The 144179-nt window shown below is 43.4% G+C and overlaps 1 protein-coding gene across 1 annotated transcript; it reads left to right on the forward strand.

Moving 5' to 3' along the window:
* Window positions 1-19548: 19548 nt before the first annotated feature.
* LHCA5 (photosystem I light harvesting complex protein 5) lies at window positions 19549-106995 on the forward strand. The gene is made up of 6 exons (XM_086485449.1): window positions 19549-19897; window positions 50538-50670; window positions 105896-106008; window positions 106093-106197; window positions 106433-106521; window positions 106626-106995. Exons 1-6 carry the CDS (start codon window positions 19662-19664, stop codon window positions 106763-106765), a joined length of 816 nt encoding a protein of 271 aa, XP_086341575.1. The 5' UTR covers window positions 19549-19661; the 3' UTR covers window positions 106766-106995.
* The last annotated feature ends 37184 nt before the right edge of the window (window positions 106996-144179 follow it).

Consider the following 144179-nt stretch of genomic DNA (forward strand, 5'->3'; position numbering starts at 1 on the left):
GTTTTTGACATTTTTGGGTTTTCTTTTGAAGGATATCTGCCAATGATTTTGTCCTTTACACAATCTTGTGCATCTATCTGCATTAGGAATTGTGTTCTACTAGAGACTGATGGCATAGGTCTAGCTTCCACGTTTTTGGTGTCTCTTTTTTGTCTATAATATTTTTGTCTTCTCGATATCTGGTTAGGAAAGTCAAAAAAAATTTCCTCCCCTCCTTTCAAGAGTATCTTAGCTCTCACATGTTCTTTTTCTGACCCCGAATCTTCTAAGGTAGCTGAGTGTTCGTCTAACTCATCTGTTGCATCGTAGGAGAGGTCTGAAAAGACTTGTTGAGCTTTCATCAAGTCCTTGGGTTCCTCAATTTCATCTTCAATGTTGAGGGTTGAAATCATTTGGATGGGAATTATTTCGTAGCCATCCTCATTGCAAAATTGAGTAGGCATTGACATATTCACACATACATCCATTGTCGCTAAAATTTGAGTCCACTAAAGGGCTCAAAGAAATGCTCTGGAAAGGGTTCAGGTACATAGGCTTCATCTGTGCAATCCCTTTCTAAAATACATTCTTCTCGTTTTAAACTCCCATTTTCTGAAGCTCTGCACATCCAAATAAGAGTGTCTTTGTTCAACCACGATGGAAGCTTAGTTTCAATCGAGGAGACTGAATCAAACTCTTGTATGGGCGTTTTCATGACATCCCTATAAGTGTGATCTTTTAAATTAACCTTGTTATAGATCCCACTTGCTTCAAGTACAGATAGTTGTTTCCCCAATCCTGGATAAGTTGTATCTGTCGCATGAAAGGACTTCCCAATATGATTTCGTAATTGAGTTTTTTCCCAAAGTCTACTATGGCAAAAGTGTGTTGATATTCAATCCCACAGGAATTGACTATCACTTTTTCAAGCAGCCATAATGGTATTTCAATGTGTCCATCAGCCAATTGCAATTTCATTCGAGTTTGTCTAATGGCTGGTTGTCCCCAGGATTCCCATACGGCTTTTGTGGCTATGGCTATGCCTGTCCTACTATCCAGTATTTCCATGGTTTCAATGTCATTAAATTTCACTGGAAGGGTTGTGTTTCCTTCTTCCCCCTCATAATATTATCCAACTTTGTTCATTGGAACAGATCGAATCTCTTTGTTGTCCATCTCGTTTTTCAAATTTTCCAAATTTTTTGCGACTAATCCCGTTATCCCCACCTTCTCTAGGGTTTTCTATAGATCATTCTGTAAGTATGGTATGAGTTTTAACAGTTCTCCCAAAGTAAGAGTGCATTGGATGGGTGTAGACGTGATTGAATGAATGTTGTCTACTTCTAGGGTCTGTTCCGCTCTTTTTACTTGAGCGGCCTTGCACACTATGGATTCATCTTCATTATCTCCCAAGTAAGAGGGTAAGGTTTTCAAGGTCAATGGTTTCGACATTCCTAAAGCTTCAGATCAGCAATTCCCATACAAGGATTGTACATCCATGTCCATTTCAGGAGGTCGGTTGTCTAACCAAACTTCCTTTATAGGAGCTAACTTTAGAGTTAGGCTCCTATCATTGATCTCTTTAACTTTTTTCCATAAGTGTCCTGGCCAATCTTCCTCTACAAATGGAATTCCGTCTAAGGCATCTTCGTTGTCCGACACTATAAGTTTTGGCTCTTTTGTTTCAAGGTGGGGTTTACCACCACTTTGAATTTTTCTTTAGTGTCTCTTACCACAAGCTCCTCAGGTTTTGCCATACTTTCGAGCTTGGATTTTTGTTTTTCCAGAATTTCTTGAGTGATCTTACCAAATTTTGATAAGCTTCAAGCTTAGCTGCTTCCATGTCTGGAGAAGGATAGTTTTTCCAAATGTTTTCCATGTTTTGGCCTGCTTTAAGTCTCGCTTGGTAGGCTTTCAAGGCTGCATTAATAGGCTCAAAAATTTTATCAACCAAAATTGATCCCCCAAATTTCACGGTTGTTTCCTTGATTTCGCTTCCAGTTTCTTTCACCTTGTCATGGAATAGCTTCTTTGCTTTCTCCACGATTTCAGTCTTTTGTTTCTGCCTTCTCATCTCATACCTTTTGCTTCTGCTTCTTTTGGTCTTTTGAGAGGTAATTTTTGTATTCTCTGAATCATCAAAGGAGTTATGTTTCTTTTTCTTAGCTTGGGCTCTAGTGATTACCTTGATTGGAACAATTGGTTCACTCTCAGATGAGCTACTAAGGATCACTTGGACTACGTTCACTACTATTTAACCCTTGTTTAAAGGATTTTTAGGACAATCTTATGGGAAGTGTCCTCCCTTTTTGCAACATTGTATGCAATAAGCTTCAACTAGTTTGAGGTTCTTGTCAGGCTTTGGGCATTCATTTTTCCAATGATCATCTACACCACAATTATGACAGTTTTCCGTTCTTGGCTTATCCATGGGTCTTACCATAGGAGGTCTAGCACCTTGATTAGCTACATAATACATGGGTGCAAGCTCTTATGGAGCATAAGTCACAAGTTCTTCCATTGGTGGTGGATGTGAATTATACCAATCTCCTTCTACCATTATTGTAGATGGACTAGGCTCAGTATAGGGTGTAACAGGCACTAGCTTGTTCATCTATGACTCCTTCTGAATGCATATACTTTATAGGTACTGCATTATGTCCTGGATACGGAGGTTGTTGACCCAACACAGGTTGAGGTCTTTCCATAACCATCGGTAGTCTTTTGAGCTAGTGCCATGTTAGACTGGTATCTGTACATGGGTTGTCCTTGTGGCCTCATGGGCACCTACTGAACATTCCCATCATACTTTGGTCGAAAATAGCACTTGTTGGTTTCATGGTTGGTCTATTTACCATCAATTACACACCATTTTTGTGCTCTAATTGGTTGTCCCTGTTGAGGTATCTCTTGTCCTGGTCCCCCCATAGGTGCTTTTTGCATGTTATTTATCATGCCCTTCATTCTTTTGAGCATGTCTTCTATGGCTAAAAGTGGTGGTGCAAGCAGCTGTCCCCACTTGAGCTGGTTTAGTGGATGTTGTTTTCTCACTTTGGTTATCCTTAGGGACATCTTCTTCATTGAAAATATCACAATTGTCTCCTAAGTCAATAGCATCTAACACGCACTCTTATAGGGTCATGTGCTTCTTGCTATAGAGTATAGCATGAAGTTCTTTGTTTAGCAGTCCCTCCAGAAACAATGATACTAGTCGTTCTTCTGCAGGTATCTCTAGCCTTGGGCATCTGGCAATGTCTTGTTTCATTTGAGTCGCACAATCCCTAACAGACTCACCATGTTTCTGTCTAAAGCTGTAGATTTGAGCTACCGTATTGTGTTTCATCCCCGTTTTGGAACAAGTAGTTACAAATACTTGAGCTAATGTGTTTAAGTCCATGATTGACCTCGGTGGAATGTTTTGGAACCATGTCAATGGTTTTTCTTCTAATGTCATTCCAAACCCCTCGAATTGAGTATGGAAATCGAATATGCTTTCCGCTCTTAGCATTTGCTTAAAGCTTGCTAAGTGGTCGTATGGATCCCTTGATCCACTGTATTTTTTGACCCATTTTTTGACCCATTTTTTGACACGTCTATTTGGTTCAACTCTCGGTCTCCTGGTAGTTGGTCCTGTTCCTAGTCCTTGAAACTAGTCTGTTGGAAATAGTGACTCATGTAGCCCTGGACTGGCCTTAGTGTCACCCGGTTTTCTTTGTGATGAGGTGGGTTCTGGTTTCATAATACTACTCTCAGATGATCTCTCACGCTGTTCATCTCTTGGAATTGTTTCTGGTCCTTGTCCCAATATCCAATCCCTTATGGAATACCCTTGGTATTTGGTTTGTTCTACCTCCTCAGGAGTCATCATAACAAAGTTGTTGTTATAACAATCCCTAAACAGGTAGGTTGGTAGGTTTATTGATCCCTTATCCTTGATCTTGAAGATATAGATGAACTTCATGGCCGTTAGTTGTCCTGATTTGGCATGCGAAGTCCACAGAAGATCTTTGACATTTCTATCCTCCCAACAATAGACTCCGATCTTAGGATTAACGGTACTAAGCCGTTTCAAAGGCTTCAAATCTACTTGATCGTATCCCTCAAATTCTAAAGTTGGTGGTCCTTCTTTTGCTGCCAGATTTGGAATTATGGTATTTACTTCTAACCCCCATTTGTCTATCACGTCAGGGTATTCAACTTGTAAATACTGAGTTCCGTTTCGATTCGTGTACATTTTTCCTTGTTTGTTTGCCCTAATCTCTTCTTCAAACTCAATACCAGGTTCGTCAATTCGAATAGCATATTCTTCGTTAGGATCCAGGTAAACCTGAGATCCATGGCGATTAGTCTTATAAAATGAGAGTATATGCTTATACCACATTATCGTTCCGATCTCAGAGTGAGTCAAATAGGAAGACATTTTAGATGTTGAATCTGAAAAAGTGTCTAAGAATTCTTCTAGAATCGTGTGCAAGGAATTGCCTTGATTCAAGCTTTCTTCAGTGGATACTCTACTAGAGGTTTCTCCAAGTATGCCCTAAATTCCTAGTATACCATTAGATCTAACGTTCATGAAGACTTATGAAGCCCTGGATAGAGTACTTACCTTTGGATTGACTTGTTGTCAATTTCTTCCACTTGACTGGATTGCACTTTGTGTCTGAGCTACCGATTCTTTGTCTGCAACCTGATTCCTATACAAATTTGATCAAGTTAGCTATTCTTCCACAAAGACAGTATAGTTTTTGCTAGCTATTATGATTGGTCTATGTGTATCAGTGCAAATTGAGCTAATTGAGTCAACATTTGAAATTTTCAACTCGACTTTGGCAAAAATCAAAGGATTGATCTGCAACTCGAAAACTAAGTAAACATGTATCAATTTGGATTCGATTGAATCCAAAATTATTATGTTAGTCTAACATTGTACAAGCTCAAAAGTTAAAATGGGTGGCTCTGTGTAGCAATAGTAAATAATCGCGATTATTTACTTTTGTTAGTTTTTTGCCCTTTTTAGCTTGATTTGCCAAATATATAACCTGTTAAGGTCCTTGGAAAAGTTTCAACAAGTTTGGACAAAATCTGTTCTAGTTTATCAACTGATTCATGTCTGCAGACTCGATTTTCAAGAATCTGGCTTAAGTCTCACTTTTGTGATCCAAATTTCACCAAAATTGATTTGTGGGGTCTACTTGATATGCTTGACCTTGCGGTATGCTCCAATATGCAAATTTGTCAGTTTTTGGAGCAAATGTAAATAATCGCGATTATTTACTATGACTAATGTTTTTCCAAATTTTTTCCCTAATCTTGACACAAATCTATTAAGCACTTCAACTTAAGGTCTCTAGCCAAGTTTCACAAGTTTGGACAATTTTTTGGTCAAATGGTCATCAGTTTTTTGTCCGCAGACTGACTTTGCAAATTTGGTCACAATTTTCAATCTAGAGATCCAAATCTCACCAAATTTGGTTTGTGAGCTTATTACAACATGGTAAAACTAGTGGTATGCTAACTTGGTCAAAAAAGTTGAAAAATGGGACAGATGTAAATAATCGCAATTATTTACATTTGATAAATTTTTGTATCTTTTTGGTCAACTGAGCATGTACACATGTCTATCACACCAATACAAGCATATGAATCAAATTTCATTAAGTTTGGACTATTTTTTTCCCAATTTGCACTCAAGTTTCAGAAAGTCAATACAAACTTTAGTTTTTACCCAGTTTTTTGCCAATTTGGTGATTCAAATTCAATGTGTCTTTACAAAAGTTATTTGTACACATGCAATGAGTCACTGGTATCAACCTTGGTCAAATTTGAGCTGAAAGTAAATAATCGCGATTCTTTACTTCATGCTTGAAATGAACAATTTTTTGCACTTTTTTCATGGACAGTTTTCATGAGTTGTTTTAAGCCTATGAATCAAGTCAAAACTTAATTTGGCCTAAAATGTCAAAAAAAAAAAACTGAGTTTTGGACAACTCTTGAAAGTTTTACCTCAAAGTATCCTTGAAATTACCGACTGATGCATACAACTTTTAAGCATACTCTCCAGTCGGATTGAGTGGTTTGGAGTCTTTTCGTGCTATTTCTAGCCGTAGACCTGAAATTCTACACTTCAAATAACAACTCACAATGGTTCTTTTGGAGAGAGCAATGTTTTGAAATCCACCTCGGATCCTACTTACCCTACTCCTACGTTCTCATGCAATGGGGTTGTGGAAAGTGTCCACAAACGCTCGTTTTCTTGTTTTTTATGGTTTCCTAAGCATTGATAAGACTTTTCTCGTCTATCAATCATTCTCAAAATCCTAATCTAATTCTACAATCCTACAATCCTAAAGGCACTCGACAAGTACGATTACTTCCAAGCTACCTCTACACAGCAAAAGACGACAATCTTAAGCTATGCGGTTTCTAAGAGAAAGTTTTTACTCTAAGAGATCCTAGAGAAAGTTAAAGGATAACTTCACAAGACACTAGTGTTTTTTCCTAGTTTACGCCAAATGTGGGATGGGTGTCTAACCTCACTATCCTATATTGTCAATCCATGGGACGAAGCTGGCTCGACTATTGCATAAAGGCTACAAGAGGTTGTCAATCTCTCGGAAAACAACTAACAACTTGCATCTAGCTCAAGCTACGCTCAAGTGACTAAAATTACCAAAAGCCAATCGCTCATCGGTAAACAAATCACATCCGTTATAACATCAAATGACATCCAAACGTAAGGTAACTTTTAGGAAAAGTTTATAAGACTTAAGCACACATGCTTATGGTCTCAAATCCCACTTTAGGTCAAGTGTCAAAATCGCGATTATTAACAACAATGGATTTTTGACCTAGTCATTTTCGACCCAGAATGCACTTAATGCTTAACAATGATACCCCAGTACCTCGCCTATGCTTAGTTTTTTATTTGGAAGTGTAAATTCCTATTTATGATGAAATTAGACCATGGGTCGGCGACACCAAAAGCTGTGAAATACTGTGATGTGTTTACGTCAATGCGTAGAGCTCTTACCTGCGGTTGCAATGCAACAAACGCGACTGCAATGTGACAACCTGGGAGGGAGTAGGAAGCATGAGAAGGAGAGAAGTGAGCGCCATTAGCTCACGCTGTGTATTTCATTATCCAAAACTTATAAATAACTTACAAAAATTGGCTTTTATACCTTAGCCAAGGTCTTTGGTGGTCAAAACTAATAATCTGGGAGCTCTAACTAAAGATAGGTAATGACAGGTTGATACAAACTGGAAGCTTGTAGCCCCAGCTCAACTATTACAAGGTTTACTCGAAAAATAGGAGTTACAATATTCTCGATTTATAAAAAATAATAAGTGTTTTTACATGGGAGCTCCGAAAAATGGTGTCAATGTTAGCTTACTACTAACGTAGTGATATCTTCATAAGAACACTAATGTTTTCCACAGTGGCATCCTTCATGGATCCACCTGTCCATTGAACCGAAACACGGTTCAATAGGAGCATCAATGAAATCAAGAATAACATCTTGATTTTCCACATTGTTGTCCCTTTGCAATCGTTTTGTGTAACCGGCCTATATCCAACATAATGTGTAAACTCCATTTATAACTCACTAGAGTATACTAAACGAGTTACTACAACTAAGAGGTTTCTAAAAGAATACCTCTTCTTACTTTCTATGAAAGTAGCAGAGACTGACATAACTCATCAACAAAGGATAAGCCCTTGACTTGTTGTCATTCTTCATTAGTAGACAACCCACCATATAATGTATGCACTTAGCTTATCCTCAGCACAAGATTAACACTTGTAAATACTTTTCCTTGAAATTATGTGAAAATCGTGCTAACTTAGTTGGACCATAAGAATGTGAAAATTAATCACATCTAGGTGCCAAAAATACAACATGTTCATAAACATAACATAACTTTGCTACATGTGTAAACAAACATCCAATGAAGTTGTTTAACAATACTTGTAACCTTAGCTAGCCTTACTAGGTATTTGACAATTTCTTGCCACTGAAATTGTTTCTGATACGATGTGCTCAGAATGGTCTAATAAACAGATTTGATGAGCACCTAAGGACTCTGTCGTGATACATAATTGAAATAATAGGCGCCAGTGTTAGTCCTAGAGACTTATACTCTCCACATGTGGAATATGTCTCATATAGAGATGTCCACAAAAATGACATCCATCAAGTACGAAGTGTATTTGTGTATGGAGGCAACTGTAAACTCTTAGCAACATGAGTGAGAGGGTGGACCCTCATAAACCTTGCTCCACACTTGGCTAAACCAAACTCCATGAGTCCTAGACCATGTTGCTCGTCTTGTGACAACATGTACCAAACAAAACCCTACTATGTAGGTCCATAACTGCATAATGCACAAATGTATATGGGGCACTGTGACCCAAAATTCTTTGCTCCTACATGACCTTGTCATTTCTTTGAAGAGCAAAATGGATGAAAGCATTGAAGCTTATACATCCTACTTAAAAAAGTCAATCAAAGCATATTAAAAAAAGAAATAAAACCAAATCATATGCGTACCTGGAGGTTGAACATAGCGTTCACTTACCCATAGTCAAGTGCACTTTGAAAACCTAAAAGATACAACCTAAAAGGTGCCTTACCAAAAAGCTAGCCTTAAAGAGGTAGTATGTCGTGACCTGTTAAACACTAAATAAAAGATTAGTGAAAAGCCAGTAGTATTGATCTGGTAACTCTGGGTGTTGCCTTTGCAATCCAAACCCCTTGGTTAGAATCTACAATGTCAAACCCCTTGGCTAGACTCCACATGGAAACTACTCAACAGCAGTCAATGATGACAAACACAGTCTACCGTGTCTAATAGTAACTAGAATCAAGTGGGACAGTTGAGCTTCTCCACTACCCCTTGGCAGATTACAAGATTTGTTCCTTGAAAGTACAAGTGTGATGAGATCAAACTATGATCCCTCAACACCTATGGAGTGATTGTGTATTAGCCGGGTCATACCCCTTGAAAATACCACTCCTAGAGACACAATCAATGTTTCAACTAAGCAACAAATCTTCTTAAGTTGGAATCTTATTCACAATTGGATCTTAAAATAATTAGATCTCTCTATGATGCCATACGTGCCTTCACGGTTGCACTGGCATGGATATATCATAGTTCATTGTTAAATGTAAAATGTGAGCTTATATCTTCTTATTACCAAACCTGTGTACCATTATACTTGATCTTAAGTTAATGGATGGTACTTTGGCCATGAAAAGAAGCCTTGCTTCGCAATAAGTCTGTCAAAGGACTTTGCTTGTACATCAGAGAAATATTATTCAAATGAAAATTGAAAAGATAGAAAAACCAGTGGAACTTGAAATTGTCTAACCTTATTGCCCATCTGAGAGTAGTTGCCTTTGCTTGAATTTGGCTCGTAGCCATGTATGCTGAGAAATTTAGAACGGTTGGATGTACCCTCTATGCCCTCGTGGCTTGGTTCATTGTCGACCTCTAATAAAAAGCATGTAGAATTGCTGCCAAGTTTCCCCAAGTTCGTACGCTACTAGCATATTCTAAACTTTGGAAGCTTCTAGGCAATATGCCCTAAAGCAAAGCCTTGATTTGCATAAGTTCATCGAGGGGATGAGACCAAACAGAGCATGAGTGCTCCTAGCTAACATGTGCTCTAGTTGACACGCAAATGTCAAAGCAAAAGATAATCAACCTTCTCAATCTTTCATAGAGAATCAGCCTTGTCAAATCATACAGCATATTGAGAATCACGAGATTACCCAATATCGAGAGAGGTAGATCCTAAAGCTTAGCTATCAAATGTCATCTAACTGTCAAACTCTTAAAGTGAGCTTACTAGACATAGTTAAAAGAAAATTAACCCCATCAATTGTCGACCTTGTCAAGTATGATAACATACTTGATTCCCTAAAAACATTATTGATAGTAAGTGTACAGACAAAGAGTACCTGAGTGGCCCAATATTGCTTGCATGCACGCATGGCTAACTACTCTGGAAAACCAATTAGACACAGATTTCCGATAATGGGTTGATCATAATGGCAAAGGGGTGAGGAAGGTACATCCTTTCCCCCCCAATTGTAGCACATGCATATAGTTGGATTCACAAATCAAATTATTATGCTCATAGCTACGCTCTAATGAGGACCCTAACCCATATAACCACTCCTGACTTAGTATCACATCTGCTTGATCCATATTCATAACTTGAAAATCCAAGGACATATGATACCCTTGAATCTCCAATGGTACACCCTTTACTTGTGTATCCCAAACCTCAGTATCGTAGCCATGGAGCCGTTTCACTAACTTATAGTTAATGAAATTGTGCAAGGCACCATCGTCTACTAACTTATAGTTAATGAAATTGTGCAAGACACCATCATCTACTGATATTCTTACACCTTGTGACCTTGGATACACACCAACTTGTGTGGGCCAAAGGTCGGTTGCCACATGGAGGCTGTAAGATAGCACTTGTGCACCACTTCGGTATATGTTACTTCCACATTCGAAAAGCAAGAAGAGGACTCTAGGGAAATCAATTACACCATGTGCACTACTTTCTCCTTACCTTGGGTAGCAGATTTACCCTTTGATGTGTCCACTTCCTAAGCAGTTAAAACATAACTTATCCGTTGCTTTCTCAAACTCTTCACTAGACAAATGGCCCCTAGGGCCCTTGGGCTTTTTGAATGCATCAGATGCAGCTATCACAAATTTTCTCTTATTATGACCATGAGATGCACGTGTGTTTACATGAGAAGATCAGGCATGTGTGTGCTATGCAATGCTTTTTCATCTAGATCATCATGGATATGATGATCCATCATGGATCATCATCATGGATATGCCCTGCACTATATCTTCCTCAAGCATCTTGATATCCTAGATTTTATCGTGCTTCTTAAGCTTTCATGTTAATGCAAAGATAAACCCACACACCTACTAGAAGGCATCTAAAGCCTCCAACTTGAGGATCACATCACGATAGTGTGAAATGTACTCAAGCAGTGTCTTATGCTGATAAATAGAGTACTTGTCCCATGCAGTCCAATTTCTATACTGTTTCATTGGTGGGTAGAAATTATTTTATAAACACATCCTCAAAGGCCACCCATGTGTATGGTATGATGCCCTTCTCCTTGAGCAACATTCACCATTTATAGTCTTTACCCTTTGGTGTTAGACTTGTTTGCAGTGCCTTGACTACATCCGGAGTTTGTCTGGGATTGTGGATACCATCCCATTTTCACAGGAATATATTCACCATGTATTTGTTGCGCTGCTTTTCCTCCCCTCAAAAGGCCAGTGGCTTGGTGTTTTTTAACAAATCATCCACCTCTTGAAGGGGCAAGACATCCAGATTGGAGCCTTGCTCCTGCACACTAGGGGTGTTTATTCCATGCACAGGAGCCAAAGAAACCCAAGTATGCTCATTAACACGGCCCTTGGTTGACTGTTGCATGAACTGCACAAGTAGATTGAATGTTTTTCTCACATTTGCTTTCGATTGTGCAAGATTTGACTCTAAAATAGATTTGTATTGCTCTAAATTCTTGCATATCAAGCAGTTCTATGCTATCTTCCTAGACAATTTCCATGCGGGCACCCTCCGTGAGAGTAGCCAACTGCGAGGCAGAAATAGTGCAAGGTTTTCAAAATCGAGACTATGATGTATGTCTATGTCTGAATCCATGGTGTAGCAATCCTATGTGAGCAATATAAAAAGAAATACCTTGTATCAAGAACCTCCTGATGAACTGCACCAGTAAAAAGTAGAAGAGCAACTGTGACACTAGATGGCAATTGACTGTGCCAAGTAGTCAAAACAATTTTTCAAAACTACCTTCAATGTCAATTACGCCTTTTGAAAACTGCCAAATAACACGTCCTTGCCAAATTATTGGCAGAATCCATCCAAAATTGTGAAATAACTTTGATATTAGGAATATCCTTCACTTGACAGGTTTACAAGGTTTGAAAATCCATGGAAAACGGTCCAAAATAACTCCCAAACAAATTGAAGCACTTCCCAAAAATCTTGATTAAAATCTACAGGTACGCAATAAATCTATTGCCTTGTCGGATACGAAAAGAGTGAAAAAAATGCTTGGAGGAAACGTGTAAAGCTTGACTTGATGGGCATATAGGGGGTGTGCATGCACCCCTACTTGAATTAAAAAATAAATTAATTTGGGCACCCACCATGTGAAGGGGAGCTCCAAAAACTCAATGGTGTTGACCCGCAGACAACGCCGAGCAAATTAGAGAGAGAGCTCGTGATGTCTTGCTTGTGGGGATGTGTTGCAGTGTTGAAAGATGCTAAGAAAGCCTGTGTGCATTTGTAAAGGGAGAGCCGATGCGATTCCATGTAGGTCACTAACACACCCCCTCTTTGACTAAGGGATCTTTCCCATTGTGTAGCCAAAGTTCTTCCTCCCCTTCTCCACAGTTTGCATGAGCATGCAAAGACCATGCCCTCCCCTTTCAAAAAATAGCTCTATACCACTTTAAGGCATAGGGTAGTGAAGCCTTGGCTCTCCACCAAACCATATGCCATTATATAGGCAACTCCCAAGCGCGACTTCACATTGGCCCATGGCCTGAGTGCAATATCAAAGGAGTTACTTCATGGTGTAAGTGTGTTCAGCCAAAGAAAGGGTGGTGATGGCTTTGTAATGCAAGTGAACTTTTGTCTCGATATTGCACTACTAAGCTTGACAATTTTTTGTGTGACAACCCAAGGTTTATGGGATTGGGTGGTTGCTGTATGTAGCAATAGAATAGATGTGCAACATTTCACAATGGTGGGCAAGGGTTGTTACGTCACTTCATGTACTTTTGCATAGGAGATGCAATATCTTGTCATAAGAGGAGGGGCATGGGAGCCTCATTTTTTGTGTATGCAATGCTGTGGAAACCTGAGTTTTGCCCAAAGTAAGAGACTATGCAATTTTACGTGGTGTGGGTCACATTTAAAAGCCTTCCACTCTAGCTGCATGATCACATTCATTCTCGATTGCCTCGAAGTTGGGCCATGTGCTTTTCCTACCAAAAATACAATGGATGAGATCTGAAAAGGATATCAAAGTATGCATTTTGTGGAACATGGGCAGACCCACTCCAAAAGTTGTGGACCTAAGCATGGGATTCTTTGGAGCATATGGACAAGAGTTGGCATTTGCTTCCTTCCCCACTACATGCTACAAATGTCGCATGCTTTGTCATTATGCTAGGAATTGCCTTTGGGGTGTTAATAGTCTAGTGATCAAAACCACATGGAAGTGGGTTGATCGCGATTTTAAGGAGTCAAGGATGAGAATACCAGCATATCTATGAAAATAGTATGTATCAAGGATGTGATTGAAATTGAAGAACCTAATTCCCTGGTTCCAAAAAAACATAAAGAAAAGAGCATTGTCTTTGTATCCTTATATGAGGTCATGTCGGCCAGTGAATCCTAAGACCCAACTACACTAGTCATTCCAAAGAAGGACATACGAGATTGGGAAGTGGCTACAGTGCTTGAGGAAGCTAGTCATTCTACTGCTGATAGGCAGAAGAAAGTAAGCTAGAAGGACCCTCGTCTAAGGTCATGACAGTCAAGAAAACTCGAATGCAAGACATCATTGTTGAAGACACTCAAGGGTAGAATCTCAATCTCCTTAGTGATCTTGTAGGAATCTCTAGCTCAGCTCAAAGTACTAGTCCGGTCCAAAAGAACAAGAAAAAAAGGAAGTGACTTGTCTTTTTGTCTATGAAGTTTATGACTATATGGATTGGAGGCTCCTTGTAAACGTCGGGTATGTGTAGTCCCTTAGTACCCATGGTAGGAAACTTTGCATGGGTTTTATTGTATCTTTCTTGTTTTCCTCAATACAGTTATTTCACATAATGTGGGAATTGCTAAAAAAAAGGCGAGAGATGTTTGTATTTAATTAACTTGTTACATTTTATATTTTAGTCTCTCTTGCTCTCTATATACACACTTTTAAAAAGTAATGTAAAAGGAAGACATTTTTAAGCTTTAATAACCCATTTTGATGAAAACTGCATCTTTGTGTGAAAGTGCCTCTTAGAGCTGGTTCACACTCACAATGAAGGGAGAAAAGAAGACATAAATGTTGCATCTTGGCTTTAGATTTTAGGAAATTTTGAAATCATTGGGGGGAATAAGTGAAACCCAATGGGGGAGCGTTAACATAGAGAGGTACTTTGGAGGTATTTTAGTAGTGTACATAAAAATTTGGGTAAAAAATGAATACATCAAAATTTGAGTAAAAAACTTTGGTTTGGGGTGGGGATTTTGTTGGGGGGGGGGGGGGGGGGGGAGGGTTATGGTGTGTGTGCGTAAGGTGGATGTCACAAAATCAGGCGGTTGTGCTGGCCATGTGGAGTTGGTGGGTTGCTATTTTGTGGGCCAAAAGCAAAATATGGCCTTGTAAGCATGTCACATGGGTGGCCATACACCCTTGGCCAGCTTTACGAGGCTTAGGTGAATTGGTTTTGAACTTTTGTCAATTGGTGCTTCATGTGGAGCATTTACCATCTGGCCTACATTCATTTGCTGACTAAAGTGGATAGTCTTTTTCTTGAGGCCTACTGTGACATTTTCTTGGCTAGTTGTAGGTAAATGAATACTATGGCACCCATCTCTAGTATGACATGGGCCTAAGAACCTAGGCTCGATTCCACCAGTGGCACTTTCATACTCAATCGTACCTTTAGAAACAAGTTGATTGGGAAATAAAACATAAAACTTATAGGCATAAAATCAAAGCAAATAACTTTGCTCTCTCTCTCTCTCTCTCTCTCTCTCTCTCTCTCTCACACACACACACACACACACACACACCTAGAAGAAGGCAAAATATATGACATTGCCCCTCTCTTGTACAATACCTTACTAAGTAATATTTGTGTTCGCTTCAAAAAAAGGATGCTTTGTGTCAAATCCAATCTCATTATCCCACTGCTTGAGGAATTTTGAGTGCAACGAAGTTACCATGTGAAATCTTAAGAATGCATGTAGGACGTTATTCCTCCTCTTCTTTAAGTGGGGCTCACACTTTTTTTGTAAATCTTTCTTGATCAATTTTTATAGATGGAAAAACACAAAAGTGATTTGTGAAGTGAAGGCTCTAAAAGCAAACATAGAAGAGCTGGATATCCAGGGAGGGATATGCCCCCAACATCAAGGGAAAAATGTAAGGATTGCCTCAATGAAATCTTTAATGAAGGAATGGGATCCACATCATGTTGATGGAACATTTAAAAATTGCATTGATGCCACAAAGATCGTAGAGCCCAAAATCCGACCCATGTGAAGAAGATCGCAAATCGTTGAAGGGAAGATGTGAGATGCCAAAAGCTGAAAATTGTTTGTGGAAAACTGCCAAGGGAAAGCGGAGGCGCATACATGCTGATATGCGGTCAAGGAAGGCCCTGGTGAAACAAAAAGCCCAAAGCAGGTGGCTAACAATCTCATCACATGATGAGCATTTGGTATAGCGAGAAGAGTTGATGTGACACGCACTAAGGAGAGTTCCAATGGGAAGAACTCCTAGTAAGCAGCGCCATAGAAACAAACGTTTCCTTTAGAGGCAAATGGTTCTTCCAAATTGCAAAGAGCCTTTCTCTAACATTGATCAGATTTATATAAAGACCATATCATATTACAATAGTCAGTCAATCAAGAATCATGTAGGAGACAAGCATAATGGTTGGTAGCAGAAATGGAAACAAAAGGTGTGTCGCATAAAGTCCTATCCGATGTACGACATCCCCATTGGCCAATGGCAGAATGGGCCGGAAAACAACCAGCACGTGCTCAAGCACACTCTAAATTTGATGATAATGCATACCCAAACCAAAGCGTGCAGTTTCTTGAGAGAAACTAAGCATATTCCCAGACGTGCCTACCATATCATCCACCATGCGTATGCCTCGGCAAGAAAGGAAGTATGCCTGGCGTGGCGGCTAGTTGACGCCACGCCAGGCTAATTGCAGCCCATGAAGATGACCAAGCAAAGTCAAGTGATCCAAAAACAACAAGGGGTGAATGGAAATGGCATACAATAAGGCATTAAGGGGGCAACCTTGTCGGACAATGCATCGGAGTGGCCAAGGGTCAATCAACTCACCATCAAGAAGGCTAGAAGAGGTACTATGCACACACATGAAAAATACAACATTGGCTAACTTAAGGTCGAAATCTAAGGGCTTGCAAGATGTCAGCAATGAAATCCCAATGTATCATATCAAAGGCCTTCTCAATATCTACCTACATCACGAGTACATCTTGCTGGGTATATTTGGCAACTCTATTCCAATTAAGACATTAGCCAAATTATCCATGATTTGGCGACAAGGGATGAAGCCATACCAAAGGCTCCTTGATGCGATGTACAATCATCTTAGCCAATATTTTGTATATGAATGGCATAAGTGTGATCAACTACAATGAGAAAATTGCTCACAAAGCGCTTGTTTGGGTAATAATTTCAACAAGTCTTCTTTTCGAGATAAAAATTTCCATAGTAAGTCCATCCCAACCACGAGAACGACATCTGCTGAGAGCAAGCAATGCTGTGGGATTCATTTTCAAAAAAATCCACCTCCATTGCTTGTGCATCTTGAGATAGAGAATTGAATGCACCATAGATAACAAAAGTTGGCGTGCATGAAGAGTTTCAATAGAAGCTGGAGGAGGAGTAGCAAAAACATTCCCAAAATGTGAATCCATGGCATCAGCAAGCTCATGTTTTGAGATTATCCAAGTGTCCGATCAAAGCATAATCCTCTTGATGGTTTGAGAGGCCCTTGAGTGGTGTAGCTGCTTAAATAACTATTTTGAGGCACATCCCTTATCCACAAATGCTCGATGTCGAGCCATTTATCTCGTTTATGTCTATCATTATGTTGCAAACAAACTCAAGCTTGACAAAGCATTGTCGATTCACATCCAGTTCATAGGCACATATCACCAAAAGTTGGAGCTCTTGATAAACATGCTTGGCATCCTCAATATCCCTGCATAATTGAAGCATGTAGTGCTTGCCATAATCCTAAATCACACATTGCACACGCATGATAAAACAATACCAAGAAATATCAAGATCAAGATACATTTAGGGAACATCCGTGTCCCAAAGCACACCAAACCAATTTGAATTGGCATCAAGTTCGGAGGACATATCACTTCCCTTCAGTGAGAAGCAAGCATAGGAAGAAAGTGTCGCTAGGTGCACAGAAAGTCAACTATTTCCACCCATACTGGGCACTTGTGGTGGATAAGGCTTTGGTAGTCTTTGATAAGAGCCTAGGGCAATAGATGTATCGTCTGCTTACCAAAAAACAATGGGGATAATTCAAGCAACATATAGCCGTTGTCAGTGTTTGCCAACAAGAATTCATAAATCCTCTGGCGCCAACATAGACCCCTCCAACGTACCCAATGCTCCACGTCTTGTGTAGTATGCATCTTACCCGGACAGAGCAAAATAACCGCATTGAGAGCATACTGCACCACTAGGTCCATGAGAGCTTGAGCTTGAATGAGCACCTTAGTGGTGGGTTCGTGACCCTCCCAAGCATTCCAACCATCCTCAAAATCCTCCAATAAGCAAGCTCAAGGCTCTGCAGCTATCTGTTTCTTGCATTTGTAAGAGCAGATGGAAGGTGTGTCGAAATCTGTCATACACTGAAGGGAGATGTTTTGAAAATTGAGCACACAATTTTTTTGAATTTTTGGACATGCGCGCACGCGTGCACACACACACACACACACCAAGGCAACACACTAATAGAAAACAAAGAATGTTTAGAGCGCAGCTATGGCGATAAAAAATGGCTTAAAACTAGCGATAAAACAAAATATGCTAAGGCTACATATGATAATACAAAATTACAAAGGCTCTTTAAAAAGAAAATGAACGCCGACAGAAATTGCACGCGAAAGCAGAAGCAAAGAAGAAAATAGGTCGCACTGCCAGATGTGCATACCATACACACACTCTCTCTCTCTCTCTCTCACACACACACACACACACACACACACACAGACACACACACACACACACATGTGCACGATAGAGGAACGGCTATAGGTGAGACGCTAGGTCACATTCGCTTCCACCTCACACGCGCGCGCACACACACACACACACACACACACACACACCATCCCACAACCAATATGGTAATTGTATACAACTCAAGGGTTAGTAGGGCACACACACATACCATGCCGCCTCTTGACTAATAACCATCCACTTTCCCCACTCCTCAATGAAACCTACCTTGCAATTCTACATACATGTGATGGTGGTGAATCCATACAATTGATAGGTAGAAGACTTCCTTGGCGGGCCATACTTTTCTAATCCAAATAGCATGGACATGTCTTCCACATAGGTGATATGCATAAATGCACCATCCAGTGTAATCTCTAAGTTGACATGGATAACAAGTGTTTTGTAATTTTGACACCTGCAACCCATGGAGTAAATACTAATATGTGTTTTTTTTCCACGATGGGTGTAGGTAACAACTACAAGGTTTGCTGAGAGATACACAAGATGATTTCGTAGCATGGATGCATGCCATTGATTAAACCTAACTTATGATTTCAAATCAGCTTTTTTTCATTTTTTTGATTGAGAATTTCTTTGTGCTTTCTTTTCCACTCCACAAAATGTTTAATGGTCATGTAGTTTAGCTTGTTCTTTACACACATACACATGCTCTCACACAAAAAAGAGACAATTCATAACCAAACGAAAGAGAAGTAATTTTCTAAGAGTTACTCTTTAAAAAAAAAGAAATTGAATAAGATCTCTAAAGAAATTTCTTAGTCACTTTCTTTACGAAAGACAATCAACCAAATACAACCAATTGAACCTAGAATTGCTAATTTGAGCCAAGAGAAAATAATTGTATTATCGTAGAAGATATTACTTTTTAAAGAACCAAGAGAAAGCACTCGAGCACATATCAAATTGATAAAGAATACACCCGACATAAATTGTTTGGAACTAGGCGAAAACAATTCTCTCTCCTTTGCTAAAAAAAAAAACACACACACACAAAAAATATAGTCCTTTTGGCAAACCCAAAATATATATTGGTAGAAACTTGTAGCTGAACTTTAACAAGGTGTATAGAGACAAACGTTGGCATTGCCTTTCACTCCTTTGATTGATTGATTGAGAGAGAGAGAGAGAGAGACAAAGAAGAAAAAAAATATAGATTAAAGAGGAAAAAAATAAAACATACCTTCTAAAATTTAGTGCTTTATTGGACAATTGAAACTTCCTTAACATTTTTTTTTCCAGTATCGGCTAATTTTACGGAATTGCGCCCTCACAACCACACCCCAAGATGCAAGGGTTGAACCCATAGTGGGCACGTGTAGAGAGCCCTTTGACTAAACCACTTCCTTCACGATACTCCCTCGATATTTATCCTCCCTTTCAGCGCCAATAAAATGCTCAAAGCCTTTTTAGAGTCTTTTTAGCACGCCCAGTAAATGCCTTCACGATAAAGCATAAAAGATTGTTGCAATGGATGGAAAGGGTGGTGGTGGAGAGAGGTGGAACGTACACAGCTGAGAGCACACACAGAGAGAGAGAGAGAGAGAGAGAGAGAGAGAGAGAGTTATGGCGACAATGGGTGCCACATGCAATGGAAGATGCATGTGGGTTTTGAGAGAGGTGTCAAGCTCGTCAAGCAGAAGGTGGCGGCGTGCAGCATTGCTAGTTTCCCACCACCATCATCTGCACAGCAGCCTCCGCGTTAAAGTTTGTGCTTGTGCTGCTGATGCACCGGATTCACAGCCAGTGGAGAGACGCCTCTGGCTTCCTGGACTCGACCCCCCGGCTCATCTAAATGGAACGTATGTTTCCATCTTCTCACCTTATTCTGCACTGTTCTCCCACTTTGTCTTTCAGCTCAAGAAGAGATTACAATGATGCTGTCAGGGAAAAGTTAAAACATACATTTCACAATCTTGTCACTGGTAAGGACAATGATGGCACATAGTTTCATAACGTACATTGTAGTGTCTTTTGAGAAGGCTCTGCGAATTATGCTGCAAAAAGGAGAGATTCTCAGAAAGCTAAACACACGAACCTTGTCCAGACTGAACAATGTGTGTAGTTGTGAGAGTGCACGCAGAAAGAAAGAAAGAATGAAATACTATATCAACTTCTACAAAAGGCCAACCTGGCCTATGAGACAAATAGATCGAAAAAACTTTGGTAACATTGAAGTGCAAACATGTGCTGCTGCAGTGTCAAATTGTTACTGTGCTCCATTTTGTCTAATCACTGCATCTGTGATTGTACTAGAGGCATGCTTTAAGGTATCTATGCCCAATCTAGGGAGATTGGTGGGTGTAGGATTTCGTACATAGGTAGCATGTTTTTGTGTCCTTGGGCAGTAGCTCATAACTGTGGGTACTTGTCAGCTCTAGCCATCTTCAATGTAGAACTTGATGGAGATCCAGAGAAACGGATACCTACCAACAGACACTTCTTGAGAGGAGGAGAGCAGCAAGGTCAGTCACAGAGGGGGGCATAACAGGTGCTCAGGCCCAATTGAAGAGGCAGACTACCCGCAACTTTTTATGAATTATGTGCCTATGCCTCCTACCATTCAAAATGTACAAGTTTTGACTGGCTAAGGACATCAGTTATGGTGCGAGATTAAGTATATCAGTTGTGGGGAGATAACGACACCCTACAGGGATGCCTGCTCAGCATTGCTACTTATACATGGCATTCATGACTTTTGGGGGTAGTCCATTGTGTCACATAGGCAGCCTTGAAAGTGGGTCGACCACCTTTGGAGATAAAACATAATAGGGTAGCGGAGCCAATACCAAGTCGAGTTCTAGGTTTGGAGCTTGGGACAATCAACTCAAATCAAACCTGTTGTACGGGTTGTTTTTGTAGAGCTCATGATGACCAAATGCTGAATTTTAGCGAAGGGCTTGAATTTTCCATACACATTGTCTCCAAACGCCTGCAAAAACGCAGCTACACTACGGCTGTGAAAAAAAGAACGTAGATTTGACGCGATCTCTCTTGACAAAACTTCACAAAAAGCAACTCCAATGAAGAGAAGTGCAAGTAGAGGTGAGATTCCGCGTAGATGGTTGTAAAAACAAGGTTGGTTGGTGTGAAAATCTTTGGTGTTGTTTGGGAGAGCCGTGATGACGTGGCATGGCCTTAAGGAGAGAACCCGACCGAGGGGCCTAGAAGGAAGCAAAAGAAGTTTTCTCCAACTTATAGGTTCCGGCCAAGTGGCCCAAAAAGGGTCAGGCAAAAACCTAACTTTCCCAACTTACAAAACCTGGACGAGGGGCCTGAAGTCCTTGAAACAAAGCCAAGGCCCCTAAATTGTGAAATGGATGCTAACGTGGCAGATTACGCAGTGGCCCGCACATTGGGGAGATGCTAATGTGGCATTGTACGGACGTCCGCGTTTTACGGAGAAGTCCAACAGGCGCCAAATTTTGGGGTTTGCAGCTTTTGGGAGTCGGAGCTTTTAGAAAAGTGCTCGTCATTCTATGCTCTTGGCCACGTGCCTTTAAATAAATGACAGGGCCTCTCCTCTTGGCAGATTAGCTTGGGAGCATCGCCAGAGAGAGGACCCTCGGACATTGTACTTTGCGAAGCTTAAGAATAAAGAAATACTGAGAAGGGGTGCAAGTCTTGGGGCTAGTGCGTCTGGGGACAGAACTCTACCGTTCCGTGTCGACTCTCCTTCCCTCTTTTCAAGTTTTGTTTAGTTGTTTGCAGTTTTCTCACGCGTGTTGCTTGCTGTAGATCTTCGCCTTGGAGTGTCCAAGTCTAGTACAATAATATAAGAGCTCATACGATTTTTCTTTTACGAAGGGTCCGATCCCTTTTTCGTAACACACATGGATTCCGACAATGAATTTGGTACGGAGGAAACTGTTCTACCCACTCGCACAAGTGAGGAGATCAACGGAGGATCTAGCGAGAGTCGGACCTTTTCTGAGGACTCGGGAGCCGAGTATGGCCCTCTCCACCAAGTGACCTCGGCAGGATGGAAGCCCATTATCAATTGTGTCAAAGTGGAAGGCGTATATATATATATATATATATATATATATATATATATATATATATATATATATATATATATATATAATATATATATATATATATATATATATATATATATATATATATATATATATATATATATATAGATAGAGAGAGAGAGAGAGAGAGAGAGAGAGAGAGAGAGAGAGAGAGAGAGAGAGAGAGAGAGAGAGAGAGAGAGAGAGAGAGAGAGAGAGAGAGAGAGATGAAATGTAATATTTACGTCTTCAAAAGGCCAAAATGACCTATGAGACCAAAAGGTTACATGTGGTGAATCTAATACCAGGTCTAGGTACAAAAAGTACAAAGAACTGAAAAGAAAATAGTGGGTAGTGGTGGGGTGAAAGCTGATACAAGGGGAATACAAAGGGTGAGCTGATACAATGGAGCTCTCTGACAGTCGAGGCATCAAATACATGTACATCAGTATCCAAAAGGCTATATAGATTCAATGTCCTCCAAGGAAGGCACTCTGTCAGGACGGCTCCTATGTCGTGCCAGTATGTTATGAATTCTCTGTTGCAGTTTGCATCGATGTCGAGAGGGCCCCCTCATCCGTGGGCAACGGGACCGCCCCAACTCTATCGCCCGATCAAGCAGCATGCCTCTGGTGTTGTTATGCTGTTGGGGCTGCTCGGCCTCCTCTGTCTGTGACTGAAAGAAATCTGTAATCTTCCACTGTTGCTAGATCTCTCTCATTGTGCCCCTCTTCAAGAGGTCCTCTCTGTGTTGGCGAATCTCCAGTAAGTATAATCCGAGGCATCTCTGATCCTTGTATCTAATGACTCTAGAAAGTGGCCCAAAACCCTCTCTAAATAGACAGTGAAAGCGGCCTTGTATCTCATAGTATATTGGGCAGTGACATGTAATGTAGCTCTGTCTCTGGCTCTATCTGGCACACTTGACAAATCTTGGACTTTAGCGGGTACTCCTCTAAATCTGCCTGTCTCGATCTCTAGCTGATGTGAGGATGTGCATATCTGACCAATAGCACATCGTATCCTGTGGGATAGATGAGTGTCCATGTATCCTGGTCTGATCACAAAAACCATCCTCAGAGAGAGAGAGAGAGAGAGAGAGAGAGAGAGAGAGAGAGAGAGAGAGAGAGAGTGCTGAACCAACCAACCTTGGCAATGAAACAATGATAATACAATGGGGGCTGAGGGTTGCTTATATAGCAACCCCAATAAATTGCCTACCTAGACTTTGACAAATAAGTTAAATAAATGCCTAAAAGCCAAACTAAATAATGGGATCTCATTGGGCAGTTTCTAGTGGACATAAATAGTGAGACCAAGTCGATGAAGAAGCTACCATGGACACCTTGGCAGAGGATCCGTCTACTGGATACACCTCTGATTGCTACCCTCAACTTTATACCTTAGAAGAATGTCATTTGAGCATCGGTTGCCTTTTAGAAAATTGAAATGTAGACCACAGTACGTTCAAGAATCCCCATTCATGAACTGTGAACACATCACGTCCGAAAATACTTTCCAGATAATGAACTTTGAAACACATCTTGTCCATAATCTGACCAACAACAATGGATTGGTGCACTCATCCATGGTGTTTTAGATACGTCTGATTGGTTCCCTGCTAGATGCATGTGCCTTGAACTCCAACCTATGGGTTCAAACACCGATAACTGGAACTCCAACACAAGGGTCCAAATTAATTATATGGAGCACTTTTTGCCCCTCTGCCACTCACAAGCCTCTCTTTGGCTGAAGCTAGTGGCGGCAACTACCCTTTGACTAGAAATCTGGTGTAGTGGCTATTGTGGTCACCACCACTTGAGCCATGCCGATGTTAGGTGCAGTGGAATGAATGTTTGCGCTTTGCTCAAGATGAGTGCTCCGAACTGTGCTCAAGGTTCCTTTTGTTCTTATGGAAGGGAGAGCCTTCCGTTCTTAATGAGAGAATGCTATGATCACAAACAAAGTGAATGGACACTGTGCGTGCAAGTGTACGAGACTGAGAGATAGAGAGAGAAGAGAGATACGACACCAGAGACGACGTAAAACCCTCCTCCGAAGGCCCCACTCTCGTGGGTGAGAGTGGTCTACTTATGATTGCACAAACTGGTACAAATTGTATGCATGAGACTGATGCAAGTCTAGGCTATGTCGGCGATGACGAAGTCGACCTAAGGGCTGAAATCTGCAATCTTCCTACTGCTGTCCAAAAACGCTATGGGCTGAAATCTGTGACTAGTCCAAAAACGCTGATTTGGGGGCTGTTTTTTGTGGGTCTTTGTCGCTGAAAATCTGCAGGTTTAGGGCTGAAAACTGAGGTTCCTAAAGGCTGAAAACTGAGGTTCCTAAAGGCTGAAAACTGATGGTCTTTCCGGCTGAATCTGCTACTTCTTTGGGCTGATCTTGATGGTCTTCTAATGCTGAAAATCGCTGCATGCTGAATCTGCAAAGGGCTGAAATTGGGACCAAACACGCTAGAGGCTGAAGTTCCCAAAAATGCTAGGCTGAGGTTTTCTGCTGGTGAGGATGCTGATGCAAAAACGCTATCTGCTGGGATCTTCTGGCGAGGACCTGTTGATGCAAAATGCCAGGCTATGGTGTTGACTGAAAATGCTAGGTAATGGGGGGGATCTGCTGCTTGGAGGGAATCCACCAAGGCTTGGTCTTGCTGAGAAGTTGCCTGTTGAGCTTGGCTCCTGTTGCCTCTTCTGCCAAATAGTGCTAGCTCTAGTTTGCTTATATACAAACTTAGCAAAATTGCCCTACCTACTTTTGTTGGAAAGTCACTTAAATTAATAAGTGAAAAATGCCAAAAATAGGTAAAATAGGCTAAATGCACTTGAAAATTCCCCTGACTGATTCTAATGGATTCTGATGGGAATGCTTATGATCATGCTGTGTGCAACCAGAGGATATGCATCTACACTAAGTGATTGGGCATGCACGGTCTACGAATAGACTCACCAAAGTGGCAGATCACTTCTAATCTAGATTGACTGGATTGATTGAACCCTGATCATGCTGTAGCTTGTCCATGAACACATAGGGCTGGATGTGTCACGGGACATCCCCTCCTTTTCAAAGTGAGGTACTGGTACCGAACTGTATGGCGTCGAGGGAGATCGCCAATAGCATCCAGAATCTTGGAAGGGTGTTAGGTGCAGCGGAATGAATGTTGTATTTTCTCAAGATTAGTGATCTTTATTGCTCAAGGTTCCTTTTAGTTCTTAGGGAAAGAGAGCTTTCCGTCTTGTAGAGTGCTGTGGTCACGAACAAAGTGAGTGGATGTTGTGCGTGCAAGTGAATGAGACTGAGAGAAGGAGAGAGAAGAAAATACGACACCGAGAGGTTGTAAAACCCTCCTCCGAAGGCCCCACTCTCGTCGGCGAGAGTGGTCTATTCTGTGATTGCACAAAGGTGTACAATGCGTATGCAATGGACTATGCTACTTGGTCTATGCCGATGGTGACGACGACGATTGCTGAAGTCTGAGATCTTCTAATCGTTGAATTTCGGGACTGTTTCGGTGGCTGAAAATGACTGTTTTGGCTGCGTTTTCTTGGCTGAAAAATGAGGTTTGTTAGGGCTGAAAACTGATGGTCTTTACGGGCTGAATTTGCTACACTGTAGGTGAATGATGCCGGTCTTAATTTGCTACTGAAATCCAAAAACGCCAGGGGCTGAAATTGGTCCTTCTGTCGCCGGGGTTCTGCAAATGCAAAAACACTAGGCTGATCTGCTGTGTCGTGATGACGCCGGGGCTGATCTGCTGTGCACAAATCACCAAGGCTGATCTGATGCAAAAACGCTAGGTCTTCTGTGGAGAAAACGCCAGAGTAGTCGCGGGGGTTTGTCTTGCTGAGAAGTTGCTTGTTGAGCAAGGTGCTCCTGCTGCCTCTTCTGCTAGAAAGTGCTAACTTGGGTTTGCTTATATATTAACTTAGCAAAATTGCCCTATCTACTTTTGTTGGAAAGTCACTTAAAAATAATAAGTGAAAATACCAATAAATAGGATAAATGCACTTGAAAATTCCCCTAACTGATGCTAATGGATTCTGATGGGAATTCCGATGATCATGCTGTGTGCAACCGGAGGATATGCATCTATGCTAAGTGACTGGGCATGCACGGTCTACGAATAGACTCACAAAAGTGCCAGATCACTGCTAATCTAACTGACTGAACTGACTGAACCCTGCTGTGGTGTAGCTTGTCCACGGACACATAGGGTTGGGATGTGTCACGTGACAAAGGGACTCTTCGCCGGCCCACTCTGATGTGTGGGTCGTGCGGTACTTGAACTTCATAAAGGTCTGCAACGCTTGCTTCTATGGGTTGTGCCGAAAGCGACACAAAGTCTTCTGAGGCTCCTTCGATGCTTCAACTTCGTCGAGAGTCATGCTTCTTCCTTCTTCAAGAATCTCCATGGCTGAAAATTCCTGAAACCACTTCCAACACAAAAACATGAACATACCCATTCCATGTAGAGTGAGTGGAAAAAATCTTGTCTTCCTCAAAGACTGTGCATGCAATGTAGATGAACAAAGAGACGGAGTGCCAAACCGTTCATCAAACACATGCAAACAATGAGATCGAATCTTTCTCTTATGATCGAGAGCAATCAACTGCGGCAATTCACAACGGAAATGCCCATGCTTGGTGCTCATACTTTCATGTGCTCTTTCTACAAATGTGTCATGCCAAGAAAGAGACATAAAGTGTGACTTCCTTGAATGCATACTTTTCAACTTTTCATGAGAAATCCGCATACATTCGTGCTCATCCATGAGTGAAACATGCTCAACGTACAATATGTCATGCCTAGTGAAAGGGATCACATAAAGACGCTGACTAAAATACAGGAAACGATCACCAATGAAACACTCGAACAATGCGTGCGTATCAATCATGCGAACACATAATACTTCCTGTGATGGTTCTCTGGACCTAGGCTCGAGAGCCAAGATCGGTTCTTCGTGACTGATCGAATCTGCAACGAGGTTAGCTTCACTAGAAAAAGCATTCACTAACTTATCCTTCTTGTGAACAACCACATCTTCTTCATGCAAATCATCATGCTTGTGAGAAATCACATCTTGATCATGCCAATCATCATGCTTGTGAGAAATCACATCTTGATCATGCAAATCCATCATGCTTGTCATTGTCATCCAAATCATTGGCATCCAAATCATCATGCTTATCATTGTCATTCAAATCATCATGCAAATCATTGTCAATCAAATCATCATCATGCTTCACACAATCATGCAAATCCTGTGTATCATGCTTTGGAGAAGAAGAGACTGAGAGAGTCTCCTTTTCCTGATTCTGTGCAAAGTGCGCCTACACTTGAGAAAAGAGTCGCAACATCTCTTTCATGTGTCGAGCGCTCTGTTCGGCCGCCAAGCGCGCTTGCTCACGCTCACGCTCCAAGTCGGCCTTTCTTTCTGCTTCTCTTTCTGCTTTTCTTACTTTGGCTTCCAAGCGGGCTTGCTCGCTCTCACGGGCGATGAGTGCCATTCTTTCTTGGTACGTACGCTCGATGGCTGCAATTCTTTCTTCGCTTTCTAACTTCGTGTCCATCTCCTCTTGTCGAAAGCCTCCATCGGAGTTAGTGCAATCCTTGGCGTAGATGGGGAAGGGGGAGGGTCGGAAAAACCTCCTGGTGGGAAAAATTCTTCTTCGCCTCTCTCATGCTCATCACCTCCAAGCGAAGTATCCATTCCGCTTCGAGTGATGACCATTTTGAAATCGTGGGTTCTTGTGGGTTCTTGAGTTCTTAAGTTCACGAGGAACTTGGGTTCTTGTGGGTCTTGGGTTCTTTGGGTTCTTGAGGGTCTTGGGTTCTTAGGTTCTTGAGGGTCTTGAGGTTTTCTTTCGCTTGCAAACCGTGTTCGAGAAGGATCTTCTCTTCATCCGAGTTCTACTCCTTTCTACGAGCGCACCCCTTGGCGGCCTTGCGCTCACACCAAGGTTGCTTTCCCACCTCACGTCGATTGGCCGGCCGCTAAGTGCACGGTCCGCTCTCAATGAGTGAAAATAGACACAAGGGGAGGCTGGACAAGCCCTTCTTTCCTGGGATTCCTGTCACTTTTCAAAAACACTTTTCGACACGCCCAAGCGAACTTGGGTTCGTGCGATCGCAACAAGCAAAAAAAATTCTTGTGATTCTTGTGGTCGAGAGTGGTCTACTTATGATTGCACAAACTGGTACAAACTGTATGCATGAGATTGATGCAAGTCTAGGCTATGTCGGCGATGACGAAGTCGACTTAAGGGCTGAAATCTGCAATCTTCCTACTGCTGTCCAAAAACGCTATGGGCTGAAATCTGCGACTAGTCCAAAAACGCTGATTCGGGGGCTGTTTTCTATGGGTCTTTGTCGCTGAAAATTTGCAGGTTTAGGGCTGAAAACTGAGGTTCCTAAAGGCTGAAACTGATGGTCTTTCTGGCTGAATCTGCTACTTCTTTGGGCTGATCTTGATGGTCTTCTAATGCTGAAAATCGTTGCATGTTGAATCTGCAAAGGGCTGAAATTGGGACCAAAAACGCTAGGTTGAGGTTTTCTGCTGGCGAGGATGCTGATGCAAAAACGCTATCTGCTGGGATCTTCTGGCAAGGACCTGCTGATGCAAAAACGCCAGGCTATGGTGCTGACTGAAAACGCTAGGTAATGGGGGGGAATCTGCTGCTTGGAGGGAATCCACCAAGGCTTGGTCTTGCTGAGAAGTTGCTTGCTAAGCTTGGCTCCTGTTGCCTCTTCTGCCAAATAGTGCTAGCTCTAGTTTGCTTATATACAAACTTAGCAAAATTGCCCTACCTACTTTTGTTGGAAAGTCACTTAAATTAATAAGTGAAAAATGCCAAAAATAGGTAAAATAGGCTAAATGCACTAGAAAATTCCCTTGACTGATTCTGATGGATTTTGATGGGAATGCTTATGATCATGCTGTGTGCAACCAGAGGATATGCATCTACACTAAGTGACTGGGAATGCACTGTCTACGAATAGACTCACGAAAGTGCTAGATCACTTCTAATCTAGATTGACTGGACTGAGTGAACCGTGATCATGCTGTAGCTTGTCCACCGACACATAGGGCTGGACGTGTCACGTGACAGCCGATCTCTTCTGTCAAATCTTTATTACCGTAATCTTTGTCCAGCTTGCCGTTATCTTTGTCTTCATATGAGTTCTTGCTTTTGCCTTTGGCTTCAAACTCCCGAGTCAAACAAAGCATCTTGTCACATTCATAACAATTGTGGTCGTACCTCGTGGGTACGGAGGCAGCTAATTGATTATTGGTACTGCCATCCGTCAAGCTGACCTTTGCCTTTGTCGTCTAGCGAACTCGGGCATTTTCTTTTGGCTTCCAAACAATTTGCTGGTTTCCTTGAGAATTTTGCCGATGCATAGGCTGCTAAGAGAGAGAGAGAGAGAGAGAGAGAGAGAGAGAGAGAGAGAGAGAGAGAGAGAGAGAGAGAGATGAGATGAGATGAAATGTTATATTAACGTCTTCAAAAGGCCAAAGTGACCTATGAGACCAAAAAAGTTACAATGTGGTGGATCTGATACAAAGTCAAAGTAATAAAAGTAACAAAATGACAAAATGAAAATACTATGCTATGGAATCCTAAACTGCTAGGTGTGAACTAAGTAGCTAGCTGGGATAGCTAGATCACAAGAGAGAGTGCTGAACCAACCAACCTTGGCAATGAAATGATGATAATACAATGGGGGCTGAGGGTTGCTTATATAGCAACCCCAGTAAATTGCCTACCCAGAGTTTGACAAATAGGTGAATAAATACCTAAAAGCCAAACTAAATAATGGGATCGCATTGGGTAGTTCACTTGTTATGCCTAAACTCTTACAAATTGCAGGACATATGTGCCAACTAGATGCTCAAATACGCCAAGGATCCACAATATGCAAAATTTCCGAAGAATCGCCCACTTGACGAGATCCATTCGGAATGGCAGACGGCCATTCACTTACCTCTCAAGTCTGCAATGAAAGAGAAATCCAAGCCGAGTGTAGGTAAGCAAAAGCTGTACTTGCAGATGAGTTGACTGTGTGGTAGAGCAACAGGTCAACAAAGTCATCAAGACTCCGAATAGCTCTCGAAAGAAAAGTCGTGCAACAAATTACCCAGCTACCTAGGCCAAAAATCTACATTCGAGGCTGTGAGCAGATGATAGATCCAAGAAGCGTGTACGCTTTGCGGATTACCCCAGTTCACCTTCACCTTCAGACAGCTATGAGAGTTCCTTTTCTTCAATTTGAGTGGGGAGGACGGGCAGTTCTGACGAGGATATGTCGTTCTTGAACATTTTTGAGTTGAACGGCAATGTTCGGAAAAGAGGCGGAGACACAGTTACCGACTGAACCAGTTTGACCATCTTGAGAAGAAGGGCGGGAAGACCAAGGATTTTAAGAGGGTGGGCAAGCACTCAAATCTGACACCTTTTTAGGCTATAAAGATACCCACAGAGCTCTTGCTTTTATACAACAGTTTGACATCGTTTTCTCAAGAGGAATTTTTTTTGAGCATTCTAAAGTGCAAAGAGCGTCTTCTTATTTGAAAGGAAATGCCCAGACTGTTAGAGTTTTGGCATCTCAAGTGAACTGCCCAATGTGGTCCCATTATTTCTTTTGGCATTTAGGTATTTATTTTACTTATTTGTCAAAGTCTGGGTAGGGAAATTTATTGAGGTTGCTATATAAGCAACCCCTTGCCTCCATTGTATTTAATATTCAGTTATTCATTGCCAAGGTTGATTGGTTCAAGAGACTCTCTCTCTCTCTCTCTCTCTCTCTCTCTCTCTCTCTCTCTCTCTCTCTCTCTCTCTCTCTCTCTCTCTCTCTCTCACGTGCGTGCTCACTCTCCTTGGTCTCTACGCTTCTGCACCGTCGACTTTGACATGGTATCAGAGCTCTTGGTGAAGTTTTGTGCTTAAAGAACCTTGGCGGAGAAGCTTGAGAAGTCCCCTTCCTCGTCGCTGGTGTCGTTCACTTCCCCACACTCTAGCAGACAACGTTTCAAAACGCTTCATCAACAGTCCTCCCCGCTGTGAGCAACTTGGGCGGCGTCGTGGTCTCCTCCCCCTCCCAGCGTTTTAAAACGTAGCAATTTGATCGGTTGGTGGAGAATGGCGCCGGAGAGCCTTAGTTGCCTTGTTGCCGCCGCTCGTCCTCACTGCACCTGTTGCTAGCATTTTGAAACGCTAGTCGGCATCATCCCCCTTTGGAGACGACATCGGGCCGGCGACCCCCCCTTTCTCTCTTATGTTTTGATATGCAGCGACAATTGGAGAACACCTAGTCGACAACGTATTGAGACGCCTCCGGTAGCAAGCCACTTTTCCCTTATTAACCCCTTGTCACAAACTGTTGACATGTCAAAGCCTTGAAGAATGGAGCCAACTTACAGATGCTGGCCGAGGGGCCCAAACCCTAATAAGAACAAGTAACAGAAGAAGAAGTCCTACCAACTTATGGGGACCCCGTCCGATGGGGCCCCAAGTGACATAAAGGTTTAAAATAAAGCAGGACCCACACACACACAAAGAAAGACTTGCGCCAAAAACTGGTGACGTGGCAGCTGTACGAGCAATTTTTGGATTTTGCGCTGACAATGCTGACGTAGCAGATTTCCGTAAAACGTGCTGACAGTGTTGACGTGGCAGTTGTACGGAATTCCGTGATTTATGCTGGCAGCTTTTTGGCATTGCTTTTGGACCAAAAGCTTTTGAGTTTGAAGGCTTTTCATGTAAATTGCTTTTGGGCCTAGGGCCTTTAAATATGAGGCCATGGGCTCATTCTCTGGCATGCTTCCTAGAGAAGGTGTAGAGTTTGGAGTACCGGCTTGTACTGTGTTGATGCAATATAAAGAAATACCGAAAAGGGCGCCCAGGTTTGGGGCCAATACTCTCTGGGGTGGAATTCTGTCACTCCATGTCACGTGTCGTCTCTCTCTCTCTCTCTCTCTCTCTCTCTCTCTCTCTCTCTCTCTCTCAGTTCAGTTGTTATTGAAGTGCTAAAAGTGTAACATTTAATGGCCTAAAATCTTATGTGTAGCGGAAATTAGCATGAACATAGTGAGCATTTCATTAGAGTTGATTCCTAATGAGAATTACAAGAGTGCTTGGGTGGAGAGAGCAACAAAAAGCATAACACCTAGTTAGATAGCATCGACAATACTTTCAAAAGAGAGAGCAATTAAGCTATTGACAACAGTTGAGGACCGGATTTGCATGGAGCCGGTCCCCCCTCCAAAAGGCTTTGTATTATGGTTTCTCCCATCAAGAGAGACATTGTACAATACAATTCTTTGTGTTCCTTCAAGACGAGCTAGTGCAATGAAGATGGAAGCTTCATACACCAAGCAAAACACTTAATCAATCACAACTTGAATTATCCCCGTTCTCAGACCCAAGACCTCACACACCTTCGAAGATGGTGAGAGCTAGCAGGGTATGAGAGTAGATTGAGAGGAAAAAGAAGTATCTTACGAGAAAGAAGTACATCTCCTCACATAATCACTCATATTAGCATAGCTTAGCTTAGTAATTAGCTTGGTAGAGAAGATGAGCATGCATTGAAGCTTGGCTCTTGGTTGGATTTGCATCCACATGCCAAGAGAGTGTTGATGTAGGCTTCTATCTCACAAGCTTGGAGTAGGTGATGAGCTCTCCATTAAAGCTTGGGAGGAGATAGAGTATTTTCCCTTCACACATGGTCAAGTGTGAGAGTGTGTGTGTCCATGCCAAGCAAAAATCAGCCCCCTCTCTCTCTTGGGCGAGCCCTAGCTGCTAAGTTAGTCTGGCTTTTGCCTCATTGGACCTCCCCAGGTCAAGCCAATAGGGATTAAGCAGCATAAGTGATAGCCTTCTGACATGTGTCCCCCTTTCCCCTTTTGTGAGAGCTTTAGATAATTAAATAATTAAACTAAACTCTCATTGGACCCCTTTGCCTCCTGGCCAATAGGAATCAGGCAAGCCATGGGGTTCCTGAATGCTCATTGGACCCCTTGGGAGACTGCCCAATAGTCTTCTAGGACACTTAATTCTTATTGGTTTCTTTTATTAAATGTTTTTAAATTAATTAAACTAGATTTACTCTAGCCTAATTCTCATTGGTCCACTTCAAGGGTCTTCCAATAGGAATTGGGCATACCTTGTGGGCATCTGGCCTAGGGAGCTGACATGTGTCCCTCATTCCCTTTGTGTAAAGGGAGCCTGTGTGTGTGTGTGTGGCTTTCTCTCTCATCCCCTAGCTTTGGGGCTCGCCCCCTCCCATGTAGGGATGTAGAAAGACTTTTTGGGCACACACTAAGCATCCAATTTTCCCTAAGGTTGACCTTTGGACACAACCTTTGAATTTTGGAACCTTAGCATTTTGGAAGTCTTAATGGGCTGAACCTTAAGGGTCTTTTTAGCCCGTTGTTTCACATGGCTCTTTTGCAGATGGCCCCCCCTTTGGATCCCTATTTTCCCTCCTTTGGATCCCTACTGTGGCCGGTCTGCTAACTTAACCAATATTCTAGCTTTTTCTCCCTTGGCACTTCCCCACATTAAATGATCAGTTTAATATGAGAAAATCATTTAGGAGAATTAGATATTGATTATTATGACATTACCTCTCTCTTGAAATCATAGTCGTCCTCGACTATGGTGTAGAGAAGATAAAGCATATGCATGAGTCCTGTTCTTAGCGGGTAGAGGATCCCTATGTTACCCTACGACATCATTCCATAATGGATGACTAGTCCATTTGGCGCTTGAGAGCCTGAGGCTGCCGCAAGCATGTCTGCACATTAGTCCTATCAGTCTTCCATAGTAGAGTGACAAGCTCTACTTGGTGTTCGGGAGACGTCGTCTCCGCAAACTTGATCTAAGCATGCATATTACTTCATTTTTGTGCACAAATAAAGAAAAAGAGTCTTATAAGACAAAAATTTTTGTTCATTTTTAACATTTTGTACATTTGCTTACTCTTGGGAAGCATTGTAAGCATTGACAAGGTTTAGGTTATCCTTTAATTGTATGCCTTGCATCCATCTAGCATCTTCAAAAGGATAATTCTTAAACTTAATAAGATATCGTCGGATAGTCTTACCGCCTCTTAATACCTTGTCTTCATGTCGGAGAATGGACTCGGGCTGCAGCACCTCCTCGTGGTCCTCGATCTCCGGTGGGTCTTCAATAGTTGGTTCTTGAGGTGGCTCTCCTTTGTAAGGCTTTAAGAGGCTCACATGAAAAGCATTGTGTATGAGCCAATGATTGGGCAACTTAAGTTGATAGGCCATCTCATTGATTGGCCTAAGAATCTGGAAGGGACCATAGTACCTTTTTGCTAGTTTAGCATAGTACTTTTGGTGGCCCGTAGGATTCTTGCCGTCGTGTGCCTTAATCGAGCCTTGGGAAACTTTAACAAGACCCAATCGTTTTCTTTAAAGGCTTGGGCTCTTCTGTGCTTGTCAGCAGCAGCCTTTTGCCTTTGCTGTGAGATAGAGATAGCATCCTTAATCTTTTGGAAAGATTCTTGTAGGTCTCGGCTATACTCATCTGCAGCGAAGATCTTCCCATGTACCTTAAGTAGCAAGGGACTTTTTGATCTTCCCTCAATTACCTCGAAATGTGCTTTTCCTGTAGAAGTATGTACAGTGTTATTGTAAGCATACTCTACTAAGGGTAAGTACTTCTCCCATTGGGATCTTTGATCTACTTCCGTTACATAGGCTTTTAGTAGATCGAGAATAGTTAGGTTAGCTATTTCACTTTGGCCATCAGTTTGTGGATGATAGGCCGAAGAGAAGTTTAGCCTTGTTTCTAAATTCTCAAAGAGACCCTTCCAGAAATTACTGGTCATTCTAGGATCTCTATCCGACACTATGGACATTGGCAAGCCATGGTACTTGAAAATTTGTGAAATGAAGAGGGTTGCCATTTGATGGGCTTTGATAGTCTTTTTGACAGGTATAAAATGAGCTTGTTTACTGAACCTGTCTACTATCGTCCATATTCCCGTATTCCCATGGATAGACTTAGGCAATCCAAAGATAAAATCCATGGATATGCTCTCCCATGGTGAATTAGGGATTGGCAAGGGTTGAAGCAATCCAAGTTGCTTCCCTCTATCAAATTTTGTCTTTTGACATACCACACATTTGGAAACATACTCATGTATGTTCACTTTCATGGTAGGCCAATAGAAATATGTTTCAATTCCCTTTAGGGTAGACTGAATCCCTCTATGCCCCGCATATGGGGGAGCATGAGATTCATACATTACTTTCTCACGTAGTGAGTTAGTAACGCATAGTCTATTGCCATAGAGAAGATAACCATCTTGTAAAGTAAATGGTTCTTCTTTCTTCCCTAAGGCAAGGGCTGAAATCACATCTCTAAAATCGGGATCAATAGCATACTCATCTATCATTAAAGATAGATCATTGTGAGTTGCTATGGAAACCGCATTCACTCTCGGTCGTCTTGAGAGTGCATCGGCTACTTGATTATGCTTGCCAGCAATGTGAGCAATATGAAAATGAAATTGCGAAAGGAAATTTGCCCACCTCATTTGTTTGTCGGAGAGCTTGGTCTGCGTCATGAAGTACTTAAGACTTTGGTGATCCGTTCGCAGAATGAAAGGAGTCCCCAATAAATAGTGCTTCCATGAGTCTAAGGCATGTAGAACTGCAAGGAGTTCTTTTTCGTATATGCCTAGAGCTTGCTCAACAGGGTCGAGCCTTCGACTCTCATAGCCTATGGCGTGCCCTTCTTGGAGCAAAACAGCCCCAAGGCAATCACCACAAGCATCACATTGGACCTCAAATGGTTTTGAGAGATCCGGTAGTGTAAGCACAGGTTGAGAGATAAGCTTTTCTTTAAGCTTTTCGAAAGCATTGTTCTCCTTAGCAGACCACGTATACCTAACATTTTTCTTTGTTAGGTCATGTAATGGTCCCGCAATTTGTGAGAACTTTTCTATGAAGCGTCTATAGTATGCACACATACCTATAAAGCTTCTTAGTTCATGAAGATTCCTGGTTTAGGCCATCCTTTTATTACCTCTAACTTGGATGGATCCATTTGGATTCCATCTTGAGAGATAATGTGACCTAAATATTGAATCTCTTGCAAGAAAAATTCACTTTTCTTTCGATTAACATAAAGTTTATTCTCTCTTAAAACTTGAAATATTACCTGGAGGTGTTGCTTATGTTCCTCTAATGAATTAGAGTAGATGATAATATCATCAAAGAACACTCCAGTGAAGGTTCGATGAGGTCTGAACAGCTTCTCCATCAAGCGGTTAAATGTGGCTGGTGCATTAGTCAAGCCAAAAGGCATGACAATGTATTCGTAAAGACCAAATGTAGTACGAAATGCGGTCTTTACAATGTCTTGATCAACTATCCTTATTTGATGATAGCCACTTTTTAGGTCAATCCTACTGAAGTAGGTCGATCCTTGTAGCTTATCAAATAGGTCTTCTACCCGTGGAACGGGAAACCTATTCTTGATAGTGATCCTATTTAGTGCTCTATAGTCGACACACATACGATATGTGCCGTCTTTCTTTTGCACTAATAGCACAGGTGAGCAAAATGGAGATGAGCTAGGCCTAACCATGCCCTTCTCAATTAACTCATGCACTTGCCGCATAATCTCCTCTTGTTGAGCTTGAGAAACTCTATAAGGAGGTTTGTTAGGCGGTGAACTTCCTGGAAGAAGTTCAATTGCATGGTCGTCATTACCTCGTTTAGGAGGTAGCTCAGAAGGGATGTCGTCAATAAAGACATCTTGAAACCCCTTGAGAAAATTGGATAACTCTAATTCCTTTTGGTTGCTTTTATTTTCTTTTGCTAAAGCATTAGGTTCATTTTGAGAATCTTTAACAAAAATCATGTACACGGAAATAGAGCTCTTTATTGACTTGTTGAAAGCTGGTGTATGTACAATGGGGATGGTGTTACCCATCTCCCTAGCATCTATATACATGTCCTTTTCCCTGAACTTAAAGGAGATTCTCCTTTCAGGAAATTTAACATGGGCAGCCAGACGGTCAAACCATGGTGCCCCTAGGATTACATCCTCATGCTTGAGAGGAGAGATAAAGAAATCCTCTTTGTCCACATAGCCTTGGACATGAAGCCTCAATTTCCCGATTAAGGGAGTGACTGAAGCTTCTTGCCCCTTGAAGGCACTGTCTGCGGGTAGGATATCTCCCATCTCGTAGGATTGTATGCCTAGCTTGGTGGCTAACTCCATAGATATGAAATTGTGAGTAGAACCAGGGTCAAAGAGAATAAAAGCATCATGTTCTCTTACCTTTCCCCAAGCATGGCATAGAGGAGATCCTTTGTGGTGAGTTTGGTGAATCTCCTCCTCTTGGATTTCAACCAAAGAAGCTCTAGGAGGATCTTGGCGGTTGTTCTTTTGGGGACAAGCGCGGTACGCATGCCCTTGTTCGCCGCACTTGAAACACCGGTTATCTTTACGATAACGCTCAAGCTCTTCAGGAGAGAGTTTATTCTTTCCTTTGTAAACTCCCTTCTCTTTAGCTTTGTTGGAATTGCCCTTAGGAGACTTTTGGACATTGTCCTTCCCCTTAGGCTCATTGGAACCTTTGTTTTCCGGGGGCTTATTATTTCTTTTACCCCCCGTTTGGAAATTGATTCGCGAGGCCACCATAGTATGGTGTATTACCGCCGATATGGTACGTGGCCTTTGGGAGTTGACATACTCCGCCATTTCTTCGGTTAAGCCCGCACAAAATTGTTGCTTTTGCTCTCCAAAATCCAACTTTTTGAAGACAGTGGCTTTGAGTTGTAGGTCCCAAAACTTGTCTACATATTTGTGGATGGATTCATTGGGAGAGAGCTTTAAGCTTCGCCATTCGGTGAGTACTTTGTCTTTGGCATCGATGGCCAAAAACTGCTTCATAATGGAAGTTCTTAAAGCCTTCCATGTTCGTGGAGCTTCACCGTTGGCTCGTAGGCTAGACCACCATTGTCTGGCGGACTTTTGAAAGTGCATAGCTACATGGCGTAGCTTAGAGGACTCCGTGAAGCCCTCATCTCCAAACGCCGCATCGAATTTCTGGATAAAGGCCAAAACTTTGTCTGTAGCACCGAAGGTGCCATCATAGGTAAGGAAAGAGATGCTCTTCCCTCCCTCTTTGAATTTCTTCAGCTTGGACGACCTCTTCCATGCGGCATAGGATTTCCTATGGCCTCTTCTTTTTGATGGTTCAAAAGTTGCACCATCACTTTCTTCAGAAGATGAAGAATTTGAAGAAGGTGGAGAAGAGGGTGACCTCTTTCTCGCCTTTTTCTTGTCTTGATCTTTGTCGTCTTCACCATAGCTTTCATAAGAGGAAGAGGATAAAGAAGATGGAGAAGAGGGTGTCCTCTTTCTCGCCTTTTTCTTCTCTTGCTTTTTATCATCCCTCTTTGAATTATGGCGTGGAGAAGAGTGTGATGGTCTTCTCCGCTTTGGTGGTGATGGAGAGCGTTTAGCCCGCCGTCTTCGTGGAGCCATCTCCGCCGAGGTGGCGGGAGACTCGCTTCTTTCTCGTTCCTTCGGTGGAGGCTCTTGAGTTCTCCTTTGGGAAGGAGATGCATCATCAAGAAGTAAGTTCTTGAGCCCTTCATATGGATTCTCTTCTTCTTCCCGAATCGGAGAGAGACCTCTTTTGGTAGTCTCACAAGGAGGCTTCCTAGGTGTTCTCTCGTCATGGTGATGAGCTTGGAGAATCCCGTGAGCACGGAGCTGCCGTTGCACTTCACTTTGGAGAGATGGATTGCCCATGGCTTGTTGAAGCCTAGAAACAAGATAATTAACAAGCATTGAAGCATCATTAGTAGCTTGCTCATGAGCAAAATCAAAGTTATCAACATTAATTTCACTCTCTTTAATATTGTCAGCCATTCTAACAACTTTTAGGTGTAAACTTTTTAGGTGTACTTTGGCACTTCAAGCCCTAGTTGCTACTCCTCTTTACCCCTTTAGAAAAAGCACTCAAGCTACTGTACCCGCGGCTCGAATACCATTAATTGCAAGGAATAGAAGAGAGGGTCTTTCGACACCAAAACAGCACCGGCTCCTGTCAAGCTTCTAATAGCTCAATAGTGGTTAAGCCGTAGGCAAGCCCCGTAGGACTCCACTATTAAGACCATAGCTCTCGACGGTGATGCCCCGTTAACTGCACAAAGGCAGGCGCACTGCAAGGCTGAAAAATCCCTATTCTACTTACTCACAGGCAATTAATAATACCAACCATTTGTAGCTAGCTTGAGGACCTCCCTTCTTGAGCAAGAAAAGAGAAACCTTGAGCTCTGATACCAATGTAACATTTAATGGCCTAAAATCTTATGTGTAGCGGAAATTAGCATGAACATAGTGAGCATTTCATTAGAGTTGATTCCTAATGAGAATTACAAGAGTGCTTGGGTGGAGAGAGCAACAAAAAGCATAACACCTAGTTAGATAGCATCGACAATACTTTCAAAAGAGAGAGCAATTAAGCTATTGACAACAGTTGAGGACCGGATTTGCATGGAGCCGGTCCCCCCTCCAAAAGGCTTTGTATTATGGTTTCTCCCATCAAGAGAGACATTGTACAATACAATTCTTTGTGTTCCTTCAAGACGAGCTAGTGCAATGAAGATGGAAGCTTCATACACCAAGCAAAACACTTAATCAATCACAACTTGAATTATCCCCGTTCTCAGACCCAAGACCTCACACACCTTCGAAGATGGTGAGAGCTAGCAGGGTATGAGAGTAGATTGAGAGGAAAAAGAAGTATCTTACGAGAAAGAAGTACATCTCCTCACATAATCACTCATATTAGCATAGCTTAGCTTAGTAATTAGCTTGGTAGAGAAGATGAGCATGCATTGAAGCTTGGCTCTTGGTTGGATTTGCATCCACATGCCAAGAGAGTGTTGATGTAGGCTTCTATCTCACAAGCTTGGAGTAGGTGATGAGCTCTCCATTAAAGCTTGGGAGGAGATAGAGTATTTTCCCTTCACACATGGTCAAGTGTGAGAGTGTGTGTGTCCATGCCAAGCAAAAATCAGCCCCCTCTCTCTCTTGGGCGAGCCCTAGCTGCTAAGTTAGTCTGGCTTTTGCCTCATTGGACCTCCCCAGGTCAAGCCAATAGGGATTAAGCAGCATAAGTGATAGCCTTCTGACATGTGTCCCCCTTTCCCCTTTTGTGAGAGCTTTAGATAATTAAATAATTAAACTAAACTCTCATTGGACCCCTTTGCCTCCTGGCCAATAGGAATCAGGCAAGCCATGGGGTTCCTGAATGCTCATTGGACCCCTTGGGAGACTGCCCAATAGTCTTCTAGGACACTTAATTCTTATTGGTTTCTTTTATTAAATGTTTTTAAATTAATTAAACTAGATTTACTCTAGCCTAATTCTCATTGGTCCACTTCAAGGGTCTTCCAATAGGAATTGGGCATACCTTGTGGGCATCTGGCCTAGGGAGCTGACATGTGTCCCTCATTCCCTTTGTGTAAAGGGAGCCTGTGTGTGTGTGTGTGGCTTTCTCTCTCATCCCCTAGCTTTGGGGCTCGCCCCCTCCCATGTAGGGATGTAGAAAGACTTTTTGGGCACACACTAAGCATCCAATTTTCCCTAAGGTTGACCTTTGGACACAACCTTTGAATTTTGGAACCTTAGCATTTTGGAAGTCTTAATGGGCTGAACCTTAGGGTCTTTTTAGCCCGTTGTTTCACATGGCTCTTTTGCAGATGGCCCCCCCTTTGGATCCCTATTTTCCCTCCTTTGGATCCCTACTGTGGCCGGTATGCTAACTTAACCAATATTCTAGCTTTTTCTCCCTTGGCACTTCCCCACATTAAATGATCAGTTTAATATGAGAAAATCATTTAGGAGAATTAGATATTGATTATTATGACAAAAAGTCTGTTCTTTTCTATTGGCACGTGGTGCCTGTCTTGTGATAGTGGTATCAGAGCATCAGGTGTGTGCTTTTCTAAAAGCATACCGGTCCTACCAAAGAGCAGATAAAACAAACCTGAGACTAATGGAATTTGATTTGAAGTATCATCGGGTCCCGACCCTGGACTTATTAGCCACTCCCACCCTTCATACATCGTGCATCGGGTGCGCTCTCGTCTTCACCGCTCATGTCTTACAGGGCATAAGCCATAAAGATCACTTGCAAGAGAAGGATCCAAGATTTGTTTCGAGTCACTGTTTTCCTCAACAGCAGTGCCATGCAAATGTTGATGTCTATAGCTATCAAGCCGCACACTCCAAGGACTTGGCAAGCTTTCAAGAAAATTTTTGCCCGAAGTTATATGGTTTCTGACATCTTCCTTCGGAGTGCAACTTCTGGCAGAGTGGGAAATCCTGAAATGCTTGCCATGGAAACCCTAGCAGATTATAACTTGAAATTTCTCGACATCTCTCAGTAGATGTCTCTTCACGAGTTGATGACCTTGGAGGTCCAATGCGATTGCTGTCTTGGGACTACCATTGCCGCCAGAGGAACATTGTCTGTCCAAGAGCTGATGGACCATGCTGTGGTCGGCTACAACCTTATGGAAGGAATCTAACCCTAATTTTTGGTGCAAGTCTCAAGATGGAAAGCCAATCGACTTTTCGAGCTCGATTGATGTCGAGATTGTTTTTTTTTAAAGTTTGAGTTATGTTTGAGAACTTGTTTGGTGATCCTGTTTGAAATTTGTTTGAAATGGATGGTATCTGTTTTGAACTTGTTTTGGTGCCGATTTGAATTGTTTGACTCTGGTTCTAATACTGGATTCAATGATTGGTGATTTTACTCTCGGGTGGAGTAGTGAGAGATGATGTTTGAGAATGCTTGTTCATACTCATGGCCCGGACCCTTGTGGTTATTTACGGGGGCAGTATTGTTGTTGTGACTCCCTGCCCGGACCTGGATGGTTATGCGGAAGGAATATTAAGAAGTCTGAGCAGTGGTTACTCTCAGCACCTCCAAATGACGCAGGCTGCGGTCTGGGGGCGTTTGGTTATAAAAGGCCTCTACCTTTTTTAGGTTATGCGGGAGGAGCGACGAGGGAGTCGTTGAATATCTCTCGGCCCGGACCTTGTTAGGTTATGCGGGAGGAGTGTTGATCGGTGGCTTTATGTTTCTATGTCTTGTAACATGCATTTGTGAGCTTTTGTGTTGCATTGTGATGTGCCAACCACCACTGAATATTCCTAATTGGATGAGATTGCCTGGGTATTTAATTTTAGTGCATCAAGACACCCATGGAAGATCAGTGCGGTCTGGGTGTGATGGCTAATTTTACTACGCCGGAATATCAAGAGTTCTGATCTGGACGAAAGGAGAAGCCAACTCCTTGATCAAAAGAGCCAAAAGGAGATCAAAAGAGCCGAAAGGAGAAGCTAACTCCTTAATAAAAAGAGCAAGCTGATTGTCCCTCGGAAATTTTTGAGCTAACTTGAATTGTTTTGCAGGTATGCTGTAATCGCGAACGATTACTCTCTTTCAAGAAGGGGAGATGTCACAAACTGTTGACGTGTCAAAGCCCTGAAGAATGGAGCCAACTTAGAGATGTCGGCCGAGGGACCTAAACCCTAAGAAGAAGAAGTAACAGAAGACGAAGTCCTACCAACGTATGGGGACCCCGTCCGATGGGGCCCCAAGTGACATGAAGGATTAAAATAAAGCAGGACCCACACACACACAAAGAAAGACTTGTGCCAAAAACTGATGACGTGGCAGTTGTACGGGCAGTTTTCGGATTTTGCACTGACAATGCTGACGTGGCAGATTTCTGCAAAACGCGTTGACAGTGCTAACGTGGCAGTTGTACGCAAGGTTGGATCAAAATGTACGTACGGATCGGTTCTGTACCGTACGGACGTTCTGTACGGATCCGTACCGTACCGTACGTCTTTTTTGTGTGTGTGTGTGTTTTGTTTTTTTGGGGGGGGGGGGGTGGGGAGCCCATACGGTGCTGATTTAAAATCAAAATCTAAGTCTCTTGCAGTAGTTACTCAACATGTGGTTGTCTTGTAAAACGCGTCTTTGAATGTCTCTATAAGTTGTTGACTTCTCTCTTGTTTTTTATTGGAAATGTCCTAGAAAATTTAGTACTTCACGGTTTTTTTACAAGACTACGTATTTTTACGTACATAAATTTTTTTCGTGTACGGAACAACGTACAGTATGTACATATATGCCATGTACAGTATGTTTGGGTACCACCTTGATTGGACGGAATTCCGTGATTTACGCTGGAAGCTTTTTGGCATTGCTTTTGGATCAGAAGCTTTTGAGTTTGAAGGCTTTTCAAGTAAACTGTTTTTAGGGCCTAGGGCCTTTAAATATGAGGCCATGGGCTCATTCTTTGGCATATGCTTCCTGGAGAAGGTGCAGAGTCTGGAGTACTGGCTTGTACTGTGTTGATGCAATATAAAGAAATACCGAAAGGGGCGCCAAGGTTTGGGGCCAATACTCTCTAGGGTGGAATTTCGCCACTGTGTCGCGTGTTGTCTCTCTCTCTCTCTCTCTCTCTCTCTCTCTTCAGTTGTTATTGAAGTGCTAAAAGTCTATTCAGTCTGTTCTTTTCTATTGGCACGTGGTGCCCGTCTTGTGGACACCCCCCCCCCCCCCCCCAGCGTTTTAAAACGTTGTGGATTGTGTGGATAGGGCATCTTTGTGTCTCATAGAGGGACAAGTCGGCCTGCCCTTGTGGCTTGAAGGGAAGTAACAAGTGAGGTGGACGAAGTTTCTTGGTGCGGCTTAAGAGACAAAGAGGCGGAGTCTGGAGCTGAAGAGAGGGACAAGTTTTTTGCGGAGCCGTCTGGGAGTAGTAGAGGAGTGGAACGGCTTGGGGTATTTTTTCGGCTTGGCTCGTGCGGCCACCCTTGGAGTGCGAGAAGGATTCCGAGAGTTCCAGATCTTGCGACTTCATCATGGCCCCCCCTTGCTCGAGCACGAGCGACAAATTGAATGGCAATAACTACGCTCATTGGAATTTGATCATGCGACTCTGGTTCTCACGGAAATTGCTTGGCTTGAAGGGAAGTAACGAGCGAGGCGGAAAAAGTTTCTTGATGCGGCTTAAGAGACAAAGAGGCGGAGTTTCGAGCTGAAGAGAGGGACAACGGATTTTGCGGAGCCGTCTGGGAGTAGAAGAGGAGTGCAACGGCTTGGAGTATTTTTTTGGCTTGGTTCGTGCGGCCACCCTTGGAGTGCGAGAAGGATTCCGAATGAGGCTCGCCGCTCGAACCTCTACCCTTGAGTCTTCTTTCTACCATCACCTCTATCCTCAAGGCTCTCCACCTACTCTCTCCCTCCTCTACCCTCTCAACTTTCAAGCTCTCCTCTACTCTCTCTCCACCTACACTCTCCACCATCATGTCATCTCAAGCTAACTCCTCTTCTCAAGCCGGCTCTTCTTGAAGGAGGCCCGCTGTGCAAACATGGTCATGGTGGGATGAAGTCGACTCTACTCGGTGTGGTCAAGGTGGCGGTGCAAGACCATGGACATGCAAGCTATGCCCGCACAAGAGAACGGGTGGTGCATCAAGTATCCATCGATGTTTTATTAGCACATTTGCGTCTATATGACTCATGTTCTTTGGTCTATTTAGTGTGAATTTGTGGTCAAAGTGATGCTCTATGTGTGTGGCATGTGTGTAGGTCAAAAAATGCCAAACAAACTCTTTTTTTTATTTGCCGTTCCGACCCCCGTCCCCGTTCCCTAACTTTAGCGTTGCTCATCCTTGCAGATCAGTCCAGCGTTTTCAGATTTCATCCGGTCTCCCCGCGTCAGAACGGCTTGGATCTATCTTGGCTACATTCGTTGCAGTCCGGTACTTTAGCAGCCCATCGAGCCTCCCCTTGGCCATTCCCTCTCCCGCATCGAGTGCTCCACTGCTGTCCATCATTGCCGTCATCGAGGTCTGCATTTTCAGCTCTGCTTTTTGCGAGGGATTTGTTGCGTTTTGTCTCGCAGATCTGCGTTCGAGAAGGATCCAAAGGTGCATCAAATCAGCCCCGAAGGTGCCTCGTCTTTAGGAGTTACCACGGCAACAGTCATCATTCGAGTCAGTAGAGTCTGCACTCGAGGTATTGCATGTGTGTACATTCCATTTATGCAATCAAAAGCAAGTACCTCCTTGGCAACGGTGTGGGGGGCCCTTGAGAGGGTTGGTTGGGACCCCATCGGGTGTCATTCTCCTCTTCTCTCTCTTTCTCTCTCCCTCTACACATCTCTACCGCACTCTCTCATTCCTTCTCTTCAGGGAAAAGTAAAAGGAACCATCCTTCAAGCTAAAAGGAATCACTAACGCAAGGAAAGAAAGAAAAGGATGTGTGGAAGTGTAAAACCTAGATCTTCACCATTTCAATTCCGCTGCACCTGACAACATTAGTCTTGTGCCGATCGCACTTCACTTTTTGGCAAACCAAGCATTCTCATACGTATTGATGTACAACCAAGAGTAGTAGTGTTTCAAAGCTAGTCATAGATAGAATACCTTGATGAATTGCATAAGGAGAAGCACGTACTTCATCCATAATCTTTCGTTGCTACCACATAATTTGCTTGGTGACGATAAAGATAGCCATCCCTAATGGAATAAGGATAAACATTCTCACCATTCGGTAACTTGTCCACAATAGAAAAAACTCAAGATCTATTGGTTACATCTCAAGGAGAGATTCCATTTCTTGTTGATATACTGTAGCAATTGCATTCACCTCAGGTTGTCTTGAGAGAGCATCTGTTGCTACGTTCCTGATACCAGATGTATGAAGAATCTAGAAGTGGAACACAGAGAGAAAATTTGCCCGTCTCATCTGTTTCTCAGATAATCTCCATTGCAATAGGAAATGTCTTAAACTTTGGTGATTACAAAGTCGGCTCCTAGAAGGTAATGCTTCCAAATAGTAAAGAGCATGTATAACAGCCATAAGTTCCTTCTCAAAGGCATGCAATTCGGCATCTTGAAGCCATCTACTTTCATCATCTGCTGCTATGTTCTTGCTACCAGACGTGTGAAGAATCCATAAGTGGAACATAGAGAGAAATTTGGTCCGTCTCATCTATTTCTCATATAATCTGCGATAGGAGATATCTTAAACTCTAGTGATTTGTCTTAATTACAAAGCAAGGTTGTACCAATCCGTATGTACTGAACCGTATTGTACGGTACGTCCGTACCGATCTGTACAGTACACGGATTGATCGTACTGTACGGAAATTTAAACAAAAAAAAGGGTGATTTGGGCATCCGAATGCGAGCGACCAACATATTGAATAAACTTTTGCACCTAGGGCTCTGAAAATTGCCGTACGCAAAGTGATCTGGGGTGCTTTTCTCCGCGTGGCCGTTCTGAGAAATTCTCTGCAATGCAGCAACATTACTTACTGACAGTGTGTGTGCAGGTTCAGAATCAGGTAAGTGAGCATCCTCACCCTCTCTCTCTCTCTCTCTCTCTCTCTCTCGTGCCACATACATACTGTGAGCACTAAGCAAAGTGTTTTCCTTCAAGTAGCAGCCATCATGCTGAAACCAACTAATCCCCTGAGGAAGGAGCACACCAATGTCATCGAGATTGTCAACACTCCTGGGCAAGCTGGAACAGGTTGTCGCAGGTGGTCATGCAAATACTCTGGTTTCACATTGTCGAGTACAATCACTCGAGTTGTGATGCATCTGACCGGCATCAATTGCACAAATAATTGTGGCAAATGCATGAAGGTACCTGTAGTTGTGCGGGAAGCATTGGTTGTTGAGAAATTCCTTGCATTTGCGGCGACAGAGAAAGGGAAAAAGAAACAACAAACAGAAGATGCTTTGCAAGATGCTCTTCTTGGACAACTTGGTGATTCTTTTACATAGGTAGAGGAGGGCTCGGGGTCTCAGAAATCTTCTAGCAGGAAGAGGGCTCGTGTCATGCAAGAGGAGGAGGAGGAGGGTGGTGGTGATGTGCATGTGCCTAGGCAGACCACCTTGCCTTCACGAGTGCATTCTCAATCTTGGGTGAGAGAGCCTTTGAAAGTGGCTGAGATGGAGATTGCTCACACTCTCATTGAGTGCAACATCAATTTCAATGTCTTGACGACTGACCAGTGGAAGAGGATGGTTAGGGCCATTGCCTAGGTAGGTGCAAGTGCTACTGATTCTTGGAGTGGGCTCGAATACAAAAAGGTGTGCACCACAACACTGGACGAGCAGAAGGCCTTGATAGATAAGGCGTTGGTCCTTGTGAAGGTCGGATGGCAGTAGTTTGGATGCACCATCATCTCTGATGGATGGAGTGACATACGCAGGCGGCACATCATTAACATACTTGTCTCCTCTTGCCTTGGTACATATTTCTTGCGTGTTGTGGATGCAAGGAAGGTAGGACAAAAGATCACATGCGAGTTCATCTTTGAGCATATTCGTAGGGCCATCAATGACGTTGGTACAGAGAATGTGGTTCAAGTTGTCACAGATAATGCAGCCAACTACAAAGCTATGGGAGAAATGGTAAAGGCGGAGTTTCCTCACATTTTTTGGACTCCATGTGCAGCCCATTGCTTAGATTTGCTGATGGAGGACATAGGCAAAGTGCCTTGGGTGCAGCTCACAATTTCAGAGGCTACTAGGATGACCACGTTCTTCTGAAGAAGCACCAGGATTTAGCCATCTTTCGTAGCCACAGTGCCCTTGATATAGTTCGGCCCTCCAAGACCAGGTTTGCGTTTATGTATTTGGTGTTGCAGAGACTATCCAAGGTGAGGGATCCACTGTTGCAGGCAGTTGTGGACCCAAGTGGAGAGACATGGCTCGTGCACAGAGTGAGGACACCAAAGCTATTCAGAGGCGTGTCTTGGATGACTCTTTTTGGACAGAGGTGCAGACTTTGATAGTGGCTTTGCAACCAATGTATGTGTTGCTGCGAGCCACTGACATGGAGGGCTCCGCGTTGGGCCTTGTTTACCATCTTTTCATGCAAATGAAGAGCCATATCACTGCATGTGAAGGCTTGACCCAACAATGGTGCGTATCAGATAATATACTTCTTACAACTTTGAACATTATGCTATTAAATATTTATCTACTGGTACTATTGATGTGTGGTACATGGCACATGCTATGGCCTAGCATGTGCCATGGAGCTAACCCCTTTGGTATTGCTGATTTTTTGCAGTCAAGATGATATGTTGACTCTTGTAGAGAGTAGGTGGAATTATATGAGCCATCTTATTCATGGATGGCTGCATTACTCCATCCTTTCTACAAGACCCCAAGGTTGTTTCAAGAGAGTGATCTCGACACTGAAGGTCGAGTACATCAATCGCTTGTTCGATGAGGAGGAGCAACTTGAAATAGATGCAGAGATGTGCAGGTACATGAATAACTTGGGGCCATCGTTTTCGCGTGCGGTGGCATTGCGTTAAGAGGCAACCACTTTTGCTCTCACTATGGGGCAGAGTTATGGTCGCCAAGGTCTTCCACGCTTGACTACTTTGGCTCTACGTATGCTCTCGCAGGTATCTACTAATAACTAACGGAGCTTTTCTCTCTCTCTCTCTCTCTCTCTCTCTCTCTTAAATTCCGCTATTTGGTAATTATTAAACCAACGACATTGGACACCTGCATATGCAGGATTGCTCAGCCGGTGCTTGTGAGCGCAACTGGAAGGCTTACTCTTTGATCCATACAAAGATCCGGAATCGCCATTGCACGTCTCAGTTGGAGAAGTTAGTGTATTGCAAGGCCAACATGAGGCTCGTGCGCGCTTACCACGCTTTGGGGACACCCAAGCAGGTATGGAGTAGAAGCTATTTACATCTTTCGAACTTCAAAGTCTATATTTAAAAGTATCATACATGATTCTCAAATTCTAATTTACACCATTGTTAACAAAATGTACAACAAGTTGACCCTCACGTATAAAGTTGGTAGATGATCCTGAGGTGGAGAAGGTGGACGAGCATATCAGGCATGAGGAGGAGATAGTGCGTATGCTTTATAGAGAGCTGGAGGATGTGGATCGGCGTGTGACGAGGTCTCGTGCACATGCTTATAGCATTCCATTACGTCGGCAAGCTGCAAGCGACGGAAGAGCATTCGCAAAGGGAAGATATCCATTCGTACTTCTCGGCAACGTGCAAATGAGGCAGTTCGTCTCATTCACACCGAGGAGGGGGAGGATGATAGTGATGTCGAGGCTACATGTGCTATGGTGATAGAACCAGAGTTTGATGACGAGGGCAGTGTCGTTGCAGATGGAGACATGCTCTTTTCAACATCATCTTCTTTTTTGATGATGAGTTCAACTAGGCACTAGACACTAGTGACTAGTCCAGACATTTTCACATATTTCAGCAGGGTGTTTTTCTTTATGTATGCTCTATTAGGAGCCATTTTGGCTTGACATTTGACACTATTGTGGGTCGCTCCTTATTAGCAATTGTTGGCTGCTTGAATTCTCATGTTCACACTTCTGAATTTATATTATGTAGTATGTACGCTTTCATTGTTCAATTGTTAGCAGGTCCTTTCATTGTTCAATGCTTGAATGTTTTTCATTGTTCTTTTGTCAACAGATACAAATGTTTAAGTATGTTCTGCACGATCGTTACTTGGTACTTGGTTAGTGAATCTCCAGTTGATAATGTGTGTAGTAATCATTAATGTGTCCTCAAGTAGTTTGCATGATATACATTTTCTAAATCTCTAACGAGGAATATATATATTTGTTAAATGTTCTCTCATTTACTTGTTTTTTACAAAGGTACGTATTTTTACATACATAAAAAAATTATTCTTACGGAACGACGTACAGTACGTACAAATACGTACCGTACATTACGTATGGTACCACCTTGTTACAAAGTCGGCTCCTAGAAGGTAATGCTTCCAAATGATAAAGAGCATGCATAATAGCCATAAGTTCCTTCTCGTAAATGGAGGCATGCGATTCGGCATCCTTAAGCCATCCACTGTCATAGGCTACCACATAAGTTTTTTGGCTGCCTTGCATTTGTGAATGTCATGATTATGAATTAGTTAAGGCTAGCTTCAAGTAGGAGAGAAATCTTTGGATCTTGATAAACCATCGCCTCCTAGTTGGTTATACACCACAACTACGCAAATTGCTTGAAATATAAGCGAGCATTTGATTTTCTTGCATTTGTACATTCAACCTTCACTTTTTATCTTAAACAATAAACATAATTTGCAAACATTGTATGAATGAGCAGGCCATCATGAGACCTCACCTTGTTTAGCTATTGTAGCTACTTAGTTGTTTTGTTTTTAATACTTTGCTTTTATATGAATTTTGCTTGCCTAGGATCTTCTCTTGGAAGTTATATTTAATTGGTTGTTCTCTCACTGACACTTTTATATCAAATTTTGCTTGTAGTCTTCCTGGAGACTTTGGTTTTGACCCCTTAGAGCTAGGAAAAGAACCTGAGGCTTTGCAATGGTATGTACATGCTGAATTAATCCATGCTCGATTTGCAATGGCTGGTGTGGCAGGCATCCTTTTTACAGATGTAAGACTTAAGTTCATATCCTTTTTTTTGTGTGCATGTGTGTGGAGAGAGAAATGAAATGTTATATAAATGTCTTCAAAAGGGCAAAATGACCTATGAGACCAAAAAGTTACAACATGGTGGATCTGATACAATGTTTGAGTGCCAAAAATAAAAGGTACTGAAAAAAAGGATCTCATAAAAATCCTAACTGTTAATGTGAGCTAAGCAGCTAATTGGTAGGGGGGGTGGATGTAGTGAGTGAGGGCTGATACAATATCTGATACAAAAACTGGTACAAAGCTGATACAAAAGGAGCTGATACAAAAATGATACAAGGGCTGATACAAAAATGGGCAGGGTGTACAATCCTCATCTGGATCACAGGAGGTCCATCATCGATCGACCGTTGCTGGCGGATCTCGTCAATCTCCTCCATGGCAGTAATCTGGCTGGGTGTCGTGCATGTCGGGCAGGGTGACCCGAATCCTTTGATGTAGCCTCCGTCGATAATGTGTAGTCCTCCGCAGTCGTGGGCGTCTGTATCTCCGTAGCTCGGTCGCTCCATCAATCAACGTGACTCTGATGTGAGGAGAGTGTGAGCTCTGCTCTGGTAATTGCTCCTCTGGCTGCCCAGTGTCTTCTCTAAAGAAATTTGTGATCTGTCTCTGAGACTGGCTAGCCTCTCCCCTCATCAGACCAGTTTAGAGAGAGAGAGAGAGAGAGAGAGAGAGAGAGAGAGAGAGAGAGAGAGAGAGAGAGAGAGAGAGAGAGAGAGAGATGAAATGAAATGTTATATTAACGTCTTCAAAAGGCCAAAGTGACCTATGAGACCAGAAAGTTACAATGTGGTGGATCTGATACAAAGTCAGAGTAACAAAATAACAACATAACAAAACAAAGATATATACTATGGGATCCTAGACTGGTCGATGTGAACTAAGCAAAATGGGCGGCTTGCTGGGATAGCTGAATCACAGGAGATCTAGCATCGATCGTTGGCGGATTTCATCAATCTCCTACATGGTTAGTAGTCTGACCGGGCGTCGTGCATGCCTGGCCAGAGTGCTCCGAATCTTCTGACGTAGCCTCTGTCGATGCTATGTAGTCCTTTGCAGTCGTGGGCGCCTGGACTTCCCCAGCTCAATCGTTTGGTCGATCAATGTACCTCTGGTGTGAGACGAGAGGGAGCTATGCTGTGGGAGTGGCTCCTGCGGCTGTCCTGTGTCTGCTCTGAAGAAGTGTGTGATCCGTCTTTGAGACTGGCTAGCCTCGCCACTCATCAGGCTATCTCTGTGTCTGCGTAGCTCGAGCAAGAACAAACCCAGGCATCTCTGATCCTCGTATCCCATGACTCTTGAGAGTGGTCCAAAACCCTCTTTGAACAAGCAATGGAAGCAACCTCGTATCTCGTAGTAGATGGGGCAGCGGCATGTGTAGTGCAACTCTCTCTCAGGCTCCATGTCACACAAGGGGCAAGTCCTGGCCTCTGCTGGTACTCTGCTCTATCTCCCAGTCTCAATCCGCAGCTAGTGAGAAGATGTGCGTAACTAGCCAATAGCACATCGTATCCCATGAGACAAGTGGGTGTCCATGTATCTGGGTCTCATCACAAAACCATCCTCCGTAAGCTGGAGAAGATGGTCTCTGTAGAAAGCCATCTTCGTGCCCAATTCCAGTGTTGGCTGTATCCATGTCCTCCTGGTGTCTAGCTGGGTCAGGTCTTGACGGATGAGCCTGGTGATCTCGGACTGTGTAAGAGTGAGAGATGGTGTATCCAGTGAGTACTCGAATGGTGGCAGCTTGTCTATGCTGAACCCATGCGCCTGAAACCACGATGCCATCTCCCCATACCAACATGCTGTATCTCCTTGCATGGCTAACTGTCGAGAGGACTCAAGTGCAATGCGAGCACATCTGTCTCTAGGAAGTTCCCATGTGCGGTGTATGAAGGAGACTGATCTGGTGAGCGCCTCAACCACTAGTGGGGGGGCCGCTAGCTGTGCTTGGATAATGGCCCATGGTATTGATGCCTTGGCTCTAATGAGCCGCGAGATCATAGAGACGAGAGGTTTCTCCATGTTCCCCCATCCATCAGTGCGACCTGGCCTCCCGTGGTGATCCAATGAAGGTCCCCATATCTCAGCTCCATAGAGCAATGCAGAAGCCACCAAAGTGTCAAAGAGCTAGAGCTTCGTCCGGGGCTCTTGAAACTGAACCTGCGAACACATCCTCTCCAATCTACCCAATGCTGTGTGGGCTCTAGTCAGTCTGGTCTCTGCTGCTCTTCTGAGGTCCGCTAAAAACCACTCCAAGGTAAGTGTAAGCATCTGTGTACTCCACAGTCTCCTGGCCGTATGTGAATGTAGGTGCTGACCTCCTGATCCACTGTGGGGTGGTATTAAACACCATAACCTTGGTTATACCAAGGTTGACAGACAAACCACTTTCGTGGGCAAACCTATGCAAAGCATCCAATTGACGTTGCATTCCCTCCGGAGATTCGGAGATCAACACAATATCATCAGCATATAACAAAAGTGGAATCCATGTCCGTGCCAACTGTGCACCTCTATCACCATCGCTCTCAATGTAGTCAGAAACCTCATCCACATACATACCGAATAGAGTAGGAGAGAGCGGGCAGCCCTGCTTCACTCCAATAGTGGAGTGAACCGGTGTAGATAGTCCCTCAGGGGTGCGTACATGCCCTATTACTGATCTGTACAATGCCATGATCCCCCAAATGAGCTCTGTGGGTACTCCCATCTCCTGTAATCTGCGCATCAATCTAGCTCGTGGTATTGTGTCAGGCTTTGCGGAAGTCCACAAAGCTACAATAGATCCGTCTCTCATGAGATCTGCCCTCCTCTATGATGGCCCTGAGTTTCAAGATATGGTCAAGAGTAGAGAAGCCTCTCCTGAACCCTGCCTGCCCAGCTGCACGCATTCCTTCCCTCTTTGCCCATCTACTCAACTGTTTCTCAAGAATGGATGCATGCAACCGTGCCAGTGTGTGTCCAATCATGATAGTGCGATAATTCCAAGGCTCCATGGGGTCTCCTGACTTGAAGATAGGTACAATCGTAGATAGGCTCCAAGTGTCCGGTAGGCCCTCACACATGGCACGGTTAAACATAATTGCTAGAAGCTGTGCTAGTAGGTCTTTGGCATGCATGAAATGCTCAGCGACTAAGCCATCATGATCATATGCTCTACCGGTCCTCATCCTGTCAATCTCTTTCTTCACCATCTCAGCGATGAAAAAAGCACATGTGTGTGGGCATGGATCGTGGGGGTTGGGAAGGGGCGGCTGTCCAGGTACTGTGTACAAAGATGATGTGTACTGACCCTAGGTCTCTGTGGAGGTAACAGCAAGGGGGGGGGGGGGACTGCTCATGAAAGAGCCGCCACGCCTCACGCGAGTCCTGACTCAAGAATAGCTGGTATAGATCCTGCTCGAGTCGAGCCAAAAATGCCCTCTTCTTTTGCCGCACCAGGTGTCGGAAGTCAATCTGTGATTGTCTGTGAGTGACGTCCCCCAAAAGCACCTCCTAGTCTGGCGGCACTCCTCATCGTACCAGCTGTTCTGAGGCATGCTCCCTGATCGGCGTCTCTACTCAGGCTGGGTGTGTGGGTATGGCTCTGCTGCTGCATCATGTAATGTCTGTGTCAGTATAGTAGTTAGCTCCTCTAGAGGTCGCCCCGGTTCCTCAGTGCATAGGCGTCTGTAGATCCCGTCTATGTATACAACATCCGTCTCCCGCGTGAAGGTGTAGAGGGTAGGGGCTCCCGTGGCCTGTGTGCTACACTGAACTGGAAAGAGATGGTCAACGACACAAGAGCATGATCCACTGCCACCCCGATCGGTCTGGGCCCAACTGTGAGATCCTGGATACTAGAGATGAGATTCGGCTGTGCCATGACATAGTCCACTGTGCTGGCTCCATGTCTGTGGGGGAAGCATGTGAAACCTCCCGCAGCAGGAAACCTCTGCAGGCCATTCAAGATGGCCAATCCATGTGCGGTGCCCATGTCTATCAGGTGTCGCCCATACTCAGTATATTCCACATCGTGTGATAGTCTGGACAGGCCCGTCTCTACAACATCTAGCTCTCTCAGCATCTCCTCTGAAGTATCATAGAACACTGTCTGGTGATGAGCAGTCCTAGCATTGAAGTCCCCTAGAATGATAATGTCACCATCTCTAGAGAACTCCCATATGTCATTGTCCAAAATAGAAAAAGGGGACCGTCCTCTGGGTGATGCATAGACTGATGTACTCGGGGGAAAGTAGCAAATAGCAATGTAGAGATATCTGCCTGTCTTTGCTTTCAATCTCACCCACATGTACCTAGCCTGCTCATCCCTACGGGCTATATGTATCAATGGCTGCAGATCCTCTCTAAATAACACTGCCACTCCCTCCGAGCCCCGTCCTCTATGCTCTGAGCGTGTCTCTTGTCTGTAAGCTGTCTCCCACCTGTATCCACTGATGTGAGGCATGGATTGCCCAGGGGCCTAGTATGTCTCAGAGTAAAAGATGATGTCTCTTCCAGTAAAACTATCCTCAAAAGCACCCACATCAAGACGCATAGATCCATTACAGTTCCAGGCAACCACTTTGAGTGTGGTCCCATTAAGTCTCGCACCGTCATGTGGAGCGTCGCTCTAGTATTACCACTCTTCCATCTTGGTAAAAGGAAATCTTGCCTTTTCCCCTTGCTGCTCTAATCTCCGGCATTACTTCCTGCATATTAGCGATTTGCGAGAGGGTAAGATCATCCCCGAGAAAGATGCCCGTCTCTTTAAGAGTTGGTCTTTTCTTCAAGAAAGACTTCTTCGCTTCCATGGAGGGAAAACGGAGGATGAGTGCTCTTTCTTTTGAGGTTTCCCCACTGCTTCCATTTTTCTTTATGTTGCCCACTCTCCAGGCTCTTGTGTGCGTCGGCTCATAAACCCCCATCAAGGCCATGAGTTCTTTTACCTCTTCGTCCACATTGCCTGTGTCCTTAAGACCGCAAATTCTCACATGTAAAGCGCGCACACGTCTTCTTTGCTCCTCCTCTAGTGTCTGATTAATGATAGTGGGTGTGGACGTGGACGTTATCTCCTTGCCTTTTCCTTTCTTGGCCACCTCGATCCATTTCTCGGCTTTATCCGCCTTCTGTTGAGTTTTTGTAAGAACATCCACCCAAGAAGTCGTCATCTCTTTGTGTTGCTCTTCTCCTCTTTGATGGCCTGCAGTTGCTCCTTGATCGTGTTGATTTCTTCAATTACTGAGGGTTGCAGTTCGCCTTCTTCCAGTGTGTTTTTTGATCGTGCTTCGGCGAGATCTTTCTTGAGTGACGCAATCTCTTCATCCTGAGTCGTCACTCGGTCTTCCAGTGTATTTATCTTGCTCTCTTGGATTAGCACGCGTCCTTCGAGCATTTTTATTGTGCCCAAGAGATTGCGGTTCATCTTGTTAATGGTCTCCGTCATTTCCTCTTTGCACTTTTGAATGGCATCCTCTAGGGGGTCTGCTTTATTGTTCAGCTTCCTCATGCTTAATCGCCGTCCGAAAAAGCGCCACTAAGCACGAATGTGTGGGCGGGGGGGGGGGGGGCAGTGCGTGGGCGGGGCTAGGCGGGTGGGGCAGCACGAGGGGCGTGGGCAGCTGGGAGACGGCGAACAGAGGGCGTGGTAGGCTGGGGGGAATAGCGCGCGGGGCGGGACTGGGCTGCAGAGGGCAGCACGATAGAGTTGAGAGAGAGAGGGTATGATAAGCAAAAAATTAAAAAATTAATAGAGAGCGACAGAGAGAGGGCGATAGAGTTGAGAGTTACGATAGGCAAAAAAAAATTTATACGCGATAGAGTACGAGAGAGAGAGAGAGAGAGAGAGAGAGAGGGAGCGCAGGGGGCAGCGGGTGCGGGTGCAGAGCAGGGGGGCAGCGGGATGACGGGCGCAGGGGGCTGCGTGTATGGGCGGGCAGCAGGGGAGTGAGAGAGAGAGAGAGGCAGCGGCGCTGAGGGGGGCTGTGTATGGGCGGGCAGCAACAGCGTGCAGGCAGCAGCAGAGCGCGAGGGCAGCAGAGACCCCGAGAGAGAGAGAGAGAGAGAGAGAGAGAGAGAGAGAGAGAGAGAGAGAGAGAGAGAGAGAGAGAGAGAGATTTTTTATGTCTTTGAAAGACCGAACTCGGTCTATGAGAAAAATCAATGTACATATAGATATAACCTCTGTCATCCCAAAAGAGAGAAATGCTGAACTGAAAATAAAGACTGTAACTAAAGCTTATTGATAAATTGGTGCTCTTGGGTGTGCAATGAGTACCATGACCGATGGAGGTAGGATGAAGCTCTACCGCTAGGGGCTCAGAATGCAAGATGATATGCAAAGCGTATGCAAGTATGATATACTCTCTATCTAGCTCCATCCTGTACTGGGGGTGTAGTATGTTATCTATCAAAGATGGGGTTCCAGCAGCTCCCTGAAGAAAATGTGTGAGTCTGATCTAAGGTGAGCAAGGTGCTCTGTAGTCTTTTGGTGGAACTGGTGTATCATCTCTGTCATCTCTCGCTGGTAGAGACAAGGTGTCCGAAATCCAGGTGCTTTCCGTCTCTTGCTGGCTTCAAGTGTCTCTGGCGGTGATCAATATTTGACTATTGACTCTAAGAGCTGGTGGAGGGGCTCTCTAAACATGGTGGGGTATCTCTCTGTAATGGCACCATAGGCCTTGCAGCTACACACATAATGCTCCTCATCCTCCACCTCCTCATGTTACTTACCACCAACCTCCTTTTGCATAGTCTGCATATCCTCTCATCTCTAGGGATCTGAGCTACTCTACAAGTCTCTAATCTCAAGGCGATGTGATGAAACTCTTAGCTGGCCAATGGCCACCCTAGAACCATGTGGTAAGAAGCCCTCAATGTATCTGGGTGTCTCTATGAATCCATGCTCCAAAATGCTCATTAAGTGCTCGTTGAGTATATTATCTCCGGAGGAAGGGGCTGCTTGGGTGTTATCCACGTTTCTCGTGTGAAACCTGCCACAAGTCCTTCCTCAAAACTCTGTTCCTCTCTCTGTGTGAAAGGTGGATATGCGTTGCATCTTTGTCATACTCGAATGCTGGATATCCTTGTGTCATTCTAGCTCTAGTTATTGATCCCATGGTGAAAAGTGAAGACGCGGCCGAAAAGGTGATCCCATGATACATGTATGAGGTGACCACCTCCACCTAACCTTCTATTGCAATGAATGTAGCATCACTCCTTCCTTGTCTCAAAGTATGAAAGATCATGACCTGAGTGTTCCAAAGGTAAACTGAGAGACCCTCTGTGCACAAAAATCATCTAATGCATGTAGATGTTGTTGGAGACCTCTTGAAGTCTTAGACACCAATATACTATCATCAACATAAAGCATAATATGTATTCGAGTACCTGCCAAGTCGACTCTGTCACATCCCCATGCATAATAAAGTCGGAGACCTCATCAATGTAGAAACCAAATAGCATAGGAGATAGCGGGCATGCTTGCTTCACACCAATGGTGCTAGCAATAGTCTCTGGCATACCTTTGCGATAGCGGTTGTGCCAAATACCTACTCATACAATGCATAGATACCCCATGTGGTATTTGATGATATATGACTCTGCAAGAGCCTTTCTCATGGGATTGTATCAAAGGCTTTGCGGAAGTCCATAAAGTAGCAATAGGACTTCCTCTTCCTCACTTTGGCCTAATCAATCATATGCCTCAGAGTAAACACATGGTCAATGGCAGAGAGAGCTCTCCTGAAGCTCACCTGTTTTGGTGATCGTTACCCCTCACTCTCAACATAAGAACTCAGCTTTTCTGCTCAAGCATTGCACCATAGAGCTTGACCAAAATATTTCCTACCATGCTTGTCTTGTAGTTTCTTGAGTTGAGCATATCACCTGCTTTGTGCATCGGCAAAATAGTGTACAGCTTTCGCAAATCACGGACTGTCCGTATAGTGCCACATCAACACTCGTGTTTTGTGTTGCTAGTCGTACACATGCCACGTAAGCAGGTTTTGTGCAAGTTCTTTCTTTTAGGGTTCTAGGCCCCTCGGCCGATGACTCGAAAGTTAGTCAGGTTTAGGGTTGTTAAAATCCCTAATTTGTTAAATGTCCGACCACGTTACTAACTTGTGACGTACCCCCCTCTGGAAAAAAGAGTAATCGTTGTTTGATTACACTTGCAAAAGAGACAAAGGAAGATGACAGTCATTGAACATTCGCATCAAGTTCACATCATTATCAGCGTCAAGATCTCATATGAGAATCATGATTATTGAAACTTATTTAGCAATCACATCTAGACGACGCTGATCTTTTCAAGTATGTCTTGATCTACTCAATCCAGTTGCTATCATATTTGTTATGTGAAGGAGATAAAATTCTGTAGCCATTTCTTCCTTTTGACAGGTACTCAAACAATACACACATGAGAGCTCATGTAACCAGTTCGTTTTAGGAATTCCCATTTCAATGTACATCTTTTCATAAAGCCATTCAGTAGACTACCATTAGCGTGTCAGTATCCTTAAAATCTCATGGAGAAATTAGTGACTTTATTCCATTCCAGGCAACCTATGACAAGGGTGTGGAGTGGCTCCCTCTTGTGCAACCTGCAGCGCACCAGATTCAACCTATTGATCCATCGGTCACTTTTGGAATAGTTAGTACTAAAGCAAAAGCGTCAAGGTAAAGCTCTAGTATCTAAGGACAATCTGCTAAATCCTCCTCCGCCATCCACTTGGCATCAAGAACCGGATAGTTTCCTGAACTTGACCAAATATTTGCGGACCAGCTTACCCTTGACTTTTCGTTCCTTGTGTGCTAGGACCTGTTTTGGAACGAGTGTGTCTTCCATCTCTTCCACTTCCAATTGCTCGTTTGGCTCCTTGTCCTCTTGCACTTCACCTTTGAAAGGTCTCAATAGACTCACATGAAATGCATTATGAATCTTCCATGTACCAGACAACTTTAGTCAAAAGGATACATCATTGATCTTTTAAAGTATCTGGAGGAAGTGTCCATAGTATCGCATACTAAGCTTTCAAAAAAGCCTCTCCTTACCCTTCCTCTTTCATAGGTATGCTTTCTCAAACCGAAGTAGCACCCAATCATTCTCCTTCATCTGGAAGTCACGTCGATGCTTTTATGCTGCCTTGTGATGTCACAAGGCAGGCACCACGTGCCAATAGAAAAGAACAGACTGAACAGACTTTTAGCACTTCAATAACAACTGTTCAATAACAACTGAACTGAGAGAGAGAGAGAGAGAGAGAGAGAGAGAGAGAGAGAGAGAGAGAGAGAGAGAGAGAGACGACACGCGACACGGAGTGGTGAAATTCCACCCCAGAGAGTATTGGCCCCAAACCTTGGCGCCCCTTTCGGTATTTCTTTATATTACTGCTGATTCGCAAAGTACAACAGCCGGGGAGCACCTCCTCTGCAATCTGCGCGCTAAAGAGTGCCAGAGAGGGCCCCCAAGGCTCATGTTTAAAGGCCCAAAGCCTGAAAGCATCAAATATGAAAAGCTGACTCCAAAAAATCACTTTCCTAAAATTTCGGGATTTCCCTAAAAATCCGCCGCGAATTCCGGGACGTTCGTACAGGTGCCACATCATCATATTTTGATGTGCAAAGTCTTTTGAGTGTGTTCTGCTTTATTTTTAATGCCTTTATGCCACTTGGGACCCCATCGGACAGGATCCCCAGAAGTTGGTAGGACTTCTTCTTCTGTTGCTTGTTCTTCTTAGGGTTTGCAGGTTTTAGGGTTAGGGTTTCAACAGTTAGGGTTTTTGGTAGAAATTAGGGTTAGGGTTTCTGCTCTCCTCTGTAAGTTGGCTCCATTCTTTAGGCTTTGACACGTCAGCAGTTTGTTACATCTCCCCTTCTTGAAAGAGTAATCGTCCGCGATTACACCATATCTGCAAAACAACTCAAGTTAGCTCAAAAAATTTCCGAGGGTCATTCCGAGGGACAATCAGTTTGCTCTTTTAATAAGGAGTTAGCTTCTCCTTTCTGCTCTTTTGATCAAGGAGTTAGCTGCTCCTATCGGTTGTTTTGATCAAGGAGTTAGCTTCTCCTTTCGTCCAAATCGGAACTCTTGATATTCCGGCGTAGTAAAATTAGCCATCACACCCAGACGGTACTGATCTTTCTCGGGTGTCTTGATGCACTAAAATTACATATCCAGGCAATCTCATCCAATTAGGAATATTCAGTGGTTGGCACATCACTATGCAACACAAATGCTCACATATGCATGTTACAAGACATAGAAACATAAAGCCGCCGATGAACACTCCCCCCGCAAATAACCATCTAGGTCCGGGCCATGAGCTGTTCAACGACTCCCTCATCACTCCTCTCGCAAATAACCTAAAAAGGTCCGGGCCATGAGATATAGAGGCCTTTTACAACCAAACGCCCCCCAGACCGCAGCCTGCGTCGTTTGGAGGTGCTGAGGGTAACCACTGCTCAAACTTCTTAATACTCCTCCCGCATAACCATCCAGGTCCGGGCCATGAGTAACAACAATACTCCCCCCGTAAATAACCACAAGGGTCCGGGCCATGAGTAACAACAACACTTTTCAATCATTCAATACTCCCCCCGCAAATAACCACAAGGGTCCGGGCCATAAGTATGAACAAGCATTCTCAAACATAATTTCTCACTACTCCACTCGGGAGTAAAATCACCAATCATTGAAACCAGTATTAAAACCAGAGTCAAACAATTCAAATCGGCACCAAGACAGGTTCAAAACAGATACCATCCATTTCAAACAAATTTCAAACAGGATCACCAAACAAGTTCTCAAACAGATTTCAAACTTAAAAACGCAATCTCGACATCAGTCGAGCTCGAAAAGTCGACGGACTTTCCATCCTGGAACCTGCACCAAAAATTAGGGTTAGGTTCATTCCGTAAGGCCGTAGCCGAGCACAGCATGGTCCATCAGCTCTTGGACAAACAGTGTTTCTTTGGCGGCGATGGTAGTCCCAAGATAGCAATCGCACCGAATCTCCAAGGTCATCTGCTTGTGAAGAGACATCTACTGAGAGATGTCGAGAAATTTCAAGTTATGATCTGCTAGGGTTTCCATGGCAAGCATTTCAGGATACCCCACACTGCCAGAAGTTGCACTCCGAAGGAAGATGTCAGAAACCATATAACTTCGGGCAAAAATTTTCTTGAAAGCTTGCCAAGTACTTGGAGTATGCTGCTTGGTAGCTATAGACATCAACATCTGCATGGCATTGCTTCTGAGAAAAACAGTGACTTGAAACAAATCTGGATCCTTCTCTTGCATGGCTTATGCCATGTAAGACATGAGCGGTGAAGACGGGAGCGCGCCCGATGCGCGATGAAGTAAGGGTGGGAGTGGCTGATACCTCAAATATAATTCAATTCCAATAGCTCTGTCTGCTCTTTTGTAGGACCGGTATGCTTTCAGAAAAGCACACGCTTGATGCTCTGATACCACTGTCACAAGGCAGGCACCACGTGCCAATAGAAAAGAACAGACTGAACAGACTTTTAGCACTTCAATAACAACTGAACTAAGAGAGAGAGAGAGAGAGAGAGAGAGAGAGAGAGAGAGAGAGAGAGACGACACACGACACGGAGTGGCGAAATTCCACCCCACAGAGTATTGGCCCCAAACCTTGGCGCGCCTTTCGGTATTTCTTTATATTACTGCTGATTCGCAAAGTACAACAACCGGGGAGCACCTCCTCTGCAATCTGCGCGCTGAAGAGTGCCAGAGAGGGCCCCCAAGGCTCATATTTAAAGGCCCAAAGCCTAAAAGCATCAAATATGAAAAGCTGACCCCAAAAAATCACTTTCCTAAAATTTCGGGATTTTCCTAAAAATCCGCCGCGAATTCCGGGACGTCCGTACAGGTGCCACATCATCATATTTTGATGTGCAAAGTCTTTTGAGTGTGTTCTGCTTTATTTTTAATGCCTTTATGCCACTTGGGACCCCATCGGACGGGATCCCCATAAGTTGGTAGGACTTCTTCTTCTGTTGCTTATTCTTCTTAGGGTTTGCAGGTTTTAGGGTTAGGGTTTCAACAGTTAGGGTTTTTGGCAGAAATTAGGGTTAGGGTTTTTGCTCTCATCTGTAAGTTGGCTCCATTCTTTAGGCTTTGACACGTCAGCAGTTTGTTACATGTGATGCCGTGCTTGAGACTTCTGCAAAGCCTTCTTCACCTTGGCAAAATCAATTTCTAGATCATTTGTGTATTGATTTGCTTCAAAATTCTTGTCCTTGGTGCACATAATCATTGGAACCTTTTTGACACCCTCAACAATCTCAAATGGTGCCTTCCCAATAGACGTATGAACAATGTTGTTGTAAGCAAACTCCACTAGAGGCAAAGACTTCTCCCACTGAGTCTTGTGATCAAAGATATAAGACTTCACAAGTCCAAACCCACTGATTTGGCTATTTCCGATTGCCCATCTGTCTGTGGATGAAAGATGATGAGAATTTAAGCTGGGTGCCAATACTTTCCCACATTGCTCTCCAAAACAAGCTCGTAAATTTGGGGTCATGCCATATAGTTTGAAAATATGTGAGACAAACAATTTGGCCAAACGATTGGCTTGAACTGCCTTCTTTATAGGTATGAAGTGAGCCTACTTACTGAATCTGTCAATGACTATCCAAATGCCATCATCCCCACTTTGGGTCTTTTGGAAGATCGAAGATGAAATTCATTACTATACTCTCCCAAGGTCGGTCGAGAATAGGTAAAGGCTGTAGGAGTCTTACCGTTTTATGCTTGTCAAACTTCATCTTTTGACACACCAAACAAGTGCATACAAACTCATCCATGTCGTTCTTGAGCTGAGGCCAATAGAAATAATTTTCCACCCATTTCATGGTACTTTCTATGCCTGGATGCCTAAGAAAAGGAGGATTATGGCATTTTATCAACACCGTTTTCCTTAAAGCTCGTGTCGCACACACATGGTTTTCCTCATCAAATAACCTTCTTGATAGTATAGCCGGCAACTGTCTCCCCATATTCTATCCGGTCAAAGATGTCTGCAAAATCGGGATTTGTTGCATGCTGATCAAGCATATCTTTTTTATGATGTATCTTCGAGATGGCCGATACTTGTGGCTTCCGAGATAGCGCATCTACCACCAGATTCTTCTTTCACATTGTGAACAATCTCGACATGGAACTGAGACAAAATGTTCGCCCATCTCATTTGCTTATCTGAAAGCTCTTTCTGGGACAAGAAGTATCTCAAACTCTAATGATGTGTACACACTATGAGAATCCACTCCAAGCAAGTGATGTCTCCACTGAGTCAACGCATGTATCACGCTAATAACTTCTTCTCATAGATCTGTGCAACTCTCTCAGGTCTAGAGAACATTCTACTCTCGTAAGCTATGGCATGGTGTAACATGCAGATCTAACCCTATGTGCACATGGACAAGTTGTAACTCCTATTTCTAGGGTTTAGGACAACCTAGAAAGTGTTTTGGCACCTTTGTGAGCTTGTACACAAGACTTGCATGTTTAGGCACTTCGGAATAGCTGCATACCCTCTGATTGCACATCAACACAACTAGTATCTGCTAGGTGTGGCACTGGGGAGTGTTCCCATACAGAAGCGTTAGAACCAAGCCTGGGAAGTATGTGCATAGGAAGAACCTCTTATTGATAGGTTTTAACTTATTAATAATTGACATATTGCATTATTTTATGAGGTCGTGGGCTGCCTTCTAGCCTCATAACTGCTTGACCCAGCATTAAGGACCTATATAAGTGACCCTAGGGGTCACCTCTTCAACACAAGTTAGTACCCTACAGTACGAGTACTCAATAGCACTAGCGTTTCCAGCCATCAGCCCATCGCTCATTAGCAGCAGATTCAGCTCAGCGTTTTCCACCAGCATCATCGCCAACATCTTTACAATTATAGATCGGCCTCTAGCACCATCGATTGCAGATTTCAGCCAAGCCACATCAGCCCTAGCGTTTTCAGTTTTCAGCCCTTAGCCTTGAAGATCCAAGCATCAGTAGCAAGATCCCATCAACATCTCAACATCTAGGACTATTGTATCAGCATTTGTGCAATCTAAAGCAAATACCACTCTAGCGATGGAGATGGGGGCCCTTCGAGGGGCATCCGGTGTTAGTCTTCTTCTCTCTCTATCACTCACAAAACTTTCACTCACCGTATCTTTTTCTCTTCTCTCTCTAGTCTATTGCACATCTCTCACATGAAGTAAAAGGAACTCTCTCATACAATAAAAGGAACCTTGAGTACGGAGTGAGGACTCATCTTGAGCATTCACAATAAAGGACTTCCGCTGAACATTACACATGGCCCTTCTGCGCTCCCAGACTGCTGCCACAAGCATCACAGTAAACCTCAAAAGGCTTTTACAAATCTAGTAGTATCAAAACGGGACCAATCGTCAACTTTTCCTTGAGTGTACTGAACGTTGCAATTTTTGAGGGTCCCCAAGTAAACGGAACTCCTTTCTAAGTAAGTATATGCAAAGGCGAAGCAATCTCTATAAACTTTCTAATGGACCGATTGTAGTACGAGCACAAGCCCAAAAAGCTTCGAACTTCATGTACATTCATTAGTTCTAGCCAATTCTGAATGGTCTCTGATCCATTTGTGCATGCTCTATTGAGACGATGTGTCCCAAAAAGTGTATCTCTGGCTAGAAAAAGTCACTGTTTTTCTTGTTGATCACCAATTTGGTTTCTGCAGTGCCTCAAAAACTTGTAGGAGATGTTTCCTATGATCTTCATTCTTGGAAAATACGATGATATTATCAAAGAATGTACCCATGAACTGCGTGTACTCTCTAAAAATCTTGTCCATCATCTTGTTGAACGTTGCATGAATATTTGTGAGACCAAAAGGCATCACCAAATACTCGTACAATCCAAAGGATGTCCTAAATGTAGTCTCATACACATCTCCAAGAGCGATCCCAATCTGATAATGGCCACTTTTTAGATTGATTCTACTGAAACACAAAGAATCCTGTAGTCTTTCAAGTATGTCATCAATCTTGGTCCTTGGGTAGTGTGTTCTTGATGGTGATTTTATTGAGAGCTCTATAGTGAATGCACATTTTCCAAGATCCATCTTTCTCCCAAACTAGATGCTCTGGTGAACAAAAAGGCAATGTACTAGGTTGAATTAGACCCTTTTCGAGAAGTTCTTTCACTTGGTTCATTATTTCCTCCATTCTGGGCTTTTTTCACTCTGTAAGATGGCCGGTTCGGTGGCATAGTGATGGGCATCAAATCAATCGTATGATCTTCAAGTCTCTCAGGAGGTAGCTCTTCAAGAGAACCCTCAAAGAAACAATCGGCTTGAGCTTGCAAAAATTATTGTCGTTCTTATTTGACTTGTTATGTTTGTCCAAATCTCTCAAAAAGATAGAGTAACAAAAAGATTAGATTTCATTAATTTAAAAATGGTCGAAGCGGATACAAGTGGGATGGATTTTCCCTTAAAATATCGAGGATGATTTCTCTATCTTTCTCATTTTTCAATGTCCCCTTCCCTGCCCAATAATCAATCACAACACGATTCGTGGAACCAAGGTACCCCCAAGAGTACATCACACCCCTGTAGTTGCATGATATAGAAGTCCTAGTGCCCTAGATACCCAAGGCAATGCAATTGTAGTTTGCCAATGACAAGTGTAATGGCGATGCGTTATCCCAAGTTGAGCCGCCAATTCGGGTGAGATGAAGTTGGCCTTGGCTCCTCCATTGAAGAATATAAGGACTTCTTGGTCTCCTACTTCGCCCCATGCTTTGCAGAGCTTAGTACTCAAATTCTTCTGCTCTAAGGTCGCTCCCACAGAATTTGGAACCAATCCTATCTGTGTCTTTCCTTTCTTTGCTCGCTCGTCTGCCAATTTTGAAGTTTCCGGTTTATTCTCGGCTTGCTTGTAGATCTTTCTTCCGACACTGCGCAAGGATGTGCCCTTGTTCTCCACAACCGTAACACTTGCCCTCTTTGTAGTACTCTGCACAATGCTCTAATGTCAAATTTGGGCTGGTGGGTTTCTTCTTCTGTTTCTCGCTCGTCTTTGTTTTGTTTTGATAAAGTGGACACTGGCTTGCCCGAGGGATAGGTCTAGAAGCCGGAATGCATAGCAAAGCCGTCCTTGGTGTGCGCCATAAGCTTTCAAATGCTATGAGCCTTTGCTTCAAACAACGGATCTCTTTCAGAAGACCACAATAAAATGGCTCCATCTGCTCCTAAAAGAGAATCTTCCGAAAAGAAGCTAGTAGCAAAAATTTATCCCAAAACCTTTGGCAGTCTTCCTTCATCATCCTCAGACGATTCCAAGTTGTGATGACGTCCTCTTCATACTTCTCCATTAACCATGCTGAAGTGAAGAGTCTTTTGAACGTTACCTACAACTTAGGTGCTTTCTTGTGTAAAAGCAGGGTCGAACACCGTGTCTGTGCATTATCTTTAAGAAAAGACGTCGCCTTTCGTACCTTGGAGGCTTGGACACTCCAAGTGAGAAATCTATAGCAACAAACATGAGAAAAGTACAACAATAAAACTTGAAATAGAAAGAGGAAAAAAGAGGATCGACACGAAGCGGCTGAGTTTCGCTTCCAGATGCACTGGCCCCAAAGTCTGGCGTCCCTTTCGGTACTTCTTTCTTTATTGCTTCATAAGATTACAATTTCTGAGGGTATTTTTTCCACTTCGGGTTGCTCATTAGGCTCCCCATCATCAGGCACATCACCCTTAACAGGTTTCAAGAGACTCACATGCAATGCATTGTGAATCCTCCAAGTATCTGGCAGTTTCAATCGGAAGGAGACATCATTTATCTTTTCAGTTATCTGGAAAGGTCCGTAGTATCGCATACTAAGCTTTGGAAAAAGCCTCTCCTTTCCCTTTTTCTTTCGTAGGCGTGCCTTCTCAAAACGTAAGAGTACCCAATCATCCTCCTTCAATTTCAAGTCGCGACGATGACGATCCGCTGCCTTTTCCTGTCGTTCTTGAGACTTCTGCCAAGTCTCACGAACCTTGGCAAAAGCCGTATCCAAATCTCGCGAATATTCATTCGCTTCAAATATCTAATCTTTCGTGCTTAGGAAGGATGGAACCTTCGCAGCACTTTCAACAATCTCAAATGGCGTCTTCCCCGTCGAAGAGTGGACAAACTCTTCCACATCCTTTTTGAGTCTCGGCCAAAAGAAGTATCTCTCTACCTCTTTCATGGTGATAGCAATGCCGCGGTGACCCGTAAAAAGGTGGACAGTGGCATTCAGTCATAACCTTTTCCCTTAACGGCTGTGTAATGCACAACATGGTTTTTCTCATCAAGTAGCCTTCCCGAAGGGAGTATCCTGCTACTGTCTCCCCATCCCGTATCCGTGTGAAAATATCTGCAAAATCTGTATCTGTGGCATACTGGTCGACCATATCCTGGAAGCTCCTATGATGTATCGCGGAAAAAGCCAGAACCAACGGCTTCCAAGACAAAGCATCTGCCACCACATTCTTTTGTCCCTGCACGTGGACAATCTGGAAGTGAAACTGTGACAAGATGTTTGCCCACCGCATCTGCTTGTCCGAAAGCTGCTTCTATGACAAGAAGTAGCACAAACTCTGATCGTCTGTAAAGACAGTAAAATCCGCTCCGAGTAGGTAATGCCGCCACTGAGTAAGAGCATGGATAACCTCCAAAAGCTCTTTCTCATATATCTGTGCTGTCATCTCCGGCCTAGAGAACAATCGGCTCTTGTAAGCAATGACATGGCCTTCTTGCATCAAGACAACACCCAGACTATGACCACAAGCATCACAATATACTTCAAATGACTTTTGCAAGTCCGGCAAAGTCAAAATTGGTCCCGTATTCAATTTCTCTTTCAATGTCTGAAAGGCAATCACCTTTGTGGATCCCCACGAGAAAGGGACTCCTTTCTGTATCAAGATATGCAAAGGGGAAGCAACCTTGTAAACTTTCGAATGAACCGTTAGTAGTACGAACACAGTCCCAAAGAAGCCTTCCAACTTCATGGACATTCTTGAAATCGGGCCAATCACGGATAGTGTCTATCTTGGCCGAATTCACTTGCACTCCTGCTGCTGAGACAAAGTGTCCCAAAAAGTCTCTGAATCAGATGATCTTTGTGTTCTGCCTCATTCTTGGAGAAACAATGATATCATCAAAGAAAGTGCCAACAAATAGCCTGTACTCTCGAAAAATCCCGTCCATCATCCGGTTAAATGTCGCAGGAGCATTGGTTAAGCCAAAAGGCATCACCAAAAACTCAAATAATCCAAAAAGTAGTCCGGAAGGCTGTCTTGTAGACGTCTCCCGTCACGATTCGGATCTGATGATATCCACTCTTCAGATCAATCTTGCTAAAGCACAAGGATCCCTGTAACCTGTCGAGTATATCATCGATTCTAGGAATCGGAAATCTGTTCTTGATGGTGATTTTGTTGAGAGCGCTATAATCGATGCTCATTCTCCAAGATCCGTCTTTCTTCAAATCCAACAACAGTGGAGAGTAATATGGTGAAGTACTATGCTAGACAAGACCCTTTTCCAAGAGGTCTTTCATTGGGTTCATAATCTTTTCATTCTGTACTCGGCTCACGTAGTAAGGTGGACGGTTCGGTGGCGTGCTTCCAGGTATCAGGTCAATGGTCTGATCTTCAGGCCCTCTGAAAAGCAATTGGCATGAGTGTGGAGAAAAAAAATCTTGGCGTTCTTTTGATCAGGTCAAAATATATTTAACCTTTATCCATCGTTCAATTCTCTCCCAGAAGAATAAGTAAAGAAAAACTGAAGTTCATCAAGTACAATCTCTGAGCCCTTCATTTATCAAAGTCGCTTTCTCGGCCGGGTAGTCAACCACGGCGTAGTTCTTGTGGTACCAAGGGATCCTGAGTAGAACGTCACTCGCGTGCCCTGAACACCCGTGTCATTGCAAACAAAGTTTACCAATGCTCGGTGTAATGGCAACATCCCATCTGGGTGCCAGTCGAACTACCTCTGCCTATGGCGTCAGTCTGTAGGGCGTAATTCCAAATCGAACCGCCAATTCCAAGTGAAAAGAAGTTGGCCTTTGCTCCTTCAAAAGAGCTTCTTGATCCTTCACTTTGCCCCAAAAACAGAAAAGTTTGTACTCTCAATCATTTGATTCGGTGCAAGTCCCACGCCATGTGGTATCAGTTCTGCTTTTCTATCTGCCTTTTCTGCCACGTTCCTCTCCTGCTCTCAAACTTGTCGTCATCTTTATCATTTTGTTCTTTTTGTGCCTTTTTAGGGCACTTCGCGGAGATATGTCCATGTTCCCCGCATCCAAAGCACTTCCCCTCTCTAATGAAGCGAACTCGCTCCTCAGGAGTAAGCTTGGGTTCTCTGGGTTGCTCTTTTTCTTTCTACTTTCATTCCGAGAAGTCTGTTCGGCTCGTTGTGTCATGGTCTCATCTGTGGGGTAGGTCAGACTGCCAGAGTGAATGGCAAAGCCCCGCTTCGCATGACTCATCAACTCCTGAATAGAAGTTGACTTCTGTTCCAAGCAGTGATCTCGGATCTCTGTAGGTAGACCCAAGGTAAACCGCTCAATGTGTTCTCTGAACGAGATCTTCTTGAATGAAGAGGCGGGTAGAAAAGAGCTCCAGAATCTTTTCACAGTAAGCATTGGTTGTATCTTGCTTGGTCATCCGAAGATGGTTCCAAGCAGCTCGTACATCTCGTTCATATTCTTATGTCAACCAAGAAGAAATAAAAAGCTTCTTAAATTTCAGCCATTTAACTGGTGCAGTCTTGTTTAAAAGAAGCGTGGACCACCAAGTACGAGCATTCCCCTTAAAGTAAGAGGTAGCTCTCCGAATCTTGGAGTGCTCTGAATAGCGTCCTCCCGCGAAAGCGATGTCAAACTGCTATATAAGAGACAAAGCCTTCGAAGCATCTGAGTATCCTGAAAAAGTATCAAACTTGATTGAGTGGCCATCTTCCTTAAACTCTCGGACTTTCTTGCTTTTATCGTCGAGAAAGTCATATTGGTTGGCGTTGTAAAAATTCTTCTTGTTCGCATAAAAGTTTCCGTCATCGGAATCTGAGCTGTCTGTATACGAGTCCTCAGTAGAACTGTCAGTCTTTGGGAGAGATTTAGCCTTCTTTGCCTTTTTCTTGCCCTTTCTGAAGCTTTGTTTCTTGCTTCGCTTTTTACCTTTTCTGTCTTCTTCGCTCGAATTTGAAGAGCTAGAAGAACTGTCAGAAGAAGAAGAAGAAGAAGAACTGGGTACTCCTTCAAATCGAACAAGCTTCTTCTATTTCTTTGCCTTGTCAAAAGTCGACTGACGACCCAAATATCCTGGGAGGTCAATGATTTTCTTCTGCTTTTTGCCGTGCTTTTTAGCTTTCTTTTGTGCGTCAAAAAACTGAGCAATCCGTGCATCAACCACCTCTTGTAATTCCTTCTCTGAATATTGTTTGTGATCAGAAGGTTTCTTGAGAGCTGGTTTCAGGGGTGGTGTGGTGGTTTTCTGCCACTGCGCATGCACTTTCTGAAAAGAAGTCTCGCTCATATATTTTGCCAATTCCAGATCCTTCACAAAACTGAGCATCATCTTTGTTTCATCGCCGATCAATTGACGAAGCTTCATCTCTCTTTGCTTCGCCTGAGTAGGCCGAGGCGGGCCATGCTCTCTGCCGGAATCTTCGTTGTGATCCTTGCCTGTATCTCCAGATGCAGAGGAAGTCGACTGATCCTTGCGTGAAGCCATAGGTGCTGTGGAAAAAAAATTGGGGATCGGATTTCCCGTAGAAGAGAAATCGGCCGTGCTCTGATACCACTATAACAGACTTGGACACTCCAAGTCAAGAATCAATCGCGACAGCACTAAATAACCACTTCAAAACAATTCACAGATCACCTCTACGATTTCTGAAAATTAGGGTTTTTGGCAGAAATTAGGGTTTGTAGGAATTTTAGGGTTTTTGGTAGAAATTAGGGTTTCTGCTGTCAGTAGCCATGTCATCACTTTGTGATAGTGCAATGGACACAAACAAAGTGAATGGACACTGCGAGTGAAGGTGTTGAGACTGAGAGATAGAGAGAGAAGAGAATACGACACCGAGAAGTTGTAAAACCCTCCTCTAAGGCCCCACTCTCGATGGCGAGAGTGGTCTACTATTGATTGCACAATCTGGTACAATGGCTGATGCAATGAATCTAAATTCTTGCTATGTCGAGGTCGACGGTGTGGACGACGAGGACGAGTCTAATGCTGAAAACTGAATGCTTGAACGCTTGTTCTTTAAGTTCTCGAGGAACTTTGGTTCTTGTGGGTCTTGGGTTCTTGGGTTCTTGGGGGTCTTGAGTTCTTGAAGTTCTTGAGGGTCTTGAGGTTCTTCTTTCGCTTACAATCAGTGTTAGAGAAGGATCTTCTCTTCACCCGAGTTCTACTCTTCTCCGTGGGCGCACCCCTTGGCGTCCTTGCGCTCACACCAAGGTTGCTTTTTCCCACCTCACGTTGACTGGCCGGCCGCTAAGTGCACGGTCCGCTCGCAATGAGTGAAAAGAGGCACAAGGGGAGGCTGGACAAGCCCTTCTTTCTTGGGTTTCCTGTCACTCTTCAAAAACACGATTAGGAATCGACACGCCCAAGTGGACTTGGGTTACGTGCGACCTCAACAAGCAAAAAAACTTATTGTGGTTCTTTCCTTGAGTGATACAGAACACTGCCAAAGCTCTGATACCAATGTAAGGTGCAGCAGAATGAATGTTGAACTTTGCTCAAGATGAGTGTTCCGAACTGTGCGCAAGGTTCCTTTTACTTATGGAAGGGAGAGCGTTCCGTTCTTTAATGAGAGAGTGCAATGGACACAAACAAAGTGAATGCACACTGTGAATGAAGGTGCTGAGACTAAGAGATAGAGAGAGAAGAGAATACGACACCGGGAAGTTGTAAAACCCTCCTCCAAGGCCCCACTCTCGATGGCGAGCGTGGTGTATTATTGATTGCACAATCTGGTACAATGGCTGATGCAATGAGTCTAAATGCTTGCTATGTCGAGGTCGACAGTGTGGACGACAAGGACAAGGCTAATGCTGAAAACTGAATGCTTGAAACGCTGAATTGCTGCTGTTGCAAAAACGCTGACTTGCTGGTACAAAAAAGCCGATTTGCTGCTACAAAAAACGCTGTTTTTGCTGCCTTTTGACTTGCTGAATTTGCTGGTCCTCCTAGCCAAAAACGCTGGAGTATATGGCTGGAAAACGCTGATATCTGCAGGGTTTTGAAACGCTGGAGTGGCTGCAGCAAAACGCTGACCTGATGTTCCTTAAAACGCTGATTATACTGCTCTTCTAAGCGCTGGTTTGAGGCCTGCGAAACCTGGATCTGGGGCTGAATTACTGCTGCAGAATCGCAAAGGGCAAGGGCTGAAAAAATGCTGGAGTTGGTTGCTGAAAACGCCAGGCTATGGGGGGGTTGTTCTTGCTGAGAAGGTTCTCTAGAGGGCCTGCTGCACTGGGTGCCTGTTGCTCTCCTTCCTCTTCTGCCAGAAAGTGCTAGCTCTGGTTTGCTTATATATTTCATAACCAAAATTGCCCTACCTAGTTCCCAACAAAAGTCACTTAATAAATAAGTGAAAGATGTCAAAAATAGGGAAAATAGGTTTAATGCACTGGAAAATTCCCCTGATGGATTGTGATGGTAATGCTGATGATCATGCTCTGTGGAACCGGAGGATATACTCTACGTGACTGGTCATGCACGGTCTGCGAACAGACTCATAAAAGTGCCAAATCACTTCCTATTCTAGACTGACTTGACTGAATTGAACCCTGGTCATGCTGTAGCTTGTCCACAGACACATAGGGTTGGATGTGTCATGTGACACAAGCTCTAGCACTCACGCTCTCATATGTACATCCTTATGTATGCACCTCTACGCACACATAGTTCTACTATGGCATAGTATTGGCTATGGTCCTTTGTTTTGGTTTCTTAATGGCCAAGAGATTAGAGTTACCATGCACACATGAGTTTGTGAGATGTTGATTATGTGCAATTCCTCTCGTAAATGTTTGTAGGGTGTCGTCTATGAAGCCTGCATTAATGAAGCTCTAATGATCTCTTCCTCTCCCTCTCTCTCCTTCTCTCACATCTTCCTTGTGCTATGTGCCAACCCCCCTACCATGCGTCCTAGCCGCATTTCAAGCTAGGTGGTGCCCTATTGTGTACCTCCCATGATGAGGCTATTGTGCATAATCTTGGTGTAGAGACCACTGGGTCTGTTTTGCGCAAAAGGAATTGCACAGATATGGTGGTCTACTTTGTTGTTACGTAGAGAAGCACCTGTGACGTGGAAAAAATTAAAGAAAATTTTCACGTCTACTTGGATATCACACGAGTATGAAAGAGATGTTATCACTGCTTGGCATCATTTGAGAATGACTAAGAAAGATTCATTGGATGACGACTGTCAGAGGTTTTGAGATACTTATTTGCCAGTGTCTTCGTTCCGGAAGATTACTTTGAGCGACCAGATTGAGCGGTTTTGCTAGGGTTTGCCAAAAGAGATGTGAGAGTATTGTCTAGACAAGAAGTCTAACTCTATTAAGAGACTTATGGGACATGCTAAGCAAGAATTTGGAATGCATGCCGGCTCATTGACTTATCATACGGACAGGATAGTATCTACCTCACTAGGGAAGAGTCTTCTAGTGAAGAGAATGAATCAGGGAACCGGATGATAGCTCATCACAGGATTCCGGAGTAGTAAGAGAATCAGATGGTAGCGCATCCGAGGGTTCCGACAAACTAAGGAAACCAGATGCAAGTTCATCAGAGGATTCCGGAGAAGAACAAGGATCGGATGATTCTACGTCTGAGTGTTCCGACGATTGAGACTGACGTGCCAGTGGATAGGGGAGGCTATCGAGGCTACCCACACGTCCCAGGACACAAGGAAAGAAAGCAAAAGGGAATCTGTTGGTAGATCAGAGAATTCCTCAGATCTAGATAGAGGTGCCAAGGACAGGAAGGACGACAGGGCTACCAACAGGTCTCAGAGCACAAGAAAAGAGAAAGGTAAGCTAGGTCCACGAGATAATTTGGTCAAGGGTACTTTTTTGGCCCTCAATGCAAAGTGGATGGAGGAGGAGAACCTCGCAAATTCTCTTCAAAGAGAGGTGTACCTTGAAGCTTTTGGGTCATTAGCAATGTCTATGCCAAAAGTTACCGATTAATCAGTAGGTTGAATCCTGTGGAGCGCATGCTGCATAAGAGGGGAGCCACTCCACTCCCTTGTCACAGATTGCCTAGATTGAATAGAGTCACTAATTTCTCTTTGAGATTTTAGGATACTGCAGGCTGATAGTATTTTGCGAAATGACTTTATGAAATGTGTGCATTGAATTGGAAATTTCCTTGATTGAATTGAAAACATGTACTCTTTCATGTGTGTGTTGTTAGAGACATGTAGAGAAAGATGAAATGTCTGCAACATTTTGTCTGATGAATGATTTAAACTTAGTGCATCTAGACATCTGTTGGAGATCAGCGTGATCTGGATGTGATGGCTAATTGAATGTGAACTGAATGAGATTCTAGTGCATCAAGATGTCTATCTGGATGAGATGACTGGATATTGTTATGAGTGCATCAAGAGTTCCGGAACGATGAGATGGCCACACTGTGATCTAGGTGCATCAAGAGTTCTGGATAGAATGACATGGCTAGATTGAATGATTGAAACACAAGTGTTCTGTGTGAACTAAGTGTCTAATTTTGTGAATTGCATGCTATGTGGATGTACTGTTTGTGAGGATAGTCATGGGCATGGTTTGCTTGATTGAAATGTGGAATGAAAAGATATGAATCTTATAGTAACAAGATTTAGTAGATCAAGCCATGTGTAAAAAGATCACCGTGGTCTGGATGTGATTGCCAAATGGTTACAATGATCAGGATTTGTATCCAAGACCCTCGACAGGAATGTGATTGATTAGTGACTGATGTCTTTGTAGAAGTGCTAGATTGGTGGAGTCTAGTGCATGAGTACATAGAGTCAGTGTCTACTGAAGAAAGTTTCTGTCCTTTGGCTATTTTTGGAGGCGTAATAAAGGGCGATTACAATCCTTTCAAGAGGGGGGAATGTCACAAAGTGATGACGTTGCACGCTCAACTAGAAGAGAAATGGCCGAGTGGACAAGAGAAACTGAGCCAGCCAACTGAAAGAACTTATGGAGCACTGGCCAGGGCCTAGTACCTTGAAGACCAATAGCTTGAACTCTGAGGAGGATTTTCGTAAAATGTGTTGACATACTAACATGGCAGTCGGTACGAATGATGACGTGGTAGGACAATACTGAATTTCCGCGTTTTGCGTTGCTAGTGCCACATGGCAGGGTGTACGGATTTTCACAATTTTTGTTGGCTGCTTTTTGGAGTTCCCAGCGCTAGCTTTTGAGAGCAAATGCTTTTGAATTGGTTACTTTTGGGGTTCTGCTTTTAGGCAACCCCTGTACTGTTTATAAGGATCCCTTGGGTCCTCACTCTATAGAGCATCTGGACGCAAAGTCAGAGAGCAGAGGACCCTCAGGAGTAGTGAGAAATGATGTTTGAGAATGCTTACACATACTCATGGTCCGGACCCTTGTGGTTATTTGCGGGGGGAGTATTGAATGCTTGAAAAATGTTGTTTTTACTCATGGTCCAGACCCTTGTGATTATTTGCGGGGGGAGTGTTCATTGGCCGCTATATGTTTCTATGCCTTGTAACATGCATATGTGAGCATTTTGTGCTACATTGTGATGTGCCAACCACTGGATATATTCCTAATTGGGTGAGATTGCCTGAGTATGTAATTTTAGTGCATCAAGAAACCCGTGAAAAGATCAGCGCGGTTTGGGTGTGATGGCTAATTTTGCTACGTCGGAATATCAAGGGCCCGGATTTGGAATGAGGATATACTCCTTATTGGATGAGATTTTTTGGAAAGTCAATGACCCATGATATCAAGAGCTCCGATTTGGAATGAGAAAGTTGATTGTCCCTTGGAATGTTCCTCGGAATGACCTTTGGATTTTTTTTTTGAACAAACTTGTTTTGCAGATATACGATAATCGCGGACAATTACTCTTCTTTCAAGAAGGGGGGATGTCACAAACTGTTGACATGTCAAGCCACTGAAGACCGGAGCCAACTTGTAGATCCTGGCCGAGGGGCCTAAACCCTAGAAGCAGCAAGAAGAAGTTTTACCAACTTGCAAAGTCTTGCCGAGTGGCCTATTTTTGAAGAAGAGTTCAGACCAACTTATGGGACCCCGTTCAATGTGGCCCAAGTGACTTAAAGAGATTAAATAAAGCAAGATCCACTTGCGTAGCAGTTGATGACGTGGCAAGCCAATACGGACGCTCCGGATTTTGCATTGACATGCTGACGTGGCACTGTACGGACATCTGCGAAATGCACTGACTGCTGACGTGGCAGATTGTATTGATTTCCAAAATTTACGCTGGTTGCTTTTGGGAGGCCATATGTTTTTAGAACTTAAGCTTTTCATGTAACTACTTTTCATGGCCAAGGGCCTTCAAATATGTGCCATGGGCTCGGTCTCTGGCACGTCTCCATGTGGGAGTGCAGAGAACAAGTGCCGGCTTGTACCGAGTTGAACCAATATAAAGAAATACCGAAAGGGGCGCAAGGGTTTGGGCCAATGCTCTCTTGGGGTGGAACTAAGCCACTCCTTGTCTCGTGTGTCGTGCATCTCTTTCAGTTCACTTTAATTTGTTCTTCAGTTTGTTTCTTTCTGCAAAACAACTCAAGTTAGTACAAAAAAGAAAATCCGAGGAACATCCCGAGGGACAATCAATTTTCTCATTCCAAATGGGATCTCTTGATATCCTAAAATCTCATCCAATAAGGAGTATATTTGCATTTCAGATCGGGGCTCTTGATACTCCGTCGTAGCAAAATTAGCCATCACACCCAGACCGCGCTGATCTATAACGGGTGTCTCGATGCACTAAAATTACATACCCAGGATGTTTACAGTGGTTGGCACATCAGAATGCAACACAAATGCTCACATGTACATGCTACAAGACATAGAAACATATAGCGGCCGATGAACACTCCCCCCTCAAATAACCATCTTGGTCCAAGCCATGAGTTGTTCAATGGCTCCCTCATCACTCCTCCCGTATACGACTCTGGTTTGAATACTAGTCTCAAGAAGGGGGGATGTAACAAAGTGCTAACGTGTCAAGCCACTGAAGACCCGAGCAGACTTGCAGATCTCGGCCGATGGACCTAAATAGAAGAAGTTTTACCAACTTGCAAAGTCTTGCCGAGTGGCCTATTTTGAAAAGAAGAGTTCCCGGTGTCACGAGGACGTGGCAGTTATTAACCATGTCATAGAGATGTGGCAACTGCTAACCTTGGTTGTTGGTTTCTTTCCAATGGGGTTTATTTTATTTGTTTTGAGACCCTCTTTTTGAAGTAGCAAACGGTCGGACATTGTATGGCCAATGTGAACGGTAGATTCACCCGCAGACGGGAAGTGGTCGGCACTGGAATTCGTATGGTAAGAGGATGTCTAGGCTCAGAGCAAGATCATATAGGTCCCCCCGTCGCACTTAGCAAGTTGGTGGACACTAGGAAGTGAACTCAGTTAAGGCGTAAAGTCAAGGTGGGACTACCAACTAAAAGTATCCGACAGTTGGGCCACATTGCAATTTTGGATGCGGTCCCAATGAGGATAGATGGTCAGAAGACCAGTGGGAGCCCAACGGAAGCATCTCCTAAAATTTAGGGAACTGCTATTTTGGGCCGTGAAATGTGTTCGCGTCATTACCTCCGGTATGACTAGGGGAACATTTTACAACTCTGCCGCGAAGTCAACTGGGCAACCGGTTAGGATATTTTTAAGCGGCAAGCCCGAAACGGGCAAATGCTTGTAAATGCGCCAAGTGTCAACTTTTCATGCACTTTCCTCTTGCAGAAAAATGGGCGCTGATTTTTATGCTGGGAGAGGCTTCATTTGCAACCTGTCACAGGTTAAGAGCTATGGAGTGCTTTCTTTCCCTCTCATGTACAGTGTGGTGCTAGGAGTGATGCCCTGTACACTACACACTGCTCTCTCTCTCCCCTACGTGCAATTATGTGATGCCCCACAAGAGGGCTACTCATTTGACTGATGTACAGTTGTGTGGGTTCATGCTTTTGTGCTGAGGCAAGAGCCTCCTTGAGCAGGAACAGGGGTAGCTAACTGCTGCTCCAAAGCAGGCACTGGTGAGGGTCATAACCTCACCGTACAGGTGCAAAATCAGCGCTGTGTATGCGCTGTAAATTCACTGTTTTTCAGCCGTACGGACGCCAGGATCATTGGGAATCGTGCCCCACTGGCAAAGGACAGTTAGGGGACTGGCTGGGGCTGAAAACAGGGCAAAACCAAGTAAATACAGGGTGCTGAATTTACTGTTTTTGGAAATGAATCAGAGGGTATACGACAGTGCAAGCGAGTTCCAGCAGGGGAATTGGTTTCGCGCAAGTTTTGGGGCTGTTATGCTGCCGAAATTTGGCCAAATCAAACGGTATCTAGGTGGATACATGTGAAGGATTCCCAGGACCTTACCTTGTAATTTACCCTCCTAAAGAATAAAGAAATACCGAAAGGGCCGCCAATTTTGGGGCCTACGGGTTGTCGGCGTCTGCTCGGAGCATTCTAGCTTCCGAGCCGTGTGTGTATTCAAGTGTTAACTCCCGTCGCGGGTTCTCTTTGCAAAGTGCTCTCTGTGTGTGTATAAAGTAAAAAATTTCGGGTGAAAGCCGACGCCTACCGCCCTAAGGGCCGGTTTCACCCGGCAACTTACGTGACTTAAGTTTGATACTTTTTCGGGATACTCCGATGCTTCGAAGGCTTTGTCTTTTATACAGCAGTTTGACATCGCTTTTGCGGGAGGACGCTATTCAGAGCACTCCAAGATTCGGAGAGCTGCCTCTTATTTTAAGGGCAATGCTCGCACTTGGTGGTTCATGCTTCTATTAAGCAAGACTGTGCCAGTTACATGGCTGAAATTCAAGAGGCTTTTTATTTCTTCTTGGTTGACTCAAGAGTTTGAGCGAGATATACGAGCTGCTTGGAACCATCTCCGAATGACCAAGAGCGATACAGTGAATTCTTACTGTGAAAGATTCTGGAACTCTTTTCTACCTGCCTCTTCATTCAAGAAGATCTCGTTCAGAGAACAGATTGAGCGGTTTACATTGGGTCTACCTACAGAGATCCGAGACCACTGCTTGGAACAGAAGTCAGCTTCTATTCAGGAGTTGATGAGTCATGCGAAGCGGGGCTTTGCAATTCACTCTGGCAGTCTGACCTACCCCACAGATGAGGTCACAACACAACGAACCGGACAGACTTCTGGGAATGAAAGTAGAAAAAGAAAGAGCAACCCAGAGAAAAAGGATGCACGACCCAGACTTACTCCTCAGGAGCGGACTCGCTACATCAGGGAGGGGAAGTGCTTTGGATGCGGGGAAACTGGACATATCTCCGCGAAGTGCCCTAAAAAGGCACAGAAAGAACAGAATGACAAGGACGACGAAAGGCCTGAGAGTTCGAGAGCAGCTGAGGACCGTGTACGAAAAGGCAAGATGAAAACAGGACTGGTTCCAGATTGTGTGGGTACTGATCCCGACACCTTGGATGAGAGTACAGAACTTTGCCGAGCTTGGGGCAAAGTGAAAGATCAAGAGGCCCTGATTTTCTTTGATGGAGGAGCCAAGGCCAACTTCATTTCACCGGAATTGGCGGCACGGCTCGAGATTACTCCCCATCGGATGGGACCACTTGCAGAGGCAGTTCTAGCGGCACCCGGCAGGGACGTAGCCATTACACCTGTCATTGGCAAACTTCGGTTGCATTGTCAGGGGTATTTGGGGCATGAGGACTTCTTCATAATGCCTTTGGAGGGTTGTGATGTTCTCTTAGGGATTCCCTGGTACCACAAGAACAACGCCGTGGTCGATTATCGGGCGAGAAAAGCGACTTTGACTACAGAAAAGGGCAGAACAATTATACTTGATATTAAACTGAAGGGCGAGTCTGTCCCTATTGTATCGGCTTCGGCCATTTCAAAATTAATGAAATCCAGTCTGTTTGTTTACTCGATCTTTATGAAAGAATTGAGTGGTGATGATAGGACAAATATGTCTAAACTTGATAAAGAACGCCAAGATTTTCTACACTCTCACGCCGATTGCTTCTCAGAAGGCCTGCCAGGAGAGTTACCACCTGCTCGTCCTGAAGATCATACCATTGATCTGATACCTGGTAGTACACCACCAAACCGGCCACCCTACTGTCTCAGCCGAGCACAGAATGAAGAGATTATGAACCAAGTGAAAGACCTCTTGGAAAAGGGTCTTGTCCAGCCTAGTACTTCACCGTATTGCTCTCCAGTGTTGTTGGTTTTGAAGAAAGACGGATCTTGGAGAATGTGCATCGATTATAGAGCTCTCAACAAAATCACCATCAAGAACAGATTTCCGATTCCTAGGATCGATGATATACTCGACAGGTTACAGGGATCCTCGTGCTTTAGCAGGATTGACTTGAAGAGTGGATATCATCAGATCAGAATAGCGTCGGGAGACGTCTACAAGACAGCTTTTCGGACGACTTTTGGGTTATTTGAGTTTTTGGTGATGCCTTTTGGCTTAACCAATGCTCCTGCGACATTTAACCGGATGATGGATAGGATTTTTCGAGAGTGCAGGCTATTTGTTGGCACTTTCTTTAACGACATCATTGTTTTCTCCAAGAATGAGGCAGAACACAGAGATCATCTGCTTCAAGTCTTTCAGGCATTACGAGATCACAAGTTAGTAATTAATGCAAAGAAAAGTGAATTTTTCCTACCAGAGATACACTTTTTGGGACACATTGTGTCAGCAGCAGGAGTGCAAATGGATCCGGCCAAGATAGAGACTATCCGTGATTGGCCCGACTTGAGGAATGTCCATGAAGTTAGAAGCTTCTTAGGACTATGTTCGTACTACAGGCGGTTCATACGAAAGTTTGCAGAGGTTGCTTCCCCTTTGCATATCTTGACACAGAAAGGAGTACCTTTTTCGTGGGGACCCACAGAGGTGACTGCCTTTCAGACATTGAAAGAGAAATTGACTACGGGACCTATTTTGACTTTGCCGGACTTGCAGAATTCATTCGAAGTATATTGTGATGCTTGTGGTCGTAGTCTGGGTGCGGTCTTGATGCAAGAAGGCCATGTCATAGCTTACGAGAGCCGTTTGTTCTCTAGGCCGGAGATGACAGCACAGATTTTTGAGAAAGAGCTTTTGGCGGTTATCCATGCTCTTACTCAGTGGCGGCATTACCTACTCGGAGCGGATTTTACTGTCTTTACAGACCATCAGAGTTTGCGCTACTTCTTGTCACAGAAGCAGCTTTCGGAAAAGCAGATGCGGTGGGCGAACATCTTGTCACAGTTCCACTTCCAGATTGTCCATGTGCAGGGACAGAAGAATGTGGTGGCAGATGCTTTGTCTCGGAAACCGTTGGTTCTGGCTATTTCCGCGATACATCATAGGAGCTTCGAGGATATGGTCGATCAGTATGCCACAGATACAGGTTTTGCAAATATTTTCACACGGATACGGGATGGGGAGACAGTAGCTAGATACACCCTTCGGGAAGGCTACTTGATGAAAAAGACTATGTTGTGAGTTACACAGCCGTTGAGGGAAAAGGTTATGACTGATTGCCACTGTCCACCTTTTACGGGTCACCGCGGCATTGCTACCACCATGAAAGGGGTAGGGAGAGATTTCTTTTGGCGGAGACTGAAGAAGGATGTGGAAGAGTTTGGAAGAGTTTGTGCGCAGTTGCTTGGTATGCCAGAAGGTCAAGTTTGATAGGCATAAGGCACAGGGATTGTTACAGCCTTTACCCATACCCACCCGCCCCTAGGAAAATATTGAAATGGATTTCATTTTTTTTTATCTCCCGAGAATACAGAATGATCACGATGATTTTCCGATTACATGGCACGCCTGAGACGATTGTCTCCGACAGAGACCCCAGATTTATGAGTTGGTTTTGGAAGGCAATTTGGGAGAACATTGGCACGTAGTTGCAGTTCTCGTCATCGTTCCACTTGCAGACTGACGGGCAATCTGAGATTGCCAATTCAGTGATTTTAGATTTATTGAAGTCTTGTATCTCGCATCAGAAGACTCAATGGGAAAAGAACTTACCTTTGGTGGAATTTGCCTACAATAACACGATACACTCTTCGACGGGGAAGACGCCATGTGAGATTGTTGAAAGTGCTGCGAAGGTTCCATCCTTCCTGAGCACGAAAGATTAGATATTGGAAGCGGATGAATATTCGTGAGACTTGGATACGGCTTTTGCCAAGGTTCGCGAGACTTTGCAGAAGTCTCAAGAACGAGAGAAAAAGGCAGCGGATCGCCATCGTCGCGACTGGAAACTGAAGGAGGATGATTGGGTGCTCTTACTTTTGAGAAGGCACGCCTAAGAAAGAAGGGAAAGGAGAGGCTTTTTCCAAAGCTTAGTATGTGATACTGCGGACCTTTCCAGATTACTGACAAGATAAATGATGTCTCCTTCTGATTGAAACTGCCAGATACTTGGAGGATTCACAATGCATTGCATGTGAGTCTCTTGAAACCTGTTAAGGGTGATGTGCCTGATGATGGGGAGCCCGATGAGCAACCCAAAGTGGAAGAAAATGAGGAGATCCTTGTTCCTGAACAGATTTTGGCACATAATGATACGAAGAAAGGTAAAGTCCGAAGGCGGTTCTTGGTTAAGTTCAAGAATTATCCTGCACTTGATGCGAAGTGGATGGAGGAGGAGGACCTAGCAGATACTCCTCAGATTGTGAAACTTTACCTCGATGTTTTGGTTTAGCATAGTCTACTCCAAACGGAACCCAGAAACTCAGCTTGGCCGAAGATCTGGTGCAGTGGGATGCACAAGAGGGGAGTTACTCCGCTCCTTTGTCAACAGATGCCTCGATTTTGATACTAAAGTCACTGATGTCTCTTTGAGCTTCAGGGATACTGAGAGCTGACAGTATTCTGCTGGATGACTTTATGAAATGGAATTCCTGATAATGATACTGATTTGTTCTTGACTTCTTGTGAGTGCAGGAACTGATGCCGAAATGACTGCAGCATTTTGGTCTGATTGATCTTGAATAGACATGGTTGCAATAGGGGTTAGTCAATCGGACATCGATGAGGTCCCGATTGGACCTAGATGTGATTGCTAGCTACATTGCCGATAAATCATGGTCTAAGATCCAAATGAATGTTGAATGTCATGTGATGTCCTGTGATGTCTGGTGATGTCCTGTGATGTCGTGTGATGTGACTGTCGATTTTGTACATGTGCTAGATGTGCGTTCCTAGTACGTAGGTACTAACAGTCAGTGTCTGCTAAGACGGTTTATGGCTTTTGTCGGTTTTGCAGGCGTAATCGCGGTCGATTACAATGCTTTCAAGAGGGGGGTATGTCACAAAGTGATGACGTGGCGGACAGCAGAAACCCTAATTTCTGCCAGAAACCCTAAAATTCCTGCAAACCCTAATTTTTGCCAAAAAACCCTAAATTCCGGAAATCGCGGAGGCGGTTTTTTTTTTTTTTTTTTTTTTTTGTGGAAAATGATGAGTGATGCGAATTTTGCTTTTGCTTTTTTTTATAAAAAAAAGAGAAAAGACTCTCTAAGAGAGAGAGAGAACTGATGCTTTTGATTTTAAAAGCTTTTGGGGCTCTGCTTTTGGGCATCCCTTGTAACCTTTAAATTAATGGTGAGGGCCTCACTTCTCAGAGCATCTGGACGCAGAGTCTGAGAGTGAAACCCTAACCGCTCTCTTGTACTTTGATGATTGATTAATACAAAAAGAAATACCAAAAGGGGCGCCAGTCTTTGGGGCCAATATCTCTAGGCACGGAACTCCGCCGGGCCAGTGCAAATCTATTGTGATCTGTGAATTGTTTTGAAGTGGTTATTTGGTGCTGTCGCGGTTGATTCTTGACTTGGAGTGTCCAAGTTTGTTACACCAAGTGACTTAGAGAGATTAAATGAAGCAGGATCCACACACACACACACACACACACACACACACACACAAAGATTTGCGTGGAGCATGATGACATGGTAGTTGTACGGACGCCCGCATTTTGCGATGATAGTGCCACGTGGCAGACTATACGGATTTTTGCGTTTTGCGTTGACACCTACTGACATGGCAGAACTGTACGGATTTCCTACTTTTGCATTGGTTGTTTTTGGAAGGCCATATGTTTTAGAACCTGAAGCTTTTCATGTAACCGCTTTTCAGCGGCCAAGGGCCTTTAAATATCACCTAAGGGCCTCTTCTGTGACATTCTCGCAGGAGTTGGAAGAGAGTAAGAGCCTCAAGCTGTTTTACTGAGTTCAAGCAATATAAAGAAATACCGAAAGGGACATCAGGGTTTGGGGCCAGTGCAGAGCCTCAAAAGCATCAGGTTTAAAAGCACTTTTCCCTAAAAGCATCTGCTCTTAAACGCTAGCGTTGAAATCAGCTAGGGCAATTTGCGGAAATCCGTACAGCCTACCATACGGCACCAATAGCGCATAAGGCGGATCCGTACTGTCTTGCCATGTCATCGTCCGTATGGATTGCCATGTCAACATATCAACGCATTTTACGAAAATCCTCCTCAGAGTTCAAGCTTGGTCTTGCTTTTGGCCTTTAGGGTTTTAGGCCCCTCGGCCAGTGCTCCATAAGTTCTTTCCATTAGTTGGCTAAGTTTCTCTTGTCCACACTCATCCATTTCTCTTCCAATTGGGCATGCCATATCATCACTTTGTGACATGCTCTAGCTAGCAAGAGTGTCGGGTATGAATGACCTCAATCGATGAGGCATGGTGGAATAGAGAATGAAGTGACTAAACGTGATGCCTCCAAGGACCCCATGATGTAATCCACCACCGTTCCTCCTGATTGCAAGTGTCCTACGTGTCTGTCCTCCCCATCTTGGCCACTATGAAATCCCATTGTAAATAGTGGCGAGCTACCAACTCTAGTAGCTGGTCTCTATAGTGTCCTCTGTCTAGTCCCGAGTCCTCTCACATCGAGGCAGCCCCTGCCTCCTCTGGCTCTATGGAATTGAGCATTTCTTTGTCAACATAGTCGTACACCTCACACTATTGGCCCTATGTATGGGCGTTGAAGTTTCATGTGAGAAACCACTCCTAGTGTAGAATAGTACATGATCTCCTCGGATAAGCATACATAAGGTAAGGTTGCTGTCCCCTTCTCCTCTCGTGGTCCCTCCTTTGTGATAGCATAGGAAGATCCAAATGGTGAGAAGTCGCATAGATGACTTGGCCCTGTGCAAGCTAAAAGCTTATCCACATGTATCTGGCCTCTAGATCTTGAGCTTCCACTCTAAGCTGCTCTTGTAGCTCTAGTGTAAATTGTATTGCCACTCTCTTAGACCCGCTTGAGGTGCTCTGGCATATAGTCCTCCTATATGTTGACTTCCACTAGATTGCCTCTACTCTAGGTAGCCCTCTCTATGGACTTTGATGTGTCTTTGTCAATAGTAGAATGTCCCTTCCCTCCATCTCATGCTCCATTCGTCCAAGTTGTGTCCATAGCAATTCGTTGCAGTTCCATACCACACGATGTATCTCTATCAATGGATGAGAGACTATGTCCCATAGGCCCCAACCCGCTATTCCACGAGCCGACCATCAATGATGACACGGTAATCTTTGCAAAAGGCTTTTTTGACTTCTCTTATCCTCTATAAACACGTGGCATGCATGCTCTCTAGTACTCTTGTCACAAACTACTGACGTGTCAAGCCACTGAAGAATGGAGCCAACCTGCACATCAGCAACAGAAGGAGAAGCAGAAGAAGTTCCCGCCAACTTATGGGACCCCATCCGATGGGGCCAAGTTACTTAAAGACCTTAAAATAAAGCATGACCAATACACACACAAAAATCTCTGGCGTAGAAGATGATGATTTGGCAGCTGTACGGATGCCCAAAAATTACGATGGCATGTTGACGTGGCACTTGTACGGATTTTTGCATTTTATGTTGATGACGTGACAACTGTTTGGATTTTCGCAAAATGTGCTGGCAGCTTTTGGACCAGTTGCTTTGGAGTTTGAAAGCTTTTCATGTAACTGCTTTTCATGGCCAACGTCCTTTAAAAATGAGCCAAGGGCTCATTCTTTGGCACGCTTCCACGTGGAGGTGCAAAGTCTGGAGTCCAAGCAATATAAAGAAATACCGAAAGGGGCGCCAAGGTTTGGGGCCAGTGCTCTCTCGAGGTGGAACTCTGCCACTCCCCGCCTCGTGTGTCGTGCATCTCTTTCAGTTCAATTGTTATTTGAAGTGCTTAAAGTTGTTCAGTCTGTTCTTTTCTGTTGGCATGTGGTGCCCGTCCTCGTGACAGTGGTATCAGAGCTTCAAGTGTGTGCTTTTCTGAAAGCAAGTCGGTCCTACCAAAGAGCAGACAGAGCAAGATGGCGCTTCCAAATTTTTACAAGGAATTTTATTGAAGAATTTTCGTGCCCTAACCTCGGACTTATTAGCCACTCCCACCCTTACTTCATCGCGCATCGGGCGTGCTCCTGTCTGCATCGTTCTGTCTTACAAGGCATAAGCCATAAAGATCACTTGCAAGCAGATTACAACTTGAATTTTTTGGACATCTTGCAGTAGGTGTCTCTTCTCGAGCTGATAACCTTGGAAGTCCATGGTGATTGCTATGTCTTGGGACTACCCATCATCGCCACAGGGCCATTGTCTGTCCAAGAGCTTATGGATCATGCTGCAGTCGGCTACAACCTTATGAAAGAAATATAACCCTAATTTTTTGTGCAGATTTTAGGATGGAAAGTCTGTCGACTTTTCGAGCTCGACTGATGTCGAGATTGTTTTTTAAGTTTAAATCTGTTTGGGAAATAGTTTGGTGATTGTGTTCGGAATTTGTTTGAAATGGATGGTATTTGTTTTAAATCTAGCTTGGTGCCGATTTGAATTGTTTGACTCTAGTTTTAATACTTGTTTCAATGATTGGTGATTTACTCTCGGATGGAGTAGTGAGAAATGCTGTTTTGATATTGTCTAAACCTCGAAATGACATAGACGAGATGTTTGGGGTGCATTTCGTTGTATACTTGAAAACCTCGGAACGACGCAGAGAAGAGTTTTTGGGGAGCGTTTTGTTGTATGCTTGAACTTCCAAACAACGCAGGCGGCGGTCTGGGGGGTGTTTGGTTATAAAAGGCCTCTATATCTCCCAGCGCGGACCTTTTTAGGTTATGCGAGAGGAGTGATGAGGGAGTCGTTGAACAGCTCATGGCCCGGACCAAGATGGTTATTTGCGGGGGAAGTGTTCATCGGCAGCTTTATGTTTCTATGTCTTGTAACACGCATATGTGAGCATATGTGTTGCACTGTGATGTGCCAACCATTGAATATTCCTTATTGGATGAGATTTTTCTTGGAAGCCAACGACCAGGATATCAAGAGCTCCGATCTGGAATGAGACTCCTTATTGGATGATGTTTTTTTGGGAAGCCAACGACGAGGATATTAAGAGCTCCAATCTGGATTGAGAAAATTGATTGTTCCTCGGATTGTCCCTCGGAGATTTTTGAGCTAACTTGAGTTGTTTTGCAGATATGCGGTAATCGGGGACGATTACTTTCTTTCAAGAAGGGGGGATCTCACAAACTGTTGACGTGTCAAGCCACTGAAGAAGGGTGCCAACCTGCACATCCCGGCCGAGGGGCCTTAACCCTTAGCAGCAACAGCAGCAGAAGAAGCTCCCCCCAACTTATGGGACCTCGTCTGATGGGGCCCAAGTACCTAAAGACGTAAATAAAGCAGGAGCAATACACATACAAAAAAATCTTTGGCGTAGAAGATGATGACATGGCAGTTGTACGGACGCCCGAAAATTATGCTGACATGCTGACGTGGCACTTATACGGGTTTCCGTGTTTTACGTTGATGACGTGACAGTTGTACAGATTTCCGCAAAATGCGCTAGCAGCTTTTGGACCACTTGCTTTTGAGTTTGAAAGCTTTTCATGTAACTGCTTTTCATGGCTAAGTTCTTTTAAATATGAGCCAAGGGCTAATTCTTTGGCACGCTCCCGCATGGAGGTGCAGTGTTTGGAGTAAGAAATATCGAAAGGGGTGCCAAGGTTTGGGGCCAGTGCTCTCCCGAGGTGGAACTTCGCCACTCCCCGTCTCGTGTGTCGTGCATCTCTTTCTGTGCATTTGTTATTTAAGTGCTTAAGGTTGTTCAGTGTGTTCTTTTCCATTGGCACGTGTTGCCCGTCTTCGTGACAACTCTAGGTGCATCCTTGTGAGGTCATCATCAATAAAGATGGGCCCTCGTCCAATCCTCTTAGTATGACCCCCTTTGCATGGATATTGTGTGCGCTTCCTCATCACAAAATTGTATGGTAGCTCTCATCGTTGTGGCATCCTTCCCGGCTCTCCAAGCTTTGAGAAAGGGTGGGATCCTTCTTGTTAGTACCCAAGACCTGCACATAATGTCTTCCTATCACCTCAGGGGTGGAGTCGGCTCGCTCGAGGTTGCCCATGGCTCTTACATTGAGTGTACGGGCATGCCGCATTCTCTCCTCAATGGTCGCATTGACGATTTGGAGCTCTTCTTTTTGGGCATCTTCCTTCACCTCTTTCTTCACGTTCTGCTTTACAACTTCTGCACATCCCTCTCTTATTGCCTTTTATCTCCCCCTCGAGGCTCAATTTGGTTATCTCATCTTTGATTGTCTATTTGTCCACCTCCATAATCTCCCTCTCCTCATGTGATGGGCGGTCCCATTAAGGATGCAATCTTTGATTTGAGGATATCTATCTCCTCTTTCATTGCGTCCTTCTCCTTCTTCCATTCCTCCTCCACCTTCTCCCACTCTTCTTGACATGTTTCCACTCCTCTCTTTTCGACTCTTCCAGTTCCCTCTCCATCTTGGAAAACCTTGTAGCTATGGGTTGGCCATGATGAGCCCATCAATCGTCTTCTTGTTGGCTTGGATGGTGCTGGTAAGCTTTGTCTTGAGGGAAAGCCCAATTTGAGGGGGGGGGGGGGGGGCAGTATTTCTGCTTTGAAGTTTTAGGTGCCATTGCACGACATGTGGAAATCCGAGTGTGAAGAGGGTTGCGAGTGCTCCATTCCTTCACAGGTGAACGGAGAGGTGAGGCATGTGTGTATATGTGAGGATCTATGTATATTTGTGTGTGTTTTTTTTTGGCGGGTTGTGGAGGTGGGCTGGAAATGTGTGCGTGTATGTTTGTATGGCTGAGTGGGGCTCGCGGTTCTTGCAAGCAAGGGTCTTGCTCAAGCAAGGCTCTGCTTATTGAACAGTAAACTGGGCCTTGTTTAGTGAAAGCAGCTTATTTAAAAACTCCCAAAATGTGTTACTAACTAATAACCAAGTCAAGTTACCATGGAAGTATAGTGTGGACGGTGCAACACATGTGGAGGGTGTCACAAACTGGTGACGTGGCAGGCTTCTAGACACACACACAGTGGCTGTGGCAAAAATGCCACATGGCAGTTGTACGGACCCCCGCATAATGCGCTGGCAGGCTGACGTGGCCAACTGTACGGAATTCCGAAAATTGCGCGCAAAACGCGCTGACATGCTGACGTGGCTGTGTACGGATTTCTAGAAATTACGCAAGCTGATTTTTTATGGCAGCTTTTGGGCAAATTGCTTTTGAGATTAAAGCTTTTTAGTTTAGAGGTTTTTGGGGCTCTGCTTTTGGGTATCCCTTGTACTTATGAATAAGCGGGCAGGGCCTCACTTCTCATAGCATCTGGACGTAGAGTTTGAGAGTGAGCACCTACCCACTCTCTTGTACTTTGAACACAGATTAATACAAAAAGAAATACCAAAAGGGGCGCCAGCCTTTGGGGCCAATACCTCTAGGCACGGAAGTACGCCGGGCCGTGTCAATTTTGTGAACTGTTTTGAAGTGAATCTGTGTTGTGTCGCGGTAGAATCTTGGCTTGGGGTGTCCAAGTTTGTTATAGTGGTATCAGAGCATGGCAGATTTCTCTTCTATCGGGAAACCGATCCTTTTCTCGCAGCACTAATGGATTCCAACAAGAAACAGTCGACTTCTTCTGCATCTGCAAATGCGGGAGAAGATCACGAAGAAGATTCTCATGAGCAATCAGAGGAAGAGTACCTCCTACTCAGTTCGAAATTGAAGAGATGGAACGTCGACAATTGGTTGACGAGGCAACAAAGCAGACGATTAAAATTGTAAAGGATCTCCACACCCAGTGGTAGAAGGCTACAAAGCCACCCATTAAACCGGCACTCAAGAAACCTCCTTCTCTGAGGATGTTTACGGAGCAAGAATTACAAGAGGTGGTTCAGACACAGATTAGCCGGCTTTTGGACACGAACAATAAATCCAAAAAGCATGAGAAAAAGCACAAGAAAGGGACTAACTTCCCGGGTTATTTGGGTCGTCAATCTTCTTCTGCATCGGGTAGTCCTTCAAATCGTACACGCTTCTTTTGTTTTCTTGCGAGTTCTTCTTCTTCTTCTTCTGACAATTCTTCTAGCTCTTTTGACTCGAGCGAAGAAGACAAAAAAGGCAAAGAAGCCTAAATTTCGCCTAGTTTCTGACAGTTCTACAGAGGACTCATCCTCAGACAACTCGGACTTCGACGATCACATGTTTTATGCAAAGAAGCATTTCTATAAAGCCAACCAATATGACTTCCTCGATGATAAAAGCAAAAAAGCAAGAGAATTAAAAGAAGGTGGATAGTCAATTAAGTTTGACTCTTTCTCTGGATTTCGAGATGCTCCGAGGGCTTTGGCCTTCATACAGCAATTTGACATAGCTTTCTCTCGAGGGCATTATTTAGACACTCCAAGATTAGGAGGGCTACATCTTTCTTCAAGGGAAATGCTCGAACATCGTGGTCCACCCTTCTACTAAGAAAGGAAGCTCCAGTTAAATGGTTGAAATTCAAAAGGCTTTTTATTTCTTCTTGGTTGACTCGAGAGTACGAACGAGATATGCTTGGAATCATCTTCGGATGACCAAGGGAGATTCTCTGGACGCTTATTGCGAGAGGTTTTGGAGCTTTTTTCTACCAGTCTCTTCATTTAAGGTGGTCTCATTTAAAGAACAGATCGAGCGGTTTTGTTGCGAACTTCCTACAGAGATCGGAGACTATTGCTTGGAACAAAAGTCAAATTCTATTCAAGAATTGATAAGTCATGCGAAACGGGGTTTTGCGATACATTCGGGAAATTTGACTTACCCCACTGATGAGATCTTGACTTAGAGAACCCAACAAACTTCTAATGAAAGTAGAAAGAGAAAGAGTTCCCAAGAAAAGAAAGACAAGGATTCACAACCTCGGGTCACTCTTTGAGAGAGGGCCAACTACATCAAAGGGGAAGTGTTTTGGATGCGGGAAACGTGGGCACGTCTCCGCGAAGTGCCCTAAAAAGGCACAACAAGAACAGAATGAAGACAGGCCAAAGAGTTCAAGAGCAATTGAAGAACGTGGCAGAAAGGCAAGATGAAAGCAGGACAAGTTCCAGATTACATGGGTACTGACCCAAGCACGATTGATGAAAGTACAGAACTTTGCCGAGCTTGGGGCAAAGTGAAAGATCAAGAAGCCCTGATTTTCTTTGATGGAGAAGCCAAGGCCAACTTCATTTCACCTGAATTGGTAGCACGGCTTGAGATTACACATGATCGTATGGGACCACAAGTAGAGGCAGTTCTACCGGCACCCGGACGGGACATAGCCATTACACCTGTCATTGGCAAACTTCGGTTGCATTGTCAGGGGTATTTGGGGCACGAGGACTTTTACATAATGCCCTTGGAAGGTTGTGATGTCCTCCTTGGAGTCCCTTGGTACCATAAGAACAACGCCGTGGTCGATTATCGGGCGAAGAAAGCGACATTGACAAATGAAAAGGGCCGAAAAATTGTCTGTCCCTATTGAAATTGGCTTCGGCCGTTTCGAAATTAATGAAATCCAGTCTGTTTGTTTACTCTATCTATTTGAAAGAGTTAAATGATGAACACGGGACGAATATGTTTGAACTTGATAAAGAACGCCAAGATTTTCTCCACACTCATGCCGATTGCTTTTCTGAGGGCCTGCCAGGCGAGTTGCCACCATCTCGTCTTGAGGATCATACTTTTGATCTGATACCTAGAAGCACACCACCGAACTGGCCACCTTACCGTGTGAGCCGGGTCCAGAATGAAGAGATTTTGAAACAAGTGAAAGACCTCTTGGAAAAGGGTCTTATCCAGCCAAGTACATCACCCTACTGCTCTCTAGTGTTGTTGGTTTTAAAGAAAGACGAATCTTGGAGAATGTGCATTGATTATAGAGCTCTCAATAAAATCGCCATCAAGAACAGATTTCCGATTCCAAGGATCGATGATATTCTTGACAGATTATAGGGATCCTCTTGTTTTAGCAGGATTGATTTGAAAAGCGGATATCATCAGATCCGAATCACACCGGGAGATGTCTACATGACAGCTTTTCAGACGAGCTTCGGTTTATATGAATTTTTGGTGATGCCTTTTGGCCTTACCAATGCTCCAACGACTTTTAACCGAATGATGGATAGAATTTTCAGAGAGTACAGATCTTTCTTGGCACTTTCTTTGATGACATTAGAGTCTTCTGCAAGGATGAGGCAAAACATAGACAACATCTGCTACAGGTCTTTCAGGCATTGCGAGATCACAACTTATTAATCAATGCCAAGAAGAGTGACTTTTTCTTACCGGAGATACACTTTTTGGGACACATCGTCTCAGCAGTAGGAGTACAAATGGACCCGGCCAAGATTGAGACTATACGTGATTGGCCCGATTTGAAGAATGTTCATGAAGTAAGAAGCTTTTTCGGCTTATGTTCTTACTACCAGCTGTTCATTAGAAAATTTGCAGAAGTTGATTCCCCTTTGCATATTTTGACACAGAAAGGAGTCCCTTTCTCGTGGGGACCCACAAAGGTGACTGCCTTTCAAACTTTGAAAGAGAAATTGACTACATGACCATTTTTGACTTTGTCTGACTTGCAAAAGTCATTCAAAGTATATTGTGATGCTTGTGGTCGTAGTCTTGGTGCGGTCTTAATGCAAGAAGGCCATGTCATTGCCTATGAGAGCAGATTGTTTTCAAGGTCGGAATTGACAGCACAGATTTATTAGAAAGAGCTTTTGGCGGTTATCCATGCTCTTACTCAGTGTCAACATTACCTACTCGGAGCCAATTTTACGGTCTTCACTGATCATCAGAGTTTACGCTACTTCTTCTCACAGAAGCAACTTTCGGAAAAGCAGGTGCGGTGGGCTATCATCTTGTCACGGTTTCACTCCAGATTGTCCATGTACAGGGACATAAGAACTTAGTGGTAGATGCTTTGTCTCGGAAGCTATTAGTCTTGGCTATTTCCGCGATTCATCGTAGAAGCTTCGAGAATATGGTCGAATGTATTCACACGAATACAGAATGGGGAGGTAGTAGCGGGATATTCCATACGGGATGGCTACTTGATGAAGAAAACGATGTTGTGTGTTACACAACCGTTGAGGGAAAAGGTTCTAGCTGAATGCCATTGTCCACTATTTATGGGTCACCGCGGCATTTACACCACCTTGAAAGGTGTGGAGCGTTACTTCTTTTGGCCGAGACTCAAGAAGGACGTGGACGATTTTGTACGTAGTTGCTTGGTATGCCAGAAGGTCAAGTTTGACACGCATAAGGTACATGGATTGTTACAGCCTTTACTCATTCCCACCCGTCCCTGGGAAAGTATTGCTATGGATTTCATTTTTTATCTCCCGAAGACACAGAGTGGGCACGATGGTATCTGGACTGTTATTGATAGATTTAACAAACAAGCTCATTTCATTCCAGTGAAGAAAACAGTCAAGCCGGATCATTTAGCGACACTGTTCATTGCCCAGATATTTAGATTACATGGCATGCCCGAGACAATAGTCTCTGACAGAGATCCCCGATTCACGAGTTTGTTTTGGAAGGCTATTTGGGAGAACATTGGCACACGCTTGCAGTTCTCGTCATCTTTCCACTCGCAGACAGATGGGCAATCTGAGATTGCAAATTCAGTCTATTGAAGTCTTACATTTCTGATCAGAAGACTCAATGGGAAAAGTTTTTGCCTTTGGTGGAATTTGCCTACAATAACACGATCCACTCTTCGACGGGGAAGGCGCCATTTGAGATTATTGAAGGTGCTACGAAGGTTCCACCCTTTCTAAGCACAAAAGATAAGATTTTTGAAGCCGACCAATACACGAGGGACTTGGACACTGCTTTTGCCAAGATCTGGGAGACTTTAGCGAAATCTCAGGAAAGACACAGGAAGGCAGCAGATCGACACCGTCGCGATTTGAAATTAAAGGAAGACAATTGGGTGCTCTTACGTTTTGAGAAGGCACGCTTGAGAAAGAAAAAGGAAAAGGAGCGACTTTTTCCAAAGCTTAGCATGAGATACTATGGACCTTCCCAGATAAAAGAAAAGATAAATGATGTCTCTTTTAGATTAAAGTTGCCCGATACTTGGAGAATTCACAATGCTTTTCATGTGAGTCTCTTGAAGCCTTTTAAAGGCGATGTGCTCGATGATGGGGAGCCAGATGAGCAACCCGAAGTGGAGGAAAGCGAGGAGATACTCGTTCCAGAACAGATATTGGCACATAAAGAAAGAAAGATTAAAGGTAATGTGATTAGGCAGTTCTTGGTTAAATTCAAGAACTATCCTGCATTGGATGCAAAGTGGATGGAGGAGGAGGACCTAGCAGATACTCCTAGGATTGTGGAACTTTACCTTGAAGCATTCGGTTTAGCATAGTCTCCTCCGATAGAACCCCGATTTCAGCATGGGTGAATCTAGTGCAGCGGGTTTGCACAAGAGGGGAGTTGCTCCGCTCCTTTGTCAACAGATTACCCGAATTTTTGATATAGAGTGATTGATGTCCCTTTGGGTTTCAAGGATACTACTGGGCTGACAGTATTTTACTGTATGACTTTATGAACTAGAATTCCCGAAAATGAAAATGATGTTGATTGATTTGTACTTTACTTATTTGAGTGTAGGAACTAAAAGACGAACTGATTGCAGCATTTCGGTCTCATGAATCTCTATAGACACGATTGCAATATGGGTTAGTTGATCGGGCATTTGTGAGGTCCCGATTGAATCTAGATGCGATTACTAAATACGTTGCCAATTAATCATGGTCTGAGATTTGGAATGAGTTTGAATGTGATTTGTCATGTGATGTCCTGTGATGTGACTGTCGATTGGTACATGTGCTAGATGTGTTGTCCCTAGTGTGTCGGTACTAACAATCAGTGTCTGCTAAGACAGTTTATGGCCTCTGTCTATTTTGTAGGCGTAATCGAGGGTGATTACAATGCTTTCAAGAGGGGGATATGTCACAAATTGATGACGTGGCAGGCTTCTAGACACACACACACACACAGTGGTCGTGGCAAAAATGCCACATGGCAGCAGTACGAAGCCCCGTATAATGCGCTGGCAGGCTGACGTGGCGAACGGTACGGAATTCCGAAAATTGCGGCGCAAAACGCGCGACATGCTGACGTGGCAGCGTACGGATTTCCAAAAATTACGCAAGCTGATTTTTATGGCAGCTTTTGGGCAAATTGCTTTTGAGTTTAGAGTTTTTTGGGGCTTTGCTTTTGGGAATCCCTTGTACTTATAAATAAGCGAGCAGGGTCTCACTTCTCAAAGCATCTGGACGCAGAGTTTGAGAGTGAGCTATCACAAGACGGGCACCACGTGCCAATAGAAAAGAACAGATTGAACAGACTTTTAGCACTTCATTAACAACTGAACTGAGAGAGAGAGAGAGAGAGAGAGACAACACGCGACACAGAGTGGCAGAATTCCACCCCAAAGAGTATTGGCCCCAAACCTTGGCGCCCCTTTCGGTATTTCTTTATATTGCATCAACACAGTACAAGCCGGTACTCCAGACTCTGCACCTTCGCCAGGAAGCATGCAAGAGAAATCTGCCTCGTCATCAGTTTGCGTGTGTGTGCGGGTCTTGCTTTATTTTAATCCTTTATGTCACTTGGGGCCCCATCGGACGGGGTCCCCATAAGTTGCTAGGACTTCTTCTTCTGTTACTTGTTCTTCTTAGGGTTTAGGCCCCTCGGCCGACATGTGCAAGTTGACTCCATTCTTTAGGGCTTTGACATGTCAGCAGTTTGTTACATCATATACATGAGCACCTACCCGCTCTCTTGTACTCTGAACACAGATTAATACAAAAAGAAATACCGAAAGGGGCGCCAGTCTTTGGGGCCAATGGCACGGAACTACGCCGGGGCCGTGTCAATTTTGTGAATTGTTTTTAATTGAATCTCTGTTGTGTCGCGGTAGAATCTTGGCTTGGGGTGTCCAAGTTTGTTACAGAGAGAGCAACACGTGAGGTGAATACGTGAGGAAGAGAAGAGAGAATTCTTTTTTAAGAGAGGTGAATGGAAAAAGTAAGTGAGAGAGGAGAGAGAGTGCAAAAAAGGTTTGGGTTTTCCCAAATTAAATTGAGGCACATTTTTTCAATCTTGTCCTCACGTGTGGTTTCCATTCTGCTCCACTTCATTGACATAGAGCCAAGCTGCAACTTGTTGGCAACATATTACCTTGAAAATACTTCACGAACTGCAACTTGTTGGCAACATATTGCCTTCTTGAAATACTTCATGAAATTGGCAACATATGTTGCAACTAGGTGCCACTGTGCAAACGGTGTTAAGCTCTCTTGCGCGCGATGGTTGTGCATAACGAACGCTGCGAGAAAGAAGAGAGTATACGCGACCCTGCTGATTACCCTGCACAACCCTAGCCCAGCCCAGCATGTCCTCGATGCTCCTTGTAGCGCCTCATCCTGCATCAAACCTTATGAATTCCTTGCTCGCTATGTAGCAGCAGCAGCCGCAATCTCTAACTCACTCCCCACTCGTTTCGCTACTTCAGCCACAGCCATACCCACCACCATTGCGTAACATGCTCTGCCCACTGTAAGCTCAACCCGCCATTGCATTGCTATTTCCACACCCCTACTTTTGTAGGGAGTTTCTTGAACTATAGTCGTTCCCATTATTCTCCACCTCACGAGTGTTGGTGTCAGTGACCTACACACCTTGCGCTTTGAGCTTATGAGCATGGAATGTCTCTGATGTCATGATGTCAATAGGGAGAGATGGTTTGGACTTTGATAAAATCTACAAGAGGTGCTTAAGTTTTGTTTATTACGGGGTCAGCGGTAAAGGGAAGGGTCATTGAGAATCAACAATAGGTAACTTGCTATTTGAACCACAAAATCATTTATGTTTTTTCACTCAAATATGACTGGTGGATCATCCTTAATAGATTACAAAGCTTTTGGATAGCTTTGAGTTTTGGTCCACTTCATCGTACTTGATAAGCAATGTCTTTAGGTTCAAACAATTAACTTTAACTGGTTCCTTGTGAAGGAGCTTTTAAGGTGAAACAAAGAGAAGTTTTTACAAGAGTATCAATGTGCAGTGTGCATCCAACATACAACAAACACACTCTATATTAACCTCTGGTGCAAACAAAGCTAGCTTACAGCAGCAAATGTGGGAGAGTGGAGGAAATCGTACTTGATAATCAATATCTTTAGATCCTCTACTCTCTCATTTTTGCTGCAAGCTATCTTGTTCGCACCAGAGGTTAACATAGAGTGTGTTTATTGTATATTAGATGCACACTACACATTGATACTTTGGTGGAAACTTTTTTTTCCGAGGAAAAGATCCTTCTATTAGTTAATGAAACTGCCCATAGTGCTACAACCACCTCTTCGAAAGAGGGCTACAACAACCATGATGGGGAGACTCTCCCAATAAAAAAACACCATATGTACAATGAGGCTAAATCAAGAAATGGGAGGAGGGAAAAGCCACACAGGTGGACGGTAGTGCCATCTGAGTACACCCTGGACCATGGTGAAAAAAGGCCCAGGACGCCAGAGTTGTAGGAAAGCCTCTCTGCGCTCCCGCATGCGGTTGGAGCTGCCCTGGAGTCTCTCGAGCTGTCTTCTGAGAGTGTGGATCAGCTCTAGCCAAAGATCGCGAACAGTCTCTGCGGGTGGTACAAGGCGAGCCTCAAAGATGCGGAAGCAGCGTGCCCGCCAGATGAACTAGAGTGTTAGGCCACTGATGAGCTCCCATCACTTCTCTCTCTCACTGCACCACTCCTGTGGAGTTAGCTCTGTGGCAGGTTGGAGCGTAGGTCGCCCCCCTTGCATCACTATCATCCTGCCGGTGGAAGATAGCTCAAATCGAAGTGTCGGGCCCGTGAGAGTGGACCAAGCCACTGCCCGCCAAGTGTATTGTCGAGCCGTGGAAAGAGCAGGCATCAGTCGAAGAACACGAAGCCACATCTGCTATGCCAAAGGACAGTCCCAAAGACAATGACACTGACTCTCCACAAGGTGGTCACAAGCTGCACATGCGGCCGAGAGAGTCGAGACCACTACGCACAAGCCAGCTCCCAACTGTTGTAGCTCTGTGTGCGACCAGCCACTGAAACAAAGTGACTGGCCTTGGCTGTCTGGAGTCCCACAACCTCTCCCAAAAAGCTGCCAAGAACTCAGTTGTGAGACCCTCCTCCTGCCAATGAGGTGTTGCAGCAGGGCGAGCCTCTCTCTGTGCTGCCAGTATGTGACGTCCGAGTTGGACAGTGTACTGAAAGAAAGGGACACATGGGTGGTCTGCAAAAGAGAAAGGGTCCCTCCCAAACCACTCTCCAGGGTCCCACTGTACTCGTGCCAGTGGACAGCGCTCCGAAGCCAACAGTCTCAAATGTCCAGTCTCAAGAGCTGCTGGGTCAGGATCGATGACACAAGTCCTCCCACAGATGCCCGCCACTCAGATCCTCTGAAAACAGCACTCTGCTACTTGCGGGGCCTCTACTGCAACTCGCTGTAAGCGTCCCCCACCTTGTAACTCGAAAAACAGGGAGAGAACAGTCTCTGAGCAAGCCCGAACTGAGATGAGAACCTTCAGTCGCGTGAAGGCTCCCATCCATCTCGGTGCTGCTGGCTCGAGAGGTGTGAGCCACTAAGCTAGTATTGCCTCTGAGATGTCCCGGCACATGCTCCTCTGACAAGCCTGAAAACTGTAACCAATCACCTAAAGAGCGTGCTGGACCTGCTGCCATGGGACCCCAGGAAACATGAGGCCGACTACACACCAAGTGGCTTCTCTGAGTGCTAACCATGGGGTTCCAAACAAGGGGCTGTCGTAGGTGCTCCTCCGTGCAAGTAGGCTGCGGCTGCTCCAGGCCTCGTCTCTCAAGATTGAAGCAAACTCACAGCGAAGCGGTCCTCCAGTCTCCTGCTCAAACCAACTCTGCGCATCTCTGTGAAGATCCATTTGGTCGAAGGTCGCCAGGGGCCTCCTGCCTGAGGCACCCTAGCACAAAGCCGTTGTAGTAAGAACTCCTTCCACGGCTCCTCACGTGGAAGAAGTCCTTTGACGATGAACTTCCCAAGAAGGGCTCTGCTCTGCTATGCTGGGTCTATGATCCCAAGCCCTCCCTGTGAACAAGGAAGAATGATGACCTGCCAAGCCACTTTGACCCGGGCTATTGAGTGTCACGCCCTGACCAAAGGAAGTTCCTGATCAGCCTCTCTACCTGGCTGATACAAGAACTCGAGAAGATCCAGCAAGAAGTGACGTAGCACATAGTCGCCAACAACACCTGGTTGGTCACTACAACTCTGCCAACCAAAGAAAGTCGTGCGGAGCTCCAATGTAACAACTTCCTCCTGAGAGACAGGAGGAGGGGAGCAATCTGCTGCTCGGGAGACAAGTCCAGACCAACCTGACAGCCCAAGTACCGAACTGCAGTCCCTGGGGGAATCCACATGAAACCCTCACCTGGCATTCAGTCCGGCACAGGAGCACTACCAACCGAGAAAGCCACTGTCTTTCTCCAGTTGATCAGTGTGCCAGATGCACAACAGAAGGTCTCTAGAGCCTGCTCACACCTGTGCAGGTTGGCCTCCTGGCCATCCAAGTACAAGGCTGAGTCGTCAACAAACTCAGCGTCCAGTAGCTCATCTCCCCAAATAGGGAGTGCTAATCCCCGTAAACCAACCTGCTGTGACACCAAAAACCTGCTCATCGCCTCAGCATAGAACAGAAAGAGGAAGGGGGCAAGAGGGCAGCTCTGTCTGACCGAACGTGTGAGCATGAAACGATCACCTCTACCTCCTGACAAAAGTACCTGACTGTGCGCCCGTCTGTACAAAGCTGACACCCCTCTGATCCAAGCATCTAAGAATCCTATCTTGCGTAGAGTGCCCTCTAGAAAGTCCCAGTCAACTCTGTCGCTCACAGGCCTTCTCATAATCAAGGAGAAGAATCACCAGATCCTGACTCAGGAGCCGCTCTAGGGCAGAAGCCTCCCAAAAAGCAAAGGTGTGTCAAGGATACTGCGCTCCTTGACAAAACCTGTCTGAGTCCCATGTATAAGGCTCTCTAGAAGTGGCTGGATCCTCAAACTCAGAGCCTTGGCAAGAATCTTGTAGGCTGAGTTGAGGATGGTGATGGGGCGCCACTGTCGAATCTCATCCAAGGAGCCATCCTCCTTGGGAATGAGGTAGATCAGACTCTCACTCATGCTGTCAGGCATCTCTCCTGTGTGCAAGATGTATTGGAAAGCACTACAGAGATCTGGGCCAAGCAAGTCCCAGTACTCCAAAAAAAAACTGGGAGTCCAGCCATCCTCACCTTGACAGCTACCACGGGGGAGTGCACTAAGAGCCGTGTGCAACTCCTCAAGCTGAAGTGGCAGCTCAAGCCTTTGACGCATCTCCTCAATCACAAGGCAAGGCATCTGTGCCCACACCTGCTCCCTGCATGCATCTTGACGCTCTGACTGAGGCTCTACAGACAGTAACTCACGGTAAAAGTGAGTAGCAACTGCATGCATGTCCTCTGGCTCAGAAGCAACTGACTCATCGGGCCTCCTCAACTGACTGACCTTGGTATACGTATGCCGAGGTCCCACTGCCTTGAAGAAAGCACCAGTCACTCTGTCACCCACCTGCGTCCACTGAGATGCCTGTCAATGGAAAGCAAACTCATGGCGCCGCTCCTCTGTGCTAACAAGCTCCTGGCGAGCCTGCTATAACTGCTCCTCCAACCAAGGACTGTTTGGATGTTGCTCCTGCATCCTCTGCAAGGAAGCAACGCCCCGTCTGAGACGCTGCTCCTCCTCTCGCTGCAGCCAGGCAAGCCAAAGACTTCTGGAGAAAAAAACGACTAAGCTGAGCTAGTCCTGAGGCCACTCTGTCAGCAGGAGAATCCTACATGCCCAAGCTCTCTGTCCAAAGAGCCTCCACTCTCTCTCTGAGTGCACAGTCCAGCAATACCCTCTCAGGGATGCGAAGCATCGTGCTCTCCCTCCTCTGCCTATCTGCCACTGTGAGGATCACTGGTGCATGGTCCGAGAAGGAAGTCCCTGCCAGAATGCCAACTGTCCCACCCAAGTCACATAAATGGTCACTAGTGTAGAAGCGATCTATCCGTGATAGATTCACTCCTCCCACTTTGCGGTCCGAGCGAGAGAAGGCCAGACTGTCTGGGGGCCTCACGAAGCTAGAGTGCTCCCATGTTTGTAACTCCTAGGTCTCCCATGTGATGAGAGAACTTTAGGGCCTGTGTCTGAAGCCACTCCAAAACTAAGTCGAGAGTCCACTCAGTCTGGTCCCTGTCGCAAAGGGAAGTGAGAAGCCAACCGCCGAGTCCAAGGCCTCTATCCCACTAGTTGCAAGAAACAAAACATGAACCCTGAAGCAAGCTGCCTCAAGGTTTGGTGAGGAGTCGCCGAGAAAGCGCATAAAGTTGTAGGCAAAGAAGTCCTATCGGTGCCTAATGTCGAAGCTCGTCAGACCACAAGGGACTGCTACAAAGGGAGACGTCTGTACTTGAAGAGGGGTTCGCAAGAAAGGCTTACCCTCCCTCGCTAAGCGACTCGTGGTAAAGGCGCTGCTAAGAGATCTCCTAGTAGCCAAGGATGGCCCTGCCCCTTGGGTCGACTGTGGGACTGGAGCGGGAGAGGGGGGGGGGGGGGGGGGGGGGGGTGAGGGAGCAGAGGGGGAGGGGGATCGGCGAGGAGGAGAGGCGGTGGGAGCAGGAGGCAGGGGGGAGGCTGAAGAGGAGGAGGGAAACTCGGGGGGGGGGGGGGGGGGGGGGGGGGGGGGGGCTGTCGAGGGTGAAGCTGAGGCGGAGGCTAGGGCAGGGACCTCGTCCTGCTGAAGAGGACCGAATCGGTTCCCTATGGGAATTGACTGCTGGTGGGCAGGCGCCTGAGGACCACTCTGACTGCCAGGCTGTCGCTGTGGCCCCTGCCGTCGTCGACCACGAACCTGCTGCCAACCCTCCTCCGCTGGAGCCCCAGGCTCGGAGGGTGGCTCTGCCTGTGTGTTGTGTGTCTCTACCTGCTGCTGCTGGCCAGCCCTTGAAGGTTGGGGCTGGGCCTGAGGTGTAGGTCGGGGCCTCCTCCGTGGACAGGCCTTCGCAAGATGGCCCTTCTGACGACAAATGAAGCACTGATTCGGGAGGCCCGAATACTCCACGCTCTGTCTAAACCAGGCCCCACTCACCCAAGGAAGAAGGATGACCTTCGGGAGAGTGTGGGTGCCCCTAACCAGAGCACGAACTAAGGGAATGCCAGCCGCCTTGGCAGCTACTGAGGCTGCCATGCGAGGTGTCTCTAGGACAGTCCCAATCGCTGAGCCTATCCTGGACAAAAGTGGTAGGTACTCCCTCCGCAAACCAGGAAAGCAAACGGAGATGGGAAGGTCTGCCTCTACCAAAACATCTGAAGCAGGGTCAAAACGATGTCTTCACTGTCGAAAGTGGGCTCGAACTGCTAGGATGGTCAAAGGGCTCATGGCGATGACCTTGGACGCCATCTTGGAGGTCTCAAACTCGATCTGATACTAGCCTCGTCCGAGGAACTGGACGTCCAAGATCTTGCCCACCTCTGCAAGAAGGCGGGCCTGGAGAAGGTCTCTTAGCTCTCCTCTGCTAGGTCCGGTGCCGAGTATCTTGCAAATGACGGAGGTCGCCTGTGAGGCTCGCTTGCTCTGTCGGGTGAAAGAGCAAGTCGGATGGTGGGCTCTGCAGAGTCAGGCGAGGGGGCTTCTGAGGAGTCCCTCTGGGGCGGAGCATGAGCCTCCATTTGTGTTTGCTGCCGTGGAGAAGGGCGAAATGCCGATGACGAGATGTGGCCCTTGACTGGACGAGCACACCGAAAATGTTGACGACTTCAGCTGAGCAAGACCCGGGGGAGGGGGTGGGGGTAGCGAGGCGGAAGAATTAGGAGTGCGAAGCTGGGGCGGCGCGGGCTGAGGCAGCAAGCGCGTAATCGTCTCCCACTGTCTTCTTTACTACTTTGGTGAAACTTCTCTTTGTTTCACCTTAAAAGCTCTTTCGCAAGGAACAACTTAATTGTTTGAATAAGCTCTCATTGGTGGTGTGCTAATTCTGTAAGAACTTTATTGTGTGTCAAATGTGCAACGGGTGCGTACAAGGGCAACTTGCCACGACTATCGAAAAATGATGGCTCTAGACATAGCTCATTAAGAATGATGAAGTGGACCCAACTAAAAGCTATCCAAAAGCTTTGTAATTTATTGAAGATATCCACCAGTCATATTTAGGTGAAAGAACGTAAATGAGTTTGTGGCTCAGATAGCAAACGTACCTTGTGTTGATGCCTGTTAATATAAGGAACTTCAAGGGTTGGACAACCGATCTCTCATTATTGGCAAGACAGTCATCCCATGCTCACAAGCTCAAAGCGCGATGTACAAAAGCACTTCCTTTCTAGCCTTGGTTTGGAGCTGATGCAAATATGGTGGTTGCACACCAATTGCTAAATTGTAAATGAAACTCTCTAAAAGAAATTGGAATTACAACGATAGTAATCTGTTAGAAGCATGTGCGGCCAAAAAAAGCTAACACATGGCGGACTGTTGGAAGTATCCATGTGTGAAAAAAAGCTAGCACTCATGGGAAAGATTGGTCATGTCAACAAGGTGGCTACATCATCGGTTGCACCACATCAATTGGTGAGTACTTACATATAGAGGAGGTAGAAAGGAGGTAGGGGATGATTACTTCACTAAAACCGTAGTTTCCCAAAATGGAAGATTGGAACGCGGAATGGGGAAGGGCAATGGGCATGAAATGCCATTCCATGTTATGAATACTCATGTCCGAAACAGGGAATTGGAAGTTGGAATGGGAACGGGGAATGGAGACCTGAAAATGGCCATTCCTTGTAACTATGCTCAAAACTATGATAGGAATGAGAGAGATATAGGCTGAAATTGGGGCGCTCTAATTGATGGTCGTTCTTGGAGTGGTTGGCCTTTCATGTGAATGCCAGGTGAATGGCTTAAATCCTCTGACAAATTGGCGTTTATGTATTAACAAAGCTTCTTGAACCAATAAAAAGCACATTTAGGGCTAGTTTTATGGGGATTACGTGTTAAGAGTTTGACATCTCTCTGGATTCTTCCATGTGGTCTCAATATCCCCCAGAGACAATTGATAGGGAGTGAGGACTACATTGTGGCTGTGCCTGGGTATTTTTCCCCCCTTCCTTCGTATGCACCCTACTGAGCCCTAGAGGCTCTTGTCCGTCTTACTGTTATTTTCCCCCTGTTTTTGCATGTCGTAGGGGCTGGATGTGGGATCGGGCAGTCTTGGGGTCCTATATGAGGACATGGGGATACCTCCTTTAGGTAAAACACATGCTTGAGGATTCTCAATGGGTAGTGAGTAGTATGGGGATTTCTTGAAAATTGAACAAGCGTGCCAAGTGCATGACATGTATATCTTGGTGTATGTGTGAGATGCCACAAGGTCAAATCAATAGCCAATACAATTTTTTTGTGCACATAATGCTAGCACAGGTGGAATAGTCTTGTGCTCCACTAGAAGAAGGGAGGTTATTAATCTGCTGATAAAAATTTCACATTTTACATTTAACAGGTGTTACGGATGTTTGGTCTTAAAGATCTTCCAGTGTGGTATGAAGCTGGAGCCACTCAGTTTGACTTCGCGGATACAAGAACACTGTTTTTTGTTCAACTCATCTTGATGGGGTATGCCAATTAAGTGGAAGATGTGCCGGTTGGTCTGATGGCTTTCCTGTCCACATGTCCAGCTTTGACTTTTCTTATCAACAGATTTGCAGAGACAAAGAGATACATGGATATTGTTGCCCCTCATTCTCAAGGGAAAGAAGACTCATTCCTGGGCCTGGAGCCAGCACTTCGAGGTCTTGATCCTGGGTATGTGCATGCATGCACATTTTCTGTTTTGGGCTGTTAAAGGATTCTGTTCAGATCGGGTTGGTCTGATTTCTACAATTGGTGCAAGAGTTGCTGAAATTAGGCAGCTGCAAGAACATTTTTAAGGACTTTGATAGCACTACTTTGGTGCAGGGTTGTATTTCTTGGTAGTCACTGGGTGTTTTCATGCATTGGCTCACCAAGCTCTTGAAGTTTTGTTTACGTAATTTCTCAGATACCCTGGAGGACCGTTTTTCAACCCTTCAGGCTTGGCTGTTGACAGGGCAGAACTCAGCATAATGAAAGAGAAAGAGATAAAGAATGGTGGGCCCTACTTGTTCTTCAGGCACTTACAGCAAGTTCAACTCTAGCTTTTGGCACAGGAGTGAGCTTAAAGATTTTTCTGATCTTTGAGATTGTTTGTGCAGGGAGACTTGCCATGGTGGCCATGGTTGGATTTTTTGTCCAGGCATCCGTTACCAAAGTTGGACCAACTGAGAACCTCTTAACACATCTCTCCGATCCCTGGCATCAGACAATAATACAGACCCTAACTAACCACCATTGAACCATTCTTTGCTCAATGCCTGTAATTCCTTGTATCAATCCTTGTATTTGTTAGCAATTCTTTCTGTTTTGTGTCAGCATATGTGCGGTGGTGTCATATAATGGCATGAATTTCTGCAAATGCTGCAGGCTTGTTTGAGAAATATCGTGAGTATTCTAGGTTGCAGTTTAGGCGAGTCCTGATCTATCAGCAAGAAGAGCAATGACACCAGGACTATATGTTTCATGGAATGTGCTCATCTTCTGGCAGAATGTCTTTGTGACTAGATTCTAGCATAGCGATGAGGAAAACATGCATTGGTTGTTAAATTCTAGTGTGTCCTCCAGCAGCATTAGCCATGAAATGTGGAGCGTCAAAATGTCATGGTGGATGCCTGGTCACCTCCTGATTAGCAGGTATTGAGGGTCAAAGTGTGAGGTTTATGAAAAGGGTTTCATCATCTCCCAACTCATTGTTAGGAGTGGATGGGAATATTGAACTGCTGTATCCAATGAATGACACAAGATAGCGATGTGCTTGGTTTCATTCAGAATAGCAATGATTATGATCTGATCACCTGTGATTGGTGTCATGCCTCCATGTGTGGCCGCTTCGTTGCTGTTTGATCAAGCCTAGAGAGTGGAGGCCAACTAGAAAAGGATACCGTTTACATGTGGTTTGATCGAGCATTGCCACCTTTTTTGGAATGCAAAACAATCTCGCCATGAGGTAAGAATGAATGCTAATTGGATACAGCTCTTCAAAGAGGGAGAGTATAATTAAGTCCAAATGGGACCGTATGCTTATTTTGATTGTGTTATTAATCTTAGAGAACATGAGGAAGCTTGCCATATGTCTCCGATGATTTCATTTTGAAAAGTTACCTGATTTTCTCATGTCATTTTATGGTATCTGTCAAAGGAACCCTAGGTATGGCTGCTTACCAACGCTCACTGAGTGCAGTTCTATCTCAGCCATGGTGGATTAATGGTTCTTGTCTTGCTTCTCTACCACATTGATCCTCCTTCCCCGTGCCTAAATTGCTTAACTGATTCTCTCTTGCTCATTGTTTGAAGTAGAGAAGTTTTAGCGTTGTAGCACCAAAATACCAAGAGGTCTCAAACAATGTATCTAGGGAATCTTGAGTGCAAGGCCTGCCACTTAAAGAGGGAAGTGAGATAACCAATCTACCATACTTGAGTGTTGGAAATCAAATTCACCAAGCGAATGCATCCCCATGCAAATTATAAAGCTTATTGGTACTTAAACAGTTGAAGTATCTGTACTTTCCATGCCTCGATTGACAAAATGGCATTGAAACATGTCTCAAAATCCATGGTTGGGGCATGTGGTCTGGCATTCTTGAGTTGCAAGCCATACAACTTCAATTATTCTTTGAGCAATCCTTGTTGTAGGCTTTGGCTATCCTTTGCACCATTTTGAAAAAATAAAAACATTTTAATTCATCTAAAATGTAGAAGTGAAGGGTGATGATGTAGGAGATGAAAGCCTTGAGGTGTTGGAAAGTCAAAAGACTTTATATGTACTATTTATAGAGGTTGTGGGATGTGCATGCTTCATTTCTTCACCTTTCATTGTTATTTCTTCTCCTTAAAGTTTCTTTTCTTGTTATATTGTTTCTTGCTCTCTGTATTCCTATTGAATTTAATTTTATTGAAAGCCATTAGAATGACTTTGTCCAATGGTGCAAACAATTACAAACCCAATGACGTTGCAAAGCCAAAAGTGTTTGCTACAAATGTAAGAGATGATCAGTACAATGTTTCTCTTCCCTCTCTACCTTTCTTGTAGTGTTTGCCTTGAAAGAAGTCATTCCATAGCTTACTCTTTGTACAATATTTCCTTTTGGATGGACAAATTGAAGTGATGTTCGCTAAAAAATCAATGAAGTAAAATGAACTGCCAACTAAATCTAGAACTTTAGCATCATTGAAAGCCAATTAATATGAATTCCAAAGGCCGTCTACCTAGTTGGATGAAAGGGCCCATGATATTGATGACCATCAGTAAGGAGAGCAACGGTAGAGTACCATGTACCCTTATTCTATCTTCAACAAATGGGACTATGGTTGTCAATGATAAGCAGGTAGAAAGTTAGTTAAATGACATGGCATATTTGTCTAAGTTTGATAAGCCATTGGTCTTGGAAGCAAGGAGGCATTAAGAAAAGTTTGGGAAAAACACAGGGAGGCTAATTTGGATTGTGTAAGAGACGTATTCACAAGGTTAATTACAAAACATCATGTTGCTATCATTGACTTTGAGAAGTATCCCGAACATTTAGGTGAGTACGCACATCTTGTTGAATGATCCATTACAAAGAGTTCTCACAAAGGAAGGTTTGAGGTAGACCTAAAGTTTTGTTTGCCATCTTAAAAGGAGAAGAAGAGTAGATCTGGATGTGCATGTGCAAGCTCTTGATCAGTATGTTGCATTACAAGGAACAAGAACAACTAATTACGTGGAATATTTTCCACAAACAAGAAAAGATAGAACCAAGAAATGATACTTACACCATTACCTAGTAACCAGCTTCTAAGCTTGAAGCTTATATCAATGCATTTATATTACGGACTTCTAGCCGTAGTCAAGAATCATAGAGCCTAGTCTTTAAACAGATCCAATAATTTGAAAACTGGAGGAGCCAAAAATCACAAACCCAATCAGATGATTGCATGATCTAGTAGCCAAAGCCTAAAAGTTGGAGAAGAATAAGCAACATCAAGGAACAACTAGTTTTGAATCTTTAGAATCTAATAGCAATGAGTAATGAAGGTGATTATTAAAACTAAGGAAAAAAATTGAACAAAGCATACACATCAATTACAAGGATACGATCACTTCCACCATAGGAAGAAATATGGTGTACATATTGCAAGTGTGATGAACATCAAACTGATGAGGGTGTGGTCTATGGTCATTGTGTAGCATACGATCATGCTTGAACCAACTGCAAGATTAGACTACAATATTTGAATAAATGTTGCATTTTAAACGCTTCATCAAACAACACAAGAAGTGTAAGGAGTAAGCTTCAAAAATGGTAATGGATTGATTTCAATTCAAAGATGATAAGGTACATGTCATACAATTGGGTCTCAAATTTGAGAAACAATGATATCTAATTTTTGTAGTTATACTAGATGGGAGGCAAGAGTTAACATATTGAGAGAACATCCTAGGTAGAAGGTAAGCCTTATTGAGCTTAAGCCAACACCATTCAAAATTTCTATGGTTGATTAGAGAACCGTAACACCTATTAACCTAATATTTGATTTGCATTTGCAAATCATAGTTGGAAATGAGAACTTTAGAGTTAGGTTTATGGTCAGTGATGTACAAGGGACCTATATCATGCTATAAGGAAGATCGTGGCTAAAGAACATTGAGACAAAACACGACTATGCTAATCAAACAATCACAATTTAGGATCAATCCAAGATAATTCGATCAAAACCAACATCATCAAAAATGGAAAAGAGCATTGCATCCATAGACGTTGTCTTAGAAGTGAAGTCCTAGGAGGATAGACAAAATGCTAGCCTCTGTAAAGGTTTTTCTCATTGTGCAAAAATTCAAACATTGTACTGGAAGATGTTGGATAAGCTTAAGAGCAATGCCAACAAGTATGCAAGCCAATTTACTAAACTATAGAGTACAATAAATTTAACTGAGAAACAAAGCATTCAAACAAAGCAGAAGATTTTGATTTCAACATCGCGCTATTGTTCTAAATAAATTTTTTCATTGACAAGTGGAGTTAGTAGATGTTAGTAGTGGAGTGCCCTGCCTCATTGGGTATCCTGCCGAGATGTCTAGGCAAAGGACAAGAAGCAATGTCAAAAAGCAAGGAAAGTTCACCAAATTGGTTATTAACATATGACTAAGAGGTAAAAGAATGGAACCTTGGACCATATCAAAATGCTTGATTTTTTAAGGTAAATAATCATTTGAAGTCGAAGGTCAAAGTTAGAGCTTGAAAGCTCTTTGACAAGTATGAGGTTGTATTTGCATGGGAACACACTGATTTGAATTGAGTTAACCTAGAGGCATGCCAACATGGAATATCACTTAAGCTAGATGCTAGAGGTATAGGATTGCAAACGTATTGGATTATTCAAATCATGATAAGAAGGTGAAGGAGGAGATAGATAATCTTCTCAAAATAGGGTCCATTGTTGTTGACAATAGCGATTGACTATTTTTAGTAGTCGTAGCTCCTAAGAAGAATTGTAAGTTGCAGGTTTATGTGGACTACAAAAAACTGAAGCACAGACAACTAAAGGCCTTTTCCCTTTACCGTTCATCAATATAATGATTGACACGATAGCTGGCCATCAAATGTAAAGTTTTAATGCTAATGCATAAAGCACATGAAGATGAGCTCATCCGCTGACAAAGGACAAAAGGTAGAGAAACCTTAGCAATATATAGGTATTGATTTGATTAAGCTAGCCAATGTTACCAAAAAGTATAAAGAGGGTAACACTATGGGGAAACCATCAAAAAAGGCCTTCAAAGTAATTGAAGGGCTAACAAATAATCCGCACAAAGATCGAGCATGTGGCTCCACAACACCTCCCAAAGTTTTAATGCTACACATGAAGATGAGCTCATCACTGACAACGGAAAAAAGGTTGAGAAACATTAACAATATCTAGCTATTGATTTGACTAGTGGATCTAGTCATGCTTGAGGAAAATCAATGTAAACCTTTAATATCAGGTCCACAAGGTTCCAGTTGTGCAATTTGGAAGGGGCTGTGAAACATTGCATGATATAATAGTAGGATGCCTCACTATGATGTAAGTGCCATGGGAATGAAGAAAACATACAAACAGGTCATTCCACATATAAAAGTAGATAAGTTGTCAAAGCAACTATCACAGCTATGAAGCTGGAGTTGGAAGCAAATATAGAGGGTACTACAACCCAACAATAGAAAGATTTTTTAAAGAAAGATATACTTCTTTCTAGAGTATGAAATGCACTAGCTCCACTAAGAAGCAATTTCAAAAAAAAAATTGATAGCCTGTTAGATGAGAGCATAAAGAGAGAGAGATCTCAATTTGTAACCCAAGTTGAGCAAAAGGATGTTTTTATGGCTCAACAATTTGAGGAGTTTAGCAAGGAAAGAACTAGGTTGGAACAATGGTTAGACAAGCCTGGTGGGACTTTGGATCTAATGAAAGGCCGTGTCAATGAAAAGTACATCTATCACTCCTTTGGCACCATCGATGACAAAGATGGAGAAGTGAGATTTAATAAGACTCGCAGAAAATTTAGTGAATTGATAAAGATCCTCTTAAGAAAATGGAAGGTCATTGAATAATAATATTGCTACTTAATTATTGAATGTGTGTACTAAAAACAAGAAGGCACAAACCAAGGAAAGAGATAATGATGATGATGCTAATAAAGAGGAGGATGCAGCAAAGGATGATCTTCCCAAGACTTAGAAGAAGAATGATCATTTTGATGATGACTGTGTGGTGGTGGTGGACGAGTACTCAATCAAAATAATAGCCCAAGGGACATGCCAACCGTGACAAAGAGTCTTAGAAAACCCCCTATTTACAACTAATATATGGTGATTATAACCTCCCTTCTTACACTTGTAAGAACTATAGTGGAAAAAATTAGTATACCCCTATCTTACTAATAAGGTTATGTATGGTTCTTTGGAAACATACCATGGCTAAATTTCGTGTGTAGTAAAACTCTCTTTTGTAAAAATTTTAAGAGTATTTTATGTCAATAAAATTTATGGGTTTCCCCTTATTTCTAAGCTTCAAATAAACCTAATGCCATAAGAGAGAAAAAAAAAAGGACTCATTTGGTGATCCTTAGTGGTAGCATGCGAGTACAGATAAGCTTGATTTCATTTATGTGAAAAGGTTATATTTGCTTTTGTAATATCAATAGCTAACTTTTAGCTGATAGCGAGTCACAAATATTGTGCTGGCAATGTTGGTGTCTGATGAATTCATCAGACTCTCTATCTACATATATCTATGGAGATATAAACTATTGGTAGACTCCATGAAGAGAATATATGTTCCTCCCCTTCCAATACCTCTTTGTCTCTTTGCCTTCCCTTTTCATCCTCACCCTCAAGTGATACTTATATACCCCCCCCCCCCCCCCCCCCCCCCCCCCCTCGCCCCGTCTGCTTATAAGTTTAGAAGGGGGAATAATTGGGGGCCTACACCTAACTTATATGCTTATTTAAAATTTTGAATAACGCCCCTCCTCTGCACTTACATGATATGGCAAGTTCTCCATGATTGATCCCCCGAAAAAAGTAGAGGGGCATCTTAAAGTGCAGACTCTTAGATCCAACTTGGCGATTTCTACGTTAGCATCAAGGACACATAAAAGGAAGCCAAAACAAGTCTAGTACTAGCCATATTATGTTGAATATATAGAGTTTTACTGAGTTGTTTATGTGATTTTTAAATTGGCTAAGTAGTGTGCCAATCCAAGCACACGTGTTGACTGAAAGGCAAAGCCAAATCTTTAGAGTATGACTCAAATGACTCAGTACCTTTTGAAGGGTGAGTTGTTCTCAAGAATGTACTTACATAAAAATTAAAGCTTCAATGCCAAGCGAAAAGTAAGCTGAACCATTCTTTCAAGTTTTTGTTTATGTTCTAGAGGGGATTTATGCTAAAGGAGCTCAAAAAGGCAGAATGTAAGAGTAGTACTATAGTTATTTAGGACCTTGAAGCTAGGAATAGCCTTAGAGCTACTTCTAGGGAAACGATCTAGTAATGAAGCTATATTGAGAGCTATGGCATACCAGGGGCACCATAGAGTACAAGTTAATCAAGATCTATTCAAGATAATTTATCAAGATCTATCCTATTGATGGTCCCATAACCAACAGACATTAAGGTCTATTAAATGACTATGCTTGATAAGGTCAAGACAGTTCAATCATTTGTTTCATTTGGTAAAGACGTTGAAGGGAATGTTTGATACAGACTTGTTTATGCAGTTGCTCCTCTTGATGATGCAGTTGAAATATAAGAGGTTAATTCCAAACAAACTTCCAAGGTTTGACCCACGTCCATTTACCTAAAGTTTCTAGAACCTTTAGGTTTTTTCTTACATGTGGTATTTTTTGAGAACTAAACAATTAAAAAAATAGCATATATACCTTATGGATCACTTAGAAGCAGACATTGGGTGATATGATAAAAAGTTATGGTAATGCAAAGTTTGCAGATGATGTCAAAGTTCTCAAAGATACGATGAGTCAATGAAAAGGTCACTTGGTGCTTTTAGTCAAAATAACTAATGAGTTTTATTGACTAACAATAAAGCTTCATTGATTCCTGAAAATTTCATTCTAGATAGCCCAAAGCATGACCCTATGTACAAGCAACAAGTTGAATTGCTCTTTACAGCTAGACTTGAAAATGACTAGGCTTATAAGCTAAGTAATATTGAATATCTAATGACAAGCAAACATTGTATAATTCAAAGCTAAGAAATGGTGTGGCTTGGGACACCAGCAAAGCAATGTTGTCTATAAGAAACAAACAATTTGAACAAATTCCAATTGAGAGTATTATTCAGTGTGAACTTGGCATAGAAGGCTCTAGATAATGCTCAATAAGAAGCTGAACTTTAGAATAATGATCAACCTTAAAGATCACTATAGTTGGGGACTTCAATTAAAGTTCTAGATTCAAGGCCCCAAGTAGTAGTAGCAGTAATGGGAATCGATGTGGTACTTGTATTTGAGGAAGGATAATTCTTGCTCAAAATCTCAAGAAGATGAGTGATGTAGAAAACAGTGATGAAACTCTAGTTAAGCCACAAAACAACTCCAAACAAGATCACATAAAAAAAGCTAAGGTTCAAACTAGTGGTGGACTACTAAACATAATAGCACTTTGAGGGGTATTTGCAAGTCAATGATTGGTAACATAAAGTGGTAGGCATTTGAAATTTGGTCAAACTAAAAATACATGGAAGCAATAAAAAGCCATTTGGACCACTAAAGGATACTATAAGATATTTCACCATGATCAAAGTGAAAATTTAAGGCTTGATATGCAACAATGGATGTCATGATGAACCTGTAAAACAATAAGAAAGCACAACCGAGGAGCCGGGGGGGGGGGGGGGGGGGGGTACGAGTATGCATGTATGTGCTTGCAAGTGTATGTGTGGGAGGGAGGAGAGATGGAGCAAGAGGTAAGACATGAGCACTAGGTTAGAGTCTCCTTCCATGCAAAAGTGGATATAATCCTTTTGCACGTGTTTAGTTTCTAGGAAAACAATCATCCTCAAAATAAATACATGCCACATTTAGGGATTTGGTGAGGGTTACCATACAACAACACATGAGTGCAAGGGAGGACGGGGGTCATATTGGGGGGAACATGCATTTCACAAAGAAAGGTCGCGTATATAGGGCTAGAAATTGGCGATTGATGCATGCAAGTGACATTCCCTTATTCTTACCGGTGAATCCAAATCCATTGGTACTCCACTTTGGGCCCAAAATATGGGGATCTATCCATAAGGGCTATTAATAACACAAGAATAAATGTTCTAATAAGGGAATGATAATCAGTGGCCTTCATCTAAGTCCAAAATGTGGCAAAACATTTTGCATCTATCCAATTCACTAATTTGTTATACATCAACACCTTAAGAATGTCATCTTGTCATAAATGCAGCATTAGTCTAAACCAAACTTATATATGTCATTCAGTAATTATTTTCATAACATACCATGAGGTTGCAAAAATAATTGTCCTCATATGTTCACAGAATCGCATTGATGGTAATGGTCATCGTTACATAGTATGGTCTTGTAAATGATGTTGCCTAAGTCAAAAAACTGGCACTACGTTCAAGGGTCATGATGCTTAAATTGGCTCTAAATGAATCAAATTTGAGAGTCTAAACTGATGAATTGGCAATAATGCACGAGTTATGCTGCCTAAACAAGCAAATTGGTAATGTACAAGTATTCATTGCATAAATCAGCAAATATGTGATCCTAGGTGATTGGTAAGCATGCATCAAGTGGAGGTATCACACACTTAGAAATTCTTCTACGATCCAATGACATTCTTTCAAGGAACGATTTTTATATTTTAATACCTTTTGTGTAAATTACTTGTTTGGGTAGTGGTGAGGTCTTGATCAAGAACTATTTCTAAATTATGTCAAGAATCAAAATTTATTCACTATCCTCACTAAAGAGGAGGGGAGATTATCTAAGGTAGGTCTAATGTGAATAAGTCTATTTTGCAATCTTTTTTAAACAAGTGAAAGAGTCGCGATTGCTATTTAAAAGAATAAGAAAGTGATAAAATCATTAGGTTGAGTTTAACTAGAATTGTATAAGATGAAACAGTGTTTGGGAATGTCTCTTTTATTAAACGATCGAGTGTCCTCCTCCGCAAAGAAGAAAACCAAAAATGCTATCAATATTTTTGAAATTTATAAGACTTTTTGAACTAAGTTTTGACATCATTGCACTGGTTTTTCTTCTCTTTACCATGGTTTTCTCATTAATATATATGTATGTATATATATATATTTATTTATTTATATTTATATAAAAAGTAAAAAACTCATTAAAATATATACGTATACATAAACACACGTATATTTATTTATCTATTTATACAGACACGCACATATATATAATTTAAAAACTCATTAACATATATACGTATACACAAATATTTATTTATCTATTTATGTGTGTGTGTGTGTGTAGAACTTACTAGAATTATGCAAGATGAAGCTTCACTTTAGCATTCTAAAAAAATAGAATGCAAAAGAAGTCAAGTCATGTGAGGAAGTGAAATGAAAATATCCATTTAATATTTTAAAATCAAAATAACATTTAAAGTAAATTTCAATCATCACTTAAAACATTGAAAGTATGCCTAACTCAACACTTCTTTTAGAAAACCAAAAAAGTGCTCAGTTGAAACAAAGTCTTTATGGAAGATTGTACCCATGAATATTAGCAATTGTTTCCTCAAGAGGAAGACGGTAATCATGTGAACAAGAAATAACTCACGTACTCAACATGAGCTAAAAATACTTCAGGTATGTGAAACTATATTACTTTAGGGATGTGAAGTTGTGAACCTACAATACCTTAGGCAAGTCATTTTATTAAATAGAGTGTAAGTAGGACTCCCCACTCTCAGCAAAATAAAAATCTTTTCAAAAGATGTCGAATACATAAGTAAAAGATGAGCTTAAGAAATGAAAAGCCCAATGGAAATGGAAAGCCAAAAGACTTTTCATCTCCTTATAAAATTATAAGAAGACATGGTAGACTATCCATTCCTTCCTTCCTTTTTGGTCTGGGCTTTCCTTGAGTGTCTAGTTTCATTACACTACTAAATGTAATGTAATGTAGTGGATTACATCTAGTAATGTAGTGGATTTAATTTTTTTGAGCCATTATGAGAGCCATATTAAATATTAAATAGTGTAACTACAATAAGTGTTCGATTGAAAAAAAAATCACACTTTTAGGTTCGTGGAGTGACAACTATAGTAGGCAATAAGACCTTTTTGTACTCTTTTTGGGTACCAAACTCATAAGTAATTTTTCTATATGAAATGGTGTCTTTGGTAAAAGTGAATCCAATGCAATAACTGTCCTTTGGTCAAGCTAAAAATGCTCTAAATGTAATGAGAGACACATACATATTTCAAAGTAATCAAAATGAATATCTAAGCCTTGAGGAGCAATTTTCCGCTAGCCTAGAAAGAGAGAGGTATGTCCCCACAATCTTTTTTTAATTTCTTTTCATAAGAATCAGAGAAGATGTTTTTTTGAAAGTTTGGATGAAAGCTAAAGTAAGTGCAAAGGGTTTGTCAGATGGATATGGCGCGTTGACGCAAGGCACCAAAAATTTCAATTTCAATTATGTTATTTAGTTTTCTCTAGTTATGCAGTTGTTATTTCAATTTCAATTATGTTATTTAGTTTTCTCTAGTTATAAGGAATTTCTTTTTGAGCATTAAATCTCATCACCATAAATACTAGTTGAACTAACTAGCTCACACTAAAAATTGGTAATTGGGCTTTCCAAAAATTTCTCATTTTCTACAACTAGTGAAGATCTAGAGAGAGTTGAGAGGAGACTAGTTTTTGTACCTCATGCAAGGTACCATTATCAGTGATATGTAATTGTGCATACTGAGCTCCATTTCAAAAGGAAAGGCCTCTACTGAGCCCACTCTATGGTATCCGCATTTCCATTGAGGGTCCTCACTACCACCTGAAGCTATAGGGGTTGACTACACCCAATCAGGCTTGCTTTTCAAAATCCCCCACGCATGCCTCAAGCACTAGTTTTCTAACGTGAGGCAGGCACTAATGTTACAATCAACTTACAAGTCTACATCCAACTTCAAATTCTCTGACAGCGTCAACTTTTGCGCGACTAGAGGTTGGGGTTGCACCACACAATTTGTCTGCCAACTTGCATTCAAATCCATGGCCGGTTTCCTTTTGCAACTATGCCTATTTTGGCATAGTTACAATATGGTATGCCTAATAGAACAAACGAGGATTAGTTATTCGCCCAAAATCCTGACAATTGAGTGTCGCATAACCACCACCTAAGTCCTATTTCAGACTGTATGATGAAGTGAGATTGACATTGGTGTTATCCCCTACTGGCAAATGTAGATTGGTGAAAAAGAAGGAGGACATGTGAGCCCACCAAACAACTTGGGTAGCGACCTCGCTTGGAACCCCATCCTTAGAGGCAAATCATACCCCAATCTTCTAAACTTTTATTCCTTTGCACAAAGCACGCTACATGTGAATGGTAGAAGGGTGGACATAGCCTTAGTTTTTTTTTTGTCGAACTCACAGTAGTAGGCCGTGCCAATTTTTGAAGCAAGTCTAATTATGGAGAATCTTTAGAGATGCCTTAAGAGCTTTTACTAGAAAAAAGGGGTAAAGGGCACGTGGAGTATAGAGAGAGAGAGAGAGAGAGAGAGAGAGAGAGAGAGAGAGAGATCTTTTTGCTATCGCTCACGATGCACATACACACACACACACACACACACGCAAATCTTTTTGCTATTGCTCACGATGCACACACACACACACACACAGACGCCTCAGTATACTCTGCATTGGAATGGGTCGTTTTGTTTGCAGGTCGGAGAGTGGAGAATGTTGGCCGCAAGAGCTGGAAAATCAAATATGAGGAGCTATAGAATCAATTACGAGGTGCGTGAGAGGGTATGTCGATGATCAGCGTGCACCCGAGCATGGCACTGCGGGAATGCTATGAGCAAGAACATCAGATGGGGATCGAAGCTGTGTGCGAGGTCATTGAGGCAAGAGTGTTGGCAAGCATGTAGGCCTTCTCTTTCTCTCTCTCTCTCTCTCTCTCTCTCTCTCTCTCTCTCTCACACACACACACACACACACACATTAGCTCATGGGGATGTCATTGCTACCTGCCTGGGATGGGATAGGGATAGCAATGCCATGTATTACTGCCAAAGGCAGACACAGGGAGAGAGCAAGGCAGACCACGGTTGGGAGTTGCATGGCGATGGATCATGTGCCTGCAAACTCTATCATAGTTAGAAGGCAATACCACAGGTAAATGGGAGAGAGATGTGAGGGACCGAGAGATAGGCATGCTAGATGTGGGCAATGGAGCAGATGGGAGAAAACGGCCGCAAGATGGGTGCAGAGCCAGCCATGGCGAGCATGGGGGTGATGATGGCAGCAAGAACACAGATGGCAGACGTGGCAAGAGACTTTTCTTCAGATTTTGTAGATTCGATGGGAATCTGAAGGCATTATTAATTAATAAGTAGAGAATGGACCGAATAGGTGTAGTATACCTTCTACACCTACCTAATGGCTTCAAAATATATATATTCACTACTTACATAGTGCAAGGACATTCTAGAGTATAAAGAGGGGAAAAACAAAGAAAAACGAAAATTACCAATGTGCACTCCACCATGTCTCTTTATAGATACAAAAAAAGTCTTCTTGCTTTTCACTTCCATTGGTCTTTTCATTTCGTAAACCTCACCCTTCAGATATGCACTTAAGATGGTTTGAAAGGCTAAGTGTAAGAGTGAAAATTGAGCTCTATGATGCCGACAGAGCAGGCTCCTTTCCCTAGCCTCTCTGCTTCGAGCAACATCCTCAGTAGTCTCATGCTGGGTGGGGGCCCTCTTGGCGGGCTGTTTGGGGGTCGCATGGGCATCAGATGCTTGGTTCAGTTCGGCTACAAGGGTTGGGGCGCTCAGGAGGGTCGGATGTGGCGTTGCAGGCATGAGGTGCTTCGCGAGGGGAGCCCCTTGGCTGTATGTCTCCCTCTTAAGGGCGTGAGGAGCTGAGATGCAGGTAATATTTTTGCTCTAAGGGTTTGGCGGCTACCCCCCCTTCCTAGTGGAAGGAAACTCGCTCACCTTGTCTTGTATGGTGGCTCTTGAAGAAGGGTTGTCGGATCCTACCTGTCGACATTGTGATGCAGGTACGAGATTTCGTTTTCTACTTGGGGTCTTGCTGGTTTTATGTGGTCTTGCTGGTTTTATGTGGGAATGATTGGGAATGTGATCTACTTTGTGGATCTGAGTGGTGTTGGTGTTAAATGGTGGTCCTGTGGATTTCACCCTCGTGGATTTCACTCTATGTTGGTGTCATGACACCCACATACATGGTACCTCGTGGATTTCACCCTATGATGGTGTCATGTGGGGCGGTTGGTGAAATCCATGAGGTACCATGTGGCATCACCAACCGCCCCACATGACACCCACATACATGGTACCTCGTGGATTTCACCCTATGATGGCTGGTCCGGCTCATTTTTGCCTTTATTTTGTTTTCTCGTCATCCGCATTATATGATGTTCTTGGCTTCTTTGCCCTTTTTTCGGTCCTCTCAATTGCTTGTTGATGCTGATATTTGCACAGAAGGCATGCAGAGTTGAAGTGGCAGTCCACTCTGCATGGTGGCACCCCTCATGTGGGTTTTCCTTGTTATGGTTTGGTTGATGCCCTGCATAAGGCAATGAACTTGGTTTTGTTTGTATGTATGGTCTTTCTGCATGGCTTGTGTTATGCTAATATATATAACACTCACTATTGTGAGCTCTGGAAAAAAAAAAGATGTTTTGAAAGGCTTTTTAATTTTTCTAGGTTGGGGAGACCTAATGACTAAAGATATAATTCAAGAAACCAAAAAAAAATACAATGTAAGCCATGCTCTATCTAAAAAATGGCATCTACCAACATCCTAACCACCACATACATATACATAAGTTGATAAAGGGTGCCATCGTGTGACCATCAACAACAGAGAGGAGCCAAGACATGCTTGGGGTTGCCATCGAGGAGATAGTCCTGCCATAGCACACCCCTTGACTGCCAAGCTAGTGCATCAAAAACATATCGTCATGCCATAGCACACCCCTTGACTGCCAAGCTGTTGCATCAAAAACATATCATCAAAAGGAAAAACAAGAATCACTTTTTCTTTTTCTTCCATTTTAGCAAACTAATATGTTGGTTGTATTACCCTAAACATTAACAATATGGATGATGAGGTTTAGTTTTAGGTCCTGAGCACCACCTATATTTGAGTCAGACTCACTAGATTCATTGGGCGACTGACCCTCTATGGCGTAAGGTTCGATCGACAAATCTGGTTTCTCTTTCAACTCTCGACGGGCAACCCATCTCTTCAGCCACCTTCTCACAAGTCAAATCCTGTTCATCGATCTTTACTCCCATCCTAGTGACATCCACAAAGGGCTTGACCTCCCTGGTGACTCCTCTCCAAGTTGTTTGGATCCAGGTGTAATTGTTGGGCGAGCACTTTCTGGCGAGCATTTTTCTTGGAAGCCGACGAGTAGACTCTCTCTCTCTCTCTCTCTCTCTCTCTCAACCATTGATGATTTAGGATTTTCCCATTTATTATCTCTCATCATCTTCGTGCTCCCTCTCTCTCTCTCTCTGTCTCTCCCTCTCAAATTTTTGTTTCAGTGATCTCAACTCATACACATGCACAGTCATATGTAAGTACAAAAAGAAACTCTTTTCAAACACCATGATCTATGTTGAGCAATAAGTTTAACAACCAATCGGACAGTGATACATACACCCGAATCGTTTTCAAGAAGCCAATTTAAAGGGTTTACAATCCAAAATAATCCAACTCAACTTTGTCCTTCTAAATCAAATGATGACAACACTGAAAGACTACTCAAACAACTCATATAAACTAATATTGAAAGGCTTCAAAATAACTACATGTGAAATAATGAATACATCATAGGTGATGTGGGCAATATAAGGATGAGGGAGCTAGATATGCTCATGGGGGAAACAAGGGTCGTGCTAATGGTGGCCGTCCAAAAGATGCATCTACGGCTGAGGAAGCTCCAACAAATGGGACAGGGGCATCCCTGAAAGCAATAGGAGGTGCTCCAAATGGAGGAGGAACTGCTCTATATGGATGAGGGTACAAACCAAATGTGGGGATGCTTGCAAGGAATGTGGGAGGAACCACATCCTCTCCAGGGGGACCCACAACTGTTGCACCAAATGTAGAGGGCCCTGTAGGGGTTGTGCCAAATCTAGGTGGGGCAGTTTTTGTTGCAGCGGATGTGGTCACACTCACGTCAAATCCTGGGGGACACTCAGGTTGTGAGCCGAATGTGGGGGCGGCTGCTCCATATGTGGGCCACGCTATGACCGAGGCTGAGAAAGAGCTAGGTGTAGCTGATGTCGTGCCGTTATGACTACTATGAGATGTGCGCAAAGGTGGCTCCATTAGACAAATTTGTTCTCCCTCACAATGTGTCTTCTCAGACCCTCGTGTACCAGATACCCTTCCAAATATCAAAGACATGCCTATCTCTGTAGGGAGGCATTGAGTTGGTGCAAGACATGCACTAAAAACTATCGAGTCCATCTCACAGATGATGCAATGTATGTCCAACGATAGACACTGTGAGTCCAATGTCCCCACTCCATCAAGACAATCCAACACATCATCTCCCGTGTTGGTAAAGGTACCTAATAGCCACCTACAAAGCCACACAAATCTTAAGCATGTTTTTGTGGAGTAATGAAGTCAAAACCAAGAATATGTTTCAATTACTTAGCAAACGGTGGACTTCTTTCAACACCTCTATGGAATGGCCTCCCACTATGATCAAGCATCCACTATGAGGGTTGTGCACATGGTAGCTTCTCTCACTATGATCAAGCATCCACTATGAGGGTTGTGCACATGGTAGCTTCTCCCACAAGATGTTATCATCTGCAGAGAAGCCAGTACATTTCCTACAATCTCTCTATCTGCCCGATCGTACCTTGGAAGCCGACTCTCAGCACCTCCAAGGGGCGCGAATATGGCCAACAACAAAGTACGAGCCTGCAAAGAACATTAACAGCTATACATTTTGCAATGTAGAACCAATTGATGTGCCTTAACACAATTATATGGGCGAACATACCTTGGCAGTCGTGTAGCTAGTCTCTGGGAGGCGTATGTATAGTATCCTCAGCAAACAATAACCAGATCCATCTGTCATTGAAGTAACAATGGACTAATGCTCCGCACGACATGTTGCCACAATCATGCCATCTATCAGGAGGAACTCGATCGCAATATAAAATGTTGTTTTCACAAGGTCGCTATCCCAATGGTTTCGTAAAGGAAGTCCACATGTCCCAGCCATGTGTGGCCTAGTGTGTGTAACATACACCACCCAAGCTACTCCCTGGGTCCAACCGTCTTGTCTTTGATAGAGAGCCCAAGAATTTGCGTATTGGAGGGACCTACACACAACCTTGCTTACCACTAGCACTTTGAGCAATGACTAAATACGCAAAATCACATGGCTTACCTATCATTGCGTAGCACATCAGGAGTAGCTTTTTCCAATCTCTTGAGATTAGCATGCATTTCAAGGTGGCATGGTGCTACGTGCATTTTTGTATGGGCAACATAAGATCAATTTCATTGAGCATGCAACGATAAAGAGAAGACTATTGTAGCAGGAGTTCTAGCTCACTGGGAATGTTTTCCATGACCACTCTGGCCATATCCGAGAGCTCCTGGGGGGGTCTATCATGTCATGGTGAAGATGGAGGTGACTCATGGGTGGCCTCCCATGGTCAAGGGGTGAAGGAGAGTGATGCTTATCTCCATTCACTCGGAACACTATGGTTGACCTCTGCATGATCGCTCTCCACCTCAATCACTGCTCTCTTCTTTGTCTTCCCTCGCTCGGCTGGCAAGGGTGTTGGCTTGTCCATTGTGGAGCGTTTCTTTGTGTCTTTCTTTGCAGAGGGTCGTTTGATTGTGTTGGGAGAGAGCGCATCCTCTGGCTCAGCAGCCTTCTTTCATGAACCTCTATGCTCTGCTATAATGATTAAGGAAACCAATTTAGCATACCGATTACCCATGGCATGGCGAAGCCCAAAAACATATAGTACATTACCCGCATAAATCTCTTCCTCTTCGGGCAGGTACTCCTTGTCGGGGTAATCCAACCACCAAGGACACTTTTCCCAAGTTGTCATTGGTCGCAGATCATCTTTCCACGCATCTAGATATAAGCATGTCTCCTCTCTCTCAGACTAGCACGATACATCACTAGGGTGCTCGGGAATGGGGTAGATTAGAGCGTTTCTCCACCTCTGTTAACAAACATGTGTAAAGAGATGAGCACTAAAGTCCAACCTATAAAACACGCATTGTGTCGTGTAAGTGAAATGGGGCTACTCTTTGAGCTCATGTATGGACTTGATCTGTGCATTCCATTTCCTGAAAGCTTTGTGAAACTTCTTTCTTCGATAAGTCAATGTATTTTTGAGTGTGCAACCATGCATTTATTCAGCCTTCAAGTGCACATCGGCAACATGTTGGTTTTCTGCTTCCATTTTCTCTACCATCTCAAGCACTCGTTTGCAGAAAATAGCAATGCATGCCTAAGACTTCTAACAAGCAATCATTCAAACACATTCACTACTCCCACCTTTCTAGTTGCCACCAATACACATAGTAGTGAAGCCATTGGATCCAACCCTTCTCTGTCAACACTATGCCATTCTCCTTTAAGGTTGAGTCACCACCTTGGAGCGTGTCAATTAAATGACACTTTTGGGCAAAATGAATCAATATTCTATGTTTATGAGCTCATAATCTTAATCACTCCACAAATGACCAATGGCAAAAACTTTTCTTACCCTTCTTGTTAAGTATGGAGCCTTGATTTACCCTTGTAATTTTCTGTGGTAAAAGCGCACATTTGCAAGGCCCTCATTATGAGGAGAAGCCATCGTGCGTAAAGGAAAATCACTCACCGGAAACCAAAATTTTCACGGACAAGAATCAGGGGCAACTTTTCCGCCCTCGAGGCTTTTTTTTCGCTGGAATATTCTTTTTCGCCGGAATATTATGGCCGGACGACGGCCAGAAAGTGGTCAGAAAACAACCGGTCGGTTGGCCGGTGGCCGGTAGTCAATGGCCGATGGCCGGTGGTCGGAAGTCAATGCCCGGTGGCCGGTGGTCGGAAGTCAATGGCCGGTGGCCGGTGGCCGAATTCAAAAGCGGACTTGTCTTCTCAAGGGTAGCCACACATGGGCGGATTGGAGGGTCCGATTTGGACTTATTCGCACAAGGGCGGCTACACATGGCTGTCTCTCATAAGAGAGGGCAGCCCTTTTGGCCTATAAAAGGAGGCCATTTCTACACACATTTCATAGTGTGAAGTTGATGCAACAAGGTGAGTGTGAGGTGGTGAGAGTGAAGCAAGGCGGGAGCTCCATTAAGGGTATAATCCCTTTGTAAACTACTTCTTGTTTTGAAGTACTAAAGCCATTGAGTGGCTGCTTTCCCATGGACGTAGCCCACATTGGGTGAACCACGTATATCGTGTGTACTCTCTCTCTCTCTCTCTCTACTCTATAATCTCGTGTATGTAAATCTGTCTCTCTCCATTAAGTAATCTACTCAATTATCTATTTAGCTACGTCTTATTTCCTAACAACTGGTATCAGAGCAAGGTTTGCTCGTAGCTAAATTATCTCAAAGAAAGGATTCCTTGAATTGAGTGGGAGTTATGGCGGAGGAAGGGAAGCTCAAGATTGAGAAGTTCAACGGCAAAAACTACCAACATTGGAAGATGCAGATTGAAGACTATCTCTACCAGAAGGACCTCTATTTGCCACTAGGCGGTCTTGCGAAGAAGCCCACAACAATGGCAAATGAAGCATGGATTTTCCTTGATCGAAAGGCACTGGGAACAATCCGGTTAAGCTTGGCGTCAACGGTGGCCTTCAATGTTTCGGAGATGAAGACCACAGAGGACTTGATGAAGTCACTTGACGACTTCTACGAGAAACCATCGGCATCCAATAAGGTATTTCTTATGAAGCGCTTGTTCAATCTAAAGATGGCAGAGAATGGTTCAGTTGCAGAACACCTAAATGACTTTAACACAAACATAAGTCAACTTCGATCAGTGAAAATCAATTTCCATGACGAAATGCGAGCTCTCCTTATACTATCATCTCTACCGGATAGTTGGGACAGCCTTGTGATGGCTGTAAGTAATTCTATCTCTGGCACAAATACTCTTAAGTTTGATGATGTTGTGGGTGTTCTCCTAAGCGAGGAAATGCGAAGGAGAAGCACGGGAGAATCATCAAGTGCTGCACTATCAGTGGAAACAAGAGGAAGGCTTAAGGAGAGGTTCAAAAACCAAAAGGGTCGTGATCGCTCAAGGTGGAGCAAGTCACGTACAAAGTCAGTTCTTGAATGTTGGAACTGCGGCAAGAAGGGCCACGTCAAGAAGGATTGCTGGTCCAAGAAGAAGAAGGAGACAGAGTCTCAAGACAACAAGCCAACATCGGAGGCCAATGTGGCAGGTAAAGTAGAGCAAGATGCTCTAATTCTCTCATTAGACAATGTGTCTAATTCCTGGATAGTAGATTCCGGGGCTTCATTCCATGCGACACCACACAAGCAACATTTCCAAGACTACACCAAAGGTAATTTTGGGTATGTATACTTGGGAGATGATGAAGCTTGTGAGATTGTCGGCAAAGGTATAGTTTCTGTCAAAACTGCTAACGGAGATGAATGGAAGCTTAAAGATGTTAGGCATGTTCCTTCTCTTCGCAAAAATTTGATCTCTACAGGACAATTGGACGATGAAGGTCACAACATTGCATTCGGAAACAAACGGTGGAAGATCTCAAAGGGATCTTTGGTGGTTGCCAAGGGTGAAAAAGTCGGTACACTTTACTTGTGTACTATTAGCACGCAACCTTCAGCTTGTGCAGCAACTACAGAAGTTGACAGTGCGGTGTGGCACTACCGACTTGGGCATATGAGTGCCAAAGGAATGCAAATCCTTCAAACAAAGAAGCTTCTACCAGGTTTGAAAGAAGTAGACTTAGAGTTCTGTGAAGATTGTGTTTATGGTAAACAAAAGAGGGTAAAATTTCAAAAATCAAGAAATGAAAGAAAAAATAAAAAACTTGAGTTGGTTCATTCTGATGTTTGGGGTCCTGCAAGTACACCATCACTTGGTGGCTCATTGTACTATGTAACATTCATAGACGATGCGACTAGAAAAACATGGGTTTATGTCATGAAGAATAAATCCGATGTATTTTCCATATTTCAAAGGTGGAAAGCCTTTGTGGAGAATGAAACGGGTACCAAGGTTAAATGTCTCAGATCTAACAATGGAGGCGAATATTGCAGCCAAGCTTTTGAAAGCTTTTGTGCTAGCAATGGCATTATGAGGCAAAGGACAACCCCAAGGACACCTCAACAAAATGGGATTTCGGAAAGGATGAACAGGACAATCATGGAACGAGCACGAAGCATGCGGCTACATGCAGGCCTACCGCTTGAGCTTTGGGCAGAAGCTGTAAGTACGTCTGTGTACTTAATCAATCGGTCACCCTCAACGGCATTGGATGGGGGAGTTCCAGAAGAGGCATGGACAGGTAAACCGGTGAATTATGCATTTCTCAAAGTGTTTGGGTGTGAGGCTTTCATACACATAGATAGAATCCTAAGATCAAAGTTAGATGCAAAGTCCAAAAAGTGTTTCTTCATTGGCTATGGAGAAGAAGACTTTGGGTATCGCCTATGGAATCCTGAAGATGGTAAAATCTTAAGGAGTAGGGATGTAATTTTTAACGAACAAAATATGTACAAAGATTACTTGGAAAGAAAACAAACAAAAGAAACAGGTGATGAGTACATGGAGCTTGAGAACGGTGAAAACTCAAGGACTGCAAACGGTGACAATGTGCAACAACGTCAACCAAATAAGGAGCCTCAACCTATTCCCTGAAGATCTACAAGAGCAAGTAGACCTCCAGAAAGGTTTGTTCCTTCCTTCAACCATCTCTTTATCTCAGATTCTGGAGAGCCGGAATCATATGAAGAAGATATGCAACATGAATCCAAAGAAGAATGGACGAAGAGCATGCAAGTGGAAATGGACTCACTACATCGCAACCAAACATGGGAGTTGGTTGAGTTGCCTAAAGGTAAGCGGGCACTTCAAAACAAATGGGTGTACAAGCTAAAGGAAGAAGAAGGTGGGAAGAAAAGGTACAAGTCTAGGCTTGTGGTAAAAGGTTTTTCTCAAAAGAAAGGTATTGACTTCAATGAAATATTTTCTCCTGTTGTAAAAATGAACTCAATTAGGCTTGTCTTAAGCCTTGTGGCTGCTCATGATCTAAATCTCGAGCAAATGGATGTAAATACGGCATTCCCTCACGGTGACTTAGAGGAGGAAATCTACATGCTTCAACCAAAGGGGTATGAAGTAAAAGGTAAGGAGAAAATGGTTTGCAGATTAAAGAAGAGCTTGTATGGTTTAAAGCAAGCATCAAGACAATGGTACTTGAAGTTTGATCGATGGATGTTGGATCATGGATTCACAAGATGCAACTCGGATCACTGCGTCTACACGAAGAATTTGGGAGATGGGAAATTCATCATCCTAATGTTGTATGTTGATGACATGTTGATTGCAAGTGCTAACATGCAGGACATCAAAGACCTAAAAGAGGAGCTGTCCAAATCTTTTTCAATGAAAGATTTAGGTGCTACAAAGAGGATACTTGGTATGAAAATATCAAGGGACAGGACGAAGAAGACAATAAAGCTATCTCAAGAAGATTACATCAAGAAGGTACTAGAAAGGTTTGCAATGCAAAATGCAAAACCAGTTTCTACACCTTTGGCTGGTCATTTTAAACTAACGAAGGATATGTGTCCAAAGACACAAGAGGAGATAGCCTATATGTCTAAAGTTCCATATGCTGCAGCGGTAGGTTCTCTAATGTATGCTATGGTCTGGACAAGGCCAGACATTGCACATGCAGTGGGAGTTGTGAGTAGGTTCATGGACAACCCAGGTAAAGAGCATTGGCAAGCTGTGAAGTGGGTACTTAGGTATCTAAAAGGGACAACAACAAATGCTTTGTATTTTGGAGGAACTGATATTTTTCTAGAAGGGTATGCTGATGCAGATATGGCAGGTGACAAAGATACTCGAAGGAGCACTACTGGCTATATGTTCACGGTTGGAGGCACAGCAGTAAGCTGGGCTTCAAAGCTGCAGAAAGTGGTTTCACTTTCTACCACGGAAGCAGAGTATGTAGCAATGACGGAGGCAAGCAAAGAAATTCTGTGGCTTCACAGATTCTTAGAAGAGCTTGGATTCAAACAAGACAATTGTGTCTTGTACAGTGATAGCCAAAGTGCTATCCATCTTGCGAAGAACTCAGCCTTTCATTCAAGGACAAAGCACATTGAGGTGAGATATCACTTCATACGCACTCTTTTGGAAGAGGGACAACTAAAGCTAGGAAAGGTGCATACAAGTGAAAATCCTGCAGACATGTTTACAAAGGTGGTCAACAAGGAGAAGTTGAGCTTTTGCTCATCTTCAATCGGCATTCAAGGATAAAAAGCCAGAATGGAAAGCAGTCACAGGTTTGGTTTGGAGATCAGTCTCCAAGTGGGAGATTGTTAAGTATGGAGCCTTGATTTACCCTTGTAATTTTCTGTGGTAAAAGCGCACATTTGCAAGGCCCCCATTATGAGGAGAAGCCATCGTACGTGAAGGAAAATCACTCACCGTAAACCAAAATTTTCACGGACAAGAATCAGGGGCAACTTCTCCGCCCCCGAGGCTTTTTTTTCGCTGAAATATTCTTTTTCGCCGGAATATTATGGTCGGACGGCGGCCGGAAAGTGGTCGGAAAACAACCGGTCGGTTGGCCGGTGGCCGGTAGTCAATGGCCGGTGGTCGGAAGTCGGAAGTCAATGACCGGTGGCCGGTGGCCGAATTCAAAAGCGGACTTGTCTTCTCAAGGGCAGCCACACATGGGCGGATTGGAGGGTCCGATTTGGACTTATTCGCACAAGGGCGGCTATACATGGCTGTCTCTCATAAGAGAGGGCAGTCCTTTTGGCCTATAAAAGGAGGCCATTTCTACACACATTTCATAGTGTGAAGTTGATGCAACAAGGTGAGTGTGAGGTGGTGAGAGTGAAGCAAGGCGGGAGCTCCATTAAGGGTATAATCTCTTTGTAAACTACTTCTTGTTTTGAAGTACTAAAGCCATTGAGTGGCTGCTTTCCCATGGACGTAGCCCACATTGGGTGAACCACGTATATCGTGTGTACTCTCTCTCTCTCTCTCTCTCTACTCTATAATCTCGTGTATGTAAATCTGTCTCTCTCCATTAAGTAATCTACTCAATTATCTATTTAGCTACGTCTTATTTCCTAACACTTCTGTGCTCATTCACGCCCATGCAACCTCGGTCACTCTAGATGGTGTCATTTTTGTACTCTTCTCGCCCCAACAGGGATATGATATGCACTTATGAAAGAACTCATTGCCATTTTTTGGATTTGCAATTGTCGCTATTTCAAGGCCTTTGCGAGAGAAATATTGCTCCGTTTGAGAAAGTTCATAAGAAATACTCTGCTCATACGCTTCCGGTGCCAAATTGTAATTGAAGGTCCCTTTTCATGGAAGAACTTTTATCTTGTTATTGTAGAAAACACCAAACTCTTCCTGTCGATTGAAAAACATGCTCTCAAAACATGTACAAGGTCCACACAGGCTCATTTTGTATTGCTTTCAACACATACCTTCCAAATTATTTGAGCAAGGAGAGCCATGGGCAACTTGAGCCACTTTGATTTATTCGGTCCCCGAAAGTGCAAAGCCCTTTCTGTTGCCAATATCGCTCTTTCAAAAAATTTACCAAGGAGTGATGCTAGATCTGTTGTTCCTAACTTATGCATCATAAATATATCGTGCATTGTAGTGTGAGGGACTGATATACTCAAACTTAAAACAAGAGTAACATGCAAACAAATTCATAAACACCAATTAGGTGTACCATTTGATCATGCCTAAAACCAGTAGGAATTCTGCTTTCTCCTCCGGTTTGAACTCTACAAGCACACACTCTATGTGGGGCGCCTCTTCCACAGGCATGTCCTTTTTGTTCATCCAATGCATCCATGCCTCCTATCTATGATTCCCATCCCAAACCACAAAATACCTCTCGACCAAAGTAGAGTCCCACGGCAAAGATGGTCATGCTGGGTTGTACAATGGCAGTATTTGCAAGAAACCATCGTGCACACACCCAAACTTCATGGATCGGAAAGCAAAAATCATATCTTGTATGCAAACACATCTATTTTAATTTTTTGCGTGTATTAGGGCTCAACCAAAATGAGAACATGCTTATCCATCAGCATGTTCTATCTGATGTTGATATATTTAACGCACTTAGCAGGGAGGAACCTATCTAACCATCGATGCTACGTAGCAATTTCTGTTACAAGACTGGGCACCCTCCTGTTGCATGTGGTTAACTGTAATTGGGATAGTGTGCTTAATGGTTAATTATGTGCTAACTATTTAAATTTTACTAGCAGTGAGTGCATGATGGTTTGTAAATTGGAACTCTAGGAGTTGACGAGGAGGCGCCGGCAAATAAAAATTCTCTCAATGATTTTATCCTAGCACAATATTTTAGAAATAAGCCACTATGGCTCCTTTGTAAATAGGACAGTGAGAACCCACCCTAAGAGAGTCATGCAATAACTAGTGTGTACCACTCATTACTTAAGTGGAACTAAAGTTTAAAATAGGGGTCTCCAATTTTGGCACCAATAATAAATCAAACTATCAAATACCAAACTCCACAAGAGAGGTGCCATGGAGTTTGGGGCTATGATCTTTATGCCTTTCTTGTGTAGATGCTCTGAATTTCCCATCTCCCCTCTCTTAAGCTATTATGTGTGTGTTGTGTACTCCCTAATTAAATCTACATCTTCTCTTCCATATTCTTACATCCTCTTACAGCTTGTCTCTGTCAATTCTATGCTTTTAGTGTGTGTGTGTGTGTGTGTGGGTGTGTGTGTGTGTGTGTGTGTGTCATAGTGTAGGTGTGTGTGTGTGTGTGTGTGTGTGTGTGTGTGTGTGTGTACTCCTTAATTAAGTCTACATCTTCTCTTCCATATTCTTACACCCACTTACAGCTTTTTCAATTCTATGCTTTTAGTGTGTGTGTGTGTGTGTGTGTGTGTGTGTGTGTGTGTGTGTGTGTGTGTCATAGTGTAGGTGTGTGTGTGTGTGCACTTGGAATTGGGAAAAGAGGTTGACAGGTTGATGGTGATGTATGTGAGCAAGTGTTGAATTGTTTTAAGCAATTGCTCTCCCCCCTTTCTCCCAATAGTGGTATTAGAGCTTCAGGTTCGAGAAAAATCGGCACTCTAATTCAAATTTAAGGAGCAAATTACGAAATTGCAACACCGAGTTTGCAATATCAAAGCTTACGTGATGATTGGCAAATTCGTTAATTATTTCCACTTATTGACGAACAAAATTCAGTATGTGCAGCATTAATTTCTAAGCAATGGCTGAATTTCCGTGGATTTGTGAAGTTACGGACAAGGGAACGAGAGAAAAAGAAAGGTATTGCTACAAATTTTTTTCCATGTCTACTTTGTTAACTCATCAAGCATGTGAAATAAGAGAAATTAGAGGTCAATTAAAAAGAGGCAAGTCGAGAAATTTTGAAGCCTTAGAAGTGCTTCGAGAGAAGCTCATTGAAGCCAAGTTAAGAAAAGATCTCAACTTAGTAGGAATATGGAGGAGGGGTTAGTTAGCAAACGGCTTTTGGAAATCCAAGCTTCTTTGAAAGGGGAATTCAAACTTCAAGAGATCGGAAGTAAAGCCAGCGGAGATTCGACCACCTAGGAAGCAACTTAGGCTATGTTAGGATTTCCAAAATGGTAAAATTGCATCATCTTGGATTGAACTGGTGATTTTCTCCACTATTAGCATCCGACAGACTCCCGGGGTAATGACCCTTGCATGCACAATAACTCCACAATTGACCTCATCCAATCTGCATCCAGAAGCCATCAATGAGGTCACCTTGGACCACTGGTCAAATCCTCGGTCGTGCACGCAGGTCAAAATTGCCGCTACAGACGCCCATCATCATCCCTCACTTTAGCGCGCTGTCTTCGTCCGGCTTTGCTCGTTGCCACTTTATTTTCCTCCATGCATTCACATGCAACTTAAGTGGTACTTATTAAAGCACTGGCCGGCCGCCACTCTCCACCCCTTTTTGGCCGCCCACTCAGCTCAAGGACTCATATTCGTTAAGGATGCAATCACCCCTCTTATTTAGTCTCTTGGACGCTTACCAAATGCAATAATAAAATAAAGCCCCCCCCCCCCCCCCCCCCCCCCCCCCCCCCCCCCCCCCCCCCCTCTCAAATACTTGGTCGACCACCCGTGTTCGCAAAAAATGTGTCTTAGCTTAATATCGTGCCATTTTCAATTTCAACAAATGCCAGTTGAGGGCATAGAGTAAAGGAGAAATTTTGCCCCAAAATCTCGACGAAAATTCAAGAAAAGGAAATTTGTATGTTGGGAAAATGATTTTTTCTCGCACATTTTCCTATACCCTTTTCTCCACTGTGCAACATATGCAAGAAAATGACTTCTACTGTCATTTTCAAGTTCTTGGCCATCCAATTCCAAGGGCCCGCAAGTCATTGGCCGCCCATTTGCAAGCTTTATTTCTAGTTTTAAAATCCCAAAAGATAACCACTTTTCTTGGCCACCCATCATCATATAGATAGTAATTTTAAAATTTTGTGTTTATGTCACAATATGAATTACCCTGAAGATTTTTCACATTTACTGATGCAAATGAAAAACTCACTTTCATTTCTTTTATATTACACATGAAGAATTTTCAGGTGATTTATTTTCTTATAAGCAACTCACTACATCTAGTCTGAACATGATCAACATTGAAACTTTCTATAGCTACTAATCAAGACCAAGAAGTCTTGGGTTGAGGATTTTTTGACAGGTACTCTGACAATTGATGTTGAGCAACATGGCCTCCAAGTTTAATCATGCCACGCCAAGGATAATCTCACCACGAGTCACATATCAAATAAATTGCCTTGGAAGCTATCCACTCGATAAGCTGCCACATTGGGTTTGTTTTGGTCATATGACATGTCGAGTGTGTATGATTGTTCACTTTTGTAAGTTCTCTCTCTTTTATCTCTTTAGAACAAAATTTGTTGACATTCATTCATAGTAATAATCATTTTGCTATCATTTATGGATTGTTACTTGACAATTGCAGTTAATCATTAATGATTCCATGCTACATATTTTTCACTTTTCATGCTACTAATCAAAGCATAAAGGCCACTTTTAATCCTAATGCTGACAGATCACAAATGCAGTCGCCTGTTAGTCCAAATTCTCTCACAAATGTGAGGTTAAAATTCCAGATTTACAATGGCTTACACTCTTTTTAAAAAGTTGAATGCCCAGTCATTAAGTTTCTAAAATGACATCATTACTTTATTTCTTACTAGTATGCTAACTCCATTTCTACATAATAGAAACATGTCTGTATAAATACACCAATTTCTTCATAATGGCATTTACTTATTTGATGGAAAAGTGAAGTTTAACAAATTGATATGGTATTGCATATCTTGTAGCTTTGGGCTTACTAGCCCTAGCAGGTACTAATTTTTTGGTGAATTTTTCTTTTCAGATATTCAGCCTTGTGGCCATCTTATGTGCCACTTTCTATGATTTGAATACAGGATATGCTGGACAAGAGCACTCTTAAATTTTGTCCATTCTCCATGCCCTCAGCTCATGTTGGGGGAGTATCTATGTTCTGGGTCATGGAGTAATATCCAAGCATATTTAAACATGAACCTAATCTTGTACTGTCTTTTAATACTTAATTTCTCCTCTCCTAGGCACATTCACAATGCATTCCACATTAGTCTTTTAAGACCTTTCAGAGGACCCCTACCTACACTTCACATTTATGAGGATCCACCTTCACTTGTGGACCAAGCAGAACAACTCATCCCTGCACAAATAGTTAATCACGAAACCACCACCACACGCACCGGCATGGTTTATAACTGCTATCTTTTGACCTTCAAAGGCCACCCTCGAGAGGATGCTGAAAAAAAATTCTGCAACTTCCCAGACCTTCTCCACACTTTCTCTCACTCACGGTCCAGTTGATTCTTTAGTGAGCAACTGAGGATAGTTGCTATCCCTGGTGGGAGGGATGTTACGAGACTGGGCACCCTCCTATTGCATGTGGCTAACTGCAATTGGGATAGCTGGCTTAATGGTTGATTATGTGTTGTTTATTTAAATTTTACTAATAGTGAGTGCATGATGGTTTGTAGATTGGAACTCTGGGAGTTGACGAGGAGGTGCCGGCAAATAAAAATTCTCTCAATCATTTTATCCTAGCACAATATTTTAGAAATAATCCACTATGGCTCCTTTGTAAATAGGACAATGAGAACCCACCCTAAGAGGGTCATGCAATAACTAGTGTGTACCACTCATTACTTTAAGTGGAACTAAAGTGTAAAAGAGGGACCTCCAATTTTGGCACCAATAATAAATCAAAATTTCAAATACCACCCCACAAGAGAGGTGCCGTGGAGTTTGGGGCTATGATCTTTAGGCCTTTCTTGTGTAGATGCTCTCAATTTCCCATCTCCCCTCTCTTAAGCTATTCTATATGTGATGTGTACTCCCTAATTAAGTCTACATCTTCTCTTCCATATTCTTACACACTCTTACAGCTTGTCTCTGTCAATTCTATGCTTTCTGTGTGTGTGTGTGTGTGTGTGTGTGTGTGTGTGTGTGTGTGTGTCTGTGTGTACGCTTGGAAATTGGGAAAAGAGGTTGACAGGTTGATGGTGATGTATGTGAGCAAGTGTTGAATTGTTCTAAGCAACCGGTCTCCCCCCTTTCTCCTAACAATTTCCGTCTCCAATTTTTTGTAAAGAGGATTAGGAAGTTGACCCTACTATCAGTTTTTGATATGATCATATAATTAACACATTATGGTGCACTATTTTGCAATTATTTTGTTGATTGTGTGAAAGAGTAATTTGCTGTTGAGGTGTCACATCAGTAATAAAGTAGTGAATATTAAATTAATGGTCTCCCTATTTCTATAAAATTGGAATTTGCTTCAATTTTTTTTGTGTAACCATTCAAAAGCTATCATGGGGCACTTGTCTGCTACTCCCACAATGTCCGACGATCTTGAGAATAGCATCAAGTCATCTTGGGATGCAATGGAGGTCATCCCCAATGGAGGGGCAATGTATGGAGCCAAATGGTTTTGAGAGGCTCTCAAGGCAACAATAGATGTGTATCGCCTTTATCAATGCCACACAGAAATCAACATGTGCCCGTTGCTAAACTTGAATGAGAGGGGACAATTTGCTTTCACCTACTAGAAGAAAGTTGGAATCATCACAGAGGAGGGTGAGGGGAGACTCAATTAGCAACTAGGGCACGTGGTGAACTCTCTCTTGCCTATAAAAGGAAACACTCCTACAAACATCGGACCTTCCAAAAAATGAATGCGGTTGCACCATATAAAGTGGTACCTTATGTACTGCAAGTAATATGAAATGTAATGTTGTGGCTGCTCCATATAAAGTGTTGGGGCGTAGACCAAGTGGCCATTGGAACCACCCATATTTACTTTTTCTCTCTACTGAATATAGGGAGAGAAAGTGAGAATGACCACAACTCTCACTTCCTATGTGTGTCTGCATATCCTACCCCCCTTCCTCTCCTTCCCCCTCTTGCACTCATGGATCCATAGCTTCCCCACAATTGGTATCAGAGCTTGGCGATCAAGATGGTGGTGGTGATCGCAGTAATTGATGTTGCATTGCGGTGTCAAAACGAACCGGATCGGATCCATTTAGAGGAGAGCTCGGATCTCGGACTCTTGATGCGTGCAACCCCTCTTTGGGCTTTGGGGAATCTTTGAGAGAACATGACATCTCTGCAAGAAATGGGAATCTACAGGGATTTTTCAGGTGTGTGAGCAACTCGTGAAGTGAGTAGGAGCTTGAAAGTGTATGTATGGTTACACACACACACACACACACACTAAGCCAAATCATGAAACTTAACAAGCTTGAAGGAAATTGGACGAGCATGTAGAGTTGAGTAGTAGGAATCGAAGCAATTGAGCAGAGCTCAAGCAAGAGAATTTTGAGAAGTGAATTGAGCAAGTGAGCTTCGAGATTTGCAGAGGAAGCGTGCTTTAGAAAATTGGTCGAGCTTTGTCATCCAATAGCACTACCAAGCTGGATGCTTTTAGAAGCTTAACGAGCAGCGGGCAAGCTTGCAAGTGGAAATCAAGCAGGTCGATCGGATGCATTGGAAGCAATTGCAGGCAGCACTATAGAGGCAATTGAGAATGAAGGGTGTGTGTGTGTGTGTGTGAACACACACACACACACACACACACACACATTTTCAGCTCATAGTCGAAGTCGAGAGAAAGATTGAGAGTAGCAAATTGGAGAAATCCTTTAGCGGTGCAGTTGTTGGAGCTTGGGAGTGTGTCATTATGCACACACGCACACACTCACTCTGAGCAGCAGGTGAACAGAGAACCATAATTCAAATTTTTTGTGTTATGTAATAGAATAGTGTGTACAAGGGTGCATTCCCACACACACCCACAGACAACTCGTCCAACAAGAGATGGGGCTTCAATAGCCCATAATTCTTGGACATCCAAGATCTCTCTTGGCTTCAAAAAAGATAGAGAGAGCAAGTTTTAAAATTTGAAGAAGATGTGTACAGGTATCACACACTCAATGGTGCCTTTTCGAGCACTTTCAGCTTTGATTTTACATCGATGGCGGTTCTCCGATCTCTTGGGCTTCGGCATATCATCGGGCTTGGTCCATCGGAACCGACATCGGCATATAGGTAGAGAAAGATAGCGGATCAGGTCTCACCTACACTCTAACATCGGCTCTTGACATTAGAGCCATTTCGACACCGACTTCAGTGACTATCGACATCGGCGAGCGTTCCCAGCCGGCGACAGAAGGCGGCATCAAATTCATTTTTTGGCATCGACTTTGTTAATAGTTTTACTCATGGCATGCGCGGGCAAGGTATGTATTTTATGACATTACCTCTCTCTTGAAATCATAATCGTCCTCGACTATGACGTAGAAGAGATAAAGCCTTAGTCATTAGTCAATGTTCCTTAGCGGGTAGAGGATCCCTTTTACCCTACGACATCATTCCAAGATGGATGACTAATCCATTTGGTTCTTGGGAGACGTAGCTGCCCCAAGCATGTCTGCTCTTTAGTCCATTTCATTCTCCCAAAGTAGAGTGACAAATTCTACTTGGTGTTTGAAAGACGTCTTCATCACAAACATGATTGAAAGCGTGCATACTATTTAAGTTTGTGCATAATAAAAAGAGAATTAGTCTTATAAGACAAAAACATTGATCATTTAAAAGAAACGTGTACATTTGTTTACTCTAATGTAGCATTGTAAGCATGGACAAGTTTCATACTATCCTTAAGTTGTATTCCTAATATCCATCTAACATCTTCAAAAGGATAATTTTTGAACTTAATAGGATACCATCGGTTGATTTTACCATGTCATAGTACCTTATCTTCATGCTGAAGGATAGCTTCGGGTTGTAGCACCTCTTCTTGGTCTTTGATTTCGAGAGGGTCTTCAATAATTGGTTCACTTGGTGGCTCTCCTTTGTAGGGTTTAAGTAGGCTCACATGAAAAGCATTGTGTATGATTCAGTGGTTGGGCAACTTGAATTGATAAGCCATCTCATTGATTGGCTTCAAAATTTGTAAAAGACCCTAGTATCTTTTTGCTAGTTTAGCATAATACTTTTGATGGCCTGTAGGATTTTTTCCCGTTGTTTGCCTCAATCAAGCCTTGGGAAACTTAAGTAAGACCCAATCATTTCCATTAGACGTTAAGGCCCTTCTTTGCTTGTCAGCAGCAGCTTTTTGCCTTTGTTGAGAGATGGATATAGCCTCCTTAATCTTTTGGAAAGATTCTTGTGGGTCACGGCTATACTCATCGGCAGCGAAGATCTTCACATGTACTTTAAGTAATAAGGGACTTTTAGGTCTTTCCTTGCTAGGGTTGTACTTGAGGTGGGAACCCGGCCCAAGCTTGAGGGGCTTAAGGGTTAAGCTTGTGGTGGGAACCAAGCCCAAGTTGAGTAGATTGAGGTGTGCAAAAGTTCAGTGCCGATCCCTACAAGGAGGGGGCGAGCCCTACATGAGGGGGGATGAGAGAGAACATACACACACTCACACAAGGCATGCCTAGTGCAAAGAAAGCAAAGCGGACACTTGTCAAGTTCCTCCTCATGTTGCCCTCATGGTGTGCCTGAAGCCTATTGGTTGGCCACCCAAGGTGTCCAATGATAATTTAGGAGATTTAATTAATTTTCTTTGCATTTATCAAGTCCTCTCTCTCAAAGGGGAAAGGGGGACACTTGTCCCAAGGCTACCCTTGTTGCTTGTAATGCCTCTTGCTTGAGATTGGCTAGGCCTGGAGGGGTCTAATGAGCTTCAAGAATGAGCTACAAGGGGGGGTCGACCAAAGCAAGCTAGGGGGTTGCTTAGGAGGTATACTCTCCCACACACACACACACACACACACACACACACACACACACACACTCTCTCTCTCTCTCATTATGCATTGTGCAAAGTGCAAGAGCTCCCCCTCCTTCTCCAAGCAAGTAGAGGTTGAGAGGCTACACCAACACTCTTGGCTATGGAGTGCAAATCCCACCAAGAGCCATGCTTCAATGCTAAGCTTGCCATCTTCTCCATCTTCATTACTATGCTATTATGTATGCTAGCAAGAAGAGTTATAATAAGTGAGGAGCTAATTATTTCTCCTATTAAAAGTTTCTTCTTCCTCTTCCCTACCCTCATTCCCTGCTAGCTCTCTCCACCTTCGAAGGTGTTTGAGGTTGCAGCTTGAAGCTTCTCTCTCATGAGTGTATCCACAAGTATGTAGACAAGTTTTGGGATTTACATCTCAAGGCTATTGTCTTTCAAAAGATAGACTTTGTCGAGCAAACGCAGCAATTTTGTGCGGGATTACCTGAAGAGATGGCCAAATACATCAACTCTCAACGGCCTTGTTCTATTAGCGAAGTAATCCATCACACCATGGTTGCTTCATGCATAAATTTCCATCAAGGGGCTAGACGGAATGTCAAGCCCATGGAAAACAAAGACAAAAATGATGCAAAGGGGAAAGCCAATGCTCAAAATTCTTCCCAAGGTACTTCAACAACAACAACAATCGGTCCAAGGAGAAGGGAGTTTACAAAGGCAAAAACAAACTCTCTCCTGAAGAGCTTAAAGCTTTTCGCAAGGACCATAAGTGTTTCAAGTGTGGGAAGCAAGGACATGGGATCCATCAAAGTAAGAGGTAATAAAAGTGTGGCCTAACCCAAGGAATCTACATGAGCTTAGAAGCTTTATTGGTATGTGTGCATACTATAGACGCTTCATAGCAAAATTTCCTCAAGTAGCAGGACCACTATACGACTTAACTAAGAAGAAAATTAAGTATGTATGGACTGCTAAGGAGCAAAATGCTTTTGATAAGCTCAAAAAGAAGCTTACTTCCCAACTTGTCCTCATGCTTCCAAATCTCTCAAAGCCATTTGAGTTCCTATGTGATGCTTGTGGTGATTGCCTTGGAGTAGTTTTGCTTCAAGAAGGGCATGCCGTAGCATATGAGAGCCGAAGGCTCAATACGGATGAATGAGTTGGGCATTTATGAGAAAAAGATTTTAGCTGTCCTACATGCCTAGACACATGGAAGCACTACCTAGTGGGGACTCCATTTATTCTACGAACCGACCACCAAAGTCTCAAGTATTTTATGATGAAAACCAAGCTTCCCAACAAACAAATGAGGTGGGAAAATTTTCTTTCGCAATTTAATTTCCATATTGCTCACTTTGCTGGTAAGCACAATCAAGTGGCCGATGAACTTTCACGACGACCAAAAGTTAATGCGGTGTCTATAGATACTCACAATGATCTATCTTCTATGATAAATGAGTATGCTACTGATCCTGACTTTAGAGACATAATGTCCACCCTTGCTTTGGGGAAGAAAGAGGAACCATTCACCTTGTAGGATGGTTATCTTCTCCACGGCAATAGGCTATTTGTTACTACCCATTCCCTTCGTAAGAAAGTTATGTATGAATCCCATGCTCCTCCCTATGCGGGGCATAGAGGAATTCAACCTACTCTTCGAGGAGTAGAGACGTATTTCTATTGGCCTACCATGAAAGTGGACATACAAGAGTATGTTTCAAAATGCATCAAAAGACCAAATATGATAGAGGGAAGCACCTTGGATTACTCCAACCATTGCCTATCCCAAATTCACCATGGGAGAGTATATCCATAGATTTCATCTTTGGATTGCCCAAGTCTATCCATGGAAATACGGGAATATGGACAATAGTCAACAGGTTTAGCAAGCAAGCACACTTTATTCCTGTCAAAAAGACTATTAAGACACACCAAATGGCAACTGTCTTCATATCTCAAATTTTCAAACACCATGGATTACCCAAATCCATTGTGCCAGATAGAAATCCTAGAATGACCAATAATTTCTGAAAAGGTCTCTTTGAAAATCTAGGAACAAGATTGAATTTCTCTTCGGCCTATCACCCACAAACGGATGGCCAAAGTGAGATAGCCAATCTTGATACTTGATCTACTCAAGACTTATGTTACCAAAGTAGATCAATCCTCACAATGGGAATAGTACTTACCTCTTGTAGAGTATGCTTACAATAATACTGTACATACTTCTAGGAAAAAGCACCTTTTGAGATCATTGAGGGAAGACCTAAATGTCCCTTGCTACTCAAAGTACATGGGAAGATCTTCCCCGCCGATGAGTATAGCCGTGACCTACAAGAATCTTTTTCAAAAGATTAAGCAGGCTATATCCATATCTCAACAAAGGCAAAAAGCTGTTGTTTACAAGCACAGAAGGGCCTTAACATTCAAAGTGAATGGTTTGGTCTTACTTAAGTTTCCTAAGGCTTGATTAAGGCAAACAACGGGAAAAAATCCTATGGGCCATCAAAAGTATTATGCTAAGCTAGCAAAAAGATACTATGGTCCTTTCCAAATTTTAAAGCCTATCAATGAGATGGCCTACCAACTCAAGTTGCCCAACCATTGCCTCATACACAATGCTTTTCATGTGAGCCTACTCAAGCCCTACAAAGGAGAGCCACCAAGTGAACCAATTATTGAAGACCCTCCCGAAGTTGAAGACCAAGAAGAGGTGCTACAACCCGAAGCTATCCTTCGGCATGAAGACAAGGTACTACGACATGGTAAGATTATCCGATGGTATCTTATTAAGTTCAAAAATTATTCTTTTGAAGATGCTAGATGAATGCAAGAAATACAGCTTAAGGATAGTATTAGCCTTGTCAATGCTTACAATGCTACATTAGAGTAAGCAAATGTACAAATTTCTTTTAAATGACCCATGTTTTTGTCTTATAAGACTAGTTCTCTTTTTTATTGTGCACAAATTTCAATAGTATGCATGTTTAGAATCATGTTTTTGTGGACAACGTCTCTCAAACACCAAGTAGAATTTGTCACTCTACTTTGGGAGAATAAAATGGACTAAAGAGCAGACATGCTTGCGGCAGCTATGTCTCCCAAGCACCAAATGGATTAGTCATCCATCTTAAAAAGATGTCATAGGGTAAAAACGAGATCCTCTACCCGCTAAGTAAGATTGACTGATGACTAAGGGTCTATCTATTCTAACTTATAGTCAAGGACGATTATGATTTCAAGAGAAAAGGTAATGTCATAAAATCTAATATCTAACCAATCCAAATGATTTTCTCATATTAAACTGATCATTTAATGTGGGAGAATAAACAAGAACAAGGTTAAAATATAGACATGTGCTTATAGATCTATCTCAACAGGGGCCAATGGTAAAGGGACCCAAATGAGGGACGGTCTATCAAAGAGCAAGGCTTAACGAATGGAGCATACGACCTTAGGGTTAGCTTCATTGAAGACCTCCAATAATGAGCTTAAAAGTCCTTTGACCTTAGGTAAGCTAGGGCTGTGCTTGAGGTGGGAACCCGGCCCAAGCTTGGGGTGCTTGAGGTGCTTGTCGTGCTTGATGAGTAAGGTGATTGAGGTGCTTGATGATTGAGATGCTTGAAGTGCTTGATGATTGGGATGCTTGAGGTGCTTGCCATGCTTGAGATGCTAGGGTTGTACTTGAGGTGGGAACCCGGCCCAAGATTAAGGGGCTTAAGAGCCAAGCTTGTGGTGAGAACCAAGCCCAAGTTGAGTAGATTGAGGTGTGCAAAAGTTCAGTGCCAATCCCTACAAGGAGGGGGTGAGCCCTACATGAGGGGGGATGAGAGAGAACACACACACTCACACAAGGTATGCCTAGTGCAAAGAAATCAAAGGGGACACTTGTCAAGTTCCTCTTCATGTTTCCCATATGGTGTGCGTGAATCCTACTATTGGTTGGCCACCCAAGGGGTCCAATGATAATTTAGGAGATTTAATTAATTGTCTTTGCATTTATCAAGTCCTCTCTCTCAAAGGGGAAAGGGGGACACTTGTCCCAAGGCTACCCTTGTTGCTTGTAATGCCTCTTGCTTGAGATTGGCTAGGCCTGGAGGGGTCCAATGAGCTTCAAGCATGAGCTACAAGGGGGGGTCGACCAAAGCAAGCTAGGGGGTTGCTTAGGGGGTATACTCTCCCACACACACACACACACACACACACACACACACACACTCTCTCTCTCTCTCTCTCTCTCTCTCTCATTATGCATTGTGCAAAGTGCAAGAGCTCCCTCACCTTCTCCAAGCAAGTAGAGGTTGAGAGC

This window comes from Adiantum capillus-veneris, chromosome 16, assembly GCF_014529385.1.
Source record: "Adiantum capillus-veneris isolate H3 chromosome 16, ASM1452938v2, whole genome shotgun sequence".
NCBI classification, from domain to species: domain Eukaryota; kingdom Viridiplantae; phylum Streptophyta; class Polypodiopsida; order Polypodiales; family Pteridaceae; genus Adiantum; species Adiantum capillus-veneris.

Bases quoted from the DNA above. Each gene is read 5' to 3' on its own strand.
- LHCA5 (XM_086485449.1), top strand. From the start codon at position 19,662: ATGGCGACAATGGGTGCCACATGCAATGGAAGATGCATGTGGGTTTTG. The intron at 19,898-50,537 runs GTATGTTTCCAT...TTTTGCTTGTAG, and splicing joins CCGGCTCATCTAAATGGAAC to TCTTCCTGGAGACTTTGGTT. The intron at 50,671-105,895 runs GTAAGACTTAAG...TACATTTAACAG, and splicing joins CAGGCATCCTTTTTACAGAT to GTGTTACGGATGTTTGGTCT.